Below are 138815 nucleotides of genomic sequence, written 5' to 3'. Positions count from 1 at the left end.
CTTTTCATTCAGAAGCTTCCTTATCACTGGAAAGAGAGAAAGAATAACACTTGCAAAAACAGCAAGTTGCTGCTCATGGAATCACAGGATATCCCTAGTTGGAAGGAACCCACAAGGATCACTGAGTCCAACTCACAACTCCACACAGGACAGCCTAAAATTCAAACCCTGTGTATGAGATTGTTGTCCAAACACATCATTTTCATGAATTCTGGGTGCAGAATGCCCCTCCCCATGACCTTCCATGCACCATTATTATGTTCTTTTGTTCTTTTCATGCAATTGCCGTTTGGTAAATCCCATTTTTCCCCCATGGAAATTGATTCTACCATCTCCATTACATGGAGAATTTTTAGTTGTTTCTCTTTAGGACTACCAACAGTAAATGTCGTATTCTTGACGAAGGTCTGCCATGAGTTTATGGGTTGGCATGGATATCTGAAGTTTTTTCACTCTTTAACCCAGCCTTTTTTTTTTTTTTAGGAGCTGAATCAGATCCAGTCCTATCACCAGGAATATTTCTAAACTACAGTTGAAACTTGGTAATTCCTACTGATGAACAGACCTACGTGTAGGCCTGCCCACCTTGTGGCTAGTGACTTCTGGGAGAGTAATATTTTCCTGTCCCAAGCATGAGCTGATGCACATTGCACTCTTCTTCACGATTTCTACTGGTGAGATGGAGTGGAGGTAAAAAAACACAGTAATCCCACTGGGATTTTCAGATTGTCAGATCCTCTTTCCTGTTGTAGTAGAAGTAGTACATCCCTAAACCTATTGATCCCACCTTCTCCTTTCAGCAGAACAGCGTGGTCAGCCATGACAATCCAATATCTGAACTCCAAAAAGATACACTCAGCAATAAAATGGCTGATAGCCAATTTCTGTTCCTTTCAAAACACATGGTAAGTCACATTGATAGTGCAGCCTCTTTCATTGCCTCCTGCAGCTGCTTCTGTTTAAAAAAAATAAAATAATGTGAGGATGCACCCTTTGAATAGATGTCATTGTTTCTTGAGTAGACTTCATCATTCTTTGCATAGATTTTATCGTTCCTTTTGTGGACTTAATCGTTCCATGCTCTATTTTCAAGATGTCAAGACAGTACAGTGACAGACACCTCAGATATGAAGCACAAATCACCACTTCGTAGCAAGAAATTATAGAAACCAGCTGACTGCAGCATGGCGGAAGCACCCCATTTCTCAAGAACTCACCATTGCTTTTGGCACTGCTGGTCGCGTGCGCACCTGGGGAAGTTTAATTTTGAAAAACATGGTAAACTCATCAAGTTAAGAGCATTAAAATGACATTACTTTGAAAGATGCAGTTGTTTTTAAGTCTGTCTGTACTAGCAGAGGCTTTTGAACAATACAGAAGTTGCATAAGTGCTTTATAATCCTGCTTTGTAACCATTCAGAAAGTATAGCACATTTTTTCTTCTTTTCTGTTAAAATGCTCCTATGAACTGAAAATAAAGAAAAAAGATCCTTCAAGTATTTTCCTGATGATTTTGTCAGATTATAGAATATTCAATGCCACAATCATATGCCGCTCTTTACGGATATTCTAAACCAGTGAACTTACTCAACACATATTTCTATTTAACAATGTTTTGCTTGACTGGGTTTTGATGTGACTTGGAGATCATTTTAGTGATAGAATATGCACTATTGTGCATATTTGTGTTAGAAAACATGCACTAACTACCAATGACTTACAGCTGTTCCAGAAGAGTCAGTGAGATTTTGAGATCAGCAAGACAGATTTAGTGTCCTATGTGGACATTTCAGAAATGAATCTGTTTGGATGTTTAACAACACACTGTTAAGGAGAACTGGCTACAGAAGATAAGGAGTAGGCTGAAGTACTCAATGAGTTCTTTGCCTCAGTCTTCACTGACAGGCAGGATTCTCATATTTCTCACATTCCTGAAAGGCACATCCCTGAAACTCTTGGTGGGAACTGGGAGAGCAAACTCTTCCCCACTATAAGGGCAGAGCAAGTCTGATGCTGCCTCATGAGACTGAACGTGTTTAAGCCCATGAGGCCAAACGATTTTCATCTCACAGTCCAAAGGGAGCCAGTTGATATGACTGCTGAGCCACTCCATGCTGTCAAGCAAAGTTGCCAGTGACTGGAAAAAGGGAAATATCATTCCCATTTATAAGAAAGGGATGAAGGAAGATTCAGGGAACTACAGGCCTCACCTCTGTGCCTGAGAAGATCGTGGAACAGATCCTCCTGGAAGAGATGTTACAGCACATGAGGGATGAGCAGGCAATCTGAGACAGCCAGCACGGCTTCACCAAGATAAGGTCATGCCTGACCAATCTAATGGCCTTCTATGATGGAATGACAGCAATGTTGGACAAAAGAAAGGCAACCAATGTCATCCACCTGGACTTGAGCAAGGCCTTTGGCACGGTCCTGCACCACATCCTTATCTCTCTAAATTGGAGGGAAACATGAATTTGAAGGCTGGACTGTTTGGTGGATAAGGAACTAGTTGGAAGGTCACAGACAAAGGACTGCGGTCAATAGCTCTGTGTTCACATGGTGGTCAATGATGAGTGGTGTCCCCCAGGGATCTGTCTTGGGACTGGTATTCTTTAACATCTTTATCAGTGACTTAGATGATGGGACTGAGAGCACCCTCAGCAAGTTTGCTGATGACACCAAGCTGAGCAGTGCAGTTGATACAGCAGAAGGAAGAGAAGCCATTCAGAGGGACCTTGACAAACTCAAAAGCTGGGCCCACCTGAACCTAATGAGGATCAACAGAACCAAGAGCAAGGTTTTGAACTTGTGTCGGGATAATCCTAAGTATCTATACGGACTGGGAGAAGAACTCCTTGAGAGTAGTCCTGCAAAGAAGGACTTAGGGTAGATGAAGAACTTAACATGAGCAAGCAGTGTGCACTCTCAGCCTGGAAGACCAATGGTATCCTGGGCTGCATCAAAATGCATGTTAGGCGGCCAACAGTAAGAAGAAGGGAATTATCCTTCTCTACTCTGCCCTCTGTATGTGTCCATCTTTGGAGGCTCCAACACAGGAAAGATGTGGAGCTTTTGGAGAGGGTCCAGAGTAGGTCACAAAGATGCTCAGAGGGCTGGAGCACCTCTCCTACGAAGACCAGCTGAAGAGGCTGGACTTGTTCAGTCTGGAGAAGAGAAGGCTGCAGGGAGAGCTCGTTATGGCCTCTCAGTATATAAACAGAAGATTAACCAATTTTTTAGACTGATAGATAGAAATAGGACAAGGAGGAATGGTTTTAAACTAAAGAAGGGGAGATTTAGTTTAGATGTGAGGGGGAAGTTTCCACGGAGAGGGTGGTGAGGCACTGGCACAGGCTGCCCAGAGAGGCTGTGGAGGCCCCATCCCTGGAGGTGTTAAATGCAAGGCTTCATGGGGCACTGGGCAATCTGATCTAGTACTTGTTCCAGCAGTTTGCAACCCTGCCTGCAGCAGGGAGGTTAGAACTTGATGGTCCCATCCAACCCAAGCCATTCTATAATGCTATGATTTACAGCATAGAGAATATTGACATGTCAAGATCAGAGCACAAATGAAGAAGCTCCAGGGCATTTTAATTAAAAAAAAATCACTGAAATTATTACAGTTTGATGACATTTTGAAGTAAAACTGTAAATATGTCTTATGCAGTTGACTAACCCCAGCGAAGTGATGAATGCCTTGAAATCTTATTTAATTCATAGCAGTTTAGACTTCTTAGCATGACTCAGGATCACTTCGTACTTTGGCCTAGAAACACAAGGCAATTTTCATACAAAACAGCTGGAGCAATGCTAATCACTGTTCCTGTACTGAGCATTGGAAGAGTTCTGTCAAAGGTTTAATGAAAAGCAGTGGGAACAAGTAAAATATCATACTCGAATATAGCATTACTTTTTGAGAACAAACAAATCCAAAAATCAATACAAAGTAGCAAATAGCTATAATTAGAAAATCTAAGAACCACCTTTCTGTGATAAAATGTAAGCACAGCAGATGCACCCATCAGTCTGGATTAGCCACTCACTGCTAGGGACAGGGCTGAAATACTAATGAAGACAGCTTTCCCTTGCTTTGATTTAAGTTTAATAGCAGTTTATCCACAGGATTTGGTAAGATCTGCAACTACATGCTGAAAACAGTTTTCACCATTGCCAGTCACAGGTACAGCTCTACATTCACTACAGTTTAGAAAAAAGAATCCCCAAATTTGAAAGCACATTGAAATCTTCCAGTAGATTCTGTCTCTTGATTTGTCCTGGAGCCAATATTATATTTTTTCCCTCTTTTTTTTTTTCTCTTTTTTTTTTCAGGGAGCTCTGCAGTTTTCCACAAGCACTAAATTCTACTGCAATTGCTACCAAGGCTTCATTTCTTGGTATTTCCACTCCATATGAAGACAACAACCAAAAGGGAAAATAATACAAGGCTCTTGTAGAGGCTGGCATGAAATAGCATTTCATCTTCAGTGAGCAGGATGAGATATAAGAAAGAGACGCAGAGGGAGGAAGTCAAAGCAGGTTGAGAAGAGGTGAAGGAAAGCAGCATTAGTCAGGATCTGGAGGAAGAAGCTGCCCTGCACAGTGGGCAGACTGTTTGCAGGTGTCTTCCTCTGAGGAGCGCAGATCTTCAAGGCAAGACCTGTGAGCCCCAAACTGTTGAATATTTCTGCACTTCTCTTACTTTCTGATTTTCCCACTCTAATGCATCAAATTGACTTTTTCATACAAACATCATCAGAGATGTGCTTTGATTTTTCTGTTTGTCTGAAGAAACACTCAAGAGCAGCCTACTCTCTCCTGCAGCAGGAGCCTTCCTCCACCCCCCCTTCTCTCTGCATCCTCTATCCATCTCCCACAGCCTCTTCTCTCCCCTCAGCCTGCCTCTTGGCATTACATCACTCACCACATCACTCCATGAACCTGCTGTGCAATGGCTAAGCAGGGCTGGCAGTGCCGCGTGCTGCTGCAAAGCACTAATGAGCATCGCCAGCTCCTGCTGACATCAACAGGGATGATGGCAAAAGGCTGACGTGCACTGGGCAGGGGGCATGGGGTGGTTTGCTCTTCCCCTCCTCACTTTGTGATGTGGTGTCCTCAGCAGCCCCTGCACTGTGGCAGCTGGCTGCCCACCCACCGGCCGAAGGTTTTGTTCCGTTCGGGTGGGAGGTCAATGGCCAGCCTTTAAAGCTTGCTGGAAGGGATGTGGATGGGAATCGGTGTGTAAGCACAGAAGGGACAGCCAGAAAGACATCATAGCGTGTGTGAAAAACTGAGCCACGATCTAAGAAAAGAACAAATGGATGAGGGAAGGATGATAACACCAAGGGACTGTGTGAAGTGAAAGACCAAGGCAAACAAAATGAACATTAATTTGCTCAAGGAAGGTAAGGACTGAAAGAGAAATTGTTGGGAAGAAACAGGAAAGAGAAGGAAGATGACACAAAGACAAGGACTGAGAGATAATGCAGGAGACCATGAGTGGGCGAGCATGTGGTGCAAAGAGAAAACAATCCACATACAGGAACCAGGCACCAGAACAGTATGAAAACTGGTGCTCCAGCTGAGATAATCTTAGAGCTTTCCCAGAGACCAGATGAACTGCTATGACTGGGAGGAGGAAAGATGTATAACAGGTAAGTCGGCCTTGTTGGTTGGAAAGCACTCTGCCTCATGGCACAATAGCATCAAGATGCATATTGGAGTAAAAAATAGTGTGGAGCATAGAAAAGGAATAACACGGCCAACCAGGTAGCACACAAAGAAGCTTATCATCTGTGTAAACATCAACCTGTTTAACACTTACACTGCTCTGCTATGCCAGATCCCAAGGGAAATGGAGACTGATCCCTTCTGGCCACCACACTGCAGAACACTCTGACTTCATTAATCATCCGGATTTTTTTCAGTTATTAAGCAGTATCAATCCTCCTTCATTTATAATATTTTTCAGATGGTCAAGAAAATGGATCAGCCGAACAGAAATAACAACCCAGGTCCCACAATTTTTGGGACTGGGAAGATAAATAGACATCTCTCACATAGCATGAACATGCTATTTGTGGGCACAAGAGGACTTTGATAAACTTTGGCACCAAATATGAGAGCACAAATGCACTGCGAGACGGCAAGTGAGAGCCATCAGCAGCTTGACCTGATCTGGGTACAACAAATAGAAACAGATTTTTGCCATCAATCACCAACTTGGTCCATGTTGTGCTTGTTCATCAATGCTAGAGAGGCCTCGGGGCCTGGGCAGGTGGGCCTGGGGCAGAAGGGCCAGGGCAGCACTCAGCCATGGCACCTTCGGAGCCACTACATGATGTGCTTGTAGCGCTTGCCAGAACCACATCAGTGAGAGGACAGTTTGGTCTTGTTTAATCATCGCAGCTCTCCCTTTGGATCAGGGCGCACTGGGCCTTCGTTCAAGGGAAGAGCCCGATAACGCCAGCAGAGTTTCTGGTCTTTGCAGTGGTGTCAGTGGAAATGAGATCGATTGTTGCTCTGTGACAGGTCTTTGCTTCACCAACTATGGGCCCAAGGAGCTTCCTCTCCGATATATTTCCAGATCTCTATGTTTGCCGGGTAGATAAGGCAGGCCTGCATATCTTTGCTTAACAAGCACAGTGTTGCTCATCAGGGTGTGGATTTCAGATAATGTTTTCACAAGTTCTAATGGCTCCGAGCCATTTAAATTCTGCCTGTGTCAGATTTACTGCCTTTTTTCTTTCTTTTCACAACCTGAGCCCAGTCTTAAAGATGGATGTATTTACCTCACAGCAATGAACAGTGCTGAGCTTACTTCGGTCATGCTGTTACACGCACAGCAGGGTGCAAATAGGCAGCACCTAAAATCAAACTCTCCTCACTATACAGCAGCTCTAGCTGTCCACTCAGCCATATTCAAGTAAAGGTGTTCAAAATGGAAGTGATGCAGAAAAAGGAGAATTGTTGGGGAAGCTGAGAGTGAAGCCTTGCTTAGCCTAAATGAGCAAAAGCCAAAAGGTGAGAGGATAGCTTTCTTTAAATATCACTGGAGGAAGAGGAATATCAGGGAATAAAAGGAGTTGCTCAGACTGAAAGATAGCTTTATCACAGGAGAAAAAAAAAAAATGATAGAAACTGGTCCCAAATGTATCTTGGATGGAAATTATTTCTTTCTCTGCTGGAGCAATGAGGTTCTGGAACCAGCAAGTCTGTGAGCTATGGACTGAGGTGAATCACTCACTGCCTGTGTGATAGTAACATCCCTTCTGTCCTTAACTCCTTCTGACAATTTAGATCCAAGGAAACTGGAGTGGAAAGGAGAGGAAAGGACAAGAGGAATCTCTTCTGTAAGTCAGCTGGGAAAAAAAGCCACTATGGTCCTCAAACAACAGAAATGAAACTACTCTATGGTTTCTCCTTCAGACACCCACTCTTCCCAAAATCAAATATGTTGAAAGAGTAACATCCACTAATATGACTACTGATCCAGAACTCATTTAGCACTTACTGGGTTAAATATTTTTTCCTCTTACTTACACTCATAATTTCAGAATTAATGTTTAATACAAAGTCTTTTTTCACCCCAAGAATAATAATCTTACCCAAAGATGCTCACTGCTGCTTCCAATCCTTCTGCCAACTTGAATTTGCCTTCATTTTTTGTAAATATTTGAAGGACAGCTATCTCACTGTAAATAAAACACAAGGCTTCCCCTGTTTGCCTTGGCTAGGATGATTGTGTTTTTGAACGTGGTTAATCCTCTGCTTTATGACTAAGTAATATCCTTAGTTTTAATCCTTCTGCTGATAAACAAATTTTTTTTTGCATTTGGAAGGACAACAGGAAGACACTGCCAAAAAATAGAAATATTCCAAAGAAGCATCTTCTGCAATTTCCCTAATTTTTTTTTATCACTTCTACATTGCTTCTATTCATTTCTAAGACAAGTCTGTGTAATTCTGAAGTTGGCAAGAAATGTGCTTGAAAGGTCACAATATGTCTTGCTAAACTAGAGATGACTCTTGATTTACAGCCCTTCACTCACATTCCAGAAAAAGAGACTTGCACGGCTGGGAATTGGTCTTAAAAGTCAAGTCTGAAAGCTTACGTGTGTTCTTCCTTCTCTCCCCCATAGACTCTGACAATACCCTGACTGCTCAGGAGCTGTTGTGCTCCATCAGGAATTGTGAAGTTACTTGCAACATTGTGTTGGAAATATCCAAGTAATTTTGTCAGGACAGTATCTCTGATAAAAGCAGATTTTATTCGTGATTGCAATGGCGGGCGTCCCGCAAGCAGGAGCGCACCTATGGACACAACATGACAGCCTTTATACCGTTTTCTCCCCCTTGCCACCCCCCTCCCCTGCTCCCCACTGGCTGGGTACTCCAGGTTCACAATCTTATCAAAAGGTTTATATTTGCTATTTACTTGTTAATTTATTTGTTATCTGGTGTCAGTCAGTAGTCATCCTGCTGTTTCCAAGATGTCCCTTGTCCTATTGATACGGTGATTTTCTTTAAAGTCTTCGTTAAACAAAGAGCACTGGGGGGATGATGCCAGGCCTTCCGATGTCTCTTCAGGCGCTTCCTCAGGCAGACCATGGCTAGTTCTCTGGTTTGCTCTCGTGCAGGATATTCTTGCAGTGTGTATGACAAAATATACATCTATACACCTATATACAGAGTGTGCGTTCCTGGGAAGGTTCCTCTAGAGGATAAGTGATGTGAACTATCAGTGATCTTCCCCAAGTTAAGTAGAAGGACTCCCAAAAAAGAACTACAATAGCGGAGATCATGAAATAAAAATAATATTATACAATTCTAATGCAGAAACAACATTAGATTCCCACAATTGTTTTGTGGTGATCACTGCCTGCAGAAAACCACCACAACTAAGCAACCTACATCAACATTGCAGTGTTCATCAAACCACCCTAAATCCAACCACACAGAGAAGCCAGAGCTTTGCCCCATCGGTTACACTACGGCATAGCATTAGGGACAAGTACTGTGGCCTGAAATCAGAGCAAAGTGCCTGTGTAGACCAGGCTGATGGCTCTGCTCTCTGGGAGAAGTACAGCATCTGTGTGTGATGGAGAAGAACACAAGGGATCCAGATGAAATAACCATCTTTGGGACTTTGGGAAAGCTCTGGGTTTCAGACCTCAAACCACCCAGCCCTGTGTGGCCACCCCATGCTCCTCTAGCTTCAGCTGCTCAGGCCATGTAGACAAGTAGATATCATGAGCATCTTTTAAAGATGCTTCTTTGTGTGCCTCTCCGTATTATCTATGAACAAGATCAAAACAGAGGCATTCTTAGGAGGTTGGAACTAGATGATCTTTGAGGTCCCTTCCAACCCAAGACATTCACATGAACTCCTGCCAGCCTCCAAAGCGTGCTAACCACTGCAGCTGCACACAGGGCTGTACCAAAATGTCATCATAGTCAGACTGTCTTTTTCTATGAACAACATATCTACACAGAGGTGAGCCCGGTTCATTTCTGAATGCTTACTGGGGAAGTTGTGCATCTGTATGCTGTTGACATGCTCACCAATAGGAAGAGTCCCTAAGTGGCCAGACAAAGAATGGGTAGGAGTCATTCACATGTGCAGAGTGATATCTGTGCTTCTCACACTTACAGTGACCCTTTCCCTGCAGGCCCCAAGCTGGGGACATCACCTCCAAAATCTTCCCTAGGGCAGAGCACCTCCCCTTCATTACAGAGTGGAAATTTAATGACTCTTTCTGATGGTTTATTGTACCGAGTGAGATTTAAAAAGTGTTCCTTGGAAGCTACCATCACATTATTAATACAGTTCAGCTGGGTAATTCATTAGATCATTTCTGTCACTTCCTGTCACCTTTAATAGCTTTCTACTGCTCCAGACCTTAGCAGCTTGAACAGCCACAATCATCTGATCAGAGGTTTGAAAAATGTAAGTGCATCTGATGGACATGCTGTGTTCAGCCTGTGATGAACTCTGGGGTCTTCTTAGCATTTGTTCTGCATTCTACATTCAGCAAATCCAGTAGTATATGTAGCCAATACCCACTGGGGTCATTCCCTACATCTACAAGTAGTTTCTTGGGCAGTTTTCCACCAAAAATTCTTCACATAAAATGTTATTGTAAATATTTTAAGAGGGAAAAAATAGAGTTCACACAAACAGAGATCTGTAGAAACAAAGTTTTGGGTTGTTTTTTCTTTTTTTTGTTGTTTGTTTCTTTTTTTTTTTTTTTTTTTTGCTTAAACAGTACAATTAGAATTTATAAGCGATGTTACTGCCAACACTAGGAGCTACTTTTGTACAGAAAGACCTTTAGCCAATAGTTCTGGATCTACTTGTCCAAATTTCACTCCATCTTTGCTAGCAACCAAATATCCATAAACTAAAGAAAAAAAAAAATCACAGTACTGCAGCCATTAAATTTTATTATAGCAGTTTTGAGTAGTTGCCATCTAGGGAAGGGGAGATGCTTAATCTAAGAACTGAAATTAATTTATTTTACATTATCCTTCAAACCAGAAAACTACTTTGGCATACTAAAATTATTTTCATGTTCCCAGGGTGCATATAAATGTCACTTTCTGAAAGTCAAAGCTGGAAATGTAAACCACAAAAATCCAATACTGCTACCACAACTTTTATTACAGCCACATATCTTTATACTGCAGTTATGGCTGTTACGCTGTTATTCCCTTACTTCCTAAACATCTGCTGAGTGCTGGAGGTACAAAGATGAGGTGTCTGCCTCGGGGCGGCCATGCGTTTAGACAGATACCAAACCCCACCAGGAATGCAGAGGAAGCACATTCTGAGTCTCATGATTACAGAATCATAAAATCATTATGGTTGGAAAAGATGAGCTAGTCCAACCATCAGCCTACCCCACCATGCCCACTGAACCATGTCCTGAAATACCACACCTACACTTTTCTTGAACTCCTCCAGGGACAGTGACTCCGCCACATCTCTGGCAGCCCTGTGCCAGTGAGTTCCCAGAAAGTCATTAGGGGAAAGTCCGCCCTGCTGCACTGTAGCTGTTCTGTTGTAACCTGCCGGTATAAACACTGGTGTGAAATAAAAGCTTACGTGGGGAATTATTCCAAAATCTCTTTGAGAAATGGTTATTAATAAATGGTTGGCTTGTTAGTTCAGCTCTGCAAACTGCCTCTTAGTGCATGTGCATATATACGTGCTTAGGAAAGGAGAGTGAGTCTTCTCTACTGACCCAGGATATCTTCAGAGTAGGGAATGAGACTGGGAGCCAAGACCTGAATGTTGACAGCAGTTAATGCTCTTCAAGTTCTTTAACTAAAATCTGACACATAAATTCTAATTCCTGTACCAGATATCAAGGCTAATAGATGGCAGGGGACTTAAGATTCTGAGCTTAAAGCATGGAAATGTCACCAGAGCTTTAAAGGTGCTGCTCCACTTTGCAAGACAGGCAACAGTAAAAAGGGTTTTTCATGCAGTGATTAAGACTTCTCTGTCATCTCTTTATGTAACCCTTTTGCCAGGCAGGGTGGGCTGTTCACACAAGAATGTGCATAATCATTTCCGCACTGCTGCAAGAGTACATCTGATGTGTGTGGGAAGTGGTGCCATGGGAAGCTATCGCAGTCACTGCTGAGCCGGGCACTGCAGCACAGGGGGGACAGGCTAACTCTGAGAGGCTGCAAAGCACTGAGATGTGTGATAGCATCGCATCCTCTCCTCCACAGGGAGGGGACGAGGAGGGTCTGCAATGTCATCTGCTTCACGTCTAGGGGCTGCTTTTGGTAACAGCTCTTTGCTTTGGCTATATTTCTCAAGCCAAAAGGAAAGTAAATTGTGAGTAATTTGCATTAGGACAGAGCTATGAGAAAACTTTCACCTACCCAGGCAGAGTTATGTAAGCCTTGTTTTTCTTCAAATCATTTGCCAGAAAAACAAACCATTTGGAAAGGGCTTGGGCTCCTTCTTCATGCAATCCGCACTGAATCCACACTTCCTACCATTATTCCCCGCTGTGTTTTCTCAGCCTGGCAGAAGACAGGAATTAACTTCTGCCCTGGCTGGAAAGCAGAATGCATGGCTGTGCCAGGGGCTCAGTACTGGCTTGGGCAGCTCCTGGGGGCAGCTGCAATGCTTTGGCTGGTGAGATTTCAGCAGGAGGGAGTCGGGCCCCTGCACCAGCTGGAACTGGTGGGAGAGGATGTGCCTTGGTGGAACTCAAAGATGCCCAGCAGGGGAAGGGAGCAGGAAGGAGTCTGCCTTGCAGGAACACAACAATGTGCATCCTTATAAACCTTCGACACACCTGTCAGGGAGGTTTCCAGCATCACACTTGCTGTACAGGGAAGAAAGGGGTCCTCCCATCCATGCCCATGTCCATGTCCATGCCCACAGCCATATTCATGCCTGTGTCTACACCCATGACTATGGCCGTCCCCATGCCCATATTCCAGTCGATGTCCATGCCCATGCCCAGGTGAACCCCAAGTCCTCCAGTAAAGACAATTCAGGCTCAGGCAGGGAAAGGCTTCTACCTGTACAGGTTTTATCATAGCATGGAGACATCTTTGAGAAAGCAGAGCAGCTGTGTGGTAACCCTCACTTCCTACCTTTCTAAACATTCTCCCTGATCAAGGGATATTTTAAACCTGGAGCCAAATCTGACTTGTAAACACTTCTGCTGTAGAGCAAGGTGTAGCCAGCAGCCTCCAGGACATCACGGGAACTTCTCTGGTGTTTTGTCCAGCCTGCTCCTCATGTTAAGTCAGTGGAGGCCAGATAATATAAATTCAAAGAAGGCAATTTTCACTCCTTAAAATGTTATTGCACAAAACGTGAATACTGTTAACATTTTCACTGTTAGTTTAGAGATTTTGCTATGCATTGTACGCATTCAGAGAGCTAGTTCTGGCCAATATCATGAATTTCTTCTGTGAAAATTGCTGCGCTGGGGAATGTCCCTGTTTGTAGGCTGAAAGGGATGACTGCCTGACTTGAGAGCAATGGCTGGCCCTTGGGTCCTGTAGTGCTAACTGAGGTACATCAGCTTGGGGAAATCAAGCTGGGAGGGCTGTATTTGGGCAGTGGAGAAGGGTAACATGGAAACCTTTTCCTGAAAACACAGAAGGAATTGAGTGATGGCCAAAGCTGCATTGCAGGCAAGATTATTTTCTGGTTCTGTGAGAAGAATGTGATCAAGGAGTGCTCCAGGCTGTGGGGACTATGCAAGTGGAAATTACACTTACAGGTGTCACTCATCAGCTGATTTATGTTCCTGGGTCTGAGACCTGTCATTTTGGTTTTGTTCATCACAGCTCCCTCAAAAACTAAAAATAAAAAAAAAAAAGGAAAAATTGGGGAAAAAAAAAAAAAGAAAAGAAAAGAAAAGAAAGAGAGAGAGAAGGGGAGAGAAAATGAGTATTTATACTCTTTCATGTGAAAAAAAAATCTCTGGCTAAAGGTCAGTACTGCTAATGACTAACTCCAGACGTGTATGATGCACACACAGTGTGCCTGTCTGTAAGCACTACATTGCATTAGCTGGCAGACCCATGGTAAAATAGCAGCATCCTGGCCTCTGAGGTCAAGGCTGAGCCTTCTTCATCAGCTTCAGTATTTGCTCTGATAATACAAATTTCTGCATGGATCCCTGGGCATTGGATGTTTCTGAGGATGCTTTCCCCTTTAGACTCTGTACCAAGGGCTCACAACTAGCATGCCTCCATGAGAAAAGCACTCAAACTGTGCAAAAAAAAGAAGAGGAACATCGTAGGTGTGCTGAGAAGATGCAAGGTGAAGGTCCTACCGCTTTTGGATGGAGTCCTGTTGATTGTCCTCTCCTCATGTACTCTGAGTCAAAAGCTGGAGAGGAGTCCATGGCACTGTGCAGCCCATAATGCCCTCCACACCTGTCCCCACTGCACCCCCTCAAACCCTGCAGTCAGCGGGGAATGACGCTGAAAGCAAAGAACGAGCAACATTAGTATGAGAAATAATGATACGGGGAATCCTGGATAGCATGAGGTAAACAACACAAAGACAGAGCAGCCTCCCACTCCCAGAGACTGTATCTCACACTGCGTTGTCTTCAATCATTACCCAGCAGTTATGACATGCAGTAATCTACTGCTTCAGCTTCATTTAGGATTTACATGACAAAGTCTTATCAAAATAGAACTACAGGGAACGCAAAACAAACACTTAATTAAAGTAGAGTGTTTCTAATTAAATCCAGTAGGATGAGCACATTACATGAATGTCATTTCCAATGGTGTCCCGAGAAGTGACAAAGCAAAGTGGCTGTGAGGTGCACACCCCGTGGAGCACCACCACGCTCTGGTTTCTATCAGAGATGTCTCCAGAAGCTGCAGGCAAACCACAGCTGGCAGTGACCTCTGAGAGCAACGCTTCCCTGGTTGTCACTGTCACAGCCAGCTCTGTTTTGAGAGAAGCTGGGTGAAGGGAGGGATGAATGGGAAAGTAATCCACAGATTTCTTGCAGCTATGGCTGAATGTGAGTTAAAGTGGCCAATTTCAGTGCACAGACTTGGAATGATATACACCTTATTCTCAGAAAATGTGTGTTCATAGATTAAGAAAAGGGAGATTAGCTGCAGAGACAGGAACTGAGGCAAACTTTTGGGGAGAATCTTCAGACCTCCTTCCAGAAAACACCTGGAATTTTGTTTTTTCAAAATGTATCTGTTTGATTCTGTTCGTGAGGAGCCAGAGGCTGAGTAGGTCCAGAAGGATTAAGTCAGTTGTGTTTGTGTACTCTATGACAACGGAGTGGCAATTTCTTTCAAAAATAATGCCCACCACCTCAAAAGAGGATCTTAGCAAAGGGCACTGGGAGCTGTACTTCTTCCCCAGCAAAGCACACATTTCAAAGAAAACCAGCCCAGGGTGCAGCCCTAGGACCAGCTTTAGGACTTGCAGTCGTACAGAAAAACTTATTCTGGGAGATACACGTTTCAGAAGTTTTGTTCTGTCTCTGTTCATTTTTTTGTGTTTTCCACTGTTTGAGGGATCTGGTGCTGGAGGCTGGGTTACCCTCAGGGAACAATGGTTGGCACACAGGAACAGCAGGAGTGCTCTTCACCCTGCCTTACTCCAAAAGAAGGACTGGGGAGGTCACAAGGCCCCAGGAAATCCTATTTTTCTATGCCTCGCAGTTGTTGTTTTTCTACTCCTTGTGCCCAGATGCAAGAAGACAACATCTTTCACTGCTGTTCACCTTATGCTGCTGTGTTTCTCCACACTGCATGTGAACTGCACTAAAATCAAGTCTCTGCTGATGACAGACTTGCCAGTGGGACTTGAAGACTCCATACTGTTTTATTTGTACTGTAGAGAAGACTTGCAGCAGGATATTTATAGTAAGTCTATATGTAGAAGAATATTGTAATGCACTGGAAATAGATTGCCAGCAAAGAAATAGCCTTTATTCACATATTCTCTATCATAATCTTCACAAAACTGCCAAATGAGACCAACCCCTTTATTGCATTTGGCCATCAGCAGGCAGCAATGCTGTGCACCCTGACCAGGAAGATGGGATTGGAGCCACCATGGGGCCTGGGATCAGCACGGGGCAAGCCATTTTTTGTTAAGTCTGAGTGAGGTATCAAACCAACCACAACGTCTGGGGGAAATGCATGGTGAAGACTTCACAAGATTAAGGAGAAAAGACCATAACTACCGCTTCTCATCTTGGTTATCTGCAAGACACTAAGAAGTGTCTGATAGGTGGCAAATTAAACAAAAGAGGCACAAACAGATGCAGCTAGATCTTGCAGAAAACAGCCCTGGGCATCTTCAAGGAGTGTAGATATAGTTTGAAAGCCTAAGCTGGAATGAATGAACTTCACAAAGTCATGAGGACTTACACATCAGCACAAGGAAAGAGGTCAGTCCCAGGGACAAGAAAGGTGGGAATTTCTGGCTTAGTAGCACTTATGCTGAGTGATTAATCTCAGCATTTTGCTAAAAAGTCAAACGTGGCTTTCAAGGCAGGAGTTCATGCAATAACCAGGTTTTGTGGGACACACCACAAAGTAAAAATTAAAGGTGTCAAAAACCACTCTTCACGCCACAAAGACCTCATATACTAATTATTTATTTTGTGCTGAGATCTTTTGTGATCAAATGAAAAAGTGTTTGGACAATGGTCTCAGATGCAGGATTTGAATTTCAGATGGTCCTGTGTGGAGCCTGAGGTTGAACTCAATGACCCTTGGGGGTCTTGTCCAACTCGGGCTATGCTATAGCTCTCTCTGTGACTTGAAGACCTTCCCATTGGCAACTGGAAAGGTCCAAGTCGCGGTGTGGTACCAATGCGCTCTCAGCTCAATAGCTCCAGCTTTGCACCACCACCCTGCAACACCAAGGATGGGCCTGGGCTGCATGCACACAACATGGCTACGTAGCATAACCAAAATCTGACTTACTTCTAGGAGGTAAAAATCTGCTCTTAATGCAAAATTAATATTCAGTGACTCACAACTCCATTGAACCTTATAGAAATCTTTGTGGTGGTGACATTTATTACCAAAGTAACAGTTATCACCTTGATTATTTAGTTAGAATAATCTTAATGAGTGCTCTTGTCAGCATTTCTTGGATAAACTTCTCTTCTCTGCACAAGAGCACTTCACACTTGCAGACCAAAATAGATCTCCATCAGCCCACAGATTCCAATTATAGGCTTATGGCTTTGGACACTGCCTTGAGGCTGAGCTATCAACAGTTTTATTAGCAAATTGCAACGATAAACCTACACCTGTGTGGAAAGTTTTTCTTTATGTATAATTCTTTCCTACCATGTTGTCTTCAAAATAAAAGCTATCATTTTCTCTGTTCTTTCACAGCACATTGTTCTAATCAATGCTATTTACCTTTCCTTTCAGCTATTTGCACCTTAGAAGGCTGATGAAAACAAAAACTGTATTTTGCCAGATAACAGTTGTCAGAGAATAGTTTTAATTTAATAGAACCATGGCTTTATTAGTTCTGGACAGGATAGTTTAGCACCACCATGTTCTTACCCAGTCGGGTTATTACAGACCCAGCAAAAACTTCACATATAATGGGGTAGATTGAATTTAATCCTATGAAGTTTACCTTACTAACCTCTTTGATATCACTGCAGGAAACTCATGCTCAGACCAATGCTTAACAGTTAATTGTATTTCTGGGCACTTCAAAAAAAACCAAACCAAAACAAAACAAAAACCAGGCTATCTGTGCCACATTCTACCCAGAGAGTTAAGTTCCAGTTAAGAGTTTTAAGTAACAAATAAATAAATAGATAATCTCTACTAGTCTGTTAATAAGATAGTTCAGAAACATCTTAGGAGAAAGGAAAATCATAAATAAACATTTTTGATCCAGTTACATAAAATATTTTCCTTTTGGCATATGTTTTTTTACAAATAAGAAAAAATTCTATGGCTCTCTAAGAAAGACACCAAAGGGGATTATTCCCTGCTTGCCTTGTCCCATGGTTTGTGCAATGTGTTTTTACATTAACCTCAAAAAGAGGGAACATTTGGAAGATGAACCATAACAACTTTGAAATTTGTTATGCATCAGTAGAAAATTCATTTGAAGTCTAATGAGAAATTAAATTATGACTTGTTAATGCAATTTCATCTTTTTATCCAGCACACACAGTTCTTCAAAACTTAATCAAATACTGGTATTGAATTTTTAAAATGAATGCTACTTATAACAGATAATTTGAGATTTCACTTTAAATTGTAGCAGCTTTGCAACCTTAAAAGCCACCAAAAAAGGAACGGTAGATCTTAGATGCACTTTATTTTCATTTTCCATTGTTTACATGGCTTGAGCTATTGTCAGTGATAATGAGGATGACTCCAAAAGCAGAAGCAGATTGCCTTGTCCCTTAGCCTGCAGGCAGTGAGGAAACAGGAAGCCAAAGCTGAGGCAGTCAAAGCCTCGCTGTTAGGTGCTCCTCTGTTACTCAGCAGCTTACGCTTACCTGAGACCCTTTTCAGCTTTCTGAAGCAAATGTACTTCTGCAAAGCAAAAAAGTACTTCTGCAAATATCAAAACACCAGAATCACTGCACCTGGCCTTGCTGTCTTCTCATATAGCTGCACCAGGAAGAGGAAATGGAACTGGGAAGGAAAAGAGATGCAGATATAGAAAATTATTTAGAAAAGCGATGTTTCAGAGGAAAGAATGCCCATCAATATTGTAATAACAACCATCTTAGATTTCAAAAATGTATGAGGTGCAGCGTTATAGTCTTGTAAAATTACATACTATCTAGTTCAGTAATGCATACAATAAAAATCCTTGGATTTGATTATGATGATGAAATGAAAGCTCTGCATGGAATAAAATAATGCTCTTCTGGTATCCCACAATATCTTACAGCTTACAGTGCTGTAGACAGAGGTGCAGAGGTTTGATAGCCAAGTATTCGATGCATTTTTTCTCCCTCTACAGCATAGCAATATCTTCACTTTCCAAAAGAATATAACAATTTGGAGTTTTTTCCTCTAGATGGAAGTGATTGATAGCTCAGAATAGTGGCAGGTAACATGTCACATGCAAAGGGAATTGCCAGTTCTCCTCTGAGCTCCAGCCCCAAGTAGCAAACACAGCAGCTGCTGAAGTCACTGGGCTAAAAGGTAAGGGAAACATGAAGCTCAGGAAGAGCTGACACCCCACCATGATAAACAGTTGAAAGGATCAGACAGATAGTAGATTCCTGGTGTGGAAGTCTATGCAATCCAAAATAAGTTCACTGAGCACTTCCTCTGTGCAGAGGCAAGTCTTTGCCATGCATCACATCTAACAGACCAAATGAGGCTGATGTGACAGAGCTAATGAGTTGAGATATGCAGCAGGAAACTGGGGAAAAAGACATTGCCTTGAATGACCCAGGGTAGAGCTGTACTGTAAGAAGAGATTTGGGCCTTTTTTTTTTTTAATTTCTTTCTTCTTAAAGAACATTGTTTGCTGTGCATAGCAGAGGGGTCAAACCCAGCTCCTTTCAAGCAAAGCCAGGAGACACACAAAGCTGAAAGTGAATTCCTCCATGTACAATGCCCTGACTGCACTCATGCCCCAGTAAGACTTGGGGGAACCCATCAGGGGGTCACTGAAAGTTAAGCTGAGTCAGCCTTGAAATCATCCTCATCATGAGACATTTCTGTTTATGGAGGTTCTTGATCATGGACTGATGCATTTTTAAACCAGATGCTGACCATCTGCTCTGATTTCCAGTATGACTTAGGTTCAAAAACGCATACAAGACATTTCAAGCCCAGTCCATCAGGTCATGATTAAACCCAGGTTGTTCTGCAGGAATCCATTCTCATCACTGACTTGATGCAGAGCCAGTGCCAGACATACGGGCTGTATACCTCTATGTACATAGAGAGTTGAACAGTTCCAAGCACTGACCCGCAGTGTTTAACCACCAGAACAGATCCAGTCCCTGCCCAGCAACAGCACCGAGCAGACTTCTGGTGAGGAACATGGGCACAGCCACTGTGGTTGCGGGACTGGAGAAGGGAAGAGTTTGGCCATACAGGCATGAGCCATGTTTTCTCATGCCCATGGAAGAATATAAATAATGTGTTAAACAGATAATGGCAATGTAATGACTACAGAGCAACCATAGCTGGTGTACTTGATACCTACAGCTCCCAGTTGATGTAGCACTTGGCAAATGTTTTGTGATTCTTCCTGGATCTTCTAACACAATACACGATTGATTGAACTGCTCCCTCATGCCACTTTCAGGAATGGCAAAGATCCGCCAGTGAACATCAAAGATTCTGTCAGAAAGACCCAAAAATGCAACAGCTTCTCTTCAGTGGTGAACGGCACCGGTCTTCCAGCAAACCCAGGAGATACATATCAAATGTTCTGCATACCCACTGGTGCCCCAGCTTCCATCAGACTCTTGCAGGATCCCTCAGCCTGGAGACAGAGCCCGCACATCATGCAGTGCTGGGGCTTTAGGCTGGATGTTGTCCACAAATGTGAGAGGATACTGCACACAAGAACAAGAGTTAATGAGCTATAACTTCACCCTGATCTCTGTGTTGCGAGTTCCATAAATTGTATTCATCAATGGATGTGATTTACAGCAAGATCCCCATCCGGAATACTGTGTCCAGGTGTGGAGCCCCCAGTACTAAAAAGACAGGGAGCTGTTGGAGAGGCCCAGAGGAGAGCCACAAAGATGATTGGGGGACTGGAGCACCTCCCCTATGAAGACAGGCTGAGGGAGCAGGGCTTGTTCAGCCTGGAGAAAAGAAGGCTGCAGGGTGACCTCATTGCAGCCTTTCAGTACCTACAGAAGGGAGGTACTGAGCCTACAAACAGGAGGGGAATCAACTCTTTGAAAAGCTGCAAGACAAGGGGAAATGGTTTTAAGTTGAGGGAGGGGAGATTTAGGTTGGATGTCAGGGGAATTTCTTTACAGAGTGGTGAGGCACTGGAACAGGCTGCCCAGAGAGTTTGAGGATGCCCCATCCCTGGAGGTGTTCAAGGCCAGATTGGATGGGGCCCTGGGCAGCCTGGTCTAGTATTAAATGGGGAGGTTGGTGGGCCTGCATGTGGTAGGGGGGTTGGAGATTCATGATCCTTGAGGTCCCTTCCAACCCTGGCCATTCTGTGATTCTGTGAAGATTCTACTGCATCTCTGAGCTTGGAAAAACTGCAAGGATGTGAGCAAGGTGCCAATTACAGCAGGTCACATTGGGATTCCTCTCATTCACTTCTCCTGATGCTTGCAGAGCCAGCTTCCACTGCAGCTCCTGGCACAGAACTCACACTAATTAGGCTCCTAGTGCAAGATTCACGTTATCAAGTGGGTAGGAATACAGATGCAGCACGACTTTGTCCACTGGCCAGCCCCACTTCTGCCCCAGTGCTCTCCATAGCTCCACCCTCCCCCCCACAGCCCCATCTCTGGCTGCTGCCACCCTGATCAGGAGCCCTCCTCGCCCCAGCAGCTGGTGACTTCGTCCCCAGGAAAAAAACAACAAAAAAATAACCACCCGTCAGCGGCAGGGCCATGAGACGCTGCTGCTGCGTGGGAGCGGATGCCAAGGAACAGCTGAGCAGGGGGCTGGGGTTTATTTTTAATTGGTAAAGTAAATTTGCCTTCTGCATGATTCTTTCTTTTTTTCTTGCAGGCGATGTAAGCAGAGTCAGTGAAGGGCACAGAATGAGCCCTAGCACAGAGCTGCTGCAAACCACAGTGCTTGCCATCCCCACCTCACCCACAGACAGCAGCTGCCTTCATGCTACCCCCTGGGCTGACACCACGGCCCCCTCAGCCCTGCTCTGCCCATAGGTCTGCACTCACTCCACAGTGCCCAGACCACGGGGCATGGCTCCTCACCACTGTGTGCTTGGCCAGAGGGAACCCTTGGGATGCAGCCCTTTACCCAGCAGAACTACGTCTGCAAGACCCTTGGAAAGTTTACTGGCTGATCTAACAATCCCGCAGATACATTTATGAGCCTGTAAATTCCCTGCCATGGAAGCAGCCCCAGGAGCCAAGAGCAATGTATGCGGGGTTTCCTGCCAGCCTTCTCTGCAAGGCTGTGTGCTGGCAGCCGGCAGACCCGCGGGACGGACATGGCCCCGGTCATCCCCAGCCAAAGGCCCTCTTTTATGGCCTCGTGTTTCCCCCTTTCATCCCAGTCGCCATAAAATCAGGACAGCTGCTGCTGACAAATCATCAGCTCCAGATGAGGTCTTCAGGATGCCACTGAGAACTAAAGGAACCCCCTCCCAGCTGTGCAGCCCCTTTGGTAGCCTCCTGCCCTGTGGGGGCACATCATGGCCCAGGGGCGCTCACAGGTCTCCTCATGGGCTTCTGCTTCAAAAAAAATTCACCTGTGCTCTAGTGTGCTCTGAAATACTGCTGAGACTTTGGAAGGGCAAACACAAGCCAGCGTGGTGCAAACCATGCTGCCATCCTAGCTTTGGTAGAGTGGGACTGTGCCGTGGTGGCAGATCCCAGGTGGAAAGGTTTGCTGGGCGGGCACTGTGCTGCAGCCAGGCAGCTCCTGCACCCTGGTCACTGCCTGACAGAGGATCCCCTCTTCCTCATAACACAACTCGAAGGCAGTGCTTCCTGAGGCACGGCTGTGCCCGACACTGAGCATCACAGGGAAGTACTTGGGCAGGAAAAAATCTGGAACTGCACTAAGAAATTTCTCTGGGCAGCCAAACGTCTCCTGCAGCTCTGAAGTTCAAGTTGATTCCAGTGCCAGAGGCTTTCAGCAAACGAATAAAAACTATTTGCCCGCTAACGCTTCTCCTGGAGCTGCCAACTGCAAAGAAGAGAAAAAAATTCCAACTGCTCTGCCGCTCCCCAGAGGCCTGCTTCTTCCCCAGCTCTCATTTCACATACATGCACTGTGCTTCCCTACCTGTACAAACTGACATGCGCTCTATGCATGTGCTGTTTCTGCAGAACACAACGCAGAGCAGAGTGCCACCCCTATCATACAAGCAGCCCTCTGGCTAACATAGCAGGCTATGGCTATTGTTATCACCTGGGCATCTTCAGCCAATGTTTCTCTCCCAGAAACAGCCCTGGAGAACTTAGCAGCTGATAAATGAGTATTTGCTGACTCGAGGGCTCCACCAGGAGGAAAACCAGCCCTGGTCAGCCCTTAGCCTACCACGATGGGTGGGAATGGTATCAGCTTGCCAGGGCTGGCTGCAGCTCCAGGTACAGCTATGCATATTGTCCTCACTCCGTTTTTCACTGTTTTTCTTTCCAGCAAGAGCTGGGAATTATCACCTACCTACTGAACTCCACAGCAGTTTCGTGACGGCTGGGAGTATGCCATCAGCTTGTATTAAGCACCTGTGGTTTATCTGTTTTTCCTCAGACCCATGTTCCTCTGCTTGAAAGAAAACATGAGGAGTTGCAAAGGTGGCTGAAGGTATTATAAAAGCAGGGGTTGTCCTTACTCAAGGCTTCTGAACAGTTGCACCTCAGTCCACAGAAAGTGAGTGGTGTGGGGCAAGCAGCGAGGCCTTGTGGAATGGCAGGCAGACTGTGTGGTGCCACGCAGTGCTAACCCATCCCACCAGGACGGGATGGAGCCCACAGCTCTCATTTAAGTGCCCCTTCATAGCTGGCAAGGCATAATGCTGCATTTCTCCTGGCATCTTCTTGTAGCAGCAGCATAGTATTTACTCCTGTTGAGCTTGGGTTCCTTTCCATAGCGCTGCTCTTGAGCCCAGCAGATCCCAACACTCCTGGATCATGCCATCCCAGGCACAGGATCCAATGCTTGTCTTTGCTGACCTTCATAGGTTCTTGTTAGCTCACTCCCTTAACCTGTCAAGGTCTTGCTGTAGGGTGGCTCTCCCTTCAGAAGTGTCTGCTTCCCTACTTAATTTAGTGTCACCAGCAAACTTCATCGGGGCACATTCAATCCCACCATCCAGATAGTTTATGAAGACACTGAATAGCACAAGGCCTTGTATCAATCACTGAGGTACCCCACTCCCAACTGGCTGCCAGCTTGAAGAGAAGACATTGCGATCACAACCTCAGTCAACATCTCCATCTCCTGATATTCAGGTATTTTTCCCCAGACAAACACTTTTCCAGCCACTGAACAGGGGAGGAGTAACCAACCACCCCAAAAGGCAGAGGGCTGCTTCCCTCCAGCTCCAGGTATCAGACACAGCACAGTGAAATTACTTTCCTGGAGTATTTCTTCTTTCAATCTAAAGGACTCCCAAGAGGTTTCTCCTTAATCCAGAAAATTCCAGGACAAAAAATGTTCTCTGTTCCCTAAACTGCATACTCTAGAACAAGAAACAGTGAGTCAAGAGCTCACAAAGCAGAAGACAGCATAGAGGCACATTTAGCTTTCTCCCAGAAACCACCAGCTAAGAACACCAAGTTTCTCTGGCACAGCCTAATTATATCCTTTTAGACCACAATAAAGCACACAACTGGCAAACAAAGGCATGTTCCTGTCCATGTTCAAGTGTTACTGAAACTACAGAGATATTTTACACACAAATAGAGTATGAGCTGTGATCACTTTGGTATCTCGTGTACATTTAGAAAATCTGAGCACAGAATAGTTTCATCTTTAAACCATCTGTATACTCCCAATTGACAGCACTCAAAACAAATGCTTTTTATTTCTTTCAGTGACATCAAAACATTTTCCATTCCTCCAACAACTGAACCATTTACAGCATATTCTCCAACATCAATACAGTATTTGCAAAAGGTGCTGGATTTTAACTCTGGATTCCACAGTTCTCTTGCAGTTACAGAGCATTACTTAGCGACAGCAGATCTACTTTTGTCTCTGTTTTCCAGGTCTCCCTCTATCCCCACAAGTAGTTTATGTCTAATGATGCAAGCTCTTCTCTAGGAAAAAACAAAAAGCTGTCCTGTTCATACGCTTACTACGTATTCCATGATCTCACTGTGGCCAAACAAAAAGTCAGTTTTGCTTCTAATGTTCACAGCAGAGAAAGCTGTTCACTAGGAATTATGCTACTGCAGTGAACTCACTTCATGGAGCGCAGCTACCTGGGGCTGTGGCTAATCTAGGCTGCTGGAGAAACAACCCTGAACCACCCCACCACCACTAAATGCTGCCAGCTCATCTCATGCCAGGTATATTTAGAGCAGCACAAGTTGTTTGCAACAACAGAAAGGACTTATAAAAGCTCTCATACAAATTGCTTAATCTTGTGAAAAAACGCTGGGGTTTAATCAAGCAGAACTCTTTGTCTGGCTCATTCACACTTATGTCATCCTGGGGGAAAAAAAAAACTCTATTTGCAAACAATCCACCTGTACATGCATAATATCCCTTCCACCCTATCACTGCAGTATTTTAAGGTCTTCTTCAAATGCTCCATTCTCAGCATGCAGTGCAAAGGGATTTCAAATCGTGGGGGCGCAAACTGGAGCACACTAAAAACCCAACAGCAGTCCTTTGTAAAATGCTGCCAATCCATGCTACTTCAAGATTTGTTGCTGTAAGGTTTAATACCTTGTTGCAGAAGTTCCACTGTGACAATGCTTTTAATGGTTCACTTTAAACACGCAAGTTGAAGTGCCTCAGTATGTCATTAGAGCCTCTCCACAGCTCAAGCAGCATGTTTGTAGCACCTCAAGGAATCATCCCTTGCAGCAATATGCCTTCTCCTTCTCATCAGTGTACAATGAAATGGAGAAGGAGAGAACATCCACCTCACACAACAGAGAAAGTACAGACAACACCCAGTGCTTGCTGCTCCAGCTGCGCAGCACGGCAGAACCACAAACTGTTATAAGGCACTTGTTCATAGAAGCAGTGAAAAACAGCACAAGCCAGAGAACTACAGCATGTGTTTTTTCTCCACTATTAACAGGCTTGCTTTGTCAAGGACCACTCAAGGTCTGCTGACATGCTTCACAACAGCTGCAATACAAAACTCCTATGTATTTGTTTCGTACTCCTACTGACAGCCACCGTGTTTGCAAACTGAGCAAAAACTGTTCCAGATAGAACCCAGGTTAATGCAGAGATCAAACTGTACCCCTGGGTGTAACAAGCTCCTACCTTATTGAACCCATGTCTTCTCAGAATCCCCTACTACTCTATCTGCAGCAGGACAAAAGGGAAGAGCTTTTACTGTCAATCAGATTTATAAACATGAAAATAGTAACCATGAAAATAATTTATAGCAACATATATACATAGAGTGATACTTCATCAGTTTTTTCAGATTAAAGTACTACAACAGGAGGTAAGTAAGCTGCTTGCTTTCTTAAAACAGTACAGAAGTCTTTAAAAAAGTAGCAGTACCCAGACCATCTTTAAAGACAGCAATTACAGCAGATTAACCACATGAATCTTAAAAAGGCTGTCCTTTTAAAAAGCCTTACAAATTTTTTAAAAAGAATTCCTCTTTCTTTTTTTTCTTTTTCTTAGTGACACAGAGCAAAAAGCATTTACTCTTCAAAAAAAAGCCAGGAAAACCCAGGAAAAAAATCCTAGTAGGCTCCAACTCCAGCAGAGGAAATGGAGACAACTTCACAGCAGAAAGGGAGAGGGAGACAGTCAGTGCTAATTTGTCAAGGCATCAAAAATCTGCATCCAGAGTGAAAACATTGTCCATTGTTTCTGCCATAACAGCAAAACGTTGATACTCCGAAACCCGCTTCTCAAAGAAATTTGTTTTTCCTTCCAGAGAAATATTCTCCATGAAATCAAAAGGATTTTCTGCATGAAAAACCTAGGGAAAATAAACATTATTACACTGCTGATTCTGAAAAGCTAACCATGTGTAACAAACACATATGTATGTATTTCAGATTAGATCATCCCTCACTGTAATATGCTGTAGAATTTATGGGCGCAATGTAAGCAAGTTCAATACTGTGTGCCCCCAGAAGTTTGAAGCTCCTCTGTGTGAGGTGTTTGTCAGCCTTCTAAGAGCACAGCATAATTTCCCAACACCAACCTGCAGAGCAACTGAAGAGAAACAATGGCCTGAACTATTCTTGCTCTTTCAAATGTGGAAGTGCATATATTAATGTTGTGGTTTCATCTGTCACTCACAGAAGTACAAGCACTAAAAGCAACCTGCTTGCAGGTACATCAGGAAAGCACTTTTGCTGACAGCTCTCCTGGCTACTCCAGCAGGCCAGCATTTCTGCAGTTTCATCTCTTACCTTTGAGAACCCAAGCTCCATTAGTAACCGGTCTGCAACAAATTCGATATACTGCTTCATCAAAGTGCAATTCATTCCAATCAGACCTACAGGTAATGCCTCTGTGAGAAACTCCTGGAAGTTAAAATACAGATGACATTTAGAGAAATGAAATTTAACAGGAGAAAAGGACAGAAGACACCTGTGTTTCACAGTAACACAATTTGTGATATTCCAGGCTCCCCAGGCAGTTGTCTGAATAAATAACTTGCATCACTAAATTCAACAAGTATCTCCTCCTTTCAGTAGTTGCTTGTATCTTCCTTTATTTTTAGCACATTTTTCTGGAAAAGGTACAAGAATTTTTTTGAGTGCTCACCTCCTTTTTTTTTCCCCGCTAGATCCCAAGCTTCAGTGAAAGCTTGAGTTTCAACTTCAATAACACCTACAGACCAGAGGAGTGGGAGAAGGAATAGATCCAGAAATCTCCAGTTTTCCTTGGCTTCCAGCCATTACAGAACAATCAACCATAGGACAGTGATACACGAGCACTGAGCTCAACCACGTGCATGTTTAGGCGCTGATGCAAGACCTTTCATGGCTGTAAGGCAAGGCATTTGTTATCATCACAGCAGTTAGATGACAACAGACAAGAAAGGGTAAACTACAGTCCTGCAAAACACTCTGCAATGCAGAAACACGTAGCTGAAGTTGGGTAGCACTTCCTGTGAAAGAACAGCAATTTTTTTTAAAGTTAGAACACACTAACCCACTGTACCCACATCCAGAAGAGACCCTGGGCTCTCACAAAGGACAAACAGCTATGGTTATATGAGCAGGGAGAGACAAAGATCCTAAAGGTCAGAAGTAAACAAACTCTTCTCCAATAGAGAATGTTTTCTTCTTTTTGGCTTTTGAGGAAGAAAGCAGCCTGCCAGCTTCAGCTTCTCACAGTTACTTGACAGCTGTATCAGAAAGTGCCTGCTTTTTATTGTCACAGTTAAGGAAGAGGGAAAAAAATGCTATAATGCATCAGGGATCCAAGCATTAAATATGAAATTCCAAAAGTTAGAAGTTAATTTGCTTACTTTTGCACATACACCTCCTGCTGTGCTGCTCGTGATATTGTCCTGGCCAGACTTACCTGTTCAATTTCAACAGCATTAACAATGATCTCCCGGACCCTCTCTTCTGATGGTCTGTTCACTAAATAATGGAACATTAGACAAGCAAAATCACAGTGTAGACCCTGAAATAACAGAGAACAACAACAACAGAGTTTTTCCCTGCTGCACACAGTCTGCTCTTAATTAGAGGCAGCCTCAATTTAGGTTTAAGCTTCTTATACACTTGATTGTTGACAGTCCTAATGTTACTACATGTAACTGACCTGTAAGGGCATTTTTGGTTAAAAACTCAGTTAGTAACATCTGAAATCCAACAGGTGCCACCTACAACAAAATAACAATCAGCATACACTTTCTCCAGCCCCATTTTGAGAGTTATTCTACCGCTAAGGATTCTATGCAGAGCCATGCTGGGTTCCTGCCTCCTATCAGAGATGCTTTTGTGGAAAGACTCCTACAGATGGACCTACAGAAATGTCAGTCAGCATAAACTTGCTAGCCATTCTTGACTTTGAGATACCTACACATCAATCTTTATTTTTTTAGTAGCCTTTCTTCCCTTGCTTTTCCTTACAGCATTTTCAAGAGTAGATTCAGATTAGAGTCACCAAATCAGAGATAAGTCATCTCTCTCTCCACACAAAATGTAGTTAGTGTGAAGGACTTGCTACCAGGCCGTCTATAGATTTGTAATGTTGGTTTCCACATCCCAATTCAACCCACCAAACATAAGCCTGTACATTTCACCCAGCTACCCAACACAGAGACCAACAAATTGCACTCATTCCAAACGAGCACTGTGACACCATGCCTCTCCTCTTGACAACACAAAATGTGTTGTTGATTAAAGCACACGAGTACCATGAGGGCACACTCAGAGTGCAAACTAGTCAGCATGACCTGGCAGGCTGTGGGTAAAAAAGACAACCCACTGTTATCATGAACAACGGTTAAAACAAAATCTGGAAGCAAAAAGTTTTTCAAAAAGGCTATGAAATCTGCATGCTTCAGGTCATGAAAGAGTCCTGAAACCACATAATCTGGCACACACACCCCTGCCATGGACACATTAGCTGTCTGCTGCAGGGCAGGACCACCAGCAGGAGGTGACTGGCTTCTTGGTCAAACCAGTGTGCTGTGTTGACCGCTGCCTCGGGCAGGTTGGCACCTCTAAGAATGAGAGTTCTTAGCAGCTCAAGGAGTCTGCAGCTCAAAACCATACTGAGCATCAACCATTTATCTGCTCAGATGTATCAGAAAATGTTCATGTTGTAGTTTTCCAGTGTAGATTCTTTAACTGTCACTGCTTTTTAACAGTATTTCCTGTTTTTTGATGCAGGTGCAGTGTGGACCGTGCCTTACTCTTCTTAATCAACAGCTTTGCAGCTGGAAATATGCCAACTCAAAAAATCCTACACCTTTTCAACACTGCAGAGAAGCAGTTATACTGCTGTAGTGGGGAATTTGCATCCCATTCATCTGCAAGTCATCTTTTTAACAAAGAAATACTTCCTTATTTGAATGGATCAGCTCATGATGACTCACAGAAACAAGACACAAGGAAATCAAGGCTGAAGAATTGTTTGGCTTTATTTACCAGTTGTAGCATTTTCTTCAACAAAAGTCTTTCAAATTAAAGACTTCTCACAAGATGCCTCCTTTCAAATCAGTTTATCTAACCCACAGAGATTACTTCCATTATGGAAGCTCTTTATTCTTTTAGACCTTCAGTACTTGATAAGTTCAACTGTTAGCAGATTTATCTTGCAAATAAAACAGATCTTGCTGCTTTTTCACTGCTGATAGTGCCATACATTGTGTGCTGCCTTACAGACAAGTCTCAGCCATAGGGAACTGCTGCCAACTAGTAAGCAGCAGAGAAAAGAAAGGGCACTCGGGAAGACAAAGTCTCACAGCCCACCTTCAGTGCGTTGACATGCACCACTCAGACACCTCACATCTGCAGCTGAAAGGCACCGCTCTCTAACACAGACCTGTAGCTGCTCCCTCCTGTGTAGTAGGGTAAGGACACAGAGAGGACCAACATTTGCTGTTTCTGCAGCAGCTCGTCCACAGCTGGCCAGGTGATGGATGCAGGTGGCTGTTTGCAAGTTGTGGGATCCATAACTTGGGGAATATGGGGGTGAGATAAGGGACCTCGATCTCCAGCACTGTCAGCTGGGTTTCACCACACCCAGACATGCATCCCCTACTCACTGCTGGATTCGCTTTTTCACCTGTCCCTGCCCAAATGCTACTTCTGCACCCACTCACCTGCTTTGTTCCCTTTCTGCTTTTCAGCTTGCTCCAAGCTTACCCATCTCCACAGAGTTGACTTGCTCTAGCAAAACTATAGGTTATTTACAAATGTTCTGCCCTCCTTGAAACTCACTTTTCTTTAAAGACAATACATAGGACACAATACATTACCTCATCTCTGCTAATAAGTTCATTGGAAAAAGTCAATCCAGGCATTAGGCCCCTCTTCTTCAGCCAAAATATAGCAGCAAATGAACCCGAAAAGAAGATGCCTTCAACTGCAGCAAAGGCAACCACCCTCTCACCTGTTGAACATAACACATTTTCCGTTAGACATGAAAGAGTGTATTGCCAGTCAGCACAGTGCACCATTTGCATCAAACAGACTGATGCTGGAGGGAAGCTATCTGCTGCCATGGCAGGTGCTGTAGCTGACCACATCTTGCAGCAGATCCTATGGCACAGAAGGTTGACACGTGCAACAGAACTCAGCCACAGGCAACTCCAAGCAGAACAGCACCAGGGTACCCACTGAAACCGCTGCAGGAAAATGAGAAGGGAAAAGCCACAAGTGTCAGAAGCACGTAAGGTATTACTACAGCTTTATCTCTTTCTCTAAGGAGGCAGAAAAATGACTGTGTAGCTAATATACAGAACGGGGAAAAGCTCCTATAAAATAAACAAAAAGCCTTCACCATGTCACAAATATTTCAGTTATTCCACCTTTCATCCAAGAAAATCACAGCATTATCAGTCCCAGTTCTTTCTGTTCTCTACAGGAATGTGTTTCTTCAAACTACAAGACTATCTGATTGCATATGCTCTATTTTAAACAACTCCAGAAGATTCTTGAGAATATTTCAATACGCAAAAAAGACTTTTGCATTAAATGCTGCTGTCTTTTTCACCACTGAGAACTGCACAGACTTTTGCTTTAAAAAAATAAAAACAATGAACTCCAAATCCCATCTGTTCTGCTTCCTCACATGAGATGCAAATGCCACCTGCTGGCTTATCTGAAGAAATTCAACATGTACTTAAAAGTATCACAGAAGTTACTAAGGAAAGAGTTTATCTGACAACACTAAAATTTGCGAGGTTAGTTCTAAACAGGAGGGGAGATATGCTGCATAAACACCTCCTGGACACCAGTGTTTTTTACTGCGTTCCACCTGACTAACATTCATATAAACGAGTTACGCTGAAACAAAATCTCCTGTCAGCAGCACCACATGATGTCTGCACACACTGGGGGGCTGAGAGTCCACAGAATAAACACAGCAACTAATCCCTCAGTGTAAGAAATCAAACACAGCTACCCTGCTGAAGGCCAGCCTTCCAGCCCGGAAGGAAGCACTAAGCATGCCACCTTCAGATAACATATCTCACAACCCATATGAATAAGGTCCGGGCCCCCAAAATGTTTTAAGATTGGGTAACTTTTCTCAGTAAGATGAAAAAAGCAGAAGAGTAGAAACACACTTTACAAAATTTGGATAGGATGAAGTTTAGAGAGAAGGAACTAAAAATAGAAAGAAAGAAAGAAAAAGGACACTGCTTTTACAGTCAGGAAACCTTCTGATTCCTTGCACACCCCATGCTGACAGGAGCTGAATGAAGGAGATGAGGAGACTCAACATAAAGCAAGCAAAGCCAGACTAAGGAGGCAGAAGGACACTTCAGGACAACAGAATCTACTGTTCTGAAAAGAACTACACCCAAAACAAAAGCTGTGAACAATGGATGTTGCAAAACAATGATATGCAGAATGACATTCATTTTCTTAGTCTTGCCAAATCTCACCATCTCCTACACTTTTGTCAAGTATAGAGGATATTTCTTTCAGAAAATTCACCTGTCTGCCCGCCATTCATTTCAGATACAACTCATATTTTAAAGTTAACATTACAAGCTGAACATTAGCAGGGATGTCCTGCATCCATTCTGACGGAAACTGACCTGGGGTGACCCAGCTCTGAGATAAAACACAGTAGCTGGGAAGCTAGTCATAACAGTGAGCCAGAAAAAAGAGAGAGAGAGAACTCTTGAATCTTTTTTTTCCCAAGTTCATTCATAATGTTGCAAAAAAAGAAAAAAACGGTAATATCACACACAAATTTGTCTATCTGAACGTGCACACAAAGAAAGCCTGGACTTGCAAGGCTTCAGCTGCTCAGTTCTTAATGCTGGAGTACAAAATAGGAGCCAACTTCATGATGTGCAACAGAAACAAGTTCTTAAGAAGATACACACCAAAAGTGGATTGTCTGTCTTCAATCCACTTCAGAGCCCAGTCTGCTTTCTTCTTGACACAAGGCATTGTTTCAATAGCATTAAATAAGAAATCTCTATAAAAGAAAAGAAAGAGAACACCAGAATAATAAAGCAAAGAATGGATTTACGCTATTACGCTATAAGCTCTGAAATTATCCAAGTAGGAGCTCCTGCCCTGAAGGGATGATGACAACAAGAGGCAGAACAGGGAGGCAGATGGGCAGAAAGTGGTGTACTCAAGGTCTCAGAGAAGCTGCAGAGATGGGAACACAAACCTCCAACGCCAGTGGGACCATCCACCAAACTCTGCTGGCTCTCAGACCAAGACAGACAGCAGCACGACCCTGCTCAAGGAGATAACCCTCACCACTCCCAGTTCCACAAAAGGAATCAGACCGGTCCCACAGGCACAAGATCTGTTCCCATGCTAAGTATCTCAGAAAACCTTGCAGACCTCCTGCTAGCCCTGTACTGTGGGGTTGCAGGATACTATTTCAACACACAGGATGCCACCGTGGGAAACCGAGCTCTGTCTGACCATCACCACAATGGCATTTCTGATGGAAAGTACTTCTTTCCAAATGTATTATCTTTTCAACTAGGCACATCTGCAGACCACAAAGGTGCAGGGTCTCTCCAAACAAACCACTTTTTTAAAAATAAGTTGCTCTTGTTGCGTGGAAAAGCAACTGATGATAAAAAAGCTGAAAGGAAGCAAGGCACTGATCAACATGTGTTACAAACGGCAGTTACAAGTAGCTCTGGAGCACAATAACCACAAGGAGGCTGTTTAATGCTTAACAGAGTTTCACAGTCTGCACTGCCTGCAATCACAAATATTAACCAGCCTTTTGAACACTCCTAAGGAAGGTCATCGGTCAGTAACACTTCCCTTCATTTTGGGGGCCAGGAGTGATGGCCCAGAAAGCTCTAAGGAAGCTCTCCAGGAAGTCAATGTGAAACAGAAAACTAGCTGTTACTACCGAGCCACAGTGCCACCAGACTAGCTGAAAGATTTCCCTTGGGGCTGCAGCACATTCAGAAACTTACCTTTTCTCAGGATCTTTGATGTAAGTGTCTATAAGCAAGCTGTACATCTCCGAGTGAACGTTCTCAATGAGGATCTGGAAGCCATAGAAACAACGAGCTTCTGGGATCTGCACCTCCTGACTAAAGCGTGCCACCTACCAAAACCAAAAAGCATGACAGCGAGTACAGCAAAACTGGTGCAGCATCAGCCAAATAAGAGAGACAACAGACCTGTGCAACAGAGAAGGGAAGGGAGCAATTCAGCCCTACTTTATTAACAAATATGTCAGTAGGATAGGTGTGGCAAATAGAGAAAGCCAGCTAAAGTAAAGACGCCTGCTACGCATACTGTGTAAGAACTGCAGTGATGTGTGATGGCACACACAGGAAGAAAAGAGCAAAATGCTGCAGCAGTAAAAACTTCATAGCAAACAAAGCCTCACACTTTCTGTTCACCATTAAGAAGTAAATAGTATGACATATTCATGTAATATATAAAAATTTGTTATCATATAATCTATGTTACAGATACTCAAGATCTAAAATGAGCATTTCTGGTCTAACAACAACCTGCAGAGAGACATTCTGCAGCCCAGAAGTGATTTCAGCAGAAAGATTTCCCCATTATTTCAAAAGCACCCACCCGTATGCCTGAAATATTCCAGGATGCCATTTAGTGAGAGCAAAATGAGTTTTACCTAAATAAAAAACACAGAGCATGGCACGGCACAATCAGCTGCTACTTCTCATCTAACGCAGGTATGTGAAGAAGCGTGGGTTCTATTAATTCACCAGTAACTGCACATGAACACAGCCAGGCACAAGTCTGAGCTTCAAGAGGCATGTGTTCAAGAGGCATCATTTGGAGTCCTGCTGACAACAGTGGCTCCAATGTATCTCAGACAACGAGCAGAACAAGCTGCTTACTTCCTTTGGCAAAGGTGAGACGATGGGAAGAAAATACACTCATTTAACAATCTTATGCATTAATATGAGAAAACCAAACTGATAAGCCAATAGCTAATAAAGTAAGTATTCAAACTGTAAGGCTTTCTCACCAGATTCTCATTTACAATTCCATCACTGGCTGCAAAGAAGGCGAGAACATGAGAGATAAAGTACTTTTCATCTGGTTTTAGCTTGTTCCAGTGAGGAAGGTCCTTTGATAAATCAACCTAATGAAAAGAGATAGAAAAAAAAAAAGAAAAAAAATGTTACCATCCCTTTAGCTTGTTATTCTGTAGGAACAAAAGTGGTGTCATCAAACAACTGAGACAGAGCTTTGGCACTGGCTTTCACAATCTTTGCATGCAGAGAATTTAAATACGTGCGACTATCAAGCACGACAAACAGCTGCAGTACTGCTGCCTCTCTGCAACAGCAACATCCTGTGTTTGCTTTGCAGTTTACACTATTGTAATTCAATATATATTGTTCTTATTCCATGTTATAAATAAACCAGATTCCAAAAAGCATCAGTGTCTTGCTGGCATGAGTATGAACATGCATCAACAAGCAGATCTCTCTCTGAGACATTTACAAACTCTACTTGAAATATATGCTGGTACTGCAAGAAACCTGTGCCTAAGTGTGCCAAAAGACACATGGAAGGCAATGCTGCCCTTGACAGGTGTTCAGCCTCCAGGCCACCCCAGAAGAGCGTGTGTAGATACATGTGTGGAACTGCACTGCCTGTGACACTTGGTTCACCATGGCAGAAAACCACGAGCTCCTTAGCACTGGCCATCTTTCTTTGCCTGTTTGTTTCTGAGCCACAGCAGCAGTTAAGCAGGGCCAGATGGGAAAACTGCAGCAAGGCCTAAGAAAGCTTTTAGAATTGTGTGTGCGTGTGTACAATTTATGTACAAATATATATGCATGCTCATGCATGAATACACACATAAACCAATTTTATGTCTAACTTTCCAATTCATTTGGAAATGTGATGACAGATGGGAGGACAGTGGAAGAAGGAACCAGTGATGAGTAGTGCTATTCAGGCAGGAGTTTCAGTGCTTCATAACTGTTTAAATCAACTTCTACTGTATCAGACAGCAGCCTCCCAAGCGGGCAATGGAATGAAGCCTACACAGTATTGCTATCCCAGGATGCTTTCTGGACTATTTAGAGTCTGTCATTCCTTACCAATTGCAGAATTCTGCTCACAGATGAACAAAGACTACAGAAGCTTTGAGCTGCAACAAGCTGCTCACCTGGCACGTAATCCATGCAAATCCAGAAGTCTCCATTTCTGCAAGTGCAGTGAGCAAGTGAGCAAGTACTGCTCAGGTCTGGCTAATCAGCAGTCTCAAGGAAAATGACATGCCCTAACTCACAGTCAGTTCCAGCATGGCGACGAGCATCTAACCAGGGCACTCACCAGCAAATTACATGCACTGTTAGCAAGTATTTCTGATTACCACCACCATTCTGAAAAACAAGTGCCTAATATTGAAGAGCAGCATTCTCATGAAATTGCTCAGAGCCTTTTACGTGAGCAAGGAGGTAGCTGCAGGCATGGTGATCACAACAGGTCACAGCCTGACATAGCCTCCCTCTATACCCAGATAAGTGCCCCAGGATACAATTCCACCTGATCCTAAACCAAACACTCAAACCAGGCAGTTGAACCACCTGATGGAAGCAGCTTTCCTTCCACTGACCCTGAAGGGAGTCCTACTCTGGTCCAGGCGCCTCACGTTCAATAAAATTAACCCCAACCCACACAAAACACAAGCCAGCAGCAGAGCTAGGAGTGACACTCCAGGCTCCATATCCCAGAGCTCACCTCTTCTGCTGTCCAAAAGGAAGCCTGGGCCTGTTTGTACATCTTCCATATGTCCGGGTGCTGGATGGGGAAGATGACGAACCGACGAGGATTTTTTCTGAGAAGAGGCTCCTCGTGAAGTTTCAAGCCATTTTCACTTGGAGAGGAGCTCTAAAATAAAGCTCAATCCTGGTTAAGGCTGCTGTTATTATTCCCTGCTTTTCCCTCTGTCACAAAAATACAGCCCCAAAGTCCAATGTCTCAGGCAGACACTCACCCATTCCCCACAGGCAGCTGCATCACCCTTCCCTAGGGTGCTCACCCCTTCGCCTTCCATCTGTGCCCTGCTCAGGCGGTCGCACTGCCTTCCTGCCCTGCTCTGTCCTGCACCTCTCACATCAGCCAGTCCCTGAGCAGCTGCACCTTCTCAAGTACCAAAGCGAACACTCTTCTGCAGTATGAGGAGGAAACTGCAGCTGCACTTGCACTGCGCCCTCAAAAGATGCCATCAAACACGGTGGGGAGGCACGCAAGGCGACAGTGCTGCCCAACGGCTCCTCAAGGCCAGCCTGCACCTGGCATCACACATCCCTATTCTGCTCCCTACTCCCAGTGTGCTGTTCCTGCACCATTCAAAAAGCAGCACGCAGGGCCCATCATGTAGAAAGATAACCTGGAAAATATTTCTGGTGTATAGAAGTGGAGGGAAGGCACAGCAAGAAAACTGGAGATTAACACTGAGGCAAGGCTGTGTGTCTTTCCCAGTGGCCTCTAACAGCATGCCAGTAGTGCTGTCAGCACATGGCACAAAAAGGTAACAGAAGAAGCGGGCCAGGAAGCAGTATACACAGACTGGAGAGTCCCAGTGGCAGGGAAATGGAGCATGGCTTCCAGGACCTAAAGGCTCACAGTGAGAGCTCCCCAAAAAGGACCACACTGCAGAATTAGAAAGTGATAACAGTTTAAAAAATCATACAATCTATGAACAAGGAAGAATTGGTCCACAGAGAACACACCATGCTGGGGACTCCCTCTCTGTGCACCCTTGATATCATCTAAGCTCTTCTGAGGATGGAGTATTGCACACATGCTCTGTCTCTGCGTTCACAGGAGGCAAATTCTGCTGTGACATGGTGCTGTCTCTCAGTTCTGAACTCTATTCCTCCAAGCAAAAATTTTATCAGAGTAATACCGGCCACCAAGCCTGTTCATTAACTTGGTATATCCCCTGGTACCACCCAGCTGAATAAACACGGACGACTCTCCAATTTCTACTTCTGTGGTACAGTAGAAGCTGATCACTGCCAGGGCTCCCCTTGCTGCCCCCTTGTGCAACAGGAGCATGACACAGTCCCAGTCCTGCCTTTCTGACCCCAAGAAAGCAGTGGGGGAACACAGAGCTGGGGAGGTTATCTTCCCAGTACACCCATACACCTCCTGCTTCCATTCAGCATTCTGGGCTCTTTCCTTTATCTCATGGAGGTGTACAAAGTACAGTCAGTAGGTTGCTCAAGGCAGTGTCCAGTTGGCAGTCTGAGTCCAATGATGAGAACTCCGCAACCCCACTGTGCAACCTGTGCCAGTGTTTGACTCCCTGAACAGCAAGAAAGTGGGTTTTTAATGCACAAGAGGAACCTCCTGTCACTGCCTCCTGCCCCTCACTGAGGAGAATCTGACTCCATTTCCTCTATTTTCTCCAAGCAGGCTGAGCTCTCCCAGCCTCACAGTGTTTGACAGAGGTTCCACTCTACATTCCTAGCCTTTCACCAAACTCCAGTTATTCTGCAACTGTTGCAGGTTAAGTGCTGCTAGTGAAGTCAATAAACCCAACAGATAACAAAGATTGCCTAGTGGTACTGAAATTCTTTCCATGAATTTCATATTTAGCACACTAGGAAAATATTAGTATATATACACAGAAAATCACTGCCTTATAGTAGTAACTGCTGGACTATACATGCAGGTATCTCATAGAATCATAGAACGGTTTGGGTTGGAAGGGACCTTGAAGATCATACAGTTCCAACTCCCTGCTATAGACAGGGATACCTCCCATTAGACCAGGTAGCTCACATCCCCCATCCAGTCTGGTCATGAGTACTTCCAGGGAGGGGGTATCCACAACCTCAGTGGGCTACCTGTTCCAGCGTCTCACCATCCTCACAGTAAAGAATTTCTTCCTAACATCTAATCTAAATCTGCCCTCTTCCAGTTTAAAGCCATTTCCTCTCATTGTGTCACTACATGCCCTTATAGAAAGTCCCTCCCCAGCTTTCCTGTAGGCCCCCTTCAGGTACTGGAAGGCCACTATAAGGTCTCCTCAGAACCTTCTCTTCTCTGGGCTAAAAAGCCACAGCTCTCTCAGCCTGTCCCCATATGAGAGATGCTTCAGCCCTCTGATCATCTCTGTGGCCCTTCTCTGGACCTATTCCAACAGCAACATGTACTTCTTGTGTTGGGGGCTCCAGAACTGGATGCAGTGCCCCAGACGGGGTCTCACAATAGAAAAGTAGAGAGGCAGAATCACCTCCCTCAACCTGCTGGTCACTTCTCTTGATGCAATTCAGGATATGGTTAGCCTTCTGGGCTGCAAACGTACATTGCTGGCTCATGTTGAGTTTTTCATCAACAGACACCCCCAAATTCTCCTCAGGGCTGCTCTCAAGCCATTCTCCACCCAGCCTGTATCTGTGCTTGAGATTGCCCTGACCCAGGTGCAGGACCTTGCACTTTGCTTTGTTGAACTTCATGAGGTTGGCATGGGCCCACCTCTCAAGCCTGTCCAGGTCCCTCTGGACATCCCTTCCCTCTAGCGTACCAACTGCACCACTCAGCTTGGTGCTCTAAGCAAACTTGCTGAGGATGCACTCAATTCCACTGTCTGTGTTGCCCACAAAGACATGAAATAGCACCAGTCCCAGCACCAACTTCAGCTACGTGCCTTGCATTAGTTACAGCAAAGGAAGAGAAAGAAGAGCACCTGTGATACAACAGGTCCATGTTTAAAAAAATCTCTTGGGATGCACAAGAAAACATGCCTTCCATGCTGCCCTATAAGCCACAGTCTCCCAAAGGCCTGGGGCAGCGCTGGGCAGTGGAGGCTCCATGTGCAGCAGATGGGTTTACCTGACCAGGCAGATCCCCTGCACCCCAGAGGGAAGAGCATAGCTCTGCTAATTGTTTCTGGCAGGCCAGAATAAGCCAACTGCATTAGGGGAACAGCACAGTACTGATTAAAGAAATAAGTGTGCGTGTACAGATGTCTATTTCAGGCTTGTATTTAATACGGCACATCCCCGTTTCCATCAGCTCAGGTACGGCCGGAACCCAGCCTTTGGAAGGCCAGGTGTATTTCTGCCCACATACCATCAGCTTCACGCTCTCAGGCCCGGCTGTGCAGACCGTGCCCCGAGGACGCAGAAAGGGCCTCGGGCAGCTCCCCAGCAGAGCCCTTCAGGCCCGCAGCGGTAAGGACAGGATTCTCCCCGCGCTTTCCTTCCCGCTCGCACTTCCCGACACGGAGGCCAGCCGCGCGGGCAGCCCACGGAACCCCGAGGCCGAGCCGGAGGCTGGGGCCGAATCCCGTGCAGCCGCATAACGAGCCGCCGTGCGAGCAGCCCGCAGTCACGCAGCGCCCAAGGCAGCCTGCCGCAGCCCTCCCGCAGACACGGCTCAGCGCCCCGCCCGCCCTTACCCGCTCCGGCCCGGCCGCCTCCCGCAGGGCCGCTCGCCCCCGGCGCTCCCCCATGGCCCCGGCGACTGGGCCGCACGAGCGCCGGCTGAGGGCGGAACGGCCGCGGCCGCCCCTCCTCCGCGAGGCGGAGCCCGGCAGGCGCAGCCTCGGCCCGGCCCGGCCCGGCCCGGCGCGGTGTTCCCCGCCCGAGCCGAGCCCTGCCTCCGGCAGGAGCGCCGCCCTGAGCGGGCTTCGGCGGCGCGACAGCGCTGCCAGCCAGCGGGAACTCTTAGGAAGACGGTATTCTTAGCTGGCGCCGGTACATCGCCTGAAAGCGTCAGCTAGCGGATAAACGATAAAAAGCGCGTAGCAGAACCCCATCAACCCGTGCAACAACGAAACCTACGTTATTTTTTTTTTTATCTTGATACAGACCTCAGAATAAATTAAAGCAATCGTGTTACAGACGTAGTTGCTCCCAGCTGTAAAACTCTCGCCCCTTCCCCTGGACTTAATTGCAGGGGCTGTGAGAGCAAGCAGCGAGAACGAAAGCACTGCTCAAATGTTTGTGTCATTTATTGCAAGTCACTTCTTACGAACAGAGATTTCTGCAAGAGATTGTAATTGCCAGAGTTCGTTTGTTTCCTCGTCCTTGTCTCCAGGCTGGCCAGGCCCTTGGGCTCCAGTTCCTGTGGATGCACAGGGCATTTGTCAACACAATCCCAGGGAGGCGGGAGAAAGAAAAAAGAAAAGCCCTGCTCCATACAGCAGGGACTGGTTTGGTACAACGGTTTGAAATTGGACAAAATATGAAAGCAAACACCACTGAGAAAGAAAAATAGTTGACAAGCACCCAAGACAGTTAGCTGACACAGATCCAGGACTGAGCCGCTCTGTAAAAGTAGAGAGGAACACTTAAAGTGCCAGGAATAGACACTTGCGGAGGAGGATGTGGAGGTCTGATGTTCCTCATGGAGAAGAGTCTGCACTCACTGCACCATCCCCATCACCACTGCCCGGTGCTCTTGAGTCCAAGTGGCTGCTGGTCCCAAGCATAGAACAGGTTTGGTTTCCTTAAATGGAGTTTTCTGACAAGAAACACATGCCTAAGTGTCACATCACTAAACAGCATACCAGAATATATAACAGGCATAAAATGAGAGAATACACTCTTATACAAACATTTGCTGTTACCGGACTACTGTTCTTTTTGAGTCAGTTTTAAAGTTTCATTGCCCAAACGTACCCACACCTGCTGTCTAATGTCTGTGTTCAACTACAGCTCCATTATTATACACACTGAGTACCAGGGATTCCATTTCTTCATCCAGAGCAAATGATGAGAGGAACTCTGAGTTGGAGCAAGCCCAAACGACCCATCGACACCAACAAATTTCATTGGTGCATCCAATACAGTGCTGATTTCCCAGGAACTCATGCTTCCCCCCTCAACATGAACAAGCACCAAAACTCAAGTGCCAATCAATCATACTATTTAGACTGACTTGCCTAGTGATAATTTCCGCTCTCTGCCCCTAAATCCAGTCACCCCCAAAATAAGGAACTGTCTTGAAAAACCTAACCATACCAACAATTCATGTAATTAAAAACAGAAAGGACTTTGAATATTTAGGGATAATTTCTTAAAGACACACCTCCCCTTCTACAGATGCACAGCAAACATCTATTTACACAGTGCCTGAAGAATAATACAGAGGAAAAACACGGCAAAGGACATGTACCGTGAAAGAGAGGATTGAAGAACAGCAGTTGGCTCTTCTCACATCTCCACAAAAATCCACCAACTTCTGTCAACTTCATACAAATTAATTACATAACGTACACGATAATAAAATATAGGAAAGCACTTGTGGAATAGTAGAATAGTTCACGTCCAGATTAAATACATGTAGCATTATGCATGGCTTTGCTGTACTGTTCTATTGAAAACATCACCGGGTGAATGGGACGTTTTCCTCCTTCAGCTCCTAACCTACTTGGTGGCACAGCAGCAGAACTCAGGGTCATACCTGCTCTTTTTCAAGACAGCGTACAAGCACCAACTCAGTGTTCCTCTTACCATTGCACTGGACCAAGAAATGTAATCCCTAGTACTCGTGTTCTCTAAACTTTCATAGATGTCTCCTGAAAGTGCAGGGGCATTATCCAAAGGAGCAGGATGCGGAAATCCAGAGCAGGATGTCCCTGAAATTTGTCAACAATAACATCCAAAACACAGATCACAATTTGAGCTACAGTGCCTCTTCCCTCCCTCCACCTAATAATACTATTTACTTTGAGAATATTTGCCTGTATTTTAAAAAATACATTTACAGAGATCGCATTTTATATAAAGAATGCTATTTTAGGCAGGTTGAAGAATTTTCATTTATAAATCAAAGTCAAATCAATCTTCCTAGCTGAAAACTGTTCACTGTGTCCAAATCAGTATGCGAATAATTTCAGCACATCCAAAATAAGCATTTCCTGGAAAACCACCTTAGAAGTCTCCTTGCACAGAAGCTAGCACAGGTTGTGGCAGCAATGCGTTCTCCAGTAAGTTCGTATTGACTACTGTATTCAAACATACGCTGTGTTAGATGTTGTCATGGATGAAGGATACTGAAATTTCAACATTATGGAGAAGTTCTGAAAGACTGGGTAGCAACCAACTGCTTTTTACTAAACAGGATGTTACAATGGTTACTTGTGGTTAATTACAAAAATGAGCATTACATTCAGAGAATCATGGACAAAGAGACACTGTGATGCAAGTCACTTTTAGAACAGATTCTGATTACAAAGTTCCCCATACAGAGCACACATGAACTTCTAGCACTGAGGGTTGAGGTGCTCAGTGAAGCTTTTGGAGGACTAATCTGCACCCAGATTTGTGCATGTGGACGTTCAGAGCTTAAGATAAGTGAACACTACACATGCTGAAATCCAGTTATTAGAATTTGCAAAATTCTGTATTTCAGTTTGGCAGATCACGTACTAAAAAAAATTAAGCCAACTGAAGAGTTTAGATTAAAAGGTCAAATTATCCAGTTTAAAAAGAGAATGCAAAACAAAGCTAGTAAGCTCATTAGCTGCTTGCCATAGTAAGCTGAAGAAATGAAAGCGCCAGTGAGTGCAGAAAGGTTTAGAATGCCATTTACGTAAATTCATGCACTGAGACATGATCTACAGCTTTAAGAGGAAAGAGGAGCAGATAAGATTCCTGAAATTAGAATCACAGAAGGAACACTGAAGATTGTCCAGGTCCAGCCCCCTGCTGTAGCAGGGCTGCCATCCCCCAGCTCAGGCTGCCCAGGGCCCATCCAACTTGGCCCCGGGATGCAGTACCCACAGCTCTCTGGGCAGCCCGTGCCAGAGCCTCACCAAGGCCCTCATGTACTGAGCAATCTGTCACAGCGTTAGAAACGACCAAGCTGTGCTAAACTAGGCCTCCAAAAAGAGCACTGCGTGAAACAGACCTGCTAGATACAAGGTGGTGTGACTCGTATGTTTCTGCCATCCATAAAACTGAAATCAGAAGCTTCTACACGCTATTCTCTGCACTTCTATCTGGACACACAGTGAAGCAAACTTTTCTTAAAACGGTAGATCTGTACACAACTGCACACATCTTTTAAAAGATAAATGTAGGCTAAGGGATTAGGAAATTTTCATTGTTTACAACTCCCTGAATGACTGATTCCGTACAAGATGGATTGCACTTTCGATTCACAAGCTCACTTTTTTCCAATAAACGGTACCTATAGCCAGCAGCTTAGTTGCAGAGAAGAAAATGACTCCCAAACCAAGTGGAAAAAAAGGCCACTCCATAAGAAAAGTCCATGTAATTTTTCATTTCTGATAAGGTCACCAATCTGAAGCAAGCAGTCTACCTTCTGGACTGGACAGAGTAAACTATCCAACAGAATCTATCACTGAGGACTAACTACGGGAAGACCATGCTAAGGAGTCAGTTCTCTTCAGCTTCAGAATAGGAACTGGCATGCTGGTGGCAACATTTTGTTAGCTGCTACCACTATCTCCTATTTCAGTAGTTATAAATATAGGTAATTATCTGGACTACATAAAAAGTATTAGAGATTCTTGCTTTAACTTGTTTCTCCACCACATCTTGGAAGCGAACTAATAGAAGGGCTTAAGTCAAAGGGAGACAAGGTGTATGATTTTAATAAACATTTTTTCTTATTAAAATCTTGATATAGTTTAAATATACCATACAGAGGAAAAAAGCTATTTATACACATTTCAAGTCAATGACCACAGCATAAATCAAACTAGATTCCCTCTCCACTTCTGTCATCAGAATGCCTTGTGTGTATATATGGTGAGCTACTATGAGTTATCTGCATATTTTTTGTCTAGCTATACATTACAGGACTTTAAAAAAGTTTATGTACAGAAATATATATACATATAACATATAAATATATGTTATACATACACATACACTTATATACATATACACACAATACATATATATATACACACAGTACTTTACATTTATATATGGCCTTTTATCCAAGGACCTTGAATACTTTGTAATACATCAAGTCTCACAAAGCTTTGTGAGGGAGGGAGCTTTAGTTTTACAGACTGTAGAACTGAGGCCTATTCTTAACAGGTCCCTGTTGTTTGCTTTTGTTTATGCCTGCTTTCTACCAACTTCACAACATTCCCATTAGAAGCATTTTTGGTAATGAAATAATTATACTGGTTCGAAACCCAGGCAGAAGACACACAGTACTTTGTACCTCTCTAGCTATATTCCTTAGTATATGAGAACAGTCATGCCAGTACAGATATCCTCTATACTGCTCCTTAAATTTAGACTTGTGTAGCTGTACTGGGTTTTCTCTTTTTTAAAAAAAGTATTAGCATAGTGAAATCGGATATAATTTTGCATTTAAGATACACTGAAGATCACAAAAGAAAATCCAGAACAGACTCCAATCCCCACACACTGAAACAGTTCTTTTCTAGAATGGGTGATTTAGAAAGTGTCAGTAAATACAGAAATAATTCTACATCTGTGTATTGATTTATCTGCAGATTAACTACATAAGCCTGAAACAGCCAGTTTTACCTAGTAAATAAGATTTTCAGCATGTTTGGCAACTGATGATTGTAACTTCTGATCTCAACCATGTTCCACATCTGCAGGTACTGAATAATGAAAACTAAAAAAAAAAAAAAAAAAAAAACCAAACCCAACCACAGACATAGGTAACTTCTGGCCATCCTCAACTAGCTGACAGAAAGGAAACTGCAAAATCTAGTGGAACTGCAAAATTGATTTCCACTCAGATTTTAATGAAACATCAATCAACTCTCTCCAGCGAAACAATACAAAACAAAAAAAAAAAAAACTTACTAACAGACTCATGGCATTGGAAAAGCAGGAAAGAGCCCTGTAAGCCCCTAAGCTTCAATTCTTCAGTCCACTAAGATTTCAGAAATCTACGATACAGAAAAAAAGCAGCTCTTGCCTTTAGTTGTCACCCCAAGTCTCCAAAGTCACGCATGCATTGGGAAAACCAAGACCTAGGCCATGTTCAATGACTGCCCTCCCCAAAGCAACCACTTCAAGAGTGAAAATACAGTAGAACCCACTACAACACAGCTTGAAACCTTTATTCTAAACTAATAACCTTGAGATTTTTCAGAACAAGCCACCTTCCCTTCAAACCAATACTGTCAGAAGAAGGGGTTGCCTGGCCCATTTGATTCAAGATTCTCTGCTAACTGTAAAATGCGGGTTGAATATCTTCTGCATGTCAATTTTTCAGTTACAAAATTCAGATTCTGATGAACAACTGTGCTTGGTGCATGCTGTTAGCTAAAATATAAATGGCTAAATAAATAAAAACTATTGTTTCTTCAGTATGACTTGGTATTTTGTCTGTAATTTCTTTATTAAAAAACTGTAACAAGATACTTAAAAAAAGGCTAGATACAAAAGAAGTTAAGCTGCTCACGAACATTAAAGTCTTCCAAAAAAGTATCTTCGATAATCATGATCTTATAAACATTTTACAGTTACCAGAAAGTGCCCAGGCTGAGTTTACATAGTTAGACAATGTAGTACAAGTGTTGGGTTAGAACTGGTAGTGGAACAATCTCCTGACTGTCTGTTCACTGAAAAAGGGATACAAAATGTTGATTGTGAACTATGAAATACTGTGCATTGGCCTCAGCATATGTACAAAAAAAACCCAAAACACTGGAGGTACAGATTACATGCAGAATATTAGTGGTGGCATCTGATGTGCCAGAGTTCAATGCAGCTAGAGCAAAAATTGCAATGAAAGTGGTTTCATAAGTGAACGATCACAACTCTGGGATCTGAGCTGTCAGGAACTTTTTCTTTTTTCCTTTTTTTTTTTTTTTTTTTTTTTTTACAAGTTCAATATACAGGGTACACAACCGCAGCCAACCACAAATTAAACACCATAAAAAAGTTAAAATAAACCACAGAACATACTTAATTTTTTATTTTGAAATTCCCTACTCCCTCTATACAAGAACCTTTGCTGAAACACTTTCCACAAAGGCAGCAGTGAATTTTCAGAACATTTTACATATTTTCCCTCAGCAAAAAGATAAATCACAGTGTAAATTATATTGTTCTGCTGTCATCTTTGGCTGGGGTTAGTCCAAGGAGTTATTGACTAGCAAACTGTTGCAATCAGATATTGCCAGTGCTCCTTAGGCCTTTACATTACAAATTTAGTACAGGAATGTTTGCATTTAAATCTTTAAAGTACCACCAGGGGTATGACAGCATTAGCTTTCATAAACTTTTATAGACAAATGGAAAAATCTACAAAACTTAGCTAGTAATATTACACAGCAATACACACTTTTTATACTCTACACAAAACCAAAATTCTTGGTCTTAATGGCGAGTAACAACTTCTGTTTCAAAATCTGCTTAGAGGAATAGAGTGGGACATAAAGGCGAGAAATGCAAGTGTTTGCTGTAGGAAGGTGTTGGTCATCTGGTGGTCTTATTGTGATTGATGGCATGGGCTGGAATCCCTCCTCACTGGCTGGCAATGATGGACTTGATGTCCAGAAGTAAACCTGATAAAAAGAAGACAGCATTTAAAATTGCGATGGGCAAGGCTACAATTCACACTGCATACAAATGACTGCTGTGGCATGGGTTTAAAAAAAAAAAAAAAAACTGCACAGAATAGTTGCAGTAGTTTGATCAGAGCACAATCCTGTCAGTATGCCAACTCAACTCAGTGGTCATGCTGTATACTTCTGTAATAGCTTCCTTCATTCCCTTTCCTGTGCTGCTCATTATATTATACACTTCTGCTAAAACTGATAAAAGCAGCGCTCAAGATGATCCTGCATCAAGAAATCCTCAGTAAATATGATGCCCCCAGCTCCAATTGGGAAGATTTTAACTGTCAACAATATGAAACTCAAAAAACAACAACAGAAGAACTCTCTCACATCAAAAATTGCTCCCAAGCCAGTTCATGATCAGGTGATATAGCACTCGTACTGACAGAAATCAACAATGGAGAATATTTGGTTTATAGTCTCAAGGGTGAAATAATGACTTGCAGAGCAGAGTCACTACCAAAGTATAATTAGAGATATTCCTTAACAATTACGCTCCAGATTTTCCACTTCTCAGATTAGTCCTTGTTTCCTGTTAGCAAATCGTAAAGGAAAGATAGTACCTTAAGTAGCAAGTTAAATGCAAGGAGTTTTAAGAAGCGAATGGATACAATGTACAGGCAAGTTTTCCAAAGTGAAACAGAATCTTTTTCTTTCATGCTTCTCATCAGCTATTCTGAAAGGGCTTTGAGAAAAAGGAGATGATATCATTACTGACATCTTACAGACAGGACACATGCACTGCCCTCAGGATACACAGAAGTTAAGAGAGCAACCAATCCAGGGAAAGGAAAAAAAAATAAAATAATTTTTAAAAATAAATAAATAAATAAATAAATCTCAAGAAATCTAATATACCAGCCCAGAAAACAGTTGACTAACAGTAACTTAGCTTAAGAACTACTTTGCAAAGAATGTGAGCATGCTTCCACATAACAGATTTGTAAATAAGGGCAAGGAAACACCACATTTACTTCCAGCTGCAAGGTCTAGGATTCACACCTTAATGTTTCCAGAACTCAAAGTTGAATCAATTCTTACTACCATAGCCTGCCACCTTACTGTTAGCATACGAAGTCTTTGTAGGTATACGCAGTGAATGAACAGTAACGATACAAAAGTAATCCCAGCTGTTCTGCACGCTTCCACTAAGAATGAACAACTTACCAGATCTTGTCTTTCTGTCATACTCATCTTCTCAACTATGGACCAAAACCAACGCTTGAACTGCAAAAGCTTCTCAGCATTTTCTCCTATTTGAGAAAAAATATATATTGTGTATTTATGTAATTCAGTTGGTGCACTGAACAATAAATATTAAGAGATCTGTTCTAAATATACTTACTGCATGCAAGTTGGATCTCAGCAAGTCTCCGATACTGGAGACAGACTCATTTCAAAACTAATATACACGTTTCTGAGTATAAAGGCTAAATCTGTCATACCTCAGTGTATCACACCCTCCCAACCAAAAAGTCCAGTAAAAGCTAGAGTTTAAAAAAAATTATTTAAGACGTTAGACTGCATACATCACATTTATAGTTCTAACATTAGGTCAGAACTTCCAGAAGGAAAGACGCACTACCAGTAACATAATTCTTTTATTTCACACCAAGTAACAGTGAGGCTAGAAAACGTGCCTTTTTTTTTGCCTTTACTCAAGGTAAATACTTTAAAAGGTATATAAAGAACACAGAAATTCTGTCAATTTGAGTGACTTAGCAACTGATGACAAATTCTAAGAGGTAGTTTCAGCTTGAAGCTGGTAACTTCATGTAGAACAGACAGCATTAAAAGTTATTCAAACACAGTTGCAGAGATAAGTTGTTTCATACCTGACTCATCATTGAAAGAGGTAAAGCTGATAAGCATTTGCACATTTACTTCACCACAGCCATTTACCAAAAGTCTGAAATCTTCTGCTGTCAAATCTTCTAATGAATTCTTTGGAAGTACATCCAGAAGACCCTTCCTCATTGCCTTAAGTAAAAACCACAAGATTTACATTACAGCCATATCATTTACTGACAAGTTCCAAGTCCAATTCCCTATCAACTTGAAATTTCTTATACTCTTGGCTGTTCTTTTCTGCCAAAGATTTATAATCTGAGATGCCAATCTTCTAAAACAAAGAACTGCAACAAATAAAGCAGCAGAGCAGTACAAGTATATGACTGCAAAAGAAAACAGTAATGGTTTGAGCTAGTATTGCACCAATCACAGGAGCATAGGCAAATTATATTCTATTATTGAAAATATCAGATATATTACTGACCTATTCTGAATCTAGTGAGAGTTACAAAATGCACATCGCATCTTAATTCCACTTTGCTTCCCAGTCACTCAAGTGGCTCTTCTGCTTTAAAAATGTAATATACATGCATGTGTGTGTACACATACATACATGTCTCAACATAAGCGTTACAATTTTCAACTCATAATAAAGAGAGAGTTGAAATACTTATTAACTCATGCAGACACAGAGACTGAGTGATTTAATTCCAGGAACACTTTTTTTTTTTCTTTTTTTTTTTTTTGTAGAATTTTGGACCTAATCTGCACAGAAGTAATCTAGAATCTGCTAGCCTAACTCAGAACTGCAGCAAAAATTGCCAAGTTTAGGTGTAGTACGCCACTCTTTTAAAAGAGATTCAAAAAATGTTTTTAATATAGTTTTACAGTCAATTAATAGTTTTTTGCTACACCAGTAGAAAAGAACAAAGTTGTGTTTTGTAACAGATTCTTCCTTTTAAAGCAAAAATACAATCAAGTCAGAAGTTCAAGGTGTTTTATATACATTTTTGCCTGTAAGGCTAAGCAAAAGGTGACCGAGATTACTAGTATAAAGTAGCTGCTAAACCCAAAGCAGGAATTCCAAGAGGCCATTTAAGCTCAAGAAGCAATCATACATACTTAACCAACGAGATCACATTTAAAAGGAACTATCTTTGATCATATTAAAAAAAACCGGTCATTCTTCACAGCACCATAAAACTAGAGGTGCAACTACAACAAAAAAAAGAGATTCTTTTAAATCAAGCTGTCACACTTCAAAAAGAACCTGATTAGCATTACCATAATGAGGAGAGAGAGGGGAAAAAAAGCCTACGACATTCCACCAAGAACTTACATGCAGAGGCTGTTCTGCCACTACCAACATTCGGTGTTCTGCATATTTCCGGACGTATTCATAAACATTCTGAGGAGTGACTGGTATATTTACACCATTGGAAATAAGTTCAACCTATGGCAAATTATCAAAGATCATTGGAGGAAAGAAAGACAAAATGAGATTATTATTACAACGGACATGTACGTTGATCAGTGATTTATAGATCAATATTTCTCCAAACTGAAATAAAATTTACTACTGGTACCATTACTACTACATGCTAATGTAGTTTTGTAGGTTTTATGGTAGGCTCTACCTACACCATCTTCAAGGAAAGACAGAAAAACTCAACCAAATGGAACACTATACTTCAGTGTCTAAAGAGAATGCTGCATTTGAATCTAGAAAAAGGTAGATCAGCTTTGAAACCTTACAAGAACCTACATCATATGTACAAGACAACACGCATAAGTTATAAAATTCTGAAATTACAGCAAGACAGCTTTTTGTCCTTACCTGCCCTCCACCCTCCTCCTTGCAGAGGTCTATTGCAAATGCTAAATCCATTGCTGCAAACACTGCATCAGCATCTGTACTTTGGGAAGCAAGTATAAGTTGCCGAAGGCTTTCGTACATAACCGGATCAAAAAAAGCAAAGTCATGCCAGTTCACCTATTAAAAAAATAAACAAAAAAACCCACACCTTCAGTTACAGATATATTCAAAGTTATGTGACCTGTGCCTAATTGCTAGTATACAAAAGTGCAGGTGTAACAACACAAAATAACTTGCGTAACAAAGCATACAAACACTTAAAAATAAGCAGTCAAACTCCTATTTTCAGCATGCTGTCGAAGGTGCTTAAGAATACTCAATTCAAGTGCATTAGCATTACATACAGACTTGTGAAGCCTTTTCTGCTATTATGGGCATAGATCTTATAAAGAAATTTAATGGTTTGTGGATTTCTGTTTGTTTTCTTGTTTTTGGAGAGGTATGAGGGGACTTTGTTTTTAAGAAATTCTTCTACATATCACATAGATCAGTATAGATTTGATGGTGGCTGACTGAAGTTGGAAACGACTTGCATCAGTGCTCCAAAACACTGTAAGACTATTCTCCACTTATAACTGCTGTTATACGTTTAATGACTGACATTTACTGCAGCTTCCAAAAATTAGTATACCACCACCTATTTTTTGCTGCTTCTTGCTTTGAGTGTTAGCAGGCTGTAAAGAAAAGTAATCCGTTATTCACCAACTAAAATATCCTTGGGTGTACTGAACATTTAACTGGAAGAAACATATATTCAAAAAGAAAACCCTCAGGGGCAATCTCTCTTGGAAGGTACTGCGGAGACAACATATCTTCTTGTCACTAACACTATTTAAGATCATACATACGTTGAGTAATTGGTTATGTGATCAGAATTGTTTTCTGTTACAGAAGGCCAACATTAACGAACTTTGGCTTAAGTTTGTGCATCAGAAATCTTATGATGTTCTTAACTAATGAATGAAATGTGCAGGATTAAGTGGCGGGTGTTTTGGGGAGCAGGTGGGGAGGGAAGCAGGAGATAAAGGCATTTTTGCTGAATTTTAGATTACGATTAATCTGAATTAATTTATCCCCGCACTTATATTACTTAAATTACTACAAAATTGTAATTATAATCCAATTCAATTAGTTCCATCAAGTAGGAAAATCCTTTTGGGTAAAATGTGATGTTGATACAGTCCAACAGTACCTCTTCAAGCCATCACTCTTACGGTTAACTCAACAGATAACCTATTGCAAATCCTTCCATCTTACTCAAACACCTTCTAGCTACTTCAAGCAGATCTACTCATTTCACTATCTAAAATAAAATAACTTCTTCAAGTTAAAAGCATACTTACAGTTCCAGGACTAACTCTATTAGTCAACGCACACAAGGAAGATAAAGCAGTTAAAGATGAGTTTCTACATGAATAAATAAAATTCAAATTTGTATGATCAACTTACCTTCCTACCAAGAAGAACTTTGATTACATGTCTATTTAATGTGATAGGACACAACTCATTCTGCAACAGGCACAATCCTAAGATTCTGAAAATAAACATGATTTTTGTTTTAGTGTGACACAAGTTACATTGGTGATATTTCAATTAAAAAATTTAAAATAAGAATTAGGCTTTGAGTCCTATTTATCCAAAGAAGAATATTTTGGACATTATATTTTCTACAGTATAAAAACTTAACATTGTCGAAAAAGATGAATTATAACATGAAGAGAAACATCCAGGTGTGCAAACTCTCCACTATTCAGCACCCACAGCAAGATACAGAGCAAATAAAGTATAAATGAAGTTTCTGCAGTTTGCATCAACAGCACTCTTCCTTGGTACTTTGAATACTCATCTTTTACATTTTTTCCAGACAAGTTAATCACCTACCTGCCAATATTTCTGAAGCAATTCAGCCTCGCTTCTGTGTTTTTACCAGGTCTTGGTGTATAAAACCCTCGTTTTCCAGGTTGGTAGAAGAGTGGTGCATTATCATCCCCATCATCCGTATCATCTAATTCCATATCCACTACACTACGGCTGGAACCATGTCGCTTTCTATTCTCCTGTTCAGAAAGCCAGAATAGTAATCCACAAATGTACTTCTAGCTACCAAGCCACTTCAGCAAGCTCTTGCAACCCAACTCAAAGATTACATTTTATAATGGCAGTGTTTTATATTTTTGAGTGATTACTACTTAATCTTTTCAAAGGCATAAACAAATAGCAAAAAAAAAATCTTTTTATCTGCATAAAGACATATTCTTGATAACTCCACATGATAATTACATAGAACTTCTCATTGCATGATAAAAGAAGGCTTCAGCCAGTTTCTAAAACTGATAACTGGATCTCCCCTAACTTCCTATTTAAGCATCAGTACGTTACCTGCACTTTATCTGAAGAGTCTAGCAATCCAAGATCCAATATACTGTCAGCACCATTCTCCCTTGACAGGAAAAAAACAAAGGCCAATGATGATTTAATTTCACAATAAGAAACATTCTGAAACCAAACAGATTTAATTAAACCAAAGTCAACAAGTCACTTATCCAAAGAAAAAAGTCTTGAACAAAGCAATGAGTAAGGTAGATGTATCAGTTAAATTTAGCACAGTACAAAGTGCTTTAACCACAAAATCAGATTTTGCCTCTTACAGAATCCTCAATACTTTACCTGCCATGTGCAATAATGAGTTCCATTGCTTCATCAACTCTTGCTCTAAGGGAATCTTCACTAGCTAGTAACAGAAGCAGCTGAGCAGGGGACAATTCCAACAACATTCCTGTGATCTTACTTGCAAACGCCTGGAGAAACAGAATGACACATTACTATTCTCTGCCAGTTCTCTCATTTTCAAATACAGTTTTGTGAAAGTTTAAGGATTTAAAATACAGAATGCATTACAAAGTACCTCACAGGCTACATGACAAATTACAGAAGCAAAACCTGAAGAATATCCTAAAGAATACAAAGCAGGCATGCATGTTCAACTATGTTCAGGTAAGTTAATAATTGACTAGGAAATTAATTTTTCAATTAAATGATGCAGGGATACTTGACATATCATTTAATGTACTAGCTAACACATACTGGCTGCATTGCTTGCACTCGAGGGTAGAGTCTTTCTCCAAGCGCCTGTCTGTGTGCAGGAAGTGGATCAGGATCATCACTAGGATTTCCTTCTGAAGCTGGTCTAAAAGGCCTTGTGTCAATGGAAAGTTGTCTTCTAAAGTCCCTTAAAAAAAGTTAAAGCAGTTTGTACTAATTTCAGAAGAAATAAAAATACTCTGGACTTTTTTTTTTTTTTTTTTTTTTTTTTTTTTTTTTTTTTTTTTTTTTTAATTCCCCCCTGCAAAAATTCTAAATAGCATTAGATTTTCTACCAGGAATATTTCTCATAGCTATGTAGAGAGTTATTCAGAATCAGAGAATAAAAATAAAACAGATATTTTGATACTATCAGTACTTCAGATGAAGCAGTAAGTGTGCCACCAATGACAATACTGTTTCTAAACCACCCCGTAACTTCATGCTGGTACCCAAGCTTTTTATTTATTGTTTTAGCAGAGAGATTCATGGCATACTGTTGAGACCATCTATCAACACTAATATCAACTACATAATTTTTTTAAAAAGTACACCTGGCTGTTTCTTTAAATTCAATATAATTTGGTCTTGAAAGTGAAAAAGACATTTACTTGAGTAAGCAGAAGTATCTTTCTGAAGATAGCCCAGGCAGTTACTCCATTTGACAAATCAGCCCCGACAAACTCAGAATGTATCACTTACCTATCCCTGTCTCTCCGAGAACCAGCTCTTAAGCCACTACTTCTCCGCATTTCTCTCTCACGCTCCCTCTCTCGATCTCTCTCCCCCCTGTTTCGCAATCTCTGCATCAGACCTTAAGGAGGAGGAAAAAACCATAACCCTCAGTATCTTTATACTTCTCTCTCTCTGTCCTAAATTTCAGTATAAGAAGGATGCAGTTTCGGAATGCAGTTTGAAAGACATGAAAGAAGTGTTCTCTCATTAACGTAGTGATCCAGGTTCAGCCAAGCTTAAGAAAGGAACCTGAAGTGTTTGTATGAACTTACAAATGCAAAAAGCTCCCAGAAGTTTATACAATTTCAAAAAAACATTTACAAATATTCATGACAAGCCAGATACAACAGTCACCTTAAATGTTTGCACTACGTAAAATCTTGACATAAAATCTTGATAATCTACTGGAGAGAAAGATGCTCAAAAAGAGCTAAGAACTTCTAAAGTGGACTCATTTCTAGAAAAGCATCAACTTCTTGTTCTGAAAACAAAAAATCCATTTTCTTGCCTCAGAGAAATAACATACACAGTTTTCATAATTTCTATGCTGACTGAACAGCGAGCATTTCAACATATAAAAAAAGCATTTGATGCTTTTATGAATACTATCTGTAAATTAACTGCAGCATTTCACTTACTTGTATGGGTACCCTTGTTGGCATTCTGAATACAATCTAGATTTGGCAGTTTCTCATTTGACAGAAAAGCCTGTGCAATGGCAGTATAAAAGCTCCGTGCTACACCGCTGCCTTCTCCAGGCTCATCTTTAAAAGTAACTTTTACTCTGTGGACAGCCATCGGAGTGGTGGCACACCTGCGACCAAAATGATTGTTGAGCTGCCTCATGGTCTGCTGAATTAGAAGATCTCTGTCTCGATCAACCTAGTGAAAAAAAGAAAAAACTTTTTTTTTTCCTGTTCTTTACCAATCATCATATCAAGAGAACTTCAGCTTCACAAGGAAGCATCTGGACACTTCTGCATAGATTCAAAAAATACCAAACACATAATTAAAAACTACACCGTAATCGCAACAGAGTTCATACAGTAAGGTTTAAGACAACTGCTTGCAGATTCTGAAATATAGCTTCTTCTATTAAGTTAATGCAATGTCTTATGGTTCAACTTCTAATGAGACAAATTTGGAAGAACAACTAACATTTTTTACCTCCAACGTTAAATCCCTGGATTGCTGGTTTCTAAGTTTTTCCATCTCTCTGCGGAACTTTGATTCCTTCACTTCAAAGCCACCCAGTTCAGTCAGGATCTTAAAATAAAAAATAAAACCGAAATCAGAATAAGAGAAGTTCATAGTTAGTTGGAAAAGTAATTGTTTTCATACTAAAAAGTACATACCGATCCAGGCTCTGCTCCAACATCTTCCATGAATACTCTACCAAACAACTCTAAAGAAAGACGCCAACGTCCCAGCAACATGTCATGAGATATGACCATGCCCATGAAGCTACACTGTGGTCTGATAAAAGAAGGATAAAAAATAAAATTAAATTTAGATACATTTGGTGTACTACTTCTACGTAACATCTTGCCTCCAAGTAAGTTCTTGATTTCTGACAAACTGGTCTACCACCCAACTACACTCTAGAGGAACATGTAGAGCTCAAATGACTGTTAATTACTTGATTACAAGCTAAGCAAGATGTGAGTTAAAACATTCTACACTGCACCCACAGATAAAACCATACACTTTAAATAATAAAACCTGTTATCTACAGTAAGATATAATCTGATCATAAATCCTCTCGAGAGGTCTTTCCACATACTATACAGGATCAACCAATACAAGTTGGCTTAATATATGTGGAATTATACACACTGAGCCCAGTCTTACAATGCCCTACAGTGTGGCCGGTTAAAAATGGCTTTTGCCTACTGTGCTAAGCAGTTACTATGTATTAGCATATGAAGGAGCTAATCACTTGATATGCATTTGGAATGAACAAAGAATGAGGAAGAGTACTTGGCAGAATTGCAATGGAGGAAAAAAGCCTTCAAAATGAATTGAACGTGAATGTCTAGCAGATTTACCAAGGAGAAAAATATCAAAAACACTGAGATAATGGAGTCTTTCCTCCTCCACTCCAGTAAACAAGTTGTGAGCTCTACCTACTTAGTTTAGACATTGTCTCCAGACTAAGAAGTTTCAGTAATTTAGACAAATTAATTTTTTCAATTCAGAATTCTTCTCAAAATATAGTCATGAAAAAGAGACATTATCCCATACTTTGTGCCACAGGTGAAAGAAAGATGAAAAAAAACTTTCTGTATGTCATTCCTCCTTTTATGTAAAGCTGCATTACAGCTCTCCTTTTTAAACAGGAAGAGCAGACTGGACATTCATACTGAAGCGCTAATTATAAACCTTAAGAATTTTAAGAAGTTAGTACTTTTCAGTTCTGTGTTACAATCCCCAAACTTCTAAACATAACTCCTAATTCCTTGCTCCTACAGCTGTGCTTGAGAATCCACTACTGAGGCTTAGGATTTTGTGCATTGTTGTACCAGTTGCAAATTTTAGCAGTTCTAGGTTTTAAAATATTCACAAGTACTTACGCATGTAATTTTTATGAAGCCAGTCAAATGAACTTTAATTTCACAGAAAGAAATTCAGCTGGGTGCCTACTCTCCATGATAACTTAATGGTAACTTATCCTAATCCTTCCAATCTTTATAAAGCCTTTATTAAATTATCTGTCTCCTATAATACATGTTGATTTAAACAGAGAAGTTAAATTTACATTGGCTAGCAGTTGCTAAAATAGAACAGTACCACAGCTGAAATTCAAATCTTGCTTCAAAAAGATAGTTACTCCAAAAGCACACAACTTCATTGCCGCTTGGAATGCACTCTTCTGGGCTGTCAATTCCCATTTTCCACATGGCTTACTAATAAGTCATACTATGTATGCAAAAGAAAGTCAGGTAGCAAAGGATTTTTAGTAGTTTGCACAGACCTCAAGACTGTTCAACTGTTCATTTAAAAGCTACTAAATACAAACATTCAAACTAAACGAAGATACCCATTTTAATTTAAAAGATTTTAGAGTCCTAAATATTCTTTTATCAGTTCAGTAACATTTCATACAGTAATTTTAAGTCCAACTACCTGAAAGATGTGAGAGGTGGCCCTTCGCTTTCTGTCAGTCCTATCTCTGCCAACAAGCTGCTTTTCAGTTGTGCTGCAAGGTCATGAGCTGAAGGCCCTGGTTTTGAACTCTCAGATTCTTCTGTAGGCACATTTTGTTCTTCTCCTTCTCTCTTCTGCCGATTTTGCATGCTCATAACATTTTTTAAGTTGGCTGCATAAGACATTTTAGTTGGAAGAACCTAAACAAGGAAAAGTCAAAGTTAATTACAGTTTATTGAAAGCAAAGGCTTTTTCAGGAAACACATTCTTAAAACACAGAAAAATAACTGCAATTGCTTTGATAATACACAAACTCACTGGTTTCAACAAATAGGAAATACAGTTTTCCTATTTTACATTTATGTTTCATGTACTTGTTTCATAATGTTCCATAGGCATTATGCAGGCATGTCAAATCTACCCCACACGGTAATATTTATCATAAATCATTACTCAACTGGCATTTCAAAATTAACATGGATCATATTGTAGCCTTTTGCCTGAAATCTGCTATTAATCAGTAACTATACAAATTCTTACATTTCAAAAAAACTAATACATAAGGAGAAATTAAAATAGAAGTCAAAAGTTTTCACACTTGAAGTGCTTTTGAATTACTGTTCTGAAATCTACTTAACATTTTATACTATAAATTGAAGCATCTTTTTGGGGAATTAAGGTACTAGCTTAAGTTATCGCGTTCTTTAAAATAATAAAATCTTTAAATCTACCTCGAGGCAGTTTCTATCCACTGTAACTTCCATTAAGCATTTCCCACTGTTGGCAGAAGATGAATACAGACCCTGGCTTGGCCGACCAAACAGATCTTCTTTGCGAGCATTTGGCTGAAAATTAACAAAAGCATTCTGGGTAAATAATATACTTCAGTTAGAAAAGAAAAAGTAAATTTCAGTTATCTTCCCGAATGCTATCTCTGGTGTCACCTGTAGTAAGTGGGGCTGGTCTGCCAAGGGAATGGCTTCTGCCAGAGGAACTTCAAAAGGATTGGGTGGAATGCAGCCAAGGAACGTCATCGAGTCTGATCGTCTGAAAAATGGATGATTTTGGCCAGTCTCTGCTGGAAGGGAGTCGTCATCTTTGTCATTGAGTGCAGCACCTAAATATCAGAGAGATGCCACTTCAATTTTCAGTTATAAAAGCAAAAAGAACTAAGCATCCTTCTTAGCTATATGACTGGAGGAGCAGGAATGCAAGCCACCTCCCAGTAACGTTAACAGTTCTAAGGATATTTCTGCTGATCCACCTCCCCCCATTTTTATTTTTTAAGTTGTTTAGTTGTCATTTTTATACCTCTTACTGCAACAAATTTTACTGAATGTGCACTGCTCCTCTACACACACTTCATTATTTTTAGAAACATTTTCAACAGATCAAAACTGTTACAGTTCAACTCAAATTCAAATTTTGAATTCTGCAAATTGCACTCCAAGTACTTTTGCACTCCAAGAACTCCAAGTAAGGGCACAAACTGCAGCTCTGAGAGAAAGCAGACGAAATAGCAAGTATAAAAAACAATTATTCGAAGTCTCAACTAGCTAACTGGGACAAAAACACTACAAAAGTGTTGTATTTTAGCATGCTAAGGGAGCATTTCTGTGTACTAACTTTGATTGGTGTCGTCATCGTTCTCATGTTCTGAATCTTCATTGTCAAGACCCAGTTCCAAAAGCTCTCGAGTTCTAAAAGAATAAAAAGCATTTACAGCTGTAGAAGTCAATAAAAAGCCAGACCTAAACAAGAGTTATATCTGCAAGCTATAAATAATAACTCTGAAATGACTGGTGAATAAGTAGAGCTGTTCATGAGGAGGTGGTGTTCAGAGCTGTAGAGTACTTTTCATTACATAATCACTACATTACTCACACAGTTACCCCATTTCACCACCTCTAGAGTTTGAGCTGAAGTTAAAGCTTAAGGCATCGGTAGGTACGTTCTTTTTTAAATACTACCCCAATATTAAAAAAAAACTGGGAACCTTGAATTAGGGGAAGAATTACAGGTGAATAATAGTCCATAATATATTTACTTGTGTAGAATACACTAGATAACCTAAAAAATAATGCCAATCATATATAAAAATTATCACGTTTCTGAATTGCTTACTAGAGAAATGGATTCTACTGTATTATAAAAAGGATCAAGAACTTTGATTAGTATTCATTTTTGGCAGTGCGTGGACTCTCAAATATGTTCCGGAATTACAAGGGCTGTCCAAAATAATGGCTCCTATTTCATTACGTCCTTCTGGATTCCCTGGAAACCAGATAAACCATCTCAACCAACTCTGATTGATGCCTTGTGATATCGACTAAGCTAAAGGCTCAAGCTGCCAGAGTCAGGCCAGAGAAGAAAATCTTTCAATCACAGCACAATAATTACAGGTCTCATACCAGTCTGAAGATCATGGAGGACACTGCCAATCTTGGCTAGACAGTCCTTATCATCCTACAGTATAGTCTGGATTTGGCACTTTATGACTTCCATTATTCAGGCCAATAAAAGATGGGTTGTAGAGGCAACATCTTCCTAGTAATGATGCTATCATAGCAGCTGTGAAAGCGTGGGTCGCCTCCACAAGTACAGAGTTTTACAAGTGTGGTACGCCTGCTTTTGTTCATCACTGGCAAAAGCAAACAGGTAATGGAGGTAACCATGTGGAAAAAGCATTCTGTACCTGAAAATCTGCTCTACCAATTAGTAATACTGTGCTCTTTGCATCTGTTGTAGTTTCCATGGAAATAAATAGGAGGCGTTCCTTTCAGAGTCACGTATACAGATTAATGTAAGTATTTGAGCTGCTGATTACCACCTCCAAAGATGGAAAGATGGGGGCATGTGCAAAGTTTACAAAAATTAGTTTCTATGAGTCAGACTTGATACCTTTTCCGTTCCAGCTGAGGAGTATCCAATGTTGTCTGTTGATTCATCGCTTTAATCCAATAAATAAGCGCTTGAAAAACATAGGCTACGTGCTTTAATGAACAGACATCGAGAACAGGGAGAACATCTGAGTGCTCATCATTGTGAGAACGCATCAAAGACAGCGCGTAGTTCAGGAAATCACCACGTGCTGACATCATTCCCTGACGGGCACTGAGTAAAGTAGCACGTCTGGTGAAAGGAAAGAAAGGAATACAAAGGAATTAGGCAGCACAGGCATCCTTTCAGAGTTAGTCTCTGCATCTGAAATACTGATGTCAAAATTCAAAGAAGAGTGGTAAGAGTAATGATCACCATTTCATGCTTCACAATGCACTAGTGGCTCAAGTGCAATATATTACTAACAGTTAATACTTGAGACCAATCTAGTAAATCAGAATACACTAAATTGTAGCATCACAAAAAGCAAACATCAAAACTACTGCTACGTTACCAAAGTAAATCCTTAAAAGTCTGTGAATGTAAAGATTTGACTGTAAAAATAGCACTTACACCACATCTAGCAATCAGACTATTTTCATACCTTCTTCCCTCAAGTGTTCTTAAGCTGGCTTCCTCCCGGGCTGTCATCCTTTCCCTTCTGGCTGAGTTCTGAGAAGCATGGAGAGGATGATTTGGATGCCCAGGATCACCAGCAGATGCTAATGCAGAACCATAACGCAGCTGAGCTTCTGTGGAGTCCATTATACTAACCATCCAATTCCAAGTAGGAATAAGCTTTTCTTCTACATAATTCTATACAGAATGAGATTTAGTGAGTTTTACAAACAACAGACTTAGATGATAAGAATGCAATTTCAACATAAGCCCTCATCCATGGCTTTCACATTTACATCACTTCTCCCACAAAGAGGTTGTAAAAGCCCATTAAGGAGTGAAAAAATTTAAAAATCCTGAGATCTTCAGTGAGACAGCTGATTTACTTCTTAGGTGTACAGTCTCATCACTTACTAGCCTGGTGTCTGTAAAGCATTCTCCCCATCCCTTTCTTTTCTTTGGGCATTTTTTCTAATTCTCACCTTGTGATCACACAGCACCTCCCAGGTGCACACATTCTGGGGTCTAATTTTTGGTCTAATTTCCACTGTTTTGGTAGCTTTTCAGTCCCCATCTTGGAATGTTGTTCCTCAGCCTTCACAACTCACAACTAATTCCATAAAGACAGAATTAAGACCTACATAAAGATCTATGCCTGCATATGAGATTTCCCTTTCTAGTTCAGTCTTTTCCTCATTTGGTCCAAAACCAGCTCTGCAGCCTGCTTTTCTTGCAATTTACTAACTCCACCATATTGGTTTTTATTCTACCAAACCCTTCCTCCATTTCCCCCCCCCCTTTTTTTTTTTTTTTTAAATCCAACACAAACCTTCTTTATACTCTGGTCTTTAAAAGCATCCCTCATGCTTCAAACATTTTCTTACATCCAGCAGACACAAAACCCTAACTCAACCCCTATTTTTGTTTCTAAATCAAAGCTCAGCTCTCAGACTTCCACAGACCAATACACACCACTCACCGCTTCAGCTAGACAACACTCCTGTGCACTTGTGGCGTAACAAGTGCAAAACATCTCTAATCAGAACAATACTGTCCCACAAAGAATCTTCTGCACAGAAATTTATTTTGGCCTCGTCAGTAGTTAATCTGGGGTCTCTTATTTCTTTCCCTACATATTTATTCTGGAATCACTGAAGTACAGGAACATCTACGCATCAATCCTCTCCCTAACAAAAACCTTGCACTGCACTGTGAAAATACAGCCAATACAGATACCTCATGGCACAACCACAAGTAATTACATTGTTTCCACACCCCAGAACACAGTACTACTAACAGCAAAAAAAGAAAAAATTCACTGCTTGAATTCCTGAACTCTCTAAATTACCGCTCTGAAAGAGCGGTAATACTCTTACAGCTGATTTCTGTACTAGAGTCTGTATAGATTATTTGCCTCTATACAGTATGCCCATATTCAAACCTATAAACACAGTCAAAACACTGAAGTCCCTCCTTCTGACATTTTTAGTGTCTGAGACTAGTTTCTGCCTATGCATGCCAGTTACTAATTCTCCCTTCCAATTATTTCTCTAAAGGTGCATTTTGCATTTCACATCTACTTTCAAAGATCAACAGTCAAGAGCAGAGTACAAAAAATATGTAATAAGAGGGAAGGGATGATTATGCCCCTGCAAGAAGCAAAAGCAAGCAAGTACATCTTCAAAATTCTTCACCTCATTTATTTGGACCTCGCTAACTTTCATATTTTATGAGACTCAACAGCTCAGGTCAAACAAGAATATTGACATAAATATACAAACAACTTAATGGGACTAGAAAACTAGACCTATTTCAATCTATGCTCTCTCTCAAAGAGGAGCAGCCCAGGAGAGTTGGTATAATTTAGCCTCAAGAAACAGACTCAGTAGGCTCTTAATGACTCTTTACCTGATTAAAAGGTAAAAAGCCTTCTCAGTGGTATCCAGTGAATGGACAGAGAGAAACAGGCACAAACTGAAATACTTGGAAAACTCAAACATAAGACTGTTTTCACTGTGAGATCTGTCTGGCACTGAAATAAGTTGTGCAGATTAGTTGAGAAGTTTTCACTCTCTTGGAGAATTTCAAAGTCCTCAAAAGCCTTCTCCACTTAGACTGCAGTGAACTTGGACTAGCTAGTCTCCAAAGGTCCCTTTCAGCCTCAACAATTCTATCATTCTACCGCAGAAAAAAATTCCACTGTATTGAAATTATCCAAAAGTTTGCAGATAAGTATATTCTTACCTGCAAGTTAACTGCATCTTGATAAGTCAGCTTCACTGCAGCTGGGATCTGGGAGTACACTAAGTGATTGTACTTGGGAATGAGCCCCATTAGGTCAGATATCTGTCGTATCACTATACTGTATGCTCGTGCTAAACTGCTTGCAGAAGTTAAATAGCTGCTTGCATTGCTGGCTTCAAGTGCTGCAGCTGCTGCTGCAGCGCTCGTACTGATGGTACCACTCCGGCGTAGGTTTGATGGATCAATGTAAATCAAGCCTGCTGAACTCGCTAAATATAAAAGTATGACATTAATTAATGTAAGCTTTGCCATGCATTTTATGTATTGACTAATATGATTAACATTTCTAGGAAAGAAAAAAACTTGTAAATATTGCTGATCTTAACAACTATGCCTATTAAAAAGTTACTATCTACAAAAAAGAACTATAAGTACGCTTACTGTAGTTAGTAACATCTCAAGAACTAAACTAGATCCCTCCTTTTGCTAAATTCAAGCCCAGAACTGGAACAGTCAAGACATATCATTGCTATCCTTCTGAAAGAAATACATAACATTTCATTCTTACGAAAACAAAAGAAAACAGAAGAGAGTAAAGCCACGAGTTAACTGACTTTCACGCATGCATTTTGCTCATACTTGCCTGCTGGGGTAGATGTGCTGGAAGGAGCAGTGCTAGTGGTCCTCTGGTTCTGGGTATTACGTACAGCCCACTGCATCGAACGGGGTGCCTGGGCAGCACCAGTGGCATGTGAGCTATTTGTGGTTCGTTCCAGAGGCTCATCAAGCATGAAGGTCTCCTGTTCCATGTCATCACTCTGACTGCTGCTGCTATCCGAGTCACTAGAATCATTTGATTGAGAGTCATCTTCAGAAAAAAATGCTGGAACACTGCTAGCTCCTATTAAAGAAAACAAGCAATGAGCAGTAATTGACAACCATAGCTGCATACACACATGCACATATCATGTAATCACTGTAAATGTTCTCATGAGAACTACATATACTATAAAAGTTCAGATGCCACAACTGCTCATTTAACAAGCTATCCTTATGACATACTGTAAATTTTCCATAGCAGGTTCACAACAAACCACTAAGACTATCCGAGTTTCAGAAGAGAAATTAAGAAATAATTCAATTCTTAAAAACTTCACTGAACCCAGACAATGAGTTCTAAAATTGGGCTTTCAAAGCTAGACAGCACAACAGTTTCTTTTAAAGAAGCCTTAAAATGACTGGCCAAGTTTCACGTTCTCTTTCAAACCACAACTAACTGCTACACTAAAAATGAGTGAAAACACTTCATTGCCCTTCACGATACTAAATAATTTCTAGCTAACTAACACAGGCTGAAGCTTCATAAGAGTAGAGAAAACAGGACTAATTTTAGCACAAGTTCTGAAAATGTCTGCACAGCTTTTTCCAACTACTGGCAAAGGAAAAGCAAAAGAAAAACAAGAAAAATGGAAAGATGGAGGTGGGAGAGAAGAAGGTGGGTGAAGAGGAAAAAGAAAGGGAAAATAAGATTACAAGGAAAAGGTATTTGTTATGAAATGTCATAATCAGGTAATTCTCGTTCTGCTCAATCTAACTGCAAAGTAAATAATTTCTCCAGGGCATCTTTGGAATGCCAGATAGAGTCCAGATCCGAACATGAAGAATAATGTTTTTTAAGATGAAAACAGCCCCACCCTTGTTAAGCTGAATGAAACCACTATCATTTCTTTCTCCTGTGTAACTTAGTTTTAATACCTCAACAGCTAGATGAAACACGAGATGATGTGGCATACCTGCTTCTGACCCAGCAGTAGCTGCAGTGACAACACTTCTGCGCCCACTAGCATTGTCCTGATTACTGTGGTTACTCTCACTGTCACTTTCTGTTTCAGCAGCAGCTAGCAAATCCAACTCCATATCACTGCCTACAAAAACAATATAAAAAAAAAATCTCATGTTTAAAAACAGAAAAAAACAGAATGGCTGTGGTGGATCAAAGACGTTAAACTAAACCCAGAGCCTCTTGCTATAGCAAAAACTAACAGATACGCAGGGAAAGAGCACAGAGAGAGTGCAAATATGCAGCAATACTTGTAGCTTATTTTCTCATTTTCCAGTAGTTAGCAATCCCTGGCCTTCTCACTCAATACTGTGCATATACATTCAACACACACATGCTGAAAATTAAGGCTTGAAGGATTCACGGCATCACTAAACTCAAAAGACTTCATGACTTCTCCCATATGTGTATTAGGACAATTTACCACACGCTGTTTCAAACAAATATCCAAGAAACATCTGGAAACTGGAAAATAACTAAGTAAACCTAACTAAAAATACAGGTTCTATTCAATTTTAAGTTTCAAGATTGAGTGTTCTAAATCCTCAACAAGCAAATAAATTCATTTCCTGTCCTGTAAATTAGCTGACTGGAAACACAAGGCACAGTAAGAAAGGTGGTCATTTTTTTCTTTATCATAGCTTTGGGCTATCTAATCCCAAAGTGACTCATGCAAGGTAATCACATTAATGGCAAAAAAGTTGAATTAATTTTATCTATGAAAAAATTTGATCTAAAATTTAGTGTTACATGACTGATTTGAAAACCAGCTCACGATGCTTCAGATTCCTTTTGAAAACACCTGCTATAACCACTACTTTATCATTAGCCATTTGAGAGTAAATTATTTTTCAATCCACCAAAGAGTTTGTGTAAGAAACTGCACCAATACAGCCAGCAGCAGCAAATACAAAACGTAAAATAGAAGTTGGTACCAAAACATTTCTTTTTTATTTTTTGATACTTCAATATTCTCTTCTTATGCATAAAGAAAAATAAAAATGCTTCCGCATGGTCCTAATATGAACTGTACATAATTTTACCCTAAAATCATCTCCTAAGCCCTTTAGTTCTCTCTGCTCATGTCAGTCTCATAGATCATAGTGGTTGATGCACAGTTTGTTAACCTAACCAGCAACGTGCACAATGTACATTATACATACCATCTTCATCATGCTCATCATGCTGCCCTTCTGCTTCAGCATTTTCTTCACCATGCTCCTCCTGCTCATCATGATGGTCTTCCTCACCAGCTACCCCCTCAACAACCTCAACCTGGAAAGAGTATTTTAATTTTATGTTACAATAAATTCCTTATAAAAGATGATTTACGTATTTTCAGAAACAAACAAGTGTAACATTTGATATAAATAACTACTGAAAAAGAAAATACATTTCAGAAATACATTTCAGATGGCCTCAGAATTGAATTGACATAAATGAATTTTCAGCCACAGTAGTTGTTTACAGTTGAGGCCACAGCACCTTAAAAACAAAATAAATCCATGCCCACAGACAGGAATATAGCTTTAGAAATAGCTTTGGATATTAGATTTTTACGCTGAAAGGATAAAACCGACTACAAAACCTAAAAGTCATTTCAATATATTGAAGTTACCACCCTTTAGTAACCATATACCTTCAAAGTGTTTGAATGGGGAGTTCTCATACAGTGTAAAATTACTACACTCATACTACAGACGCATTTATTGGTAGACTAAGACGTATTCGGCCAAACTCAAGGCACATCTCATACTCTGAAGAGACTACTGTTGAATACAAAACAATGTTGATTACAAAGCTCTGTGAAAGCAAAATGCTCATGAACTCATTTCATGAACTCAACAGTACCGGAGGAGATAGTTTCAGTTTTGCAAATCGGAGGTCCTGATGTATGGATTTTTGGATCAGGTGTTAAAGCACATGCTAATGCATCAGGTGCCATGCTTAGGAAGTAAAATAATTAGAAAACTGACCTCTTCCACATCTGCTGAAACTATATCATCTTGTTCTTCATCCCTGCCACGAACTGGCTGCGACTGGCTGATTCGTCTTTGCTGAGGATTCCTTATGATGTAGGATGACTGAGACTGGCTAGAACTGTAATTAATAAACAAATAAATAAAACAGGGAAGAAGGAGAAGGTGTTATAACAAAAAAACATTAAGAAACAAAGCAACACTTCAGATATATATATGTTTTTTTAAAAAAGGAGATGTAAAAACCCAATGAAATATCTAGACAAAAAGCAGACAGAGGCAAAAAAAAAAAAAAAAAAAAAAACACACTTTGTAGCTTTATCATGAAAGTATGATCAACTCTGTTCCTAGATGGGTGCATAGGAGCCAAATAACTTGCTGACAGCAAAGCCAAACTGAAACAGTAAATTAGCATAACTGGAACACCTAAAGCCAGTAAAATCTTTTAAACGAGTAAGAGAAACTCCAAGCTTCATGTGTAAATACAACCAAATTCAGCAGACCAATTACATTCAGATAAAAGCTGGCAAAAATATTTTTTGGTATTTTTCGGAGATAAACAGTGAAAGGCAGGAAGAAATTATTGAAAGTTAAAACAAGAAATTCCTGCTAGATTAAAAAAATAAGATTTTTAAAGAGTTTTCATAGTTAGGGCAGTTACCAATCTGAAAAAATTGCACCAAAACATGGTGTGGAATTCCCACTTTTGGAGAGATTCAGAGCCCAAATGGACTATGGCCCGAGTGATCTTACAAAAACTGAGTGGGAACTTTGGGGGGTACAGGCAGGAAAAGTAGCAGGGTTATAACTTAAGATCTCTGGACATCACTATCAACCTAAATCACTTAGAGACCTGTCAATAGGAAGTACTTCCAAAATGCTTGGCCGGAATAAAAAGCTTCACCACTTTCCTGTTAGTGAAATGCTAACAGTAAAACATAACATAAACAACAAAACCACCCTGAACATTCTCTGAAAAAAAACAAAAAACAAACAAAAAAAAAAACAGCGAACTTTACCTGCTAGACTGGTCAGATGATGGTCTTGGTGGTAGAGGCTCCACAGAAAACAGTTCTTCACTTCCCTGCATGGCATCTATACTAGTGCTAGCTAGAGTAAAGGGAGCCGTAGGACGTGCAATTCCCATCCTGACTGGAATAATTAGAGATTCTGCTACATTGCACAACTCTTCAACAGCATAAGGCAATAATGCCTGGAATACACGTTTACATTTTCCAATTGGCTGTGGGATAAAATTGCTAGAGGGGAAAAAAAAATTAAAAAAAAAAAAAAAAAAAAAAAGAAAAATAAAGGCTAAGTAAGTTATCTTTTAAAAATTCTTTGTATTAATTTTTTTTCAGAGAGTTGAAACAGTTATCTTTAATACATAGTGTTGCTGTACGTACATATATATGCAAAGCTAGTGAAGTCAGTTAAAAACACTCATCATTCAGTAACGAGATTAGGGCTGGATGTTTAAATTACCACTGACAAAACTGCCGTAGACTGTATTATTATTATTATTTTTTTAATCAACTAGATTAAGAAAACCTACCAACAAAAATCCTAAAGTTTTAAACGTGGAAGTTCAGCATTTATGTTAATAAGTGAACTTAACAAACTACATGATAGCAGCAGCTGTTATGCAGTTCAGATGTACACACATAATAAACAATGCTGTCTGTAGACTGTAAATTAATTCAAATGTTTCTGTCTCTTGGTGATTAGTATCAAATCACGTTGAGATAGAATTAAAAAAAATGAATAAAAGCAAACAATGAAAACAAACACTCTCCATACTTACTTTTTCTTTTTGGAAGAAGCCATTTCAACACTAAGAATGACAAACACCCTTGCCACAGAGCGCAGGAATCTCATTGTAACAGCAATAGCTTCTTCTCTGCGTCCTGGTGTATACTTGTTTTGTAATTCTTTTACAAGAGTACCCAGTAGAGTATCTAAGAGCTGCAGAAACAGATCATTAGAGTCCAATAATGGTATGTGTGAAACAAGCCAGATTAAGAATCAAGAAAACAGACCACAGCCATAACAATGTGATTTCAAAAAAAAAAAAAAAACCACACAACTAATTTCAAGTCTTTTTTAAATTAGTCTCCAAGTGTTTCACCAAAAATACCCTAGAATATCTTATTATATCACAGGGATTATAAGAAAGATGGAGAAATACTTTTTAGCAAGCTCTGACACAGGTAACATGCAATGACTTTAAACTGAAAGAAAGCAGAATCAAGCTGGATATAAGGAATACATTTTTCATGACGAAGGTTGTGAGACACTGGAAGATTGCCAGAGATGTTGCATACAGCCCGTTAATGGAAGCTTCTGAAGTTGCAAAAGGCTATGAGCAACATGATCAATAGAAATATGTCTGCCCACGGCAGGCAGGTGGAGTACGTGATCTTCAAGGGTTCCTCCCAACCCATGCTGTTCTACAATTATTCAGAATCTATGTAAGACATGGCTAAACCTGCTTACCAAAATGTCAGCTGTGCACTTAACAATAAGGCAGTGTGTAAAACAGTCCAAGCGAATAGTCCCACTCTGCTGGTTGAGGTAAACTTGTTCTTCAGGCAAAAGATGGCCTATCCTACTGCTTGCACTAAGACTTGGAAAAGAAAAACAAACAAATAAAATTCATGTAAGTCACCGGGTCTCAAACATTAGATCAAATTTTACATTGATGACTATTTGTAAATACACACGGGTCTTTATTTTCTTGGGAGCCAAACATTATCATAGATTTCAGTGCATTCCAGTCTTGCAAAACACGTTCCAAAGCAAGCTGGGCAAATCGAGGAGGCTCTAAATCGTGATCAGGCATATCAGAATCTAAAGAGAGAAAAAAGCAATATAACAAGGAGGTACTGGAATACAGAGTTTGCCATTTATTATAAATACCATTTATTAAGTGAAATCCTTACCCTCAGGATTTGCAGTTTTACGATTGCGATCTTCCCTAATTCTAGGTGGTCTGTATTGGCAGTGTTCCACAGTTTGCCTGGCAACTGTCTGTACTAAAAACAGCAGAAGATGTTCTCCCCTATAATGAAAAAAAAAAAAGTCAGTTAATGGAGATATGATATACTATGTATTTTAAAGTAATAAACATTAATCTGCTCCAGTTATTGCATGTATGAACTTGCCTGCTGTTTGGCATAGTTACAAGATTTGTGGTGGTAAGCAGACGATAAAGGAGATCAAGGCGAGCAGACTTCTGTCCTGCAATTAGTGTTTTACACTTGCACTTCTCCCAGCAATCACAGTAAGCTGTGGGTGATGTTCGTTTCAGTCTACAAGAAGGAAGAAAAAAAGCAAAGCAATGTTACAGCAGTCCACAATGCATCAGTTATTTCCTACACAGGCTGGAGTGTAAGTGTTAATATTTAGATTCCCACTAGAGCTTTCCCTTATTAGCAAGATACCGAAGTACGGCTTAAAAGAGCAGTGTAGAACTGTGCATTTCTACACTTGGCATTTGCTATTCTTATTTCTTATGCTCACTTTATGAAGGCAGCTTCACTGGACAGCTTTTCACAGTGCTTTAAAGCTCATCCAAGAAAACAGTCACATCCAAAATAGCACACAGCTAAGAAAGTTAGACTGAGAATCTCTTCTACATGTAGTAAAGTCTCAGTCATTTTATAATGTTGAGAAAAATCTTTATAATTGAGTCTGTTAGCACTGTTTATTACAGCAAGGATATTAACATGGTAATGTTTACATACAGTAACAGTGGTGTAAAACATCTACAACTTCAAAGCTGTACTAGACTGATCAGACATTCTGACTGCTTATTTAACTGCTAGCTCATTCCTCCCTTTTTACCTGAAATCCTCTAATTTCAGGGATGAATATACTACACTTCTTTCTGAAAGTTCACAGAATGAGCTGTCATTGGGATTCACTGGCTTCAGCAAACTTCTGGAGATACCCAAAATGAAGAATATTACTCTTAGATAATTAAGCACTTATGGATGTTGGACTTGCTTGTTTACTCTGAATTTTATAAAGTGGAAAGCAAAAGACCACTATGTTACTATATTACTATTTTAACTCTGACCCATAAAATCAATTTTACAGAGAAGGAAAATAAAGGCATTAAAAATAGTATATTAATCTTATAGTATCTGAAGATTTTAACCAAGGAAAAAAAAAAAAAACTTAAACCAATTAATCTGTGAGAGAGAAATGAAGCCACAAGATTAGTTTTATTGTAAGAAACAGAACAAAAGACTTACTTGCAGTCGTGTCCTTTGTGACACACTCTTGCACACTCTGTGCAACAGCAAAGAGATTCTAATAGACCACATGTTCGGCATTCAAATATATCCTAAAAAAGTTAACCAAAATGTTATGTAATTCTGTCAGAACATCTGAGGTTAAAAAAATTGCACTTGTTCAAAATGATGTCTTCACTTAGCAGTCAGTCAGTTCTAGGAAGTGAAACTGGTGCTAGAATACTCACTGTTTTCAAAGAGCAGTTTCCATTACAGTTTTTGTTAAAGTTAGTGAGGGGAAAACTACACCCATTAACAGCAATAGTCTGACCAATACTGCCAGCCTCAAAAGTAAGAAGCAACCAGGGGAGGCAATGACAATATACAATTAACAGTTACAATAATTAGAACAATATCACTTTAATCATTTGAAAAAAAATCAGATCACTAGACCAATACAATACGTGGCTGAAAAATTTAATTTAAATTTAAAAAAAAAAAAAAAAAAAAAGAAAAAGAAAAAAAAAAGGCTTACTTGGTTAATATGCTCTGCACCAGTCCAGGTAAAACTGCATGTATCATTACAACACAAAACATACAAAGGAGAGTCATCTGGATTTGTACCAGAAGGACAAACCATTCCCATAAATACATCATCTTCTTTTTCATTTGAAGTTGCTTCAGCTAAAGGAACAGTAGAATACCAGTGTTAAAAAAAAAAGAACACACCACAATAAAAATCACTAACAGTACCCATACAAAACAGAGGAATGACAGTACAAAATCATGTACAGAATTTCAAGTTTCACTAAAGTCTTCTTTACAAATTTTTTGAGAAAACCCTTTTTTGTCATGTGTTAGTTTCAGCTGGGACAGTTATTTTCTTCATAGTGTCTGCTATGATGCTAGGTTTGGTTTTAGGAGAAAAACACTGATGTTTCTAGCTGTTGCTGAGCAGTGCTGCAAAGAGTCAAGGCTGTTTTAGTTTTCTCAGCTTCTCATGCTGTCCTACCAGCAAGGGGCTGAGGTGAAACAAGGAGATGGGAAGTGACAGAATCAGGACAGCTGATCTTAACTGGACAAAGGGATATTCCACACCATATGAGATCACACAGAAGATACAGAAGAAAACTATGAAACTGAAAAAAAAAGCGAGTTCATTGGGCTGGCTGCCACTGTGCAGGAATTAGAGGGGCATCAGTGGTGAGCAACTGCTTGTGCATCACTATATCTATCTATATATAGATATCTATATAGGTATCACACTGGGACGTGGGGGGAGCAAGCAAATGACTGCGCGGTGCTTAGCTACGTGCTGGATTAAACCACAACAGTCACATCACAGGTGTTTAGAAGCTTCTATCGCCAACAATTCTTTCCCTGTTTTAAATTCAGTAATACACTGATCAGTACAAGACATCACCACTTTGAAGGATTTAAAAAATTATCTACGAGCAATATTCTTCTAAGGAACACTCTCGGTCTGAAAGACGCTGTCACACATTGCTTCTAATCTGCTTATGACCCTCAAGTTTAGCTTCATATATGACTAGTTTAAACACTGCTGCTTAAAAGTCACAAAGTCTGTATTTGCATAAAAGTCTTCTCTGTAACAGCATCTGAGTTGGCATGAAATAAGAAGCTTTCCAAAACATGCAGCAGTCTACACTGTTCTGTAAAGAGAGTCCAACCATCAGTAGCTCAAACACACAATCTCACAAACATGATACACTGTTAGCAATGAATCTGAATACGTTAGGGCCAAACTTGAGAAGGAAACAACACACCAATAAGTTTGTGAAACTAGCGTACCTTTAGCAATTTTCTGTGCAGTTTCTAGAATTGTAATTGCAGCAGGGTATGCCCGGCCACTAACTGCCGACATGAATGGTGTCATGCCTCTTGCATCCCTGGGTGGTGGGAGGAAAAAAAAATTTAAAGAAAAAAAAAAAAAAATCAAACAAATGAAAACACTGAATTCATTTCATTTTAAACAGGAAAAGTACAAAATAAATACAAATGCTCAACAGTGCTAACCTCATGCAAACCAGAAAAACGTTCAGTAAGATTAAGTACTCTTACTCAGTTTACTTCCATGAAATAAATCTAATTTCAAAGCATGTCAAGATACAAACACTGACAACTTTGTAGCAATTCTCCATTTTACAAAATGTGCCTTTAAATAACATTTTTTAAAGGGCTTCTGTGCAATACACTTAATGTGATATAACATTAAAGGAACAGTGAGAATGTACTCGAAAACACTTACTTGGCTGAGAGCAATTCTCGAAGATAAGGTTGTAAAACAACACTATCACACAGTAATTTCAGTATGAAATGAGCATTTGCCTTCCGATCTTTTGATTCCACTACAGATGGTTCAGTAGAAGGCCCTATAATGACAAAATGAAAGTGCACAGGAGTCGTTTTCCCCCCAAAAATGACTACCTATTAAAGGCAAATAATTCAATGTTTTACTTGGGTGATTAATCAGTAGGACTATTCAGCAGTTTGCTAGGTGCAGTAATATTTCATTGAAGTACTGAGAATTTCAGTCCCAAGTTACATTCCTAAAAAGAGACAGTAAGTCTAATTTTACTTAGCTAAGAATAATTTTTGCATAAAACTTCACGTATTCTGCACACTCATGAAGTTCAGATTCAACACAGTCTTCATTTGGTAAGAGGCATTTGCATGTGTAGAAGGTGTGTGCAAGCTTTCCATCTTTTCAGTTCATTTTGCTTCTGAAGCATTATCAGATAAGCACAATGCTCTCACCTGGTATCGTGGAGGTGCTCGGTCCTTGGCCGGTGCCGGTCGCTGCTGTGGTAAGAGATCCCACAGCGGGGGCCAGGATAAAATCAATGTCACCATCTTTCAGTAAACAGAACAGCAGGATGTATATCAATATATCAAGACATCCCTGACAACATGCTCTTTCTGCAGTGTCTAACACACTGCAGGTTTTCTGTATTTAACTGGTACTCTTTCCTACAAACGGCCACATTCCTAGACTAGCAATCAACTACTAGGCATATTTTACTAAAGTCTGACATGAGCACTAGAAACACACATATTAAATTTAAAAAGAGTGTTCAGTAAACTCTTAAAGCACTTCTTGCTACCTCACTGACATTCAGTGTTTAAGTCTCAAAATGAAGTCTAATAAATTCACCTTAAATGCCATCGGTTCCTTCAGTGAATCTCTCATTTTACAGTTCAATTTATTACAATAGCAGACTTGCCTGTATCTATCGCAGGAGGATCTGGAACCCAGCTGGGAGGAGCTATTGGTGGAGAAACTGGGTCCTGGTGATCACTCGATGAAGCACCAGCTTCCTGTCTGCCCAGTCCAGCAGCTCTCAAGGATCTTCTCATCATTTCTCTTAACCTCAGACTGAATAATAAAATTAAAAAGAGTCAAGATAGTAAAACTGTAATCTACAATTAGAACATCTTAAAGCAAACTTTCACGCTGGAAAAAGAAACCGAACTCTTCTTCAGCATGGACTAGAATGAACAAAGAGGTAAGCCTATCCTTCAGAGTCACCTCAATAAAAACAACTATATGACAATGATGTTTAGGATAAAAAGAATCCAAATCAGTTCTTCCCCTCTCATGTTCTATTTATCTGATTAAGTGACCATTTTTCCACAGAAATTTTCTTAAAAAAAAAAAAAAAAAAAAAAAATTGTTCACCATTGAAGTACTTCCAAGATACTTAATTCATCTTGAAGAACATGAGAGCTCATCCTCAAATTCTCTTTCCTCATAAGGAGAAACATTTCCACTTTGCTACTGAAAAGAAACACTTAAACCCCAGAAAATGGAATTAGTTCAGAAATATCCCATTAGCTACCAATCCAGAAGGACTATTCGAAGATGTGAGATCTGACTTCAAACTAATAAGAGAGCCATTTTTTGAGCTATACTGAAGGAAAGAAATCAGAGGTTAGAAGTAGTACCAAAAATCAGAAAACAAGAGAAAAACATTAGTCAGTTTACCTTCTGCTACTTGATGATCCTGCTCGACTTCCTGGGCCATTACTTGACACAACTGAAATTGCATTTGCAATTGCTTCCACAGCTGAGAGCCTTTCAGCAAATGTATTCCTTTCAGAGCGCTCTGCTTCTGAAAAAATAAGAAAATTATAAGGAAGGAGCATAAAGTAAGAAATGCCACCAATCGTAATATGTTCCCTGCAATTTATTTTATTAAGATTTAGAGGGACACAGTAGGCTCACAAGCAGTTACTTACTTTGGGTTTTCTTTTTTTTGACTTTTTTTTTTCTGTTCCTGTGTTTTATTTTGCTTTTTTTTTTTTTTTTTTTTTTTTTTTTTTTTTTTTTTTAATGGACAAGCTTTAGCTATGATTTTGACAGGGCTTGATTTCCAAAAGGAAGGAAATAAAAAGTACACACATTCCAGAACAAGTTTTCAGTATCATCAGACAAGGATCTAATATAGCTGACTGCAGACACTTGCAGAGTACAAGGTTCCAAAGTAATGGCAATTAAAAAAAAAAAAAACCAACAACAAAAACAGAACAAAATGAAACAAAAAAAAAAAAAAATACTTCACAATGAGCAGCAACACAGTTCCAGGCCTCTAAGATGTGCTCTACTTATGAGTATGCTTAGGAAAATTAACTGCAGTGAGAATATAATATGGTACTGCTACCAGTTCAAATTCAAGTACAAGCATTATTTCTGGTATCTAAAACCTAAGCACCACAATACCTAAAAGTCCTAGCCATAGCCAGGATTGAGTTGTGCCAGGTGCTGTACAAATTAGAAAATCCTACCTACTTGTATATAGTACAACTTGAAACAACCACTTGAACAAGAAACCAAATTTCATTGCAAAAAAAAAAAAAAAAAAAAAAAAAAAAAAAAATAAAGTGGTAGAAAGTCAGCTGTGCACAACTAACAGCCACCCCTTCTTTAGGACTACTAGCAAGGATGACACAGCCATTACATAGCAAATTACAAGTCACTGTTGCAATGGATCCAAAAAGAACGGAAGGAGAAACTACATTTAGCAGGACAAAGGCCAGGAGAGAGACAACTTTCATGTCAACAGAGCCAACAGCTATTTTTATTACAACCTACAAGAAAAAGGTGCTTTTCTGGCTAAAAAGAAAATCTTTGAAGTGAATCTGATCGTTCTTTCAGAACACTTCCTATAGTTGCTACAGCTACTGCTCACTCAAAAAAACCCAACAAACAATACTCAGTTCATGGGTATTCATTAAAGTTATCTGAAATTCACCATCATAAGTCTTCAAGTATTTTACCTACTTTGGACATTTCCTCTAGACCTGTCTTTCCTAAATCACTTCTACTGGCTAGACTCAGGAAACATCAAATCACAGAGAAACACAGTAACCTCTCCCCAGTTCTGTATGGTCTAGGTCCACTTCTTCCGCATTTCTTTCATCCAAAGCAGGAGCTGTGAGACAACTAGACACAAGATCTGAGAAGACAAAAAACTTATCCCTGCCCTCACTTATTTCCTTTCTGGCAGTTCAGGAGGTAGACAGAAAGGTCTCAGTCAGGCACCAGCTGAGAAGGGATCTTATGTTCCGTAATTGCCAAGGGACATCAAATCCAGAGCCTGGAATGAAAGCCTTTAGTCCTACATCAATCTTCTTTCAGTCCAACAAATGGCTGCATAACTTACAGACAGTAACATTAATCACCACTGCCCTCCAGATGATGCACAGAAAATAAGCTTGTCCTAGTATCACTCACTAGCAGTTACAAGCAGAAGGTGAATGTGAATTGAATATAAAGACATGAATACCCTCTTATAAACAACATTTGTGAGAGAGAGGCAGAGGGGTGTTAAAGTCCATCAGATTCACATTTTTTGTATTTCAGAAAGTTAAATTACATCCAAATGAAATTACTGAAAGAATGCCAAGGTTGCAAAGACAAGCACTCAAATTAGGAAAAGTCAGATTAAATTTGCCCATGCATCCTTATTTTAGCTTCCTGATGCGCTTATAATCAAAACAGTCTTCAGTTACGCAGATAGCTTTTTGGTGGTGGTAGTTTTCTTTTTTTGCTTTGTTTTGTTTATTTTTTCCCCTCAAAAAGACCCCTGCCTCAATCAGTGCACAGGATGGACGACACACTAGAGATGAAGGGTTGTACAATGGGCAAGCTGTTTGTGTCTTGTTTGCTGCAATGCCCGATTAGCATGTAGTAAAGCATTAACAGCTTGGAAAGGAAAGGGGAAAGCACCGTCCTGTGTTTAACACCATTGAACACCACTCTGGAGAATGGGATCCTATTTCCATCACATCTAGCAGCACAGAGAACTTTGTTAAACACGTTTTCATAAATTACAGCAATACATTTAACTCAACTGTGGACACATAAAAGGTGCCTGACTCACAGAAATAATTAACATTCACAGAACAAATAAAACTACTATTGAATCCATCTCTGGAATAAAATGTTTTAAAATAACACCTACACAAGAAGGTGAGATTATGCCCTGGTTTCTCCAACAGAACTCTCAAAATTAGCCAACAGCTTTGAATGCAGAAAAATGTTAAGCTATACCATCTTCAAAAGATAAGAAATCTGTACCATTATCCCTATCAAATAGATAGGGATACTGAGAAACAACTGAAGTCTACAAATGACTAAAACTCAATGACAACACCATACAAAAAAATCTCACAAGAGAGTTCATTCATTATTCAGTGCAGGTTTGTATGGTGTGCATAAGTAAGGAATGGGGCCACACACTGAATGATGAGGATAAAAAGAAATATTGAATAGCTACCCATTCGGTGAGCACCGTCCATCTTGTGCACTGAATGAGGTAGTCCTGTGGAAAAAATAGTATGACGGTGTAATTAAAGACCATTTCACAATGCATACCCACGTACAGCACCTGGGTCAACTTAATTCTGGCATCTCCGAATTTTTATTTTTATTTTGTTAGGGTTATGTTGGGGTGTTTTTGTTTTTTTTTGTTTTTTTTTTTTTTGTTTTGGTTTGGTTTTTTTTTTTTTTGAGTGCTTGACTTAGCAACCTTGTTGTTCTGTTAACATATTTTATGCATAACAGTATTTAATAAACATTTTTAAATGGTGTCAGTGATTAACATTAACAAAAAGTCTCGTCTCTTACTATGTCAATTGCAAGTAACATTGGAAGCATTCATATAACACTTGAAAAATATTAAATACTGTTCCTTTAAAAGCTTGCTAGTGAAGCAACAGGGATACTAGCAACAAAGGAAAGAAGTGTTTGCTCTCATTTAAAATTAATACAGGGATGCAAAAACCTTGCCTTTTATAATGAGTAAAAATAGTATTCCCAACCACTGAATTCTTTTAAAATCTTTACATCACCTTTGGCAGGCTCAGAAACATTTTAGGTGCTAAAATTTAAGCTACTCGTATCTGAGGAATGCAGCTTTCAAATAAAGTTATCTGGACAATGCATGAAAGTTTGAAAGTAAACTATTTTCATGACTCTGTTGAGCTCACCCTCTTCCTCTTTTGTTTCTTTGTTGCTGGTTGGAAAGCATACAGACACACAAGCATGCAGAATATTGCGGTTTCCATCACATCTGTGGCCAAGGAATGTCTGCAGCACTTGTGGGTTCTGATCCAAGACAACTGCTTGTTCAAGATTCATCAGGTATTGTCTGCAAGCCTCAAAGTCACATCGGAGAATGTGTTGCATTAAGGTTTGTTTCTGTACTCAAAAGAATAGAGTAAGTTAAATGAAAATGCAAAAACCATAGGCATACAAGCTTCATAGATGCTTCCCATCTTTAATTTTTTAAATTAAAAGAATAGCCTAAACATAGGACATTCTCAGCAGGAACTGCTGAGAACACAATCTCAGTTACAGCACTACTGAAAAACGTCAAAAAAAAAAAAAAAAAAGCAGCCAGGCACAGGAATTAAAAGGAAGGGCAGGTTCAAGCAGCAGAAGTTATCAAGACTTGCAAAAGCACGCCTCTGGCTTTGCAGATAGGTCCTTCAGACAAATCACTTCCATTTAATTTAACATGAGAAAAGTGGTATAACTGAAAAAAAAAAAAAAAAAGTCAACATGAACTAGCTTTTACATATTTGTTTTAGAGAAATGATAATGCACGCTGAGGAGTAAATAACTAGAAGCTGCTGAAGGTCTGGGAGGTTCAACCCCAATGTAACATGGTTATATTCAGTGGCTGAATACTCCACTGTGAAATCAGTCCCAGCCCAATGGGTGCATAGCACCACAGCACAGATTTAACTAAAAACAAACAAACAAACAAATCAATAATTGGTTTACGTTAGCATGATAGATAAATTCACAGCTAAAACTGTTCATTCAGCACCAGGGATGAGTACAGGAAAAACTTCTTTACTAAAATGGTTGTTAAGCAGTGGAGTAGGCTCCCCAGGGAAGTGGGGATGCATTTAAGAACCGTTTGGACGTGGTGCTTAGGGACATGATTTAGCATAGGGTTGTTAGAGTTTGGGTAGTATGGTTAGGTTGTGGCTGGACTCAATGATCCTTAAGGTCTTTTCCAACCTGAGCAATTCTATGATTCTATGAAATTCATGTAAAATTTTTTTTTTTTTATTTTGTCAATTATTTTGATAATTTATGGTAAATATAAAGGTACCAAAATGTGCTACTTTCAAAAGAAAATAAGATGCCTGGACCTCTCAGAGAAGCTTTGAGCCCTTGAAACAAAATTGTATATTAGTTGTACATAAGATTATTTATTAATACCTGACAAGAAGATATGGACTACCAAAAATGGATCTTCCACTTTACTACATCAATTTGTGCTTTCATGTTTCTATGAGAATCCTGGGCTGCCCAGGGAGGTTGAGGAGTCACCGACCCTGGAGCTGTTCAAGGAACATTTGGATATTGTGTTGAGGGAATATGGTTTAGTGAGAACTAGTGGTGATAGGATGGTTGGACTGGATAATCTTGTAGGTCCTTTTCCAACCTTGGTGTTTCTGTGATTCTGTGAAATGGTTTATGTAGTAAAAACACAAACTGGTATCTAAACACAAAATTGCCTGAAGCATAATTTCACAGAAGCAAGAGAAAAATTAGAGAAATATAATTCTGTATTATAGAAACTATTTTACCTCAACAGCCATAATAATAATTGCAGCTTTCTTTTTGATGGTTGAGTTGGCAGGAAGATTTGTTAAGGAATGAACACCCATTCCGAGACTACTAATAGGTGGAAGATCAAGCCAGTCAGGGTCTCGTATCCCGCCCATACAGTCTTTTGCCATTGGATAAATTGTACCATTTCCATCTCTAAGAATAATAGGAGATTCCTGCATTGGGAAACAATATTTTAGAATTAAACTCCACAATTTACAAATATTACACTTGATTGCCAACAGAGACAACAGTTGACCTAAAACTCTCATTTATGTCATTGTCTCCTATAATTCCAAACAAGGCAGCAAAGCACAGTAAACTGCTTTGTTCAAATGCCCAAGATTTGCTTAAGACAGTAAATATTATTTAGAGTACCTATTTTACAAGTGTTCACAAAGAAACATTACTAATGAAACACATATATAGTACTTACATTACACTTTCAGATTATTTAAATATTCCCAATAAAGCTGAATATGCTGAAATACAATAAAAATTCAGTCCCTTTACCAAAAATTTCTTTCAACTACCTTAAGTTTATCACTGAAAGACTTCACTAATTTTTTCTCGGATCAACTGATGTATACCTGCACAGTGTAATCAGCTGCATAACCGATAAAACAGAATATTTAACAATAGATAAAGAGTTGTGCAAAACCTTATTCTTTTTGCTAGCAGATTTTTTGTTAACACTTCCATCTGAACATTTCTGAACTTCCACTTTAACATTTTTATCTGTCTCACTTCCAGAACTTAACTGAATAGAGAATTTATGCTAACATAGACAACTTGACAGTGGTTGCTATCTCCCTTCTTACTTTTTATTAAAATTGTATTTTAAATAATATAACTAAAAAGTGCTTAAGTGTGTGTTAGACTTCTATTCCACATATCCCTTCAAAATCTTAATGGTGGTACCAAGTTTTTCATAATCGACTCCTTTAAAAGCTACCAGTAGTTAGAGAGGCCTTACAGAAAGATTGTACCATTTCACTTAAAGATGACAAGAGTGAAAGGCAGTGAGGTTAAATGATTGAAATGCAACACCACAAACCTGTCCAGCTGTAAAAATAGCAACACTTCTCTCGTTCTGACCCAGGAATGCAATGCTGCTAGTAGGGAAGTTGTTTTCCTGTTCAGCCTTTCCAGTAGCGAGGTCAAATATGCAGTATCGAACCCAATTCCCAGTTTTCAGGACAGCATGAACTCCTTCACAAATACATGGAAAAAAAAAACCTCTTTAACTACTGCATTACTAAGATCAACGAAAACAACTACTTAATCGAATCTGACAGTCAGTTTCCCACTAAGGAGTAAGAAGGGAAGTGAAGGACATAGTGGAGTACCTTTAAGAGGTTAATTCCTAGTTACCTTTTGAATCTACATTTACTGCTAGAATCTCTGTTTTTTCAGGAATACACAGCTTTTTAGGTGTCCTTTGAAAACAGTCCGGAACTTTCGGAGTTCCCCCAGTTTTCACAACCTAGAAACATCCATAAAACATTAAGATGCAGTAAAACACATCCTGCTGACATCTCAAAACACTTCGTTTTTTCAGTATTTCACAAATACACACCTGTAGTTCATCTATCCTGAGCAGCCTGCAATCCTGGAGAAGAGAGGAAGGATCTGGATCTGAATTAGAACTGCTCTGACAATTTGCATTACTGGAGGTGCCTGGAAATTTGACAGCAACATAAGCACCATCCACTTTTAGCACCTACAAGCAGAAAACATTACAGCTTTAATTAAGGCTTTGCATAGACACTTTTTATCCTAACATTCTTCAAAATAAACCTGACTTTTGTCAGGAAAATAAAAAAGTTGACCATCAGTGATAAAACCCTACAGCTCTTGGTCATCAGCCTTGCTGTTCTGCTGAAGTTTCTGAACACTTAAAAACTTCTTAATTATTTCATAGGCAGGATGAAGGCCTCTTCCCTTCAGCATCCTACCTCCAACAGAAACCAATGCAAGTGACTGGAGAAGTTCCTACTGTTATTCTATTTGTACATCTTTTCATCTACTGGAAGCAGCAGTAACAACTTCAGGTTTAATACCGTGGATGCAGACTTTAACTGCCTATTAGCTCTTTTACTACAGAAAACAGGAAATCACTTTTTTTCTGCCATATTTTTTGGGTTTTTGTTCTTAGTCTGTTCCGTGTCTTAGTGCTCATTCCTCAAGGTGAATGTATTATGAAAAAAATTGTTTGAGTTTACTACCCATTGCTTATACTCAGTGATAAAGTTCTCCACTCAGTCCCTTAGGACTGAAGGATAAAGTCCATCCAGAAACACTTCACATGTATTATGTCTTTCTCTTTCCCCCAAGGAAATGATTTTTTTCTGTCCTGCACCTGCAGAGTTATTTCTGCTACTGTAAGCCTCTCTGAAGCACTGCTGCCATGCATATCTAATCAGAACTGCCAAAATAGTTTTCCTTGACAGCTGAGAATATCACCAAACAGCGAGGCCCTTTGAGTTTCCACCTGAGACCATAATCTTCTCAAAAGAAAAACAAAGCTAACTAGCAGTCACAAACACAACTAGATACTAGTAACTATCAGTCTTGACCAGGCTCTGATTTCTCAATATTTCCTACATAGAAAGTGCCTACAAAGCAATAAAAACCTAACCGTAATAAGCTTACTATCTAAGAGGAATAAAAAGCAACTTTCAAGATATAGAAAAGAATAACAATCCAGGCATTTCCTTGCTTTTTGCCCCCAATTTGTCTCTCTACCAAGTACACAAGAGAAAAGGATTTACTGACAATCATGAAGGTGTTAGAAAATTTCTACTACAAAGAGTATCATGGATAGTCAGAGCACTTAATAACCATATAATGAAATTTTACTCGACTAGCAGAATTGCTAGTTGTATCAGCAGAGCAACAGTGCTAGCTGCAAGAATGCTATGGAACCTTTGAAAACTCAGACCTACTCACAAGATTCATGAACACTGACTCCGATCTACAACATACGAACATTTGTTCCGAGACTAACAAGACTCTAGACAAAGATCATAGAAACAGAGTATATTGAATTGGAAAAGATCCACAAAGATCATCAACTCCTGGCTCCGCACATGACCACCTGAAAATTAAACCATACATCTGAGAGCACTGTCTAAATGCTTTCTGTTTGATTACAAAATTTAATGAAAACTCATTTAGATTTTATTTTCTCCAGTCAGTCAAACTAACTTGAAAGCCTGAAATCACATGCCAGTTGTTCAAACACAACTTCCAGTTTCACATGCAGAATTTTTATATTTTCTAAGTGACCAAAGCTGCTACACAAAGCTTTGTAAGCTGAGATCACCCACAGCAATACATCAAAGATGTCATTTTTTTAGAACATCATTCAGCAAACCGATGGCTGTGCAAGACCAGCTGAAAGTATATTTACAACTCTAAAAGGCCAGTACTTCTTAACCCAGAAAGTTTTAAATGACTCCAAACTCATTTAAATACATTTCTGCAGCCAAAACTTCCATATGCTTCAGGAGTTATCTACACACTGACCAGCCTGATTCTTTAGCAGTCAGGTTATCTTTCTGCTTAATTCAGCTTGTTGTATTCTAACATAACTACTTAATAATGAGTAGAAACAGCAATTCAGGAAGCCTGCAGGAAAACGCCACAAAGAGCAACCCTTTGGTACACTGAGATGCCTCCAGCCTTTTTTTCGCCACAACTGATCCAAATTACATGTAGAACACGCAACATGGTATGAACTGTGTTTCAAGAGGCACCACTGGGCTATTTTTTTCTTGTAGCGGTTTTGCCTGCAGGATTTTATTCGATCTTCAAAGATGAAGCATTAAACAAAAAAAAGTGACAGGAAGAAAGTGAATGACCGAATACATCACTGCAAACAGCAGCACGCTCTATGAGAAAAAAAGCATCCTTATCATAAACAACAGTTACAAAATAGATTTGGAATCAGTCATTCTATTCAGAAGACATCCTACTCATTGTTTTTTCTATTTATTGGTTTAAGCATTTCAGTGAAAACATGGAAACATCAAAATTCAAACTGTTCTCTATTTCTTACAGCACTTCGTCTTGAGGCACCTCACAAACACCATTACAAATAGAACTAAAAAGCTTATTTAAGAGGCAAACAATGATGTCAGTGACTTCAATGAGACCTCAAAACCTCATTTTTTAGACCTCATGCAAAAATTATCTAAAACACAAAAATTCACTGTGGGTCTCTTCCACTCAGAGGTACTGCTCAAGGCACATCTTCCACTTCTGTACAAGTAATACCACTAAGTATGGAACTATAATATCCTTGGCTAAATCTACTGCCTTCTCTTGGACAATCAGTTCCTATTCTGGATTTTTATACAATTCTTAATATGTTATGTATGTAAGGTCCTCCATGAATGAAGCTGAAAACAACCCAGTCTTTAAAACTTGTGGAAAACTTCTCGGGGCCTTCCCATTTTTCTTGGTTTGGAAAAGCTTAGCACTGAACTGCCCAGATGATTTAACTCCTATACCACTTGGACAATTAGTTTGTCTAAAGTAATTAAAAAAAAAAAAAAAAAGGTAGATTTCAGACAAACCTTGCCAACAGGAACATTCTTAACGTCTTCCACAAACACAACTTCCCTCAGAGACCACTGCTCCTCATTCACTTTCTCCTCCTCTTTTGGAGCAGGAGTTGATCGTCGTCGCTCTGAGACAAGAAAAAGTATCTACTGAAAAAAGAGTAGTAACTCTTCAAGTAACTACTTGAAATATTTAATCAAAGTACCAAAAGGCATTCTTCATCAAACTCTGTTTCCTCTGCAAAAGAACATCAGTGTTCAAATCTAGAAATTAAGGACAGGTTAACAGAAAGAGGGATTTACAGACATTAGAGATACCTAACAGCATACTATGCCACTTCAATGCTTTTTTCCTCCTGTGAGATTAGGGCAAATAAAGACTACTAGATAAAGAAAGCTAGTTTTAAAGACTTTTAAACAAAATAATTACAAGAAATTACTTTGGTAGGGCTCAGACATTCAAGCTGTAGGTAACATGACCGACATTGTAAGACTCTTCATTCAACTCTGCTACGGTGCCTTCTATCATCCTTGCATAAAGTCTGTTTGTCCACTAAGTTACAAATTACTTGGTAAGCAACTAAATGAGCAGCACGTGAGGCAGAAAATAGTGTCTTTAGCAGCAAATGCTGTCCAAATAGCTATCTGCACAGGAAGCTCAAATCAACTCAGTATCAAATTTAAGCTATTGCTAAATTAAGCCAAGAACTTTTATCTACTGAAGTTTCTATAAGTGTAATGAAAACAATCAAATTATTGAAAGCAAGAAGCAGAGAACAAGCTATGAGATTAACTTCAAACACCGTATCAAAATCCCAAGCAAAGTTTATTCAGTAATTAATTACAGATACATGTAGCAGAACACATCAGTAGCGAGCATTCGTACTGTTCAGTAAATCAGTTCTGCACATCTAAGCACAAATGACTCTTGGTCACAGAATGAGGCCATTTAATTCTTTAAGTGACACTTCTTAAAATTGCACTATATAGACAAAACGAAGGCAAAGAAGATTCCTTCCACTGATAGTATTGTAATTAACCACTTATAGATGTGTGGATTTAAACGTTAAAAAAACAAAACAAAAAACACCTGCTAAGTACAGTTGATGCCATCAAAAACTTCCGAGTGCTTTTATACATTAGTACATAACGTCTGGTTTTATGCATTTTGTGTAAAAAGACAAACTTCACATACTTAAGTTTATTTTATTAAGTCCCAAAGATACTTTTATTCTGAGAAGTGAATGTTTTATTTGCTTAGATACACCTTGCATCAAGTAGTCACTGCTTGTCCTACTACAGTTAAGTTTAACGGTGATAATTTGCTGCTTATCTAAAGACTATTAAGCCTTTACATATATTGTGGGTCAGACTGTAATATGAAAAGCATTTTCAGTTTTTAATTAGATTCTCAAGTTAGTACAGTATCTTTCTAGAACTGCCTTCTCCAAGAGGTTCTTAACTATAGAAATATTTAACGTTACTACAAGCTATATGCTACTCACTATATGGCATCGATGCACTGCTTGCTATTGAAGATGCATCACTGCAAGTGGAAGCTGGGGAAGGTGGAGGACCCATCTCAGTTTTCACTGGCTCCTGTTTATTTTCAGGCCTAGAATGAAAATTGTTATTTAAAATAAAGAAAGAAAAAGGTCGCCTCCTCCATGGTAATGGACAAAGTGCCACTGTGTCCAAGAAACCAGCCATGTTCTATACTTTAAAGTAGCAGCAGCACTTTTTTTTTTTACTCCAAAAAAGCAAAGCTTTAGTGAAATAGCTTCATACTTTGGAACAAACATCCTAAATGCATCCTAAATGGTTATGCATTTGATGTTGTTAATGATGTTCTGCTTTTTAAATCATTAAATAACTTTAATAAAATTAAAGGAACATATAGATAACATTACAGTAAATAAACATCCTTTGTGCTTTACTTGGAGACAAAGAACTACTAGCTTTACAAAATAAGCTGAAACAGAAGAACTACTGTTGAGGTTTTTCAAGAAGAGTTTTGCTAGTTTCTCAAAATAAATTGCTATCACTGATCCAAACAACCATCCCAACCTTGGAGGGGCTGGAAAAGGTCTCAATGCCATGAAAACTATCTTTTCAAGCCCTCAAGCTCCATAAACAAAAACAATTCCAGTTATTCAAATATAAAACCTCAGAAACATCAGAGGAAAAATTCTCATTTAACAGCCCTTCTGCATTTCAGCTTTTACATCACCGACGCACCTTTCAAGCAGAGAGCATTTCTGCAGTTTGCAAGAAAGTTAGAATCTCAAAAACATGACCTCCCTTAAGTCTGCATCAATCAGCAATTCAAAAGAATATCAAATACATGTCCTGTGTGTGTGTGCATTCTCAATCTAAACACACTTACTTGGCTTCTGTACTCTTGCTAGCTTTCTCCATATTTTTCAAGCTCTCTGGTGACCGAAGCTGAAATCGACAGCTGTCATTCATGTTCCAAACAGATTCCATTAACACACCCACTTTTGGAATTCCAGCACTGATTGAAAAAGCAACAGCTCCAGCATGGTACAGGGGGTTATTTCTTAAGCACACCTACAGGTAGAAATATTCATTTATATGAGAAGAATCCATTATGCCAAAGGAAACCACATTTGTGTGCGTTTTCTTGGTAACATATGTAGTAATCAAAAAATAGGAAAGAAACCTTATGGAAGCGGGTGAAAAGAAAAGTCAGCATGATGTACTATGCACTTTGCTAGAAGAAAGACTACTGTGCAATTCACAGCTGAAAACAACAGCTTTAGCAGTGTAACTGTTTAATACACAACATTCAGATGCTCAACAACAAAAGGAATGATTCAGCTGAAAACAAAGACTCATCCCAGAGCTGACTAGAATGGTCTGGTAACCAAAAGAAATGTGTTCCCAAGGAAGGGATTGCTTTCTCTCACACTAGTTCTAATAATAATCACACAAAGAATGCTCTCTCTCTGAATCAGCTATTAACCGTTTTGGTAAAGGCTTCAAATTCAATTTTCCATTGAATATATAATAAATCCCAGGTCTTGATTTTGCAGACACCTGAAACGCAAAAAAAAACCAAAAAAAAAACCAAAAAAAAACCCAAAAAGAACAAAAAAAACAACACCACAACCAACCAACCAACCAACCCACACACCTACAAAGCCAGGTACCTCATTGAAAATCACGGTATTACTAGAATTTCACCTTCTCAAAATACCAAATTGGTTGTTGAGTTAAAAACCAACAAAAAACCCCCATCCTGTACAGGTACAGTTAACTCCTCCACATTTGCAGCAATTTTCATACCAGTAAGAAATAACATTAATGGGTCACACCACCTCACTTTAGAGACGTGTAATTGAAGTATACCACCTTAACCTTACTGATATACTTGTGCACAACAAGAATGGAACCTGACTTTCATATTGTTATTATTTGTAAGCTCATCATACAACACTGGAAAAACATCAGGTGATAGTCACACTTGCCTGGGTTCCAACAGTTATATTTGGCATGGAAGAAATACCAGCACTGGACTTGGGCTTCTTATTTTTTGCTCTGGCCTTTTCTAGCATTTTCTTCCTTTGGCTGAAAGGAACTACACCCCTGGGGAAAAATAAATATTTTTTTAAAAGGCAGCAAAAGAAATTTTATTTCTATCTTTGAACAACCTGTTCCTTCTGCTTCATGTACTTATGATTCAATATACAAGCCCTCATCACTTTCCCCAAAAACCTGAAGAACTGCAAAAATGACACGTTTCTCTCTCTTCATCCTCACTTACCAAATTCACCTCCAACAGTCACTATATTGGAGAAGGAGGAATAGAAAGAGTCTGCAAAACACAGAGCTGCTGAAAGACTTTCATTTTAGTTTGATGTGCTTTGAGATCTCTATCTCAGATGGTGTGTTCCAGTCACTGCCTTAAAGTTGCACATTCTCCTCTCCTATCTTGGCAGCATCCTCGCTCCTATGACTAGTGGGTACTGTCCAAATTTGCAGTTACTGGGGAGATGGACGTGTTTTTTTTTTTTTTTTTTTTTTTTAAATAAAAAAATATTTTTTTTTAAATAAAATTTTTTTTTTTTCAATTAAAAAAAAACTTTTAAAAGCCTCTCCTCCTCCCTGGAGATATGGCTGAGGGACTTCAGACTCCTATCACAGACAAGCTGATACAAGACAAAAAAAAACAACGAAAACCACGCAAGAAACCAAAACACTGTTTTTATAATGATATCCACTCAGCTCAGCTGAAAATAACACTTACATGCACAGTTGGCATGCTTATTTTGATACTACAGAACTGCAGCGCTTCACGTTTTAACCAGTGGGTTAAAGCTTTGGATGCTTTTCTTAGAAACCATCCTTCTTTATAGTAAGTAAAAGACAAAAAGCAACAATTTGCTAGTGTTGCAGGGACCAAAAATCTTGGCTAATATACTACAAACAACTTTAAATACATTCTAATACATTACTAGCAGCACAAGGCTCTCCCTACATCCTATTAGCATAAAACCAATGACAATATTTCCAGAAAGGACACAATTTATAAATAAATACAGTCTTCAATAGAAATTTGAATGATAAAATCCTATAGTGGTTTGGGTTGGAAAGGACTTTAAAGTCCACCCAGTTCCAACCACCCTGCCATGGGCACGGCTACCAACCACCACATCAGGCTGCCCAGTGTGCCCTCCAACCTTGCCTTGAACACCTCCAGGGATGGGGCACCCACAGCTCCTCTGGGCAGCCTGTGCCAGATTCTCACCACTCTCTGAGTAAGGGCTAGCAAGCCTTTTTATGAATTGGACCAACCATTCCAGAATTCAATGCTTTTACTGTTTCTAACAGACAAGTATCTCCAATGTTATCAGAATAATAACTCTGTGGAAACTAAATGAGGTATGTCAACAGTGGCATAACAAAAGCACCAGGAACTAGAAATGTAATTTTGTTATCTGAGACCACAAGTTAGAATAAAATATAGCTGTGTTTAACTACAAGCCTAGTTACAACTGTCCAGAGTAATGAGAATTTAGTAAGAAAGCTATTTCACAGAATCAATTTTAAGTGCTCCAATTTCCAACTTATCTTCAAGCATTTAATTCAATCCATGTCTAAAAAGCTACTGAAGCTTTGGGTACAATGTATAACGCAGTGTGCTACTCCTAACAATCTGACAAAAATAATGCATACTGACAACATATTTGTAATTTGAATGAATTAGTTGAATATTACTAATAAGTGTCAAATCTCTTTTGAGTGTCTTATTTCTGAGGATTCCACTGAAAATCTTTTAATTATTAAAATATTTTAACATTCTGTATTTTACAATGTTTATAAGTTAGATAATTTCAACAGCAAGTTCCAGAGGGAGCATTTGATGTTATTCCTCTCTTCTTCAGAATGGGAACACAAACAACAGACTAGAACTTCTAACAGAACTGACAGAAGAAGGTGGACCTTGGGTAAGTTTCCTGTTTTTAGTCCAAAAAAAAAAAAAAAAAAAAAAAACCAAAAAAAAAAAAAAAAACCAAAAAAGAAACAAAACAAAACAAAAAAAAAAACACCACACCATGAAAAGCCTAAAAAGGTTATTTTTTGATATTATGTAGTTCTGATACAACTAAATGCTAAAACACTTGTGTGCATCCCCTAAAAGAATAATCTTTTTCTCTTAAAGATGGTATAACTCAGCTAAAAAGCTTTAGGCGTGAAAGAAAAGAATAAACACATTATTAAAAGGGAATCTAAGCTCAAGAGGAGAGTTTCAGAATCTAAGAGAACTGCGGTCCAGTAATTTTGCAACATTTCTCACAAGCAAGGAGATGAAGACAGCTGCTACTACATGTAAACAATATTTACTTACCACCAGTACAAGTTATTCTCTAGCTGAGCACATGTATAAAGAGCACAACAATGTAAGGAAACAATCCGTTCTCCCTGAAGCTCTGAGTATGTCTGTGCAGTGTGTTCTAATTTAGATGCTACTGAGCTTAAAGTTTCATCCACCCAGGTAGCAACCTAAGGGAGAAAGGAATAAAGAAACAGAAGATGGAAGGAGTGCGGGGGAAATAAAAAAAAAATAAATCCATACTGTCACTTAAAAAAAAAATAAATCAGAAAACACGACAAAAAAGTGACAAAAATGCAGACAAGTATCATAAAAATACAGCAAAGGCTGTACTTCACCAAACCAAAAGCTTCAGAGTTTCACATTCACTCAACTGGGTAGAAAAGTGAATTTAGATAAATTCATTTGCAGTACTGAAAGCTTCAGTGTCCCTAGTTTTTCCAGTTCTTACAGAATGCTAACAAGCATTTTTGCTCCAGACTCCACATCAGTTTCTGCTGTAATAGCAAGAACTCAAGCATTTCAGGTAATGAGGTTAAACAGATATGCTTCAGATATTCTCTCAACTGTTCAATTGCAAGTCTATCAGATCTGAGTGGTTTTGGTTGCTTAGTTGTGTTCTTGGTTTCATTGCTTGTTCCTGACTGTTAACTTTTTTGCACTGTTACAAGACATCAATTGGATATTTGCTCTTTTTTTTTTTTTTTTTTTTTTTTTAAATACCACAGTAGGGGAAAATGAAGAGAGATGAACAAATTAGTGAAGTATTTTCTACTACTGTTGAAGCTCAAGTACTGTGGAGGATCAACTTCTCTAAGATACACTGCAATAACTGGAGGAAAAAAAAAAAAAAGAAAAAAAAAGAAAAAAACCCCCAGCATTGTCAAATTCAGAAACCAGTGTGCGACTCGTACCTTGTTATTTTCAGTGGCAACAGTTGCTCTAATACTATTTGCAGAAAGGAGTACAATCTTTTCATTGGTTAATCCCAAGAACATGGCGCGTGGGTGGTGGAGGGAAGGATTCTTTGGAGACAATAAAACAGTATTTTAGATATACAGAGCATATGAAACATTCTGAAGGTAGGACTTAAAGAAGAGTAGTACCTGTGCATTTCTATAAGGCTCCGATTCGCTCCACTTCCATTGATAGAGCTCTCCTTTACTATTAACTGCCACAAGCTCAGAATATAGGGCTCCAATAGAGATAAACTTTGTTCCATCCTGCAAAACAGACATATGAAGTCTGCTGAACTTGAAAACAAAGATATATTCAGATTGTCTAAAGTTCAGCATTACCTCAAACAACAAGAAAACCTGCGGTACTGCCACTGATAGGGTGAGGAAAGAACAAGAAAGTGTTTAGATACATTTTATTGTTTAATTGCAGGAAAATATTCAGCGATTACCTCTGGCCATTTATTAAGAATTTCCACAATGTTTTAAGAATAAAACACTATTAGTGGAATTAAAGATGAGAATCTCTCTTGATTTCCGGTATCTTAAAAACAGATTGCTTCTAAAAGTCTAGCTTTCTGAAATGAATAGAAAAGCAATGAAATCCCATTATTCCATTCCTAAGCATTCTCATGCAAATATCTTCTAAGAATTTTCAAATCCATTACCCCATTAATAAAACAATTCTATCTTCTGTGTCTGAAGAGAAATAACAACAAACAAGGTCAAACAAGAAAAAAAAGTTAAAAAAAAAAATCAGTGTGCTAAATATCACTTTAACGCATCACTAATATCTAGCAAGCCAAACAAGCTTTCGATTATGTGTTACTTTTCTTCCCTCTTTTTTTCTTCTTGTTTTAAGAAATGTCATACAGCATCTTCCTACTTCCAGACAGCATTGCTTCGCTCAACACTTTGTACTGCATACCACCTGGATATTACAGGCCCCTTTTTCTCTTGCATTTGGTTGCATATCTGCGTTACATCAACTATTCGACAGTTACAACAACAAATTTCAGTTTCCCTTTACAATGAAAAGGAATTTCAAATTACAGACTTGTGAACACAGATAGCTTCACAAAAAATTTACTTCTGCTTATTGAGAAATATTTGCAAGGCCAGAGCATTTAACACTCCTCAGCAATTGCAGCTAAAAGAAAAATACTTGTTTTTTCTGAATTTTTTTTTTTTTCTGCTGGTAGGAAGTAAAAATTCACTTGGGGAAAAATATATCTCTTAAAAATGAAACAATAACCTAAACTAGTATAAAATCAAGTGATAGAAAATTCTGTCTTCTACTGCTTCAAAATCTGAAGGAGGTGCACATGATAAGTAGTGCATGTAACCTGCAGTAGGTTATAGTAATAGTATAGTAAGAATAGTCTTACACATTAGCATATTTAACTGCCTCTTTTGAATTGAAAGATACAAGCAATTCAGCCAGCTGATGGGAACCCATGTCAGACTACTAACAGAACCCACCATCCAGTACATTGATCTGCTCCCTAAATTACAAGGCTTTCCTTTCAGCTTCAGAAATTCACAACTGGGGGGAAAAACAAACAAACAAACAAAAAAAAAACACAAGAAAAAGCCACCACCTATTTTAGTTTTTCATAAATCTGGATTCACTTTCTTGTGAAAGATTATTTATTTATTTCACTATTTTCATGCACAGAAATACAGACACTTCAAAGAATATGAGCATATCCCTTCAATAACAAAATTTATTATGCCTCTTATCAGTAGTTCAACAATATCTTGGGAAAGAAGAGAAAGATGGCAACAGACAAGAATGGAAGAAATCACAAATAACTCTCTTTAATAATATGATAACAGAATCTAAAATTAGTTAAGTCATAACAGTTTTGCTCCAGAGGGCATCTCCCAATGCAGCACAGAACCTGCACGCGAATCCAAGTCATGATTAATTGCCGTCATGTAAGTATTGCATATTCCAAAAGAGAGCCTACTGTAGTCTTAACAAAACATGTTTCTATTTCATCAGCACAGAGGAGACTTCAGAAGTTCAGTAGGAAAAGCAATTTTTCACCATGATTTTTTATTCTTGCTGATCTGTTTTATAATTTTTTATAAGCAGATTTATATGACAAATTCAACACTAAAGAGACTCAACATTCAAAGTCTTTTCTCCCATTAAAATATCAGCAGTTCTAATCAGGACCACTGTCAGAACCATGGCTACATACAACCACTGGTCTGGTGGTTGGCAACCCTGCACATAGCAGGGGGATTGAAACTAGATGATCGCTGTGGTCCTTTTTAACGCAGGCCATTCTATGATCCTATGATAAGGCCATTCAAAAGAGTGTCAGCATGAAGATGCACAAATGACATGACAGCCCTGGTACCATAACCGGAGTGTCATGCATTCAACTCCATATTCTGAGTGCAGATCAGAGAATAGCTTGAAAATGAATCAGAATTCAGATTGCTGATTAAAATCTTTACATCTCATTATCTAAACAGAATATACTCACTTCCAAAAAACTAAATGAATTCCAGTTTGCACCCAACTGTAGTCAAGGAGAAAAAAAAAAAAATCACCATACTTTGTTACAGAACAGAGTGGCTCTGCCACAGACAGTACCAGGTTTTCACTGGTAAGAGACACAGATTAATAGTTCTACTGTCCAATAAGATTTGATCTATTAGAATTAGCTTGTTTATTTGAATTCTTAGACATCTGACTTTACTAATTTGGTGAAAAAAAAACTCCGTATGCAACGTATTTCACAACATTAGTGTTCTGTTGGTATTCTACCTCTCATAAACTCAAATTTACCATCCATCCTTACCACAGAGTAATACAGCTGCCTCAAATGCCTATTTCGTAGCAATTCTTCACATCCTTGAATCTTTCATCTAACTTGCTTTTAACTTCCATTACTATCTCCAGCATCTCCTTTAGGACTCTCAAAACAGAAGAAGCACTTGGGATGGCCTTTTAACTAAATCACCTCCCTCATGATTTACCATGAAGAACTTCTGTCAGGAAATACCACCAACAGAACTTAAAAAAGGGGCTATGAATGTTCAGCTGAAGGACAGAATAGAAGGATTGACTAACGTTGCACAAAGATGAGAGGCCTTTCCAGTAAGGCACACCCTCATTTAACTGGAAGCTAGGGATTACAAGACTGCATATGCAAAAATGTCTGTAGGAAGAAGTTCCACATACTTAAATTGCACAACTATGAAATTACATACTCTAGCAAGTTAATTCCATAAAATACATCCAATAAAAGACTGCAGTAATTATCATAGGGCATAACTTGCTGAGTCTGCAAATAAAAACATCTTGAGTGGAAAACAGAAGGAATGAACAGGACTAACATCCTGAAGTAGCAGAGTAATAACATAAAACAGTAATAACGATGATGATAACGTTACGTTTTAAAAACACAACAGCGTTTTATATGAGAAAGACAGTATAGTATTCCTAACATGAACTAATTTATTCTCTTATGTTAAAAACCCTAAAATCTCTCTTTCCAAGCTAGATGACCTTTCCATTCAACAATTATGAAAGAGAGGGACAAACACTGCTAATTTTCACTGACACAGAAGCTCAAAGTCAACTGCCAGACAAGGGCTGGCTGGGAAAGGAATCATCTGACCAACTATTCTTTTTTTGGGTATCTACATTTCTCAATTCGAACACCAAAACCAAGACAGGAATTAGAGGTGAATGGCTGTAAACAGTAATAACATTTGAAGTTTACCTCCCTCTTCAATCTATCTATGCTGTGTCTAAAGGGAAAATTAAAAAAAAAAAAAAAAAAAAAAAAAGGCAAGAAAATAATAAAGCATTAAACTGAATCAGTTGCTTTATGAGTTTCCTAGTGCCTATTAAATTTTTTAATACCTACAAAAGGAAAAAAAAAAAAAATCAACAAATCTTATGATTTTAGCAGGGGATGCAAAACATAAGGAAATAAAAACAGGATTAAAAAAGAAGAACTAACTATCAAAAGGAATAACTGGTTATTTATAATCTTCCTAAGCTTATAACAAAAAATATACTTTATTGCATTCTCTCTCACAAGCTAAAATGAAATATTCAAGAAGAAAACACAGTATTTATTTAGGGAAAAATAAAGACAGGTTTATTGCAAATTGTAAATAAAACAGACAAAAATTTTCAGTACCTTATCTGGCCACCATTGCAAGTCTTCTCCTAGAGAAACAGGACTTTGAACAGGTGCATTCTTCTTGTCCAGGTTTGGTTCCCCCTCCTTACTTGTAGAGCCTCTTTCATTATCAAATGAGGCTCCATCAAGCCACCTTCGTTCACGCAAACGTAAAACGGACTCACGTTCACGCAACAGCTCAGAGTCTCTCTCTAAGGGAAGAAGGAGAACTGGTATGCAATTGGGTCACACCAGTGGGATAAAAGTAAGCCACTCTCTAGTAAAGACCCTTCAGGATGCAACTAACAGCAGTTAAATCTACTCACAAAGATTAAAAATAATAAAGTCCTGACATGCAACATTCAGTTTAATAACCTTTCCAAGCATGTGTACTTTAGAATTACTAAATATAAAAACAGTAAGCTAAAAATAAAGAAGTCTCAGAGTTTTGTGTGCTATCAAAAATGCTACAGCACTTTTACTTGCATTGTAAGAGGCCGAATACTTGAAAAACAGCAATTTAACGTTTTATAGTATCATATGCATTTTTGTAGTATAGTTCTTAATCAATGAAGAAACAACAAAAAAAATTCTGATCTATACTGTCTGTTAGATTCATTTATGCAAACCAAAAAGAGTATTTATTAGAGAGTTTCATAAACAATGTTTCCCCAAAAAACAGTAATTTGAAAAGGTTAAAAGAAAGCAAGCATTAAAAAAGCTCTTGGTATACAAGCTTGATAATCCAACCCCTTTGTTTAAAGCAATATTCTATAGGACTGGATGTAATAAATTAAAGTGCATCTGTTTTGAGTAGATCAAATGAAAACTTTTCAATAGTCAGACAAGTTTTAAAAAGGATCCTTGTAGGAAAACATTCCTTACCAAAATGCTTCCCCTCCAATTGGCCTACAAACTGTCTAAAGGCAGTACTCTGCAGTTCGCTCATGCAGATAAATTTTTTAAATCAGGTAATCAAACTAACTTTCCAAGAGTCAACTATGCATGGAAAATAAGGATTATAAAATTCGTGGTAACGTCTTATATAGAATAACCTTAGGAAAGGAAAAAAAAAAAGAAAAAAAAAGGAGGAATTTAGAAGAAGTCAAGTCAGATGCTGAATATTTGTACATGCACATAATGCATTTAACCTATTCAATACTTCACTTATGCTTACACAAATCAACTGGAATTATATGCATGAGATGAGATGACCACATTACTGTATCATAGTTTCAATAAATTATGCCAAGTCTTGGGTATTAAAAAACTGGCAAAGTTTTTACATAAGCCAAACACAACAGCTTGTCTTACAGATATATTACATAAAATACTTTATTTCTTTTCTAGCAAACATCACTCTGACCCTTGACTAATCATTTTGTAACTGGAACTTACTCATTCAACAATTAATATACTGAAACAGGTTCATGAAAGGCAATAAATCTGTACTAAAAAAAAAAAAAGCACAGGAGAGGTTGGATTAACAGTCTGGAAATACTCTAGGCATTTGTACAATGGGTTCAAAAAGCTCCAAGTTGCTACATGTTCTGTTTAAATGTTATAACTGTAATACGTTTTACAAAGCAAACAAAAAAAAAAAAAAACACCTTAGCATTGATCAAGGTGTTTATATCAACTGCCAATAGTTCTCCCAAACCAGCTACAAAAACGCTTTCAAAGAAAAAAAAATAAAGTGAAAAAAATGAGGTTTCTTCTCTCTTCCTGACAGTTACACACTTCTCCTCATTTCACAAAGCTAACTTCTGTCATGGATTACCTCAGGAAATGTGAAAAAACACTGTGTAAAGAATAACCCAGAACAGGAAAAAATTGATTAAGAATGCTGCATGTCATGAGTTGTTGCTTATTTTTGAACCACATTAAATATTTGTATTGCATAATATATATTAGCAAACACTACAGAGTTTAAAAAAAAATTTAGCATGCAGAAATTTTGCACCTTGCAATATCAACAATTAGATTTTTAACAACACATGATAATGAAGGTTCTTATAGAACTTACCTGCTGAGGCTCAGAATTCAATAATAATTTTGATGAGTAACAAGAAAATCTACTTGTCTACTCTATATCTGACATGGCATCACAGTCTACTTTCACGTTAAATTGGAATCTAAACCACCACTGTGTACTACCACTAGCTTTGCACAGTAAACTACTTATTACAAAGAAAAAAAGGTGCAAAATTACCTCTGGATGAGCCTAGCCTGGAAAGTGATGAGCGCCGAAAGGATGGATAACCAAAGTAACTAATATCTTCTGAAAACATAGCATCAGCATCAATAATGACACTTGGGTGAGCAGAATGTATGTCAGCATCCAGAAGAGACATAAGATCCTCTATAAGAGGAGACAAGGGTCTTAAGTGAATAATCAGCTACTTAAAACATCAGCTAGAGAGACCATCAACTAAATAAACATTAAAAAAAAAAAAACCAACCTATCTATTAGTTGAATTTCTGCTCTTCAGATTCACCAGTTCCAACTCATGTGCCTCCTACACACCCACATTTACAACCAAGCATGGTGGTCTAGTGCACAAAACTAGTTTCCTTACAAAAACTGCTCTCTGTTTCTTATCTAACCACATTTCACAAACAAGTCTTGCCCAAAACATTTTTTTTTCATACTCTAGGAATTCAAATTTTAGCCTTTCACTTGGAAGAACAAAGACCTACTGCAAGGCGGATACAAGTACACAGATGTGCACAGCCCTCGTGCGCATGAAACTCTTAAGATGATCTAGAATTAAGGAAGGATGGTGAAAGCCAGCCTTTGCAAAGCCGCATTTTTGATGTCAAAGACTACAGTTCCTCTACTGAACATTTCTTTCAGAGAATTACATACTTAATCTTCACAGGGTAGCTACATTAAGAACAACAGCGGTTATCTGGAAGAAAAGCATTTGTTTCCATTTATTTAACACCACACATTTAAAAAAAAAAAATAAAAAAAAAATACCCAGAGGATGAAACTATATGATCTTGTGACAACCCGAGCTACTCCTAAAAACCCAAACTTCTCTGAATAGTGAATTTCACTGAATTATCAAACAACTTCCTTCTGCTTATAACCAATAGCTAGCTGCCACACAAGGCTACTGAAAATGCATGTAATTTAGCAAAGTCCAAGAACACTGCCCAACAAAACAAGTAAACCAGATGACCATCTTGCTGCTACAGAAGGAACAGTCCTAATTCTCTCCTTTAGCTCTATGGCAAGGAATCTCCTTGGGCCAATGTGGGAAATCCGAATCTAAAAAAAGTCATTTCAGGCCATAAACTTGCCAAACAAACAAGCACCAACATACAAACAAGAGGGTATCCAGAAACTGAACAGTTGCCTTATATCCTCACTCACTGTGAGAGCTCAACTGTTTCCTTTAGTGACACAAAAGGTGTTAGAGACATTCACACCCCTGCAAATCACAACACTCATCCTTGCATTTTTCAGAGAGAGTTTAGAACTTCAATATATACCAGCCATCAGTCGTCCCCAGCAGAAATGAGTTGACATAAAAACAGAGCTATAGAAGTGAGCTCTGTGGACTTCAAAACATGCTGGGAGAGATTTTTGTAAAAAAAAAAAAAAAAAAAAAAAAAAAAGTTACCCACTAAAAGCATAGTCTGTGCTAGAAGCACAACATTTGGAATTGAGTAGTCCATGCAGTACATTTTAGAAAGTCATCCTGCTCATGAAGCCTAGTAAAAGAAAAAAGTCTTATTTGGCAAACATGCTCCACCTTACCAGAACATTTTAGATGTCTCAGGGTGGTTTTACCTACTGCCTGTTTTATCCATTTTGCACTGAAACACTGCAGTAGCAGAACACCTCACCTTAAGAGCATCAACTTGTAAGAACAATAGTTCAGAAGGTGTAAAGACAGAAAATATTTTGTTGTACATTTTGATGTTCACACACTGCTGGTCTTCCCTCTTCCCACATTCAACCCTATCACTTATTCCTAGGTAAGCTCCAACCTTTATACAGTCTCACAACTTGTTCTTGCACCCAGGTATGAACTGAAAAAAAAAAATCCTGGTCTCTATTAGGAACAGAATTGGTCAGCACAGAAAAGAACTTGCCAGCCTCATTCAAAATGCATGGTGTGTGCTTTACACTAAGCTAGAAATTCTCTTCTAAGAGAATTTTGGAGCTAACTAACTTGGAACACTAACACACACACACCCCTGGAAGTATTCTAAAAATCTTGAGCCTTGTTTCCAAACAGGAGAGTTAAAATTCAAACAATCAGATCCAGGAACCAAAACTATGCATTTTTGGCTACATATGCATTAATGCAAGTGAAGAAATCAAACCTTTCTTACCCTCTTCTTTCAGCTTCAAATCAGATTTTAAGTTTTCTTCCAATATTTCTGCAAGAGATCCCCCTTCTGCCATCCTCTATACCAGCAAACAAAGGTGCTAAAACCAGTAGGGATAAGAGCCAAATCCAGTCCCCTTCGAACATCACTGGAATTTTTTAGTTCTGTGAAAACACAGACACTGCAAGGCTACATCCAGTTTAAGAATCCAGGTGTGGGAGCAGAGGGAGAAAAGAAAAAAAAGCCCACTAAACCTTTTCTATGACTTTTTTTTTCCCCCGTTTTTCAGGAGAGTCCCATAAGATGATATCATTCATTTCCTGCACAGTGAAAGATCAGAATCAAACCCCTCAAATATTAACTTAGATGTGATGATGATTCTGATCAGTCCATTTAAGTGAGGAAGGACCTATCATCTCCTAAGTAAATTTGATTGAAAATTGGCATGAAAAACATAGCCAGGGCAAAAGAAATGAAAAAAAAAAAAAAAAGAAAGAAAAAAAAAAAGATGAGGAAAAGACACTACCAGTAAATACATCAACACCAATTCAAGTACTGAAAATATTTCTATTTTCCAATAGCTCCATGGATAGCATTAACATCATTTCCTACAGATCCATTATTTCAAGACATTGCCAAGACTGATCAGGATATCTAGCAGAGCTCACATCAGATATTTACACTTCAGGAGGGAATCATGAGGTCTTCCTTATTCTCAGCTACATATTTTTATGAAACATGCAGAAATATGCCTTCGGTTTCTCCACTTCTTTCAAACTGGCAATACTGTGACACCAAAGACAAAATTTTGGTTTCCTAGTCAACCAGACATCAGCAGAACTCCAGAATTCATTTCTTGGTAACTTATGTTTATTCAAACTATTACTAAATTTCACGTTCATACTCAAAATCAAGAAGAAAAATAAAAAGCAAAACAAAAAAGGCATACTAACAAAACCATAGCTAACATGCACATAACTGTCCTCGCTAAAGGAAAGCCACTGAACAGGTTTTAAACTGATCCCTACACTTTCTTCTGGTTCCCACCTCTCCTCACTGCAAACCAATACAGTAAATACTGCTGATGCAAGCCAGTCTCTTCTCTCTTCCAAAAACGTGGATTTTTACTTTTTTTTTTTTTTTTTTTTTTTTGAAACAATTCATCTCCGATTCCAAAAGTCAAAGTACTCCAGATGCTGCCAATACCAAGTTTCACAAACAAGTTTCACAAACTCCACTAGTGAGAACCTAATACATGAAGCAGAAGTTACCAAGCAAATATGCACGAATCTGAATTCTACAAAACCAGACACTGATAGCACAAAGCCTGGAAGAAGCCTGTAGCACAATTTGAAATGAGCAGGAAATTTTTTCTACGCAATTTTGAGTCTTCGCTATGAGAAATGATTTTATTCTATGCAGCTTCTTCCTTGATTTTTCCTCATATATTTGTTATTTATCAAACAAAACCCCACTCTGTTCACATTACTACCATAAAACAAAAGAAATGGGACTTGTCAGAAAAGTCAGAGTACATAAGGCTCTAGAAATAAAATTACTAAGAGAACTTCATTAGAGCAATTTGTACAGAAAGCTTTAAGACACTTTTTGTTCTCTTAAGATACTTGTGAAGAATTTCTTCTTTTACAAAAAACAAAAATCAGATGATAACCCTTACAAATTCTAATAGGAACTATAGCACAACTGATAAACCAATGAAATCCTGATGTATTAAACACAAACTTGTTTTCCAGCCACAGTGAAATTTCTTTCTTTCGTTCATTACTTTAAATCAAATATAAGTTTATCTTTAAAAAATAATAATAAAAAAGCACAACAAACCTCTCTGCCTTGGGAAGTTTAGAGGAGTAACCCAAAGGGTTTAATTTAAGAAAAGCACCAGACATGCAAAAGGGAGAACATAAAAATTAGCATACTCTTTTTAATTAAAACACAAGAACTTCCAAAACCCCAAGGCAAGGAGCAGCCTTGTCATTTACTTTTGTTGTGTTTGGAAGGAATAAAACCTTTTAATCTGACATCATAAAAAGCAAAAGCTCTTTACCTTTCAGAATCACTTATGGATACCCTGACTAAAAATAGAATGCAAATAGCAATTATTAGTTATCTACAGTTATTTTCTATGAACTTTGTTACAGATCCAAAAAGAACATCCACAGGCAAGACCACAAGAAGAATGGAAATCTCATAGAGCAAAAAACTTAAAAATTGGTTCTACGTTGTTCTGAAGGGCAAAACGTTGTTGGTTTTTTTGCCACACTCCTATAGGCAAGGTTCTCTAGGCACCAGGTTTTCTTGTAATCAAATGATACAAGTAGGGACTGGTAATTTATACCATGTCATATACCAGCAGTGGAGTCACAACAGCACTGACCACTGCTCAGCTCCACTTCTCCTCATGTTTTGATCACATTCAGTTAAAAGAGCATTTCTGTGCAACAAAGTCATTTGAGTACTACTGCCAAAAGTAACAGACACAGAAAACACCGCAAGCTCTAAGAACTGTGAATTACATCCTTGCAGACTGGGACTAAGACATAACATTTCATTTCAATTGAAACTCCATCTCTTTTCCCACAAAAACTGGCAAAATTTAGTTCAGTTGCTCTGTGGGATAAAAGGGAAAAAATATTCATACTAATCTCATAATATAACAACATTCATCTCTTACAGGAAAGATTAGCCTAAAGAGGTGAGATGCTTTAAAAATTCAGCCACAAACAAAGTTGGTTTCTAGACAGCTACCAAAGACATTGAAACTCTGCACCCTGGTTTAACCTATCATCTCAATTACGAGAGGCAGCGCAGGCACCTTAAAAATAAAAGCAGCCAGTTACAGGTTGTCAGGTAGTCCCCTATTCACTGACCTCTATGATCCCAAGAGGTGTTAAGGCAATAGATAGTGCTGTAGAAAGCTGGTTAGTACAGTTAAAAGGAGCATTTACTGTGAATGATTACTAGCAGTCATTAGTCATTAGACCTGGTACATTTATAGTAGGAACTACTGCTTTGAATACATGCAAAGCGTTAAGAGAATTCAATTACGCCAATGCACCTAATGCTATGAAACTGACTGCTAAAATAAAGACTCGAGCAAAGAAGCTTTGACAGAGCTGCAGCTTTGCTGCAGAACAAAAAAGCCTTTGTCTATTCGCATGGTGGTCAAGATAAAGATGAAGGAAGCCCATGAATCTTCCTGGTGAACCAGATGAGCAGAAAAAAAAAAATCTGTTAGAAAAACAGCAAAATGTCATTCTGACACACAGAAAGAATTAATATGTAGCCAGAGTTTAGATGTGCTCTTATCACGCAGTGCACCTGGTACAAACAGTAGATTTGGCTGCAGTTTTCAAATGTTTGCTTGGCAAGAATTGGGTTACCTTATTTAGCCAATGAAACGACTCAAAATCTTTCCTAAAAAATCAATTACATGGGACAGACAATATTTCAGGAATAGCTGACTTCAATTATAGCATTAAATCTGTATTACCAAATACTACACTGTTTATGAGAGGTACTTGAGAAGACAAATTCTCAGTCTAACTGTAACAACTGTAAACCATCTTGCCCTCAGTTAACCGCTACACTTTGAGAATATGTGTTAGTACTAAAAATAACATGCAGGTGACTGACTGGAAAGTTTTAGAATTAGCTTTTACAAGCAAGCCACATAGCAGTCTCAGCACCTCATCAAGCAGCAAAATACAGATGTAAGAAATGCTCATGTTACAAAGCTAGGGTTCTTAAAAAATAAATCGCTTTCATGCCATCCATGGAATCAACAGTTATTCTTTAATGCCTAATCTAATCCCTCAAAACATCCCACTGCATCTTTTGTTTTGTGCATCTTTACACTTTGCTCCTGAAATAACTGTCTTCATTGCATACCTTGTATAGCACGGAGCATGCTGTGAGTGTTTATATACAGAAAAATAAGAACATACAGATATTTCCTTATCAAAAGTTACAGGATACAAACCTCCAGGAAGGTATGATTCACTTGCTGTGTCATCCCCATCATCTCCATCTTCATCATCCCGACTTAACAAATTATTTACAGCAAGATTTACATCAAGATTTGTTCGCTGGAGTTCCCGAATGATAATACTTCTGGACTTTCCTTGTAAAACAACTTGTGCCTGTAAGTACAGAGAATAATTATTACTAACCATGGTCAGCTCACTATTTTTCCTTAGATAAGGGTGCTTAATTCTAGAGGTAGTCTAACAAAAACCAAGAGTCTCAGAAGTCATTGACTTTCAGCATCTTGTACTAGATATTTTACTTTCTATCATTTTAATTTAGGCTGAATTACTCCAACCTTGGTGCTGCATTTCCTTATGGGTCACCTTAGGATTTACTTACTGAAACACTTAATGTGGTAGGCAAGGAATAACACTGAAACAATCTATTTCTGAGAATTTCCTGTATGTTTCCACAGCAGTGTTAAAGTATGTCAATCAGCAGATTTCTGCTGATTTTTGCTTTCAAAAACTACACTTCAATCCCTGTTTTTTTGATACTCGATTCTCTTTCCAGTGTCCTTCAACATATAGCCACCTCCTCTGCTTTTCTTACTATTCTGTTCCTAGATGCTCACTTTCAGCAGTTTCTCCTGGGTTTATACTAGAAAAGCATAAATATGAAATAAACCTTCCAAATATTAAACAGAAGCATTCTGGTTTCTTCCACAAACTCAAGGCCCCAGAGCATTTTACATTTCCAGACTGACTACCCACAGAAAAGATGACAGACTTCTGGAAGGTTACAAGCAACACGAAGGTAAATACTAAACTACTACTGGACGTTCTCATTATACTGTAAAAATGAGGCACCAAATAAAATAGTTTCGTAATAAGAAAAAGAAGGGAGGGAGGGAAGGGAGGGAAACAGAACAAGATTTAACAGGGTACAAAGGCAAACTCTGCCATAATATTAAATGCCAGAAGTTATTTACAGATTTTTGGTATACAGCAGAATGTATGTTTTATAGACCAGCTCTGGAGCTCTTTCCCACTAGTCTGTTTTAAACATTTTTGTTCAAAAGACAAAGTATGCTTTTTAAAAAATAAAATATACAAAGAAAAAAAAAAAGGAAAAAGATGATAGGAGTGGAAGCAATGCTAAGACTTTACCAACAAGCCACATATTAAAATAAAGAACAGAGCAGTGCTTCTTTTTTTATGTACGATATCAAATACTTCCATAAGCTCTCAAAAAAAAAAAAAAAAAAACCACGTGGATACGAACAAGGTAGACAAAACAAAAAGCACAGCTTAAAGATATATCTGGAGGTCACATAACTTGCTGAAAGCAGGGCTAAGGTGAGGTAACTAACACCTCCAGTATCTTGCTGCTGTGAAGACAGAAGCTCCCAGGTTTTACTACGTTTGCAATTAAAGAAGAGACAGGAAATCAGTCTGCCACTGGTGTGTCTGCAAATACTAAGCCTGCTGGTTCCTATCTCATGCTAGCCATGCTATAGGCCACAGAAAGCGCGTGAGCAGATTATCTTTGCCCTAGCAACTTAGCATATGTATTCTAAGTGTAGCAGACCAGCAACTTGCACTAAGAATTAAAATGCATTAATTTGTTGCGTATTCTGAACATATTTTCTTGAAGCATGGAGAAGAAATTGTTTCAAGAAACTACTGACTCATATCACACAAAATCCATAGTTTATCCAGGTTGTGGTGCACTGACAGGTAAAAGAAGAACAATTTATACAAGAAGATAATCAGTTCCATTTACTAAACAATTAAGTGCAGGTTTTAATGAAGAAAAATTATTTATAGGATTAAATAGGTTGAATGTTTTTCACCTAAATCTAATAGGGATTGCTCCTTTCACTAAAAAAACAAAACAACAAACCTCAGCCTGTCCCCTTTTCTTACGCTCACTCAAGAAACAACTTTTGTTATCTACACGCTTTATAACTTTCAAATATTTGACTCTTCAAATGAAGAACACATGACATTCCTCATCGACACTGAACAGATTACAAATATATCTTGTCTTAGGGAAAGTTTGGGAAATGAAAATGCAAGCATTATATACCATCAGCCCTTGGAGAAAGCACAGTACTATTAAAACACTTTCCTGCTCAAGTTTTTGAGAAAAAGCTCAGGTACCTGTGAAATGAGTTCCTCTGGAATGACTGATGCTGGAATCACAGGTTGTGGCTGACTCCCCAGCAGACCGGATCCTCTGTCTCTCCCTGTGCGTATAACTCTGGTCTGCCTTCGAGAATCTCGAGCTCCAGCAGATGATCTCCCTGAAGATCCTCCTCCACTTCCACCAACCCCTGAACTCCAGCGGCTCCTAGAAGGATATAGATATATTTATTCTTATGGCACCATTTCCAGAAATATGGCGTCAGTTTTACTATTAATAATAACTTGTAGACTGTCTGAAAAGTACAAGAGATTGACTTCATAGGCAGACATTACTAAAGTCTGTCACAAAACTGATAAGAGCACAAGGTTATTTGATAAAGTTCTGAATCAGACAAGACATATAAAGCAGGACTCCAAGTGGAAGATGCCCAGGCCAATTCCCTGAGCTTCTAAAAGCAACAGGATCAGAAGTATAGTATCTAACACTCAACTGTTAACTTTTTACTATAAAAGCACAAAAGCAAAGCTCCAAGGTCAGTGGATTGACATGAGGTCTCTATACTCCCATGGCTCTTCAAAATTCTGAGACTTGATTCACATTAATAAACTGCCTTACACTACACTGAAAAAGATCAAGTAACAGACTTGATTGCAAGACAAACCTGATACCAGATAGTTCTTCAATTCACACAGGTTTTCAAGAGATACTCTACTCTGGCCCTACTGCTACTGGAGAAATCAGGACCAACTTTACAGAAAAGTATGTAGAAACTGACTGAATAAGCAGCTTTTTTTTTTTTTTTTTTTTTTTGTAAGTCAGTATTAAAACAAGATTAAAAAAAACTGATTTGTGGAAACAGACATCTCACAGCATTACAACTTCCTACTAATCTTAACACCATAGAACTGAGTTAAATGAATCTGCTCTGGAAGTAAGACTAGATGCTCTGTTGTCCTGAAAAGCTAGAAGAGACTCCAGTTTGTCTTCATGGTTATTGCACAAATCAACTGTAAAGGGTATTGCACATGGTATTATTGTTACTTTAAAAACAATTTTCAAAGATCTAGTATGGAAAAATCTATCAAGACAAGAGAAACGTTCTCTGAAACAATATCTAAAATTCACATTAAAAATGTATCATCTGCAGATGAAAAAGCTAATTAAAATAAAAAATAACTGCCTTACATTTTGTAGTTTAAGTTAATTGTTAACATCTTTCTCTTTCCTTCTGACAAGACCACACAGAGTAACTCAAGCATCTACCTAAGGTGAGGCCCTTTCACAGACACAACCACATTTTCAGGATTCTAGTCAGCAAACACACAGACAGTAGCTCAGTACAAGACAATAAGCAATACAATCATGACATCAGCAAATGTCTTATCTCATGATTTGGAAAAAGAGCTCACAAAAAGATACTAGCAGGGAGAAAAAAAGAGAAATTTCTTTTAAAGTAAGCTAGTTATTTTGCTTCTGCAGGCTGGTAAAAGGGCTGAGAGAAGACAAGTTGAAAGTCCATTTCAACTCTTGGCAGGGAAGACAGGTTTAAGAAAAGCTTATGTTAAGACTTGACTACCAATGCATCTCTCTACTTCAGTGTCGATGACAGTTGAGAGATCTAACAGTTGAAAATATTTGTATATATATAATGGCTCAAATATTCCAAGTGTGTCCTATCTTGACAACTAAGAGGCATCAGAAAACTGTTTTCTTTAAAAAAATAAAAATGAAAAAAATCACACCACACCAGCTATTTACTGTACTAGCTCAAGTTAGATCAGGTCTGGGGACACCCACTGACTTAGTGTATTGCCATCTTCAGGCATTAATTTTAGTGTAACTAAAAGATAATTAAAATGTGGTTGAAACCTGTTCTTTAAAAAACGACAGGAAACAGGCTTAACTCCTTGAACTCTATAGCATTTAATACACACACTCCTTTATATAACTTTGGTACAAAAACACCTTCATAAAATCCACCTCCCTTTTGTTTGCAAAGCCTTTTTTTTTTTTTTTTTTTTCTTCCCCCCTCTATCCAGACACCTTTCAAGTAGACTTGCATTCACCTGACATACTCTAAATCCCCTTTAGCTTAACAGGTCTGTGCCCCCAAACAACAGTGGAAGAAAAAAAAAAAAAAAAAAAAACAACCATAAGGACATAATTCTGACCTAAGCTTTCTAACCTAAAGAGATTACTGACGTTGAACCGCAGTCTTCATGTTCCCACATCTCCCCACCGCCCACTAGAATGACGGCCATCTTCCAAATCCCACCATCTAACTTAAGGACTCCACCATTTCAATATTTTAAGATTCGGTTTATGATGCAAGCACTCTCATTTAATGGAGAAGTTACAGTACCCAATGTTACTCTATGAATTTGGTGCATGCATAATTTTAATGGTTATGGTCAGGTAAAAATAAGTTCAACACATTCCTGATCTGAGGAGAAACATCTCGCACTTTCCATCAGCAGGTTTTTAAACACAACAGGACTAACATGCCTTTGAAGTTTAACAAATGAATTTAAATTCAGGAGTACAAAAGTTTCACAGGAAGCTGGGGTATGGGGTATCTTTCATGTAACTAATCTTCCAGCAAAATTAGCTTCTGTGGTAACAAATTCACATTGAAGGAAAAACTGTAGTTCTTCTCCCCTTTTAACAAGATGTTCATATGCAGAAAGTACAGTTTCTAAAAGCAAAGCTCTTTATTATGATTAGTTACCTCAGAAAAGCATGTTCAACTTCTTCTGAAAGTACGTAACAATTTACTTTGAATTGTGAATCTGTACGTGATTACATACAGATGATTTATTTAAAATTGCTATATGGAGGGACACCATCAATTTTAAAGCTAATGTTTAAAAAATTGAGTCTGTAGAGTTGATTCAGTACATAGTAAAACTTCAAAGGTCCTAAGTGATAACCTTTTAGAATGTTTCCTTCCTATTAATATGGATAAAAACCCCAACTAACAAAATGCAGCTTATTACTTAGGGCAGGAGTAAGGGAAGGCACAATAAAACTGAGTACATGAGCCCATACAGAGTACAGAATGAAGACTCTTCCTGCAGAAGTGCACTCCTTTTACTTTACAAGACAATCCTATTAGATAGCTAAAATTGATTGCGTCCCTCTAAAGAAACTGTATTTTACAATGATGTAACCAAAAGAAACAGTCAGAAGAAGACAACACAGCCAAAACAAGTTACTTTCCACACATACACGAAGAATGCTCCATATCCTATGTACTGAAGGGTCACTTGCATATCTGTCATTTTAACCAAGTCAATAATGTTTATTATACCCTATCTATACAACTGCTGTATAATTAATGATATGTTCCCTTACACATACTGCATACAATTTATATATGTGTATACACATATACTCAAATATGGAACAAACAGATTGCAGCCTCAATCCTATCAAAACTTACCCAAGGGTGTTGCCTGCCAGTCTGCCCAGAGTTTCAGAACCAGACAGAAACCATGGGGAGTCACTAGTCCTGCCTGGCCTGGATGTCCTTCCTGCCCCTGAGCCACTGCTCAACTTTGAACTGAAAGTAAAAGATGGTAAATCAGTCACAAAACAATCCCAAATGGGTTAAGAACAAAACCTGGAATCCCAGGTCTAAATTCTCAGGGACTTAGTCTGGTAACATACCAGCTTAAGCAACACCCTTGGGGAATATTCCAAACTAATCTAACTGTATATTAAGAGGTAAACTGAAGAAAGAAAATGGAAAGCATGTCTACTAGTTTGTATGTACACCAGCAATCCGTAACAGCACAGCTGCAAATACACATTAAGCTAATCAGTGATTTGAGATAGCCACTGTGTATTCAGTTAGAATTGGCAATTATCATTTGTACACATATGCTATCTGTAGACCTGAGCCTGAATTTGCCTCTTCAAGATTAATAAGCATTTTACATCCAAACAGTAACTGTTACGTAGTCCTGTTGAGGACTTACCTGGAGCTGAAAGTAGCAGATCTAGAAAGTAAGCCTTTCCAGATGGGACCGCTTTCAGAGTGGATTCTACAACAGGCTTAACACTTCAAAACAGTTTCTTTCACAATGACTATTTTTGGTAGGGTATGTTTCTTTAATTTATTGACATCCTATCTCACTTATGTTTTAGAGCCAAATCTAGTGTTTATTCCTACACCAGTTTGTCAAGCTAGGCTGTTTGGCTGCATCACCGTAACTGTTATGTATCTACTCAAAATACCCATTCCATAGGCAAACAAATACCAAACCAAAAAAGCAGTCAAGCTGCTTATACACTTCAAAGCAACATTTAATATAAAGAAAAGTGTTTCTTACCCATCACTATTATCAGGTTTACCCAATTCCAATCTGTCTGGCTGAACTGAAAAACCAATCCTGCAGACTCTACCATCCTATATTTAAAAACAAGAAAATGAAGCGTACAAAATTGAAATGCAAGACAGCGTTACAGGAAAAAAAAAGCAAGCAAAAACAAGTTTTCAGTTGCTGAAGATATTTATCAATTTGACATTTGAAGAATTAGTTTTAACTCTACAGTATCAAATTTGTTATCTGAACAGATTGAATCATTTACCTCAAGAAGAAATGCAGCATGATTTGGTCCCACCACACACTGTTTAATAGTAGCCTGTTCCAATACATTCAGAGGGGGGTGGCTGAAAACAAAAAGTGAGCATGTATAATATTTTTAAACTTTTGAAGCCTGGAAAAAAACAAAAAACAAAAAAACAAAACCAAAACACAACAAACAAAAAAAGCAAGCAACAAACAAGTGGTACATGGAAGGAACAGTGTGCAGCAAAAGTCACTGATAAAAACATTCAAGAATGACTAAACATGTATCGGTTAAAGCAACTGTGATGTGTTTCCAGTTATTACGAACAGAAAATGTAGAACAAAACATTAAAAATGACAGATTCTTCATTTGATTTGTTCATTAACAAAAAGTGCCATATTTCAGGAGTCATTTAATAAAGTGGGTATTTAATAATTTAGCATATCATAACCAAAAATCTAACATATTCACCTTAATAACAATTCTCTTACGTAAGGCATTTCTGAACATTAGTACTAGTACTGAAGCTTTAAGGCTACAGATACAATACAGTCTAAATTCTTGTTGGAAATATCATACTTTCCTAAATTACTTACAGCATCATGTAATACACCTTACCTGTTTAAATTATATTTGTTCAGCTTCTCTGATACCTCCCTTAGCCTGAAAAAAAAAAAAAAAAAGAAATGAAGATGTTAGATGTTATTTGAGAAATATCCTTCTATTGTACGTAACACCCACTTAACTGGCACAATTACAACACGATTTTGCATAGTTGGCAGGGATACTTCAAGATACTACACACTGATTAAATAGAAAATCTAAATCTCACATTTAACTATTAACAATCTGCTGAACAGCAAACAAACCCGCTGACATTACAGTAGGGGACAGTGAAAGTGCATTATTGGAATCAATTTACTACCAGATGCAATGAAGCTTAATATAAATGGTACTCACTGCTCGGAGACTACATCAGAAATGAGGGTACTCAGTTTCAAATTAAGTTTTTGTTTTGAAGGTTTTTTGTTTTACAGTGTTACCCTTCCACCTACTACCTTGCCACAGAATCCTCGTTCTCCTGCATTTTGGTATCTTTTACAAATCACTATCAGAAGAGTGCCTTGTTACAGTCATTAATAACTTCACACACTAGCAGAGGAAGCAACAAGCACTAACTCTAGATACGTTTTTACTTCCTTCTAATGAGTTTCAATACAGAATCCCACAGCAGACTTGATTTCCACGTTCTAAGGAATCCAAGTACATGCTATGTTTGAGCTAAACAGTAAGCTCCCCAGAACCAAATGGACTGGAAAATACATACAAAAGCCAGCATCAAAAGGCACAAACAAAAAAAACTGACCAGTAGAAAAAATAACTCGGATAAAACTCATCATTTTCTATGGGATTATTAAAAGTATCACATTTATTAAAAGGGAAACTGTTTCCAAAAGAACCTCCAGCTCAGCTCACTTGTATGGTAGGGCAGCAAAGTGGAAGATAAGAACCCAAAAAGTTGGTCAATCCACAGACTAGTTCTGCTTAGCCAGCACAGAGTCCCAAAATAGAAACCAACACAGTAATTCCTACCCTTACCACTGACCTAGAAAAGATGCTCTCATAATACCAGGTAGGCATTTCAGGTAAATCTTGGGCTTCTGCCTTCCAAAATACAAGCAATCTGAAAGAGTTCCTACAGACCTTCCAAACTTTAGCTAGAGTATTTGCATTATAGAAACTTAAAAAAAAAAAAAAAAGAAAAGAAAAAAGAAAAAAAATCAAGAGATGAAGCCTGTAAAATAAAAGTCTTCCTAATGGAAGACTCTTCTTTATTATGTTTATCTTAATACCAAGATTAGTTATCAAGTTAGGTTATCCAGTAACCAAGTACACAGCACCTGGGGGGAGGATGGAGAGTGGAAGGGAGAAAGAAACCACATCTGTTAGAGAAACAAAATAATTTACGCTGATAGAAATAGCTTTACACTCAATACAAGCACAAAATAGAAGTATCCCAGTGAAAGGGGAGCAGGCAGGAGGCAAACACTGGCAGCCACACTCTGCACTCCCAGCCAAGCTGCTGCTCTTCCAGGGGGGCAGTGGCAGCATCCCAACTACCAGCCACAGCTTCTTCACACAGAGAAGGGAAGATTCCGTGAAGGCCGCGTCCAAAAAGTGACTACTGAACGTGAACTTCATATTCCACCATACACCATAGAAGGTACCCCATACCAGTTATGAATTACTGTGGGATACTGAATGAAACCCCAAAGATGAGTGCCACATAGTCTAAATGCTACAAAGTCCTATAAACCAGCAGCGATCTGCTGCACAACATATGGCTAGGTAAACATCCTTGAGGTTTCATTTCTTAAGCGTATCACCAGGAGATTACAAGGAACACTGACTAGGTCTCTGTTAGCATTCCTCCTCTTGGCAAGCAGGAATGGGAAAACCACCTCTAAGTTCACAGCATTGCCTGAAGAAAAGCTGGCAGCACATAAAGTAATGCTTCACTGGGAACAGTTACTAATGGTCTACCCACAACATCTAGCTCCTTTATGAGCTTTATGTCATGACTATAGTAAGAGACTTACCCAATTTGTAAAAAATCATCTTCACCTTTTTTTAACTTGTTAAAAAAAAAAAAAGTGATAGGGAAAACATTCAGCAAGGTAAGAGTTGCATGTTCTATGAGACTGTCAGCAATGCCAGTCTGAAGAGCAGATCTACCTGCAACAAGTCAAGATCAAAAGAGAGCTAACATGGTTCAGAGAGGTTTCTGACAACACCTAGAGTGAGAGAGCAGGTTATAAGCTACAATACTGAAAGTATTATGCTTGCACAAACCTCCCCATCTGTTTTGCAGCTGCTGTATCAGACTTGAACCACAAAGACTTGAATTTGTTACAGAACATCACTAAGTTTAAAAAATACAAATGCCCCGACCAAACGAAAAGCCAGGAGGAGGTCAGTGCCCCATCCCTGCAGGGGCCTCACCTCATCCCTGCTGCCACTGGGGTCTGTGCCAACCACAATCACAGAACTAAGCCTGCTGAAAGGTAAGCATAAAACAACCATGTTGGATGTTTATGCAGAGAATGTGTTTGTGCAATTAAAATTCTAAATCATTTCACAAAAACTGTTTCCTGCAGCGATCCATTACTGTGCTTGCAGAGCTGCTGGGTATTGTGCTACAGACCCTTCACAGGACAAATGCTAAGTGCAGCTTTAAGATCAGGTTAACTGTAACAGTGAGATTCCATCATCTCCACTGATGGTGTCCCAAAAGCAGAAACAGAGGCAGAGATGATTTAATCAATTCTTGCATTAAGGAATGCCAACACTGAAATCTCTTATTCAATCTTTCTTATCTCTGATCTCCGATATGAATGTGCAGGGAGGTTAAGCCTTAAAAAGCAAAATCTCATTAAAGGCAGTTAAGCTATTTCAAAGGATAAAGGCGGAAGCACTGTGTGTTTGGCTCACAAGCAGATTTTTGGTGAAATACTGGACAAAATGTCAGTCGATAGCTTCTGTGTTAAGATGCACATTCTTTAAATAGCCCAGCCAAAACTGATGCAAAAATCAGTTGTGAAGAAAGACAAGCAGTCAGCCTGCAGCCATGTCGGGGTTTCCCTTATTTCCGTTTGAGCAGCTACAACTTCTAGCTTCTTCAAACTGAGCAGTAGAGAAAGGAGCTACACTCACATCAAGCAACATAAAAGACTCCAGGTCAGGACCACAGGAGCTCAGCCTTCACATGGGGCACTCTATGCACCAGAGGTTATTTCTCTCAAAATATACTTATCTTTCCAGAGAAATTTATCCGAGGAGCCCTCCATCTGTGCCATCTCACCACAGAAAATCAAGCAAGGCTCAGAAATGCAAGAGAGCTGCAGAGCAAACTCAGTTCATACTACCAGGTACAGTACTGAAGTTCTTCCGTAAATTTTAAAGCAATTTTACTTAACTTACACAAGTGCTGAAATTCACACAAGTTAAATTTCATTTCATAACTTTTATCCATTTGATAAGAATGGAAGCTTTCTTCATGAAAGTAAGCAATCTGTCCTAAGATTTAATATAGGCTTTCAACGTAAACATTCACCACACTCAGCTTTCAAAATGCATCCCTTGCTGGTCATCCTTGGGGAACAGCCATCTTTCATGAGCACTTTCATCACACCAGGCTCAGCTCACTGCCCAACAAAGCAACCAGAGGACGTGAGCCAAACTACCTGACCACTCTAAAGTTTTTTTTTACTTGTTCCACTTATGTACATCCATCTTCCTCTCCAAGCCATGTGTTAGGAAACTAGTAGTTAAAAAGAAAGGAAAAACATTTTTGACACTCACTAGACATATGCAAGACCTTCTTAATCTGGTAAGTATCGTGAAAGCACGATGCACTGTAAATAGAAATCTCATCCAATAGCTGTAGCAAGAATTGCATCATTTTCTCTTCAAAGACTTACTCACCCCTGAACAGCAACAAAAAACATTTACAGGTGCTAATATCTAATCTGACGTGTTGCAGCTTTAGGCTAATAAGAGTACATTAAAACAATTAAAGCAATTTCCACCATCTCCAAGATGAAAACCTTCACTGAAGCAGAGGAAGCAACTTTTCACTTCTCTCTGTAACTTTAGCCTAAATTTCTAAGTGTCAACTGGGTATTTAAAGAACACACCGCAAAACTCACTGAAGTGAAACAATCCAAACATGGCATTTAAATACAGAGAAGTAAAGATGTTCCCACACTGTGCATCTCCAGAAAGAAGAAAGCCTTTTTGTGCTCTGCAAATAACACTGTGCAGTCCCAGACACAGTATCAAAGGATTCTCTTCATTTTTTTCTCCTGAAGTTGTTCCTTTGCAGCATTACAGTATAGTCGAAATCCCTCCAAAGCAAACCTGGCTTTCTGAGGCGCACAGCTCATCACAGCCCTTTTTCTGCTTTGCCGAAAAGTAGATTCTCTCTTCTCCACCCATACTGCAGGCACAGCAGTCCAGGTGCTTCCCCTCAGCGCAGCTAGCATTCTGACTCCTCTACAAGAGCTCGTAAAGCAGCACAGTATCTCCTCTTTCACATCTGGTCTACAGCAGTCCTGTTTCAGGGCACAGCTTCACTCAATACAGCTTAGTGCCACAAGAGAAGCAGACAGCACACCAGCAAACCCCTGCTAAGCTCCCACACCTAATCATCCAGGGAGGGCAATCCCCAACACATGATCTGTCCCCACTACATGGTTCATCTCACTGGAATGCTTCATTAAGGACCTTTAAATCCCTGCTGTAGAAACAGATACAGTTCACCAAAGTCAGCAAATTGTGTCAGTGTCTTTTGGTGGCAGGGAGGGTTGCAGGTAGTGATGCTTAAAGTGAGGTCAAAGCTGAAAGAAAGAACTTCAGACCTTCACTGAAGGTCAGACAACACCTCTGCTCTCTCAAGAGCTTAAAAAAAAAAAAAAAAAAAAGATTAAAACTCAAATTCTTTTCTCATTTTCTCTCCTTTCTTTTTTTGAACTTCTTTGTATTTACCAGAAAGAAAAAGATGTACCTGCGATCATTTTCACAGTTCATAGAGAATGGCAAATCTGCATGTTGAAAACAAAAGAATGTACACAGAGATGTTTAAGAAAACAAAATCTTGCAAGATGAAGAGAAATCTGATTGATCCCACCTTCACCAAAGGAAGCATCACAGATCTGCAACTTCCAGCGATAAGAGTAAGGCCTACAGCTCTCATCAAAACCACTTCCAGATCAGTAAATATTTCTTTTCCAGTTAAAGCTTTGATAAAAGATAGTGTAGAACAAATACTTCTATGTATAAGCAGTGTCAGACTCCACAGAGGAAAATATGTGATGAAACAACATGTAACAGTGTTCGGAGGCCCCAGTTAAGATCCACCTCACCGCTGAGATGAAGGCAAACACGCTGCAGAAAGCAATACCACAAAGTCCTGAGCACAGAGTGCTGAAGCTTCCCTAGGAGCTGCTTTCCAGCAACTGCAGCTGTATGGCTATCACAGCCCTGGATCACTTGTGATATTCCTAAGCGTCTACGGTGATGGTTGGAGCACAGAAAAAAAAAAAAAGAAAAAGAAAAAAACCGAAACCAGTCAAACAAAGTATGCTCCTATGTACTCCTTTCCACTCTTTTTTCCTAAAGACACAGATTTCATAAAGTGGTGAGAGCCTCCAGCAGCCTCCATGCAATCATCTGCCGAGTTACACTACTGCTGTCACAAAACTCAGTTGGCAGACCTCATGGCTGGCAATAAACCAACACTGATAGCTGGTAGCTCCAACACAGTCAACTTCCAAAATAGCACTAATCATCTGAGTGATTTTGGTTTTTATTCCACATGCTATATTATAAGATTTACATAAAAAGTTAAATATCAGAAATGCAGGGGATCAAGGCTATTTTGACGCATCTTTTCTGGCAACAGGTAGCAACTGGCTTACTGAAAAAGAGCTACCCAAATTTCATCTATTTTTGGATACACGCAATATAGGAGTCTCCAAGAGACATCTTATGGTATAACATAATAGACTTGGGATTACAAAAATAGCTACTGAGCATGTCTGCACTTCAAGAAGAGGCAAGCTCCATACCTTTCTATGGGTACAACTTCTCTGTCAAATGTACCAAAGATCTTGAAATAAATACAAAACTGCTTTTTTTTTTTTTTTTTGTCTCTGGAAGGGAAGAGTGAAGTAAACAGTACTGGGGAACACTGACAAACTCTTAACACTGTGCTCTACATTTTAATTGTCAAAATAACATTAAAATAACACTAGGCCAAAAAGATACCAAATTGATGTGAAAGGTGAATAACTGTTGCTATAGTGGACTAATCTGTACTGTGACCACTTTCATTTAAACTGATTAGTTCAAAACCTTGCCCCAAAAACATGCATACCTTGAAAATTACATTTTCATGCTTAATTCAATACTTCCTTACCTTCAATTTTTAATTTCCCACTTTAAAATCCTCTAGCCACTATAACTAGGCCTTGGCCCCATGTTCTCTGGGGCACAGAGATGCCCACTGAGTGTGGCCTTCTATGTGCGTTAATCAAAACCAAGCCCATATAGGAGTTCACTGAATTCAAGTGTAAAACAATCAACTGAAAAGCACACGTAGTTTTTCCTATCTGATTTTCTTTCCCTTAAGGTGGCTGTTGAGTTGATACAAGGAAAGACAGAACTTTTAACATAGAATAAAATTAGCTACCAAGACTGCAGACAATGTAATCACCACTATGGAAAGTACTCCAAAGTCCCCCCTCCCCCCCATTTTCAAACACATCCCACATTCTATTTCATTTAATTCAAGAACAGCTGACCATAAGTGTTACAGCACAGTCAGAGCACACTGCAGAGCTTACCATGCTCTGGTACGTCTTTGGTTGCTTTACTGAAGCATTAAGTAATTTCTTACATAACTGTTCAGTACACAATCACATTTATTTACTCAAACTTCATAAAGTTTAAGAAAAAGGGTATTATGCACGTTCATTAAACCCACATGGCTTAGTTATATATTTATGACATACCTCCTTTGAGTTTCCACAAAGCATACTTCTGCAAGATTTAATAAACACACTTACTATACCAGAGTTGCCTTAGAAATATGCAATTGATCACAGACTTTAACCTTTAGAAAATAATTAGAACGTGGACACTGACTGACAGCTTAGATTTCTCAGAATTAAAGTTGTTTTCTGACAGCTCTGACATACATTGCCATCCCTAAAACACAGCTGATATTAATCCTTACTTCTTCATTGGTAGAATCAACAAAAATGCCCAAACTGCACAGATAATTTGAGAACGAAGAAAAACGAGGCTGCGTTTGTGGCCCAACTGCTATTTTCCTGAGTTCCTCGTGACTGCTCACAACTACTCTCATCCCAGATCACATTCACAGTGCAGTTTCGCATTACAGTAGCCAAAATAAACTTGCTGCTTTCAAAATGGAAGGAACTCAGTCTTGTTTCCTCTTCCCTTGCTCTTCACTCCCATTCTCCCTCCTGCAGCACTTTCCAAAATCCTCCCTTGTTCAGTGTAGACTGAACACTACCCTGATGTGTACCCACTCCAGAGTTATACTCATCAATCCACAAAACTGTGCTTACTGTAGTTTACCATCAAGCCATTCACTGTGGGATCAGACTCACAGCTGATGGAACATGAGAGGTGAGACAAACAAACCTTTCTCATTCTGTGAGGGCAGTTACTTTGATTTACACTTTCTCATCAAAGTTCCAGCAAGGACATTCACAGTCAATCACACGTGCGCTCAAAGGAAACAGCCTTTGGGCCACAGCACAAAATACAGACAGAAAAGGACCCTGGCAAAGCAAAGTCCAAACAGGCACGGACAATGTATGTGTAAGCAACCTCAGACAATCAGCCAAGTATCAAAGGATGCTCACAAGTAAACTCTGAGCAGCTAGTGAGAAATTTGCCTTGGAAGTTATGAAGTATACATACACGCAATTTATTTAAGCTGTTTAAACAACAGAAGTTAAATTAGTTTAAGTGTGGAATAAATCATATTCTTATTTACCAACTAAATTAGAATGAGGCTGCCCAAAGATAAGTCGGATTTCTTATTCAGATCTACAAGGAAAAAGAAAAAAAAATGCCTCACACATTTAAGAAAGTAAAGAAAGAATGTGCAGGCAGAATTTCCACGGAACCTACTTCGGTTCATAGATGAAGATGATAATAAACTGAAGAACATGCTCAAGTTCCCAAATTATTCTCCTTCAGCAATACTGAAATCAAGAGATCAAACATTAATGCCCTGCTTTCTACTGCATGAACCTCACTGGTGGTACAAACCTAAAGTCTGGCAATAATAACACCTTGACAGCCCTGCCATTCCCTCACTCCAGTCTAGAAGAAGTCGGCACATCTCCAGTCACTGAAGCTCATGAAGCAGTTGTAACTCGTGCAATTCAAATGCCATATTAGCAATGTTTCCCCACAAACGAACACACCTATTTCTCTTAGAGGTAAGCTAATTTCACTTGGGCTACACTAGATTAGGAAGCAGTTTAAAGCATACCAAAATAAACCACTGACCAGAGCTCAAGTAATTACAGAAGGCTGTAGTAGTGCACCCCTCCCTCTCCTGGGCAGGAAGTCTCCCAGTAGGACCGAGGACATGGAAGATGGAGCTCTGAACTTCAGGCACTTGGAACATTCCCTCTCCTGCAGGCATCTGAGGCCAGGACACAGCTCCTCATCCCTGCTGGCTTCCTGCACAGAGCCACACCACACCCTGCCCCAGCTCCTTCCAGCAACATCTGCTAGGGATTTTTAACTGATTTGTTCATCGGTATACGCAGAGGGGATAGAAAGTCTGCTGGAGCAGCAGCCCACGCATCCATTCTTCACTCGCCCATTACTTGGAAATGATGCTTTTGGGTACCCAAGCAAGGAGACACACAAGCACAGGTTAAAAGAATATCTCTTGCCAGGTACTTTTTTCATGGAGGTTGATTATCAGAGAGCGTAAGCAACATGGACTATGTAAATTTAGAATGCGAGTTCATTTCTCAGTTTAGACATGGCCTAAATTAAGTAACGTTCAGATAACAGAGAAAGGCACTGAATGTATTAAGGGAGAATAAACTCACTTAGAAGCAAGAGACTTCTTTCTTCCCCCAAAGCTGACTGCGCATAAATACCCACAGAAGCCCAGAATGAGCTTTCTCAGTCCCATTACTTACTTCAAAGAGCGTACCGTGAGAAAACGTATTTCATACCACTCACCTTACATTCAGAATACCCAGTTTAACTAAATTCATTAGGTCTCATCTTCACAGGGGAGAAAAAAAGCCTATTAACCATGCGTCAATAACCACTTCAGAAATGGCATCTTACCTTCTTTATGCTGTAACTCGAATGGCTTAGCTGATAAAAATTTTCTTGTAAGAAAGTAATAGCAAAGGCAAAGCCTTAAGACAAATCCTGTCCTTAACGGGAGCTCGTATTCAGAAAGCCACAAAGCCTAATGCAAGGTGAAAGACTTCCCTTTCCACACAGCAGCAAGTTCAGCTGCCCCTGTGAGGTTTCATAACAGCCAAGAAATGGTTATTTGTCATCATTATACCCATTTCCTACCCTAACATAAAATAAAAAAATAGGAAACAAACCAAAAAAAAGCCATTAACTAACACTTGGTATCTATCAAATTGTGTGCCAAGCTTCCTTTACAAAGTGCGAAGTCCCCAACCCTGAAACATACATGGAACAGGTGGATAACCAATAAATATATTTAACTCGCACTGCAACAGAAGCTAGGCATCTCCTTTTCAAAGGTTAAAGTAATTATTTATGTCCCAAATGCTTTATGAAGTTGTTTCTTAAACTGCAGGTCATACTCATTTTTCCTCACATTAGGGCTTTCATATTCAGTTCAAACAGAATGCTGGGGTTGGGGAACCCCAAGTTGCCCATCTTCCCAAATAAATTTACCAGAAAAGTCTTAACTACTTCATCCAAAACCCAAGCGCAGTCTGTCACTCACGGATGGTTGGACAGGGTGTTCCTGTGGGCCTTTTTCAACCTTACTGATTCCACGATTCCAGGATTTCAAGCGAATGAATCCTAACAGCTTCAGCTTCAGAAGCAAACCTAACAGTGCACTCCATGGGCTTCTTCCAGTGCAGCTAGCTTCTGAACATCTGAACAAGCACCATGAACAAGCAAATGTTGGAAGCAGAGAGAATTCCAGTGACCACCATCAAGACACAATGCTAACCATTTCCAAAAATGCTAATTAAGAACTACTGTCCCATTACACCTGTGCAATCAGGCATCTTCCAAACTGTTGGGTTCTACAGTTACTTTCTCACTGTTCTCCAAGTTGCTGCATGAGTAAAAAGGATACATAATTGCACAGAAAAGTGAATAAAAAGTGCAGGACAGAATGACATAAACTGCACCAAACCCAGCTGAAGAGAACTGCCACCTCATATTGTGGAGACAGCCTAAGAACAAAACTTCAACAGAAGGATGCTTTCCAAATTCAATTCACCCACTTACCATATCTACAAAGATGATTAAGCATAGTGTTATCAAATACTTTCTTACAAAAAATTGAAAGCCATCAAGTATCCTGAACACATCAAGAAAACAGGTTTTAAACGTGATTACTGCATCCATGAAAGGAATATAATCGACCATGTTCTTTGTGCACTACTAATGAACTTATACAACAAAGTTATAGTCCCCAACTCAGATTTTAAGATGTGATCATTACTCAGAAAGCAGATAGGAAACAAGTCAGGCTATGGCCACCATATGCAGCACTGACTGCAATGGGCAAAGGGTGGAAGAAACATCATAGAATGAATCACAGAACAGCCTGGGTTGAAAAGGACCACGAAGATCAACTAATTTCAATCCCCCTGCTACGTGCAGGGTCACCAATCGCTAGATTGGGCTGCCCAGAGCCACATCCGGCCTGGCCCTGAATGCCTCCAGGGATGGGGCATCCCATCATACAGAAATGATAAGTTCCAAGATCCTAACTGCTACTTGCATAAATATGAAAATTCATTAAGCTCTCTTGATCCTGATCTATAGGGACAGAACAGCTACTGCTAACACTGACCTGGCATTTCCAGCACCCTATTTATAAATTGTTGCAACTTCACTGCACTATAAGTTCTGAAGCACAGCCACCACACTTGTAAAATGACACTTATGAAATAGAAATGTATGCCTTGCAGCTCAGATCAAGAGCTACCTGATTTTTTCTGAATAAGACACTACTTCAGGGCACCTCTACTGCCTTCTCCACATATTAATTACCACACCTGATGAAGCTTCCTGTATCAACCAGAAGTCACAAGTGCTGCTGCTGCATTAAGGAGCAGAAAAAATAACTTGGGAAGCATTATGAAGACTTCAGGGCCACCATATTAAATGGTAAGTCAATAAAACACATAACATTAAAGAAAAAACTGACAAGCTCTCTCACTCTAAACAAGGCACGATAATTACATACTAAATGGGTCCATCAACATTAAAAAATAAAAAGAAAGATAAAGAAAAAACACTGGGGTCCTTTCAAGTTGAAAGTCCTCAACCACTGCCCTAAGTGAAAACAGCCCAAGGAGGAAACAGAACTCCTAGCACAGCATCACCTGTCTGTCTGTCACTCTAAGGGTGCAGGATGCATGCCAGAGCTGCATGGCAGCCAGGAGGCAGCCAAGCAACCCCCTACAAATGGGCAGGCCTCCTCTGGATCAGGTCCTGAAAAACGCATCAGCAGGTTAACAAATAAACAAACACATCACATTGAGATGTTTCAAGTCCAGGACCTGTTTCCTTTCCCTCTGTAAGGGCAGGGATGATGCAGTTTGGCAGAAGTTTTATCTCTATGATGACCTATTTTCCTTGCCATAAGCTCTGGGACCTCAGCTGTGCATTAATGGAGATGTCTCAGCAGAGATTTGTCACTTCTCCTAATGCAAAGTGCCAACAGCAGCAAAGTTAGCTGGACCCTAACCTACCCTGCAGCCTGGTCAGATGAGAAACCAGAGGAACGGCAATACAAGCCTGCACTTCTATAAATTATAATTATCAAGAAGATATTTATAAAAAACAAGCAACACTTTTCAGCAGTGTAAAAAAAAATAATAAATTTAAGTCTTTATGCAGAAACGATTAAAAATCCAGAGCTATTTGCACATATGCCTCTAAGAAACAAACATTAGGACCTACACGTTCTTAAGAACGACGAGGTAAGCGCAGCGGTGGCATTTACAAACTACGATGCGGGCTGACCACGATTACTGCAGGAAAACACTGGGCTGCAACGCACAGTACTGTCAAATCCGCACCAAGCAGGCAGGAGACCTCGCTCCCAAGATGTATTTCCTCCCGAGTGCTCCGCTTTGGCCCCCTCCGCGGCGACTAACAAAGTTGGCCGCGAGGTTTCCCGGCCGATCTTTGCCGAGCCGCCCGCAGCGGCCATCAGGAGGAGCCGGGCCGTGCCTTTATCGCCTCAGCAGCCGCACAGCCCGGCAGGCAGCGCAGAGCGGAGCAGAGCAGCACAGCGCAGCGTAACGCAACCATCCCCCCGCACCGTTACGGCCGCCCCGCATCGCCCCCCCCGCAGCCTGGAGCTCCTCGGGGGAGCGGGGGGGGGGCAAACTTTGGGGCCAAGGCTGCGCAGAGACGGGGGTTCTGGTCGAGGCGGGCGCCGAGGCCCCCCGGGACAGCCACCAGGCGGCCGTACGGGAAGAGGGGGGATCCCTCCGCGCCTCCCGGAGCTCCCCGGTCCCTCCCCCGCCCCGCCGGGGGCCGAGCCGCGCCGGCGGCCCCTCCCCTCCGCCCCCCGCCGCGCGGGGCCTGCCCCTCACCGGTCATTGAGCTGATCCTCGGTGCCCGGCAGCGGGTGCACCACGAAGTGGATCGAGGTCATGGTCGGCGCCGCCGCCGCCGCCGCCCCCCCCGGCGGCGGGAGAGAGGGAGGCGGGCGGGCGGGGGCCGGGCACACAATGGGGGCGGGGGGGAGGGGGGCGCTCGGCCTCCGGCCCTCCCCCGGGAGTGCTCGCAGCCGCCGGCGAAGCGCCGGGCTCGCTGGGAGACGCGCAGGACTCGAAGGAGATCCGGCTAAGCTGCGTCGGCGCCGGGAAGAAGCTCGTCCCGCACCGCGCTCACACACGCGCCGCCATCTTAACTTCCAGCGGGCCCTTCTCCCTCCCTCCGTGCGCTGAGCCGGGCGGGGCGGGGCCGCGTCGCGTAACCACGCTGCAACGCTCGCACCGAGTGGCGGACGCGCTGCCGGGCGGGGCCGTTTCACTAAAACCGCCGCCGATAGGTAGGCGGCTCGCGCCGTGCGCGGTGACGTCATGCGCGGGGGCCGTAGTAGACCACGTGAGGGGGGCGGCGAGAGCCTAGCCCGCGCCTCGGGGAGACCCGCGCGCCGCCCCTCCCCCTCCCCCCCCCCCCCAGCGTCCTCTCAGCCCCGTGCCTGGCGGGCCGCCCGCAGCTCTCGGGGGTGGGGTTCGCCGCCCTTGTGCCGGCCGTGGGGTTTCCCTGCCCTCTCGCTGCCTGCGCTGGGTCGTTTTCCGGAGCTGACGGCGCGTGTGTGACTCGCGGCGGCGCGGCCCGGCCGCTCCGTGACGGAGTCGCCCCTCACGCTTGAGGAGCGCGCGGCCGTGCGGCGCCGAGAGCTCCGTCCCGCAGCGCTGAGCGGGGAGCCGCGCGTAACGCCTTGCCATCTCACTTCAGTGGAAACTGAGTAACAGAGTCAGCAAAACGCGCGCTTATCCTTACAGAAACCAACACCTGGGCCGGGGCTGCACGTGTAAGCTATTCAGATTGTCGTTAAGGCAGAGCCTAACAGGTTTCTAGCGGTACACGGGGCGTGGAGTGTGATTGATTCTGCTCTGCGCTGAGACAATACGGTAGCTGTGCTTTTAGAAACGGGCAGATCCTTTTCTTTTTTCTTCTTTTCCTGTTAGAACAGAGCTAGGACCTTCTGGATGACTTAACTCGTAGCACAGCATTTGTTTTGTTCTGTTTTATTACCACTGCTGACGATTTCCCTGAAGTATTCCCGTTGTTTATTGCAGTGGGAGATTTCTTCTAAATCGTCACAACCTCAGCCATTTTATCACAATCTCTGGCGTGTTCCGACAGTCACCTAAAAACTTGGCAGCTCAATTTGTATTTATTTTATTTTTGACGGACAGTAATTGCATATTTGCTTTTAACAGTTATTTCTCTTTTTTGTCGAGCTGTTGGGCTAAGTGAAGTCCTGTGGTAGGTCTTGCTGCATCCTTAGGCGTGTTTCTACTATATTTAGTGGAACTTGGGAAGATACAGTTAATTTATGTTTGCTCCCGGGATTAAAACCTAGTTTCCAAAGCATTGACATTTCCAAATAACATGACTTGTTCAATGGAGTTCTCTTAAGGGTTGGGCATAGGGATGAGATTTCAATTACTTTCAATTACTCTATTCCTTACGCCTTTCACAAGCAAGTCTTAAAAGTTAATGGGGTATGGAAACCTATCAGATAAAGGACAGGAAAAGAGCTGGAAAAGTCCAAATGGAGCATATGTCTGTTAGGGCTCAGCAGTCTGCTGCTGGCATTTCTAAGTAGTCGTTTTCTGTGGCTTTCTTTACATTATGACTGAACCTCAGTTTTAGCCATTGCCTATGGCTGTGCCAACACAAACACTCAGCATAAGCAAAAGGGAAGAAAAAATTGATTCCACTGGAACTTGTGCTCAGATCCAGAATAAACTTCAGTAATGCAAATCTCAGCTTTTATTGTTTACCCCAAGAGTTTATACCTTGTTTCAAATGGCAGACAATCCCAAATGTAGATGAGAGGACATCAATCCTAATGTTTAGCTGACATTTGTTATTCTGATGTGAATGTGTAGCACAACAAAAGGTTCAGCATACAGTCAGAAGCACCTTAGAACAAGGATGAAAGACTACATTTCACTAACTGACCTCTGGAATGTCTCCCATTATCTGCTGGTGTATTTCTTATGTAAGAATCACATAGGTGATGGTGTTAGTTGGACCTTTGAATCCCCTGAAATGAATCCAGATAGAGTTGCTTTCTGATCGTAGGACTGTTCATTCAGTCATGTTTGTTAAGGACTTCAAAATAAATTACTTTTCCTAAAACCTTTGGGTTGTCCACGTCTGCTGGATGACAACATCAAAAAAATTGTATTTACTAAGTCATGAAAAAAACTCAAGAACACAGCCACATTTTCTTGCTTTACAAAGTGTGTTTTTAAGACAGGACTTCTGTCTTGGCCTAAGAAATTCAGTTCCCTTTGTTGCACAACTCTTCTGCACACAAATGTTGCTATTTTCAGGCCTACTGATAACAGAGAAGCTTCCTTGTGAAGGTGCAGCTATAAATACACCAACACCCAACCAGCAGAACAAGTTTCTTGCTGGTATTTTTGTCTAATTTGAATTTTTGCCAGCTTGGAAATGCCATATAAATTAACTCCTGTGGACTTACTGTGGTCATGTCTGAAATTGGAACTTTGACAATCGTCAGCATCTGAAGTTCTTGGAATCTGAGAAGCACGTGGTGGGGAAGGGACTTCTGAAGGCCGTCCTGTGAAGCTCTCTGCTGAAGGCACACCCAGCTCAAGTGGATGGGAAATTTCCACCAGAAACATCTTCTGAAAAATGTGCAACAGGGCAGGATTATTCCCAGCAGCTTGCTCAACTCACTCCACAGCTACAGGTCTGGTGGTTTCTATTGCAAATCTGTTAGTCCTGAAGGGAGGGAACTCGGTAGAAGTGGGAGGATTGGAGTAGAAGGGACTTTGTTCTGTAAACAGTGTAAGCAGATGGTGGCGCGTGTGCCATCGGCAGTGGTACCTATGGCTGATGCAGCACACTGATGTAAGGGAAGAGGCCCCGAACAAAAGCAAAAGCCTCAGGCATCCAAGGAGGACACTACTGTGCATCTTCCAGGCTGTTAACTTCGGATATCAACAAAGATGACATGAGGCTGGCAGCTTAACATGATATTTTGCCATGGAAGAAATGAGGCCGACATTCTTGGAAATGTCAACAAGAGTGCTCCATAGAAAACTTCAGCTTCCAGATGATTCCCAAGACTGAATAGAAGCTTCTAGAGTGATCAGCAAGGTGCACTACAAAGAAAGAAATCTTGTTCCTAGCACCTTGTGCTACAAACCCAAGCAAAGAAAGTTCCTTGCTACTTCTGTCTAGGTACAGAGTAGGAGTATTTTGTTTGGGGTGGGAATATGAAGTTTTAAACCACATCAGTGTTTTTTGCATCACTTAAACTAGCTGTCCATTGTTTGTGAGTTAACACTAGGAATTAAAAAATTCCAGGTTTGGAGGTCTGTGCTGCTTGTCATTTGCTTTCTGCTGTCTTGCGTTACATTCTGTCGTGCTCTCATCTCAGATTTTAATAGCCTGATTTTTTTAATATGTTGCTGACATGATAGCTGAAACTTCATCTTGATGCCAAGAGATGCCAGGTATTGTTTATAATCTCTAATTTTCTGACTTGTATCTGGCTGTATAGTGACAAGGTTGCTGTAAGAGAAAAATCATTTCTTTGTTCTCTCATCAAAATGATTCTGGTCTTGAGGAAGAATTGTTGTTTGAGGCCACAAAAAAATAAGGTAGTTTAGTAAGGCTCAGAGTCGATGAAAACTTGTTTTGCATAAGTTTTTTCTTATAGTGGGTCTGGTAAAGTACATGTCATGGCTCTCTGCTCTGGATTCTCCAATAACTAAAAAACATTGAAATCTGCTGCATTCTTTCCCTTCGTTGGGTCAGTGAAGCTAGCAGAGGCCTCTGAGACCAGCCAAAATTTGGCTGAAAGAGGCTTAGATGTTCAGAAATTAACGTGGTGAGCAAAACACATGTACACAGTCTGCTCATGTAGTGCTTGCTACCACACACAGACTATAATGCATTCGTTTGAAATCAAGTGATAATGCAGATACCCAATCTCCTTTCCCCTTTCTTGTCTCATCTGCTTGGCATTTCCTCCCCCAGCTCTGCAGTGAAGGACTCCTGGATTAGAAATCAGAATTCTACACCCAGTTTTTCTTTCTTTTGTGTGCTCAGAGTTACTTTCTCCCAGTTAGGGAGTGTGTCTGGAATTGAGGTGAGGTCTCTGCCAGTACTCAGTACAATTTGTAGATCCACCTGTATCTGGCAGAGTGCAGTTTTGTTTACTGCCCCTAAGCCTTCATTTGGCATTGCAGCTCACCCCTGTTAGTGACCCCTTACCTGCATCCCCCTCTGCCAGCTCCCACAAGGACACATCTAAATACGTTTTCCTTCCAAGCAGGCATCCAGGATGTCTTCTTGTCCAGGCCCAGCCACAAAGTTTGAGTGGTGTCTTCCATATATGATGAACTGACCCATCCACCAACCAATGTGACTGAGCCTGAGAAGAGGAACTCACCAGGCTTCCTGGGCATTTTGCAGGAGCTGAACTCCCCCAGAACAGTGGCCATGGACAGCAGCACTTCTGTGCTTGGCAGGCAGTGTGTAGAGAGCACACAGACACAGTGTACGTGGTGGATATATTTCTTTGCCAGATGTGACGTTGTGTCATCTGGCAGATGCTTCTATGCAGGCAGTGAAAAAGTGGGGTTTAGCTTGTTTGCATCAAACTGGATTCCTCTGAAATTCCATTGGGTTGGATTCCTTACTTTTGCCTTAACCATACTTACCTTCAGAAATGGCACCTTTGAAAAAGAATCACCTTGATTCATGTACTGTCTTTAGAAATGATTGCAGTGTCAGTTTATTGCTGGCAGTGGAGACCTTGCAGTCCAAAATCAAGTGAATTATTCCATGGGCTCCGATGGAGCCAGGATTTAACTTTCTGTGTGCTAATCTATTTTCTGCCCTCTGGTCCTCTGTCGTCAAACAATCACCTGCCACTGACAGCTAATTATAATACAGAAAGAAAGAGGAGGTGATTCTCACATTTATTTTCGATTCCACTTTAAAAATAATTGAAATTCCAGAGTTCCAAGAGGAACCAACAGTGGTGACCAAACACCCACCCCACATGCATGTTGGGTGCTCATGCTGAGCAGTCCAGCTGTGCCACCAGCAACAAACACCTGCCAGCTTCTCCAGAGCATTAGCCCCCTTTCCGAAGCATGGGTTTCTGTCCAGTTTCACCCCAAAGGAGGCAGGACTGAGTGCTCAGACGGTTGAAATGACAGCAGGAAGAGTGAGCTGAAGGCCAGCTTCAAGTTGAGACTCCTGATGTGAGCGATAACACGGGCACACGCAGAGGAAGCTGAGCTGCTTGTGGAACAGCTCCTGAGTAGCCTCCGTTTACAGCTGGCATTTTAAGCAAACCAGAAACTGTGTCATTTGATAAGAGATAAACTGTGGCTTTTTGGGAGAAATTTGGCCTCTGTAGAATGAGAGTACACAGAGGCTGCAAATTTGCATGCCCTTCTGAAATAACTCTTTCATATTGTCAGCCGGAGGCTTTGGCTGAGGGCATACAGGTGTGCTTTTGAACACAGCACTCCAGCAGTGAAAAGCTCATCACTCGGACCTCTCCATTCTCTTTAAATGATGGGCTTTGCTTTCAGGAAAGATCTCACTGTTCTGCTAGCAATCTTATGAGTGTTTTCTTTCCCTTTAAATCACCAAGGACATTTACACAGAACAGGAAGGCTGGTTTTTGAATGTTCCTCTATCCCAGTAGCATATTCCCAAGCTGAGAACATAATTGCACCAGGTCATCTTAACCAGTTGCACAAGCGATTAAATGTCAGAAAAATATATGTTGATTCCCATGAAGAGAGACAGCTCTAACTGATGGAAGTCCCATGAAATGAAGCTTTAGGATTTCTGTGGTAATGATGCTGAAGAAAAAAAAAAAGCAGGAAGAAAGGTAGTACAGAGAGGCCAGAGAACTGCTTCTGCAGTTACTGAAATGAATGGAATAAAGCAATCCTGAATAAATACTCTTTTCCTTTGCAGTGGGGAGGGACAGTATTAACTGGTAGATGAACATTTATTGTGGATAACAGCAATTACAACACCTGTCTGTGGTTCACACCTGTGTATGTGTTGGGTGTAAACGGGCGGGTAGCTAACAGGAAAAAGCAGGCAGATTTGCAAATACAGAATTACCTGCTAGTACCTGAATATACACCTGCAATCAGTGTTGCCTCATGCTGTAAACTGAAATGAACTGGGGTGTTTATAGATGTATCAGGCTTTAATTTGGGCTGAAATTCTTCACACTGTGCACTGCCATTGGCTAAATTTTGGCTGGAGTTCAGTTAAAAGGGTTAGCTGTTGCAAAAGGTGATGATAGACAAAGATGTCCCTAGATCATCTCTGAAGCATTTTATTAAAAACTGTGTGCCACTGAAGTCTGAAGGAGGGCATTCGGAAAGGAGGGCATCACATGAAAGGTCAGAGTTCACTTGAATTTGGGTTATGAGCACCGGACAAAAGAAAAGCTGAGCTAAACGTGCTGTGCAGAAGCTTGTTAGCGTTTGACAGATCTATTCACTCAGGATTACATATGTTCTCTCGTCCTTTTCCCCATAAGCAGCCTGCACGTGCTGCCCAAACCAAGCCGGATCTGCCTCCAGCTCTCCGCAAAGCTGCTTTGTGTGCCTGCAGGGATGGGGCTGAGGCTTTCTTGCCCCCAGGTGCTCCTCCAGGCAAAGCGCCAGTGGAAGAGGAGCGTCATGGAGAGAACCTGCATACATTGAGAATGCTTTTTTGGTGTTGCCTGGTTTCTGGGAGTGAATTTGTTTGGGTACAGTGGGCACTGATGTGGGATCAGCCGTGCTCCAGTGGTGGCCATTGCAGATGGGTTCAAAGTTAAATGTGTATTGGAGCATTTGGTTTCAGATTTCTTAGGCTTTCAGCGTTTAAAACATGCTGAAATGCCAGGTGAGGCATCTCCTACACAGACAAGCGTCATTGCAAGAAGAGACCATTCTTTACATCTGTCTCCTAAAACAAGGGAGCAAGGAGCTTTGAGGCATGCAGCTCAGCCAGCAGCAAGCACCTCAACCCCTCCAAGCTGGGGGTGGGAGTCACATGCAGACAAGAGACTTATAGATCTGTCAGCAGAGCCAGAGTGCAGTTCAGCTGCGCTCCTGGGGAGCTGTGTCCTTCCCTGGGATCTTCCGGGGACTGCAGGACACCTCAGTGTGAGCACAAGAGCTGGCTGCGGGCAGCCAACATGGCACCGAGGAAGAGCGCTCGAGGCTCTGCAATAGCAAAGAAACAACAGCTCCCTGTAAAAATTGGTTTTGCAAGCCCAGTTGAAGACTTCAGACAAACACACTGAACTGAACCTTCTTGTTACGTGAAACGTTAATATCTACCGCTTATTTCTGAAGCCGTGTTTTAGATTTTATTTCTGAGACAAAAGAGTCATTTTAAATTATGCAAATGAGCTGCCAAATGCAAGGCATTATGCAGATTTCTGGAGGCATGAAGCAGAGAGTTAACTCTTTGTGCTGCAGCTTGCTGCCAAGTGCCTGAACAATAGTACTGCGTGAACACTCGTCAGACCTCACAACTGTAATAATGATTGTCCTACAACAGGACTTGTGACATGAGGCTAACCCTTGTGCACATGGTGATTAACTATTGGTTTTACATTGACATAGGAGATAAAATTGCTGCAGTGTTCACTTTACATTCCTGTCCAGCACAAGCTGTATCCAAAATCAGCCTGGAGAAGTGTCATGGCTGTTGGTCACTGTTTAATATGAGTTGTTTGTGGAGTATTTGAAGTGACTGTCATGGGAGAAAGATTAAATTGCCTTTTCAAGCGTCAGCAACTCTGAAAACAACTGGCAGTATCAAGAAGTCATCCTGGCTCTCTGGATTGGCAACACAAGATAAAGGAGCAGCTGTGACTTTCTGGAAAGGAGCGTTATTTAAAGAGCTGCATGTTGTGGTGATTCGTGAATTCAATAGCTCATCATCCCACCCAGATATATAGGTAGTGAGAATGACTCTCAACCAATAACAGATGGGTTTTTATAGAAATCCAGGTCCTGATCTTTGGAATCTTTGGAATCTTGCCCTGGTCTCTGCAACTGATGCCAACGGCTGACATAGCTGCACTGGTGCAAACGTTGGTCTTAAGCGAGAAATACAATGGTTTAGAGCAGTGAAGCATGACAAATACCAGGATTTGGCAAATTCCCAATGCACACAGGAGTGTATGCACAGCTAATCTCTGGTGAGGATGCCTGCTGCAGAGGTAAGCCAGTCATAGCAGCAGCCCAGCCTGGTTTCACATAGGGTGGCTTTGAAAGGACTGCTTCCAAGCCCAGCCACGCTCAAGTGGGACATCAAGCTCTACCAGCACGTGTGTGTTCAGAGTCAGGCAGCTGCAGTTCCAACGGAGGTCTGCATGCAGGAGAGCCTGACCTCACTTTTCCTCTGGCACAGCAGTTGCTCACAGCTGAGGGAGAGCTCCCAGAACAGCACAGGGCCAATGAATACACAACGGCACTTGCCCTTTATCTTCCAGCTGCTAAATGATGCAGGGATATTTTCCCCCTTTGCTATCTTTGAAGAAGTATGTGTTTGTGCAGTGAATAACTTCAGTAGCAAACAATGTTTCACAGCTCCTCCAGGAGACTGGGGCAGTTTGGGTTCCTCTAATTTGCATGCCTTCACGTTCAAACTCAGGTTTGTTGTGCAGACATAACTGCTCACTCGCTTCCATTTTAGCTAAAGGTGTCGGAGCAAGCTGTTAGAGCTGGCACAACATCCTGGATAAACACTTCAGTGACTTCAAACCTGGATGCTATCAGTGCATTGACAGTTTTAAACTGAATGCACTTGTGGCCACAGAAAGGTTAGCAAGGGTTAGCTGCTTTGGTTTGCTCTCACGTATTTGAAAAGAGTTGTCCAAAGCACAGAATCCACATCTGTTATTTCAGACAGGCAAAAGGAATAAATGCAGAGATTAGAAGAAATATTGGTCCTACGTCTTGTTTAAAAATTGAAAAGAAAAAAAGAAAAAAGAAAAAAAAAGAACCTGGAGTTTTTAATTGCTCAGCGATTTGAGCAATAGAACTGGTTAGTGTAAAAATTAAGAAACCCATCCCTTCTAATAAATATTTTGGGGATTTGTTAGTCTTGGAGGGAGCAGCTGAAAAGGATATAAATCAGACAGTACTGCTGCTACTGTGCTTGCCCTGCCTGCTGAAAAGAACAGAACTTGTTTAAATAGGCAGAAGTGCTGTTTTATGAAAGCCCACATCTCAAAACAAATTTGAGCACAAAGACCATGAAAGGAAGTTGCTAGGAAACCTCTACATTGCATTTGTGAAGTCTGCAATGCAGGCACCTGTAAGAGAATTGTAACCACCTGCCAGCCTGTGTATTTCCCAAAAAATAGTGTGCGAAACTGCAGTCCGCATTCATTTCCTTAAATGAAACCTCAGGAAATGCCTCACAGTCCATGTTAAATCCGTGCAGCTTCATGGGGCTGTGAACCATTCCAGGAGCCATCACTGATGACCAGACGTGAAGGTCCCGCCCACATTGCTGCCAAAGCCCAGACCTCTGTGTTCACATAGCTTTGCTGGCTCATGCCTGCAGTCATCTTGATTATGTTCTTAGGAAATATACTTGCTTCCTGTGAAATAATGCTGTGACCTTGCCAGTGCTGAGATTCAAATGTGGTAGTTTTCAGCCAGGGCAGTCCTTTGGAGGCAATCCCATGCAGCCCCATCTCTGTGGCACTTGGCCTCAGGATGGTTTTTGCCAGCAGATGTTTTGTGTGAGCTTGTTGCTGCCCCTGGTATGGCTTCTTCCTGCACGAGGATGCTCCAGAAAGCTAAGGTGAATGAACTGAAAATGGTAAGGCTGCAGGTCCACTGAGTCAAATGGCAATTATTGCCCAAATTTCTACAAAGTAGCCATAATTATGAGATCTTAATTGTTTAAACTCTGGATTTCTTTCCTATGGCTACATCTTAGCTGAACATGATCATTCAAGCCTGCTTTTTCAAGGCAATTGATATCTGAAAGATTGGGAAATCAAGAACATATTTTTCATTCATCATTAATTAATCTGTCAGTACGACTCGTGACTGGGATAAGACACATCTGTATCTCAGGTATTGCTAGGATTGCTCATCTATGCACTTCGTCAACAGACTTCCAAAGATATGAGATGTGAGGCACGTGAGTGCTGTGAACATCATAAGCAAAGCAGGCTGGCCATGGCTGAAGTCTCAGTGAACTTCCCATATGTGGGACTCCTGTGATACTGCAGCGCTGGCAAATCCCCTCCTGCCCACGTACTTCCTTTCTACATCACCACATCACCACAGCCTGCTCAGCACGTTCCCTAGTCCTCCATCTATTGAGGTGACCTGGCACAGCTAAAAGCCCTTAGCACACAAAAGCTGAGCCTTGGGATCTGCACTCCTTCAAAGAACGCAATACATTAAGAGAAACCAGGAATGTGTGCTAGGCCTGAAGATGTTCTTTTGAAGAAAGTTTCCCTTCAAAACACAAGGACTCACTTCACAGCAAGGAAGGCACCCTGGAGGAGATGTACTGATATGCAGTATGTCAAGTGCAGCTGTTAAAGGATTCTGCGTTCTGCTTTGTATTGTCCCTTGACACATAAAAAAGAAAGATCCAAATCTTCAGTTTAACTTAAAAAAAAGCTGTTAGGAAATCCTTTTTTACATAACATATAATTAACACATAGAATCAGCCTTGGATATTACTGACAGGTTTAGAGTAGCTTTGCACTCGATGGTCGTTTGCTGTGTGACTGAGTTGCTGGGTAGGAAGGGCTCTAAGACATAAAGTGGAAGACACCCAGCTATTAGTTATAAAAACTATATATTTTTTCTTCCAATATATCTTGTGGAACATCAACATTTTGCAAGATCTACAAATACATCTGGAGCTTTCCTAGTTCATCCTAAGTTTCCTAGTTAATCCTTAAAGATTACAGACTTGCACAGAGGACTTTTCCAATGGTGTCAGCTAGAGGAATACTACATCCAGAAACTCTCAGCTCCCATACTTTGGGACACAGAAAGCAGCATTCATTTCACCTGTTCTGCAGTGTGAGTGCCCACACCTGAGCTGCTTCTCGGCACCTTCTTTGCAGCCAGCTGGGAGAAATAGGGACCTGACTGGCTTAGCTGCACATTAATCATGCCCTGGGATCATCTCTCTTTCTTCATTGCCTTAAAAGAAATTCAGATGGGAATGGATGTGTGTTCTGTAGAGGTCTGATGGGGACTGCATAGGCCTGGTCAAAGTATTGCTGGCTGCAGGTGGGAGCCATCTGTCCCTGCCCAGCTGCCTGTGATGCCCCTTCGAGAGGCACAGCTGCCCTACAGCAAAGTTGTGCTCCTGGTGTGAATCACCTCTGCAGTCACCTGGGAACGTGCCACCACACACCTCCCCACATTCACCTGTTGCTGAGCAGCACCCAAGCAAGTAATGCTTCCAAGGCAGAGCTGCTGAGAAGCCAGGAGAACAGGAAAGGCAGGCTAAAATGCAGATGTTGTAGAAGGAAGAAGTGACTGGCATAGCAGCAAGAGCTGCTCATGTAGGCCAGCAGCACCCATACAGCTCACATCAGAATGCAAGGCAGCAGCACAGTCCTCCTTGGAGAGACTCTTCCCCTGAGCATCCAGCACAGGCAGTAGTCATCAGAGGCAGGATGCCAGCACAACCCCAAACCCTGTTCATTTCCACAGCATCCATGTGCATAGGCAGCATTACCTCCTTCCTCAGGCCTGAGGTACTGACACCAGTGGGTGATCTGAGAGATCAGTGCTGCCTCAATATGCTGTGATCACTGTGGTTCATCAGGGTGTGGGCTTTATTTTAAACTCCTCCATAACATCAGAGGTCACACTCTGGCCTTGCTTCATGGGCCAGCAGTGTTCCCAGGTGGCCAAGGCCAATGGCATCCTGGCTTGTATCAGAAGTAGTGCAGCCAGCAGGAGCAGGGAGGTGATCATCCCCCTGGTACAGCCCTGGTGAGGCCGTACCTCAAGTAGTGTGTTCAGTTCTGGGCCCCTCACTACGAGAAAGACACTGATGCTCTGGAATGTGTCCAGAGAAGGGCAATGAAGCTGTTAAGGGGTCTGGAGCACAAGTCTTATGAGGAGCAACTGAGGGAACTGGGATTATTTAGTCTGGAGACGAGGAGGCTCAGACCTTCTTGCTCTCTACAACTGCCTGAAGGGAGGTCATAGAGAGATGGGGATTGGCCTGTTCTCCCAGGTAACTGGCAGTAGGATGAGAGGTAATGGCTTTTAGTTGCACCAGGGGAGATTCAGGTTGGATATTAGGAAACATTTATTCTCAGAAAGAATGTTGAGACATTGGCACAGGCTGCCCAGGGATGTGGTGGATACTGCCCCTGGAGGTGTTCAAGAAACTTGTAGGTGTGGAACTGAGGGACACAAGTTAGTGGTCATGGAGGGGTGGGTCACAGTTTGGATTAGGTGATCTTAGTGGTCTTTTCCAACCTTCCTGATTCTATGATTCTGTGATTCTATGTCCTAGCAGTGCTGCTGCCAAAGGCAGAAGGGAATAATTAAAATGGTACTCAGTGGCATACAGAAGGATTCAGAATTCCTTGAAAGTGGAGTTGATCAGAGCAATGGTTTTATCTGATCTTTGATCTGTTTCACAAATAAAGCCCTCTGGATGTGACTGGAGAGGGCTCATGCTGTGAGCTGAGATTTTTATAATCACAGGTGTCTGGAAGTGCTTGTCAGCCTGATTTGTGCCTTTTTTTCCAGTCTCATGTATAATACAATTAAATTATAGTTCTTGTGTTATAAGAGAGACTTTACAGGTTTCTTGGGAGAGGATGCTAAGCTCTGAGGCTACCTTTTTTATCTCTCAAAGAATTTTTCTAATTTCTATTCTTAAGCCATTTAATTTGATAATTACCCACAGAAGAAGAAAATCAATTCATACAAGTCTTGGATAACAACACTTCATGGAGACATCTTGTGCTCTTTCTCTTCTGTATGTACCTGCAGTTCAGTGATGCGTTTGCCTTTAATGCCATTGCTGAAGCTCTGCCCTGTTTCTGTAAGATCCACAGCATGTAGAACCTTCCCTTGTACCTTCAGATCTGGCTACTTTTGGGGATGATTCAGTTTTTGTTTACGCAGATGTTCCCAAAATTAGAAGCCAGGCAACAGAAAAAAATATGATGAAACAATAATCCATAAATTGAGGAACCTCTTTCGCAATGCTGAATCTCTCAGAGCCCAGCCTGTGCCCAGTGGTATTTCCACAACCATCAACCAGCTGCTCCTTCAGCTCACCGCTGCTGCTAGCGCTGCAGAAACAAGCTGCCAGGAGCTCTTCAGTTTAACCACAGGGATATTTACTGCTGCTCTGGGGATACCATAGATTAAATCTCTGTGGTCCTGGGATAGAAATGGTGGAGAAGGTAAGGCTAATACAGCTTTCAGTTCACCACTGCCAAGGATGTTCCTGTCACCAGGTAGGATCTGTACTGCTGCACCATTCACCCTTCGTCACTGCCATCACTACAATCCTTACTTCCTGTGGGCAAACAAGAGCTGCTCACCCTTCTTGGATCAGAGAAGAAAACTTGAGAGAATGAAGGCAAAATTAAGGTGTCGGTTTATTTACTTATGTTGCCAGAGCCTGTGCCTTTTCTGTTCATAGAGAGAGAAGCTGTCACAGAAATGACATGAAGTAGGTGCTGAGATGTGACCACCGGCAAAACACGTCTTTGGTAGTCCAAAGTGCTTGCCAGTATTGATGAGTGACGTAAGATTATTTCATAGCTCTCATTAAAACTGGTTAGTTTTTTTTCAGTCCTTAACAGAACAGATGAGATTGGAAATGTTTCACATAATCACAGCTTTTACTGAGATGTAACAGAATTATTAAGCACCTTCAATGTTTTTCAACTTCATTTGAATCACATAAAATATCGAAACACTGGCATCTAAGCAAAGGGCTTCAATAATCTTGTTTTGATTTTTATACTAAGTTTCAATTGGAGTGAAAGAAGGTTTTAAATAATCAAATTTCCCAAGAAAATGTGAGTTCTGAGATTCCAACAAC

At 40.3% G+C, this 138815-nt stretch overlaps 2 protein-coding genes across 2 annotated transcripts; both read right to left on the bottom strand.

Annotated features, from left to right (window-relative positions):
• Positions 1-26134: 26134 nt before the first annotated feature.
• RRM2B (ribonucleotide reductase regulatory TP53 inducible subunit M2B) lies at positions 26135-39909 on the bottom strand (the record flags this gene model as incomplete). The annotated part of the gene is made up of 9 exons (XM_079533807.1): positions 26135-26287; positions 26727-26840; positions 27850-27954; positions 30263-30396; positions 32345-32439; positions 33416-33549; positions 34453-34569; positions 36183-36332; positions 39856-39909. 9 exons carry the CDS (start codon positions 39907-39909, stop codon positions 26135-26137), a joined length of 1056 nt encoding a protein of 351 aa, XP_079389933.1.
• Positions 39910-46725: 6816 nt separating this feature from the next.
• Positions 46726-124635, bottom strand: UBR5 (ubiquitin protein ligase E3 component n-recognin 5; the record flags this gene model as incomplete). Its single annotated transcript, XM_079533926.1, has 59 exons — positions 46726-46938; positions 48160-48245; positions 48828-48972; positions 50123-50236; positions 50621-50776; positions 52109-52193; positions 52541-52716; positions 53039-53099; positions 53327-53457; positions 53744-53888; positions 54443-54554; positions 55114-55357; positions 55643-55741; positions 55831-55951; positions 57602-57822; positions 58354-58467; positions 58567-58739; positions 59249-59322; positions 60524-60754; positions 61107-61318; positions 63365-63629; positions 64004-64265; positions 65158-65285; positions 66364-66479; positions 67181-67304; positions 68203-68442; positions 68988-69148; positions 69680-69809; positions 69907-70033; positions 70126-70244; positions 70348-70494; positions 71443-71534; positions 71957-72105; positions 73234-73331; positions 73691-73814; positions 74200-74295; positions 74667-74818; positions 75428-75554; positions 78934-79144; positions 80551-80748; positions 81630-81784; positions 81947-82058; positions 82152-82295; positions 85156-85268; positions 86646-86755; positions 87527-87711; positions 88632-88749; positions 91013-91167; positions 91912-92022; positions 92104-92220; positions 96126-96337; positions 98320-98469; positions 104455-104614; positions 106607-106796; positions 110035-110154; positions 110927-111003; positions 111186-111267; positions 111786-111830; positions 124574-124635. The coding sequence occupies 59 exons, from the start codon at positions 124633-124635 to the stop codon at positions 46726-46728; spliced, it is 8397 nt and encodes a 2798-aa protein (XP_079390052.1).
• Between the last annotated feature and the right edge of the window lie 14180 nt (positions 124636-138815).

This window comes from Tetrao urogallus (genome assembly GCF_951394365.1).
Source record: "Tetrao urogallus genome assembly, chromosome: 3".
Lineage (NCBI taxonomy): Eukaryota > Metazoa > Chordata > Aves > Galliformes > Phasianidae > Tetrao > Tetrao urogallus.
This window is presented reverse-complemented; position numbering and strand designations above follow the sequence as displayed.